At 43.1% G+C, this 110,862-nt stretch overlaps 7 protein-coding genes across 18 annotated transcripts; 5 read left to right on the top strand and 2 right to left on the bottom strand.

Annotated features, from left to right (window-relative positions):
• The first annotated feature begins 6,891 nt into the window (after positions 1–6,891).
• On the top strand, positions 6,892–43,852 carry GRB2 (growth factor receptor bound protein 2). 2 transcript variants are annotated; one of them, XM_085239937.1, is made up of 6 exons: positions 6,892–7,033; positions 10,852–11,093; positions 32,177–32,274; positions 36,901–37,023; positions 39,573–39,741; positions 41,650–43,852. In XM_085239937.1, the coding sequence occupies exons 2-6, from the start codon at positions 11,016–11,018 to the stop codon at positions 41,833–41,835; spliced, it is 654 nt and encodes a 217-aa protein (XP_085096063.1). In that variant the 5' UTR covers positions 6,892–7,033; positions 10,852–11,015; the 3' UTR covers positions 41,836–43,852. The 2 variants fall into 2 exon arrangements, with proteins under 2 accessions (XP_085096063.1, XP_085096064.1); XM_085239938.1 differs by lacking the exon at positions 6,892–7,033 and adding an exon at positions 7,116–7,287.
• Positions 43,853–44,999: 1,147 nt separating this feature from the next.
• SLC25A19 (solute carrier family 25 member 19) lies at positions 45,000–53,418 on the top strand. Of its 2 annotated transcripts, none has more exons than XM_019621816.3 (6): positions 45,000–45,449; positions 45,980–46,075; positions 46,855–47,025; positions 47,980–48,163; positions 48,727–48,857; positions 50,076–53,418. In XM_019621816.3, the coding sequence occupies exons 1-6, from the start codon at positions 45,324–45,326 to the stop codon at positions 50,274–50,276; spliced, it is 909 nt and encodes a 302-aa protein (XP_019477361.1). In that variant the 5' UTR covers positions 45,000–45,323; the 3' UTR covers positions 50,277–53,418. The 2 variants fall into 2 exon arrangements, with proteins under 2 accessions (XP_019477361.1, XP_010719959.1); XM_010721657.4 differs by having other exon boundaries at positions 45,920–46,075.
• Positions 53,419–53,877: 459 nt separating this feature from the next.
• On the top strand, positions 53,878–62,589 carry MIF4GD (MIF4G domain containing). Of its 3 annotated transcripts, none has more exons than XM_085239936.1 (6): positions 53,878–53,989; positions 56,197–56,333; positions 57,091–57,200; positions 57,490–57,645; positions 58,357–58,449; positions 59,664–62,589. In XM_085239936.1, the coding sequence occupies exons 2-6, from the start codon at positions 56,252–56,254 to the stop codon at positions 59,889–59,891; spliced, it is 669 nt and encodes a 222-aa protein (XP_085096062.1). In that variant the 5' UTR covers positions 53,878–53,989; positions 56,197–56,251; the 3' UTR covers positions 59,892–62,589. The 3 variants fall into 3 exon arrangements, with proteins under 3 accessions (XP_085096062.1, XP_085096060.1, XP_085096061.1); XM_085239934.1 differs by lacking the exon at positions 53,878–53,989 and adding an exon at positions 54,130–54,300; XM_085239935.1 differs by lacking the exon at positions 53,878–53,989 and adding an exon at positions 54,419–55,098.
• On the bottom strand, positions 61,161–66,070 carry MRPS7 (mitochondrial ribosomal protein S7). 2 transcript variants are annotated; one of them, XM_085239932.1, is made up of 5 exons: positions 65,938–66,070; positions 64,418–64,609; positions 64,048–64,111; positions 63,368–63,535; positions 61,161–61,910 (listed from the first exon to the last, which is right to left on the bottom strand). In XM_085239932.1, the coding sequence occupies exons 1-5, from the start codon at positions 65,991–65,993 to the stop codon at positions 61,689–61,691; spliced, it is 702 nt and encodes a 233-aa protein (XP_085096058.1). In that variant the 5' UTR covers positions 65,994–66,070; the 3' UTR covers positions 61,161–61,688. The 2 variants fall into 2 exon arrangements, with proteins under 2 accessions (XP_085096058.1, XP_085096059.1); XM_085239933.1 differs by having other exon boundaries at positions 63,368–63,433.
• A 119-nt stretch (positions 66,071–66,189) lies between these two features.
• Positions 66,190–87,286, top strand: GGA3 (golgi associated, gamma adaptin ear containing, ARF binding protein 3). 5 transcript variants are annotated; one of them, XR_014887395.1, is made up of 18 exons: positions 66,190–66,319; positions 69,844–69,928; positions 70,644–70,719; positions 71,188–71,286; positions 72,095–72,218; positions 73,206–73,309; positions 73,814–73,894; positions 74,807–74,944; positions 75,526–75,607; positions 76,110–76,226; positions 77,181–77,435; positions 78,288–78,355; positions 78,754–79,046; positions 79,539–79,804; positions 79,988–80,157; positions 80,534–80,647; positions 80,879–80,989; positions 82,160–82,178. XR_014887395.1 is itself a non-coding variant. In XM_010721656.4 (17 exons), the coding sequence occupies exons 1-17, from the start codon at positions 66,280–66,282 to the stop codon at positions 82,268–82,270; spliced, it is 2,220 nt and encodes a 739-aa protein (XP_010719958.2). In that variant the 5' UTR covers positions 66,190–66,279; the 3' UTR covers positions 82,271–87,286. The 5 variants fall into 5 exon arrangements, 3 of the variants coding, with proteins under 3 accessions (XP_010719958.2, XP_085096045.1, XP_010719956.1); XM_010721656.4 differs by lacking the exon at positions 80,534–80,647 and having other exon boundaries at positions 82,160–87,286; XR_014887396.1 differs by lacking the exons at positions 79,988–80,157; positions 80,534–80,647 and having other exon boundaries at positions 82,160–87,286.
• On the bottom strand, positions 84,678–96,766 carry NUP85 (nucleoporin 85). Its single transcript, XM_085239921.1, has 18 exons — positions 96,533–96,766; positions 96,110–96,432; positions 95,510–95,580; positions 95,008–95,051; positions 94,543–94,612; positions 93,201–93,322; positions 92,723–92,857; positions 92,007–92,129; positions 91,620–91,751; positions 91,126–91,232; positions 90,794–90,877; positions 90,166–90,231; positions 89,601–89,752; positions 89,398–89,515; positions 88,266–88,366; positions 87,134–87,285; positions 85,439–85,525; positions 84,678–84,863 (listed from the first exon to the last, which is right to left on the bottom strand). The coding sequence occupies exons 1-18, from the start codon at positions 96,563–96,565 to the stop codon at positions 84,762–84,764; spliced, it is 2,022 nt and encodes a 673-aa protein (XP_085096047.1). The 5' UTR covers positions 96,566–96,766; the 3' UTR covers positions 84,678–84,761.
• A 4,195-nt stretch (positions 96,767–100,961) lies between these two features.
• SUMO2 (small ubiquitin like modifier 2) lies at positions 100,962–107,590 on the top strand. Of its 3 annotated transcripts, XM_085239942.1 has the most exons (5): positions 101,786–102,013; positions 103,287–103,418; positions 105,390–105,461; positions 106,499–106,566; positions 106,911–107,590. In XM_085239942.1, the coding sequence occupies exons 1-4, from the start codon at positions 101,993–101,995 to the stop codon at positions 106,526–106,528; spliced, it is 255 nt and encodes an 84-aa protein (XP_085096068.1). In that variant the 5' UTR covers positions 101,786–101,992; the 3' UTR covers positions 106,529–106,566; positions 106,911–107,590. The 3 variants fall into 3 exon arrangements, with proteins under 3 accessions (XP_085096069.1, XP_085096068.1, XP_085096070.1); XM_085239943.1 differs by lacking the exons at positions 101,786–102,013; positions 106,499–106,566 and adding an exon at positions 100,962–101,223; XM_085239944.1 differs by lacking the exon at positions 106,499–106,566 and having other exon boundaries at positions 101,849–102,013.
• The last annotated feature ends 3,272 nt before the right edge of the window (positions 107,591–110,862 follow it).

Raw genomic sequence — 110,862 nt, 5'->3', positions numbered from 1 at the left:
AAGGATGCTTGGAGGAGTAGAAATGCCCTTGAATTAGATAGTGTTGCTAGCAGATGCAGAAATAGAAAAGGTGATCCAGTGAACGCTTTTCTCATGATTTCTAGTACTTGATAGTAAAGGGAAATCTGAACAGGAAAATGCTGTTGAATACTTGAGATAAAATAACCCAGTACAATTTTTTTCAAATCTGAGATATTTGGTCTAAAGACTTTTTCCGTAAGAAAATGCTCTGTCCATCTTACATTAAGTAATCATCCTCTCATTTTGTGTTACAGGATTGTGAATGAATGTTCTAAAGGTAGACAAGATTATTTCTGGATCTTTATGGTATTGTAGTACTCTAGGATGGAAAGTTCAGATGGATCAGTTTTGCCTGTGAATTAGGATCATTTTCCACACTTGCTTCAAAATGAATATTAAAACTATTCTTTGGGTGCTTTGTTTCACATCCTTGTGCTTCTTGGAATTGTGGAACTGTTTCACTGTGTAAAGGCCTCAATATTATTTTGGTAGAAATTGAATTTAAAGAAATGAAATAGTTACTACAAACCCTTGTGTGCACTCTGAAAATCCTTGAGTCTTCAGTGCAGGGATGCGATTCTCCTTTTGGGGCCACAACATATGGGCAGAGATGTCTAATGCAGTAAGCTTCTGCTTCTGAGTGAATTGTAGCCTCTGGCAAATCCAAGGGAACTATTTGGCCTCCCTGCATATGCCTTTCAATCAGTCCTCATCAGTGTGATGTTATGTGTAGAGCAGGTGTGAGAATTTGAGTCGGAGCACTTTGAAGCAGATACTGAATGCGAAACAAACTGTTTGCTTTCTTTAAGTTAAAAAGGTGTTGAAGTTGCATATAATTTTAATCAATGTGATGAGCAGCATTTCTGAATGGTAGTGCAAAATAAAAATTAAATCAGTGAATTTCTTGGTGTTGTTTAGAAAAAGCAATCACTGTATGACTTCCTTTTCCCTGTCCCTTCCCCCAGCACCTTTCATGCTAAGTGCTAGGATTTAACTGTATTTCTAGTACTTGTATAGCTATAAGGAATTTAAAAGAGGAAATTCATACAAAACCTGTTTGAGTCTCAAATATTTAAAAGCAGTAGTTGACCAACTCCTCTTCAAAAGCTCAAGGGAAGACAATATTTCATTTTAGCCAAATGATGTTGCTTTCCAGCTTGTTTAATATATAGGGAAGCTGTACATATGATTATTAACAAAAAAGTGGGTTATTCCTCTAAAGAACAGGATTCAGCCTTTTATTAACAAGCATCTTTGTTTTTCCTTCCAACTGAAAAGTAATTAACTGACAATTCCAAGCTGTCTTGAAAATGATAGGTAACTAAATTGGGAGCAGAAGGAAAGCAGAAGCCCTTTTGTACTGAAGAAAGGGAGATAGGACACTATAGCTGGATCTGGCTTTTCCCTTTTACAGACTTCTGTCAGAGCTTAAGCAGCTCCAGGTGATCCCAGCCAACTTCTTTAATTTCTTAATGCCTGCAGTGGCCATTACTGTTCACAGGTATAGTGGCATTTCCTCTGTAGTAATTTTTATAAGTCTTGCTCTGTCTTCTGTATGTGACTGTGGTGATGCATGGTATAGAAGAAAATGTGCTTTTATTATATTTTTTCCTTGTTCTCTCAGTTTTATTGTAAGACTCAGAGCAATTGTTTTGGCCTATTTTAGCTAGTCTGAGCCTAGGCTAATTTTTCTCCTTTTTTTCAGTTAAAGTCCAAGCAGTCCATGTTTGTCTTGTTGGGGATTAAGCTGCTTCACAAGTACTCTTCAGATCTATGAGTAAAATTGTAAAGCTGTTCAGGCAGATCAGCTGTTCTGTCTGCATCTCCAGTACCAGTACTTATTCACTGCACTTAAATTCACAGAAACAGTTGCAGTAATGTCAGTGTATGCGAGAAAGCCAGAGCAGAATACTATGATGGTTTCTAATCAAGGAGGAGTAGCTGGTAGTTACAGGAAGGCTGAGAAGTCAAGAGCCATAATTCTGTTTCCAGTGCTGTTGAACAGTGTGGCATCAGTTTGTGGTATGACTTCTAGCAAAATTATCTGTAGAAGATGATATTTATATTTGTTGCATCTACAGCTAACAACTGCAATGAAACTAAGTCTTTAGTATATAGCAAACTAGTTAGTTGTCCACTCCATTCACTGCTCTCAAGGAAAAGACTCAGAAAAAACACTTGGACAGTTCATTCTTTTGTGATCAGATTCTCTTGTAGCATTGCCTCTCAGTGTTGCAGATACAGGTGTGTAGACCAGAAACCTAGTTCTTAAGGTTTTTGAGGAACTGTTGTAATACTGGTTAAATGCAGTAGAATCCACCAATGGGCCAACCTTGTAATCAGTTTAATGCTTCTATCTGTAAGTAGTATCTGCAAATCTATTTCATGCATAGACTTTCAGACTATACATGGCTCTTTCAATGTATTTAATCTTTCTAGAGCAGGTCATTTGTTTTATCACGATGTACTCTTTTTTAAGCAACTTCAGCTCTGGGACACCTTTTCATCTAGTAAACGGAATAGTTGAGGATTTTGTGGTCATTTTCCCAGGCTTGATTTTCATAACTGAGGCCACCATGGATTGATGTGAAGTGGTGCTGCTCTTGAAACAGATCCCCCTCCCAGCGTTCTCTCCTTGCTGCACTTACATTCCTGGCATTCCTCTATTAGCTGCACCCTGTTCCTCTGAGATGTATAGGAAATCAATTCTCCCACAGCTGCCAGAACAGTATTATGGTATTATGTTTTCAGCTTGCTAGAAAACTGATCAGGGCAATCTTGAGTTGTTTAAGGCTATTCTGCATTCTAGTTAGCAGATTACCTGGATTGTTTTCAATAGGAGAAAGCTTTCTGTCTGGGTTCATACATCAGGTTGTTTTTATACAACTACCGTCATACAAAGCATGCTATGTGAACTGCAGTGATATAAGGCAGAATTGTGATATGAAACTTTAACCATCTGAAGGTGAGCTGAGCTAGCTAGAGTACTGCTTTCAAAAACTAACAAAATACTGCAGTTTTTTGAAGTCAGGAAATGTGCTGGAGGAAGAAAGGTACGTATTAGCAATGTGTTTAATTACAACTTCTGTGCCAGAAGCAGTTATTAACAACAACAACAAAAAATACTGAAGACAGTTCCTAACACTTATAATTATTGGCCGTTGTTTACTGTACTGTAGCTCTTGATAGCAGCTCTCCAGCTATCTCGAGGAGAATGAGGCTGGGAACAAATTTCAAGGCTGCGGAAAGGACAGTGACGCTCTTTGGAGAGCTCTAACAGTGAAGTCCTCTTTGTCTGTGCTTTAGAAGACAGCCTGAAATATGAAATGCAAATTTAAGCTACATTATTGTAAAGAAACTTTGTTTTCAAAAGCTTGTCAGGAAGGTAATATGTCAGTGAATCATAAGTACTGAGAAGCTAGGTATTCATCAAGGCTGAAGATTTCCTCAGACAATTATATGCCATGTTAATTCCCATTTTATTTCAGATACTGACAGTATCAGATGATACTGACAGACTCAGATGATAGATTTTTTTTTCTCTTGATTGCTTAGAAAGATTAAAGAATTTGTCTCATGAAACTTCCCATCAACTTAACAAGGATTAACTAAGGCTCTGCAAATTAAGGATTACGTGTTTTGTTCTCTAGCAAACCTTGGATTTTCCTTGATGCAGCTTCTGCTCTCCTGAGAGAGATGACTGCTTACTGGGCCCTTACTATTTTGCACTGTCACTAGAGAGATTCTGCTGTAGTTAATTTTGTTGAGGAACTCGGAAGAACTCTAGCTCTTTTCTTTCCATTAAAGCTGATAATTTCTTTGGCAGCAAAGAGAATGGATATGATTCAAAGCTACAGCAGATATTTTCAAATTATGAACCCTTGGTAAGTTCAGTAGCTGTTCTGCTTGAGGTAGAGGCCTCTGATCTCCAATTCAAGCTATGATGCTTAGTTTTCAAACCTGCCTTTGAAGTTGTATGTGCTGATGCTCTCAGCAAGTGGGAGTGAGAGGTCATGTCTTTACTCCTTTGAATGAGAAGAAACAGTCCAGAACATCTTCCTGGTTAATGTTTAGCTTCTTGCATTGGCTCTACAAGGAAGTACACTTGCAGCATCCAGTAGCACTATGATAGTAACGAAAAATATAAATTTGTATACTGTGTCTAAATATATGCTAGAGTTGCTTGTCTGAGGAGTATTATGTTAAGATGTATACCAAGGTCATGATTTGCTGTGACAGTAAGTAGCTTCTAGATGGTGTACAATGTAAGTTCTGAGTTCTAAGGTAGATGTTTACCTCCGTTGCAAAAACACACATGTTAATGTAGCTTAGGTTAAAAATGGTGTCAAAATATCATTATGGCTTGTCTTCAATAACTAGTATTAACAAGACTGCTGTTACAAGTATTAAACCTCATGTCATCAGTAATGTTGTATTAATACAGCATATACCAAGCAGTAATTTTAGTCTGTAATTTAAATAAACATTTTAAAATTACTTTTAAAAAAACTAATTAAAAATTTTAGATGGCTAGTTGTGCAAAAATAAAGCTTAAAATCTATTAATAGAAAAAATCATACATTGATTTCTGTAGGCTGCTCTGAGGTGTTTAAGAAAAGATCCAAAAGAAGTGTCAGGCATGAAGTCTTATCTTAAAACTTCAAATACTCAGAACTATTCTTAGATTTTTATCACCACAAATGGTCATAGAAAATTCATGCTATTCCTAGACTACAGCATTATTTGAAATTGATCCTCTAGCAAAACATGTCTTTCACCCTAGCTTACAGCTGTGCTGGGATTTCAGCTCTTGCTGCAGTGAAGCTGCACTGGTATTTGTGCAATAAGTTGTACATTTTAAAGTGTTGACTTGCAAGGAGGGTGAACAATCTACCTTAATTGATCTGTAGACAAGTATATCTCAGCTATTTCTCTATCAGGAGTATTTTTCTATAACACTTTGATCTCTGCTATTTCTAAAATCTGTTGCTTATCTGGTCTTGTAGGATTGCCCTTTTAGAGTCAGGCAGCTACAGCCTCTTAAAGTAGCCATTGTTCATCTAGCTGCTAGCCATATCTGGTTTTTCAAGTCCAGTGAAAAGTGCCTGCTGTAACTTTGCTGTGACTGTTATTTAACTTATAGAAGGCTTATTAAGAAGTTCTAAATCTTCCCTTTGAAGTCAAATGTGAAACCAGAGAATCTAGCTCTGTGCTAGCACTGGGGACTTGAGACATCTTAGAATCTAGCTCTGATTTCAGTAGTCTTTGTCGTCCTAGATAAATTACTTTTGCATCCTCAGAAAGAATGTATGAAACATTTGTAACATCCTCAACTCCCAAAGCTCTTTTTCTCCACCCTTTCCAATTTTTGATTGAAGTATTAGAAGAATTCATATCTTCCCCTAATGTCCAAATCTGGTAAGAAGTTAGAATTATAATCCCTTAAATACAATGCTATCGGGAGGAGAAAACACTTTGCAAAGGGTTTAAACCACAAATTTCATACTAAAATGAAGTTTAAAAAAAAAAAAAAAAAAACCACAGAAGAACAACCCTCTCAAGAATCTTCATCAAGCTGCTTAAACATTTAGATTGAAAATGTTACCGGTGTTTGCAGAGTATGGTTTATAAGGAGAATTGTATGAAGTAACAGTATATATTTTGATGTTCTTATTTGGTGTGGACAAAACCCTGAATCCCCTCCTTTCGGGGGAGTTCAACCAGTTTGGTGTTTGTGTGTGGTTTTTTTTTTTTGTTTGTTTTTTGTTTTTGTTTTTGAGAGAGAGAGAGCTTAACTGAAGACTGAGAATACACAACTGTCATAAAACAAAATGCCACTTCTGTACTCTGAACTGAGATGTAGTCAGACATCAGTCAATAATCCTGAATTTAGATGAGGCCAGGTGTGAGCTCCGCACTTGGTTACACGCTATGCTTAGACCCCACATTCCCAATCTCAGCTTCTTTTCAGAAGGTGAGGAACGATTTCTACAAAATGAGCGGGAGAGAACCCTCTTTAGCTTGCTTGTGGCTGATGACTGCTTGTTTTGGGAAACTGGCAAGATGTATAATTGGCTCCTTTTCGGACTGGGAGTTTAAAGCCTCTTTCAGAAATCGTTTTTCTTTCTAGAGCATGAGGAAATATTCTCTATGCAGTTGTTTCATTGAGGAATTGAGTATTGCAATAATATCTCTTAGAGCTCAAAGAATTGTAAGAGGGCCATATAATTAAACCTGAGCTGCATGCGCAGTCTGGGTTCTGCCCCCTGCACACATCTTAATGCCTTGTTTTTCAGCATGGGTGCCTCAGCAGAGCTCAGCACAGATGGTTACAGAGCACCCAGTGTGCAGCTCTGCATCCTCTCAGTTCCAACGCAAGCGGAGGAGCACAGCATTCATGCTGGGATGCAATTGTCCCTAGTAGTAACTTTCCAAATGCACTTCATGTTAACTGCATGGTGTGTAGGTCTCTCTGTCTTCCAGAAGAGCAAAGGCATAGATAGAGGATGGAAGTATCTTGCAAAAAAAAAAAACAACACACACACACAAAAACAAAAAACAAACAAACAAAAAAACCCCGAGTGGTTTCACGTGGGAATCCCCGCAGCCATGGTTTCCTCCTTTTCACGGGGGTAATAAATGCAACGAGTGCCGCTCGTTTCCCTGAGGACGGCTCGATGCCTCGGCCCACGAAGCCGCGCCCACGCGGCTCTCCTCACGGAGGCCGGTCCCGGCAACCGTCGGTGTGAGCTGCGCATGCGCGAGGGCCCCTGCCTGTCCTCCACGAGGGAAGTGGGCGCGCAGGCGCCGTATCCGCAGCGGGCGGAGCAGCGAGCGGCTGACAGGGCCGCTCTCGCGAGAGTTGCTGAGGGGACGGCGGCGGCTGCGGCGGAGCAGGCGGAGGGGGAGCCGCGGGACGGGGTTGGAGCTTGGGCGGCAACCGAGGCGGCGCTGGAGGGGCGAGCAGGCGACGAGAAGCCTCGGGCGGGGCGGCGGCCCCCAGCGCTACGTGGTGAGTCCGGGGGGGAGGGGTGTGGCGGGCCGGCGCCGCGCCGCCGATCCCCCCCGTCCTCAACCCCCTCTGGTGAGCGGAAGGCTTCTCCAGCCCAGGCCCGGCTTCCCGGGTCGCTGAGAGGACGCCGAGCACTGGCGAAGGGCGGCCCTTTCTATCGTGGCCTGCGCTCCACGGGGGCTCCGCCTCTCCTCTCCGTGCTCCGCGGTGCCGCGGCTGCGGGCCCGAGTCCGAGAGGCGGTGCGTGCTTCTAGGTGAGGCTCTGGCTGGCTGGGCGGCCTGGGCCGGGAGGGGTGGAACCAGATCCTGTGCTGTCTGCCGGCAGGAGTTCGGTTAGGTGCTGCCCCGTCCATCCCTGGAGGTGTTCAAGGCCAGATTGGATGGTGCCCTGGTCAGCCTAGTCTAGTATGAAATGGGGAGGTTGGTGGCCCTGCATGTGGCAGGAGGGTTGGAGATTCATGATCCTTGATGTCCCTTCCAACCCTGTCCATTCTGTGATTCTGCTTGGGTCCACAGCTGGCCTGAGAGTTGGGTCTGGGGGTGCGTTTGTGGGGTGCGTGCATGGGGGGATGGCTCTTGGGATATGTTTTAAGCGTTCCACAAAAGGGTTCTGTAGTTTTAGGTCCTTTCCAAAGGTTAAAAGGTTGTGACTATCCCGTAGGCAGGTTAGCATCAATACTTTCTTTTCTTCTAAACCTTTTGGGTCAAGCTTTAAATGTGAGTTTCTAAGATAGCGGCTTTTCCCTTAGCTTTTTCTTTCTCTTCTGAACTTCCTGCTTTGAGATTCAGGGTTGGTTTTTGTGCAGTAGGGCTTAACTTGGCAGTATAGTTTCAAATAACCTATAGAGGACATGGATACAGCCTTACTAACTCACAGAATCTGTCCTCAAATAGAGTTCTCTTTTATGACATAAGAGAAAGTTTTATGAAATATACTTAATAACTGGGAGAATAATTTGTAGATCAAATACAGCATTTAGGGAAGTTTGTTGTAGATCAAATACAGCATTTAGGGAAGTTTGTTCCTTGTTCTAAAAGCTATTAAATGTTTTCTGTCAAGAGATGAAATTTGAAGGATTGTTAATCTTCAAATGCAATGTTGTTTGTAATCTGTTTTTGCACAAGTGTTGTACATCAAGAATTAATGCCCAAAATGGTCATTCAATTGTTATAATCTCTCATGATTGAGTCATGTAGCGTCTAAAGTATTTCATAATACTAGAGAAGCTTATAGTATTTGAACTTTCTTTATATAGTCTAAACTAAGAAAGTGAGAATAAATTTCTGCTAAGCTAATTTTATTATTTTTTTTTACTCAATGAAGTGATTTGATCTGATAAATATCTGTGCTTTTTACTGTAGCATAGTTTTGTAATTGATATCAGGACTTGTCCTCTGACAATACATACTTAAGGAAGGTGAAATGTATTAAGCTTCGAGGTATTGAGTGCTGAGTGAATATCATTTATTATCTTGCGTGTTCTGGCTTGTATATGTTGGTAACTTCTGTTTTACCTGGTTAGTTTGTTTTGTTATGTTGTGTTACTTTGAAATCTTCTTTCTATTCTTTTGTTTAGAGCTGACACTTAACATCTCTGCATGTCTTCCAGATGATGTATCCACGTGTTTTTCTTTCCAGTACCCTCAGTAATGTTTTGTCCTTTAACAGTTGATGAGGCTTAGACTCTGATTCTTTGCAAAATCTTCTACTGAATCCGTTTTCTTCCTTCCCTCACTTTATCTGTTTTATACTGTTGTACTCCTCTCCATATCAGACTCCAGAAGAATAGTAAAATGAGAAAAATTAAAAGCTCTTACCTGTTATTAAAAGAAAAAAAAGAGCTATTTGTAGGAGCAGTGTAATAAGCCTAACTTACCTACATGTTTTTTGAAATATCACTTAAAAAAATCATAAGAATTGTTTCCTGTTGGCTGTAATGATGAGGTTTCTATTTATAATTACTTGTATTCCTTCCTGATCTGCAGCACTGTATTGCAAATAAAAGTTTGCTGTTAGCTGCATCTGCAGCCTTTTCTTCCTCTTCCCCTTTTTTTTTTTTTTTTTTTTTTTTTTTTAAGAGCAGAACTCAGTAAGGCAAGAGGTGGAGAACAGTGATATTCTGAGAAATCTTAGATGATCTTATTAGAGCAGCAGCTGTTAACTCTTGTAATGTGTATTCACTGTTTTCATGTTTTGGCTGTGCTTACATTCTTACCCGTCTTACCCTAGTTAAGTTTATGGAGCTAAGGTTCAGTAGTGTGCAGTTTGTCTTTGGTTTCACAGCAGTCTGCCAAGAGTGAATGCCTACAGCTGTGCTTCCAGTGGGCAGAGACCTAGCACAAGACACTTCCACAGTAAGCTTACTTTTTTCCCCTTGTGCAGTGGATTTCTTGTAACAGTTAATAATAGTTAAAAGATCCTAAGCTTGGATCCTGTACATTTATTTCTGGTAATTCCAATAGCACAGACAAACTGTTCAGTTGTGATATTCATGGCTGTTGCCAGTAAAACTAACAGAGCTGTCGTTTTGCTAGCAGTATGCAGGAGTACAAAAGAAAGCCCCAAACTCTGTGAATGTGGAGAGTTTAATGAGATGTTGTTTGTTTGTTTTATTAAGTATTTCTTTAGATACCTTTTCATTCTGCCAGTTTACTGCAGTAGAGATCATAGTTCTATTTTTTTTGTCTCAAGCTTTGTCACTCCTTATGGATGTGGAGCTGAAGATTTGGCAAGCATGTTATCTGCTTCGCTGCATTCACATAAGGCAGATTTCTTTTTTCCCCAGAGGAGTTATAATGCTGCCTTTCTGTGTAGCACTGCTCTTTCTGGATCGTGACAACAAAAAACTGAACTAGCAGGTGTGTGGGTGAACTGATGTTTGCAAGATCTTTTCTGTTTTGGAGAGTCATTGACAAGCATCAGCTCTCTGCTGATTCTGCAAAGGATTATTCGTGATGGCTGTTAATTCACTACCTTCCTTCTTTCGGATCTGTAACCTTCTCTGCTATCAAATGAAGCTAGGCTTAGATGAAATCCTAACCAAGATCGGGGTTTGTGTTCAGGTCCTTTAAGGAGTTTCAGGGTGTCTGTATATAATGCCGAATTCGGTGTTATCTCTTCTTTGGTGCCATAAGAGATGCTGGACTCAGCGCTGCTTTCATGTGCTCCTTTTGGAGATGTTTGTTATTGTTTGATGTATTTGGCTGCTCAAGACAGTAGAGCTTCAGAAAGGTTGCTTTTGTGTTAAACTGGGCCTAAACTGTTGTTTATATATATTATTTTGTGTCATTTGATAGACGTTCCTATTAAGTGCTCTTGCAGAGTATTATGTAAGAAAATAGGACTTCTAAGATGAGTATTCTGTACAAGTGCAGAATTATTCTTTGGCTTGTCTAATGCTATTTAAATCGATCTAAACTGTGTGAATGGAAGAAAATACAACTGTAAGTACGGTGTAAGCTGCGTCTCGAGCACGAGTCTTCCGTTCGGGGATCGGCGTGCGCTGCCCTCGGCGGTTCCTCCCGCCCATGGAGCTGCGCCTCGCCGCTTGGGACCGGACGGTGCCTCGGCTCCTCGCAGGCCGCCGCAGCCCCGGGCCGCCGGCTCGTCTTGGTGCCGCCCCCGGCCGCCGGCTGCGGGGCCCCATTGGCCGCCGGCCGTGTCGCTCGGGGGAGCCGGGCCTGGGCGAGCACGGGCGGGAGGAAGCGGCGGCCGCGCCGCGCCGGGTGGAGGGAGCGGCTCTGGGCGCGGCCCCGGCCATCGATCCGGGCCACTTCCCCTCATGGCACGGCTCTTCCTCCACCTCTTTCTCCTCTAGGGCGGATCGTCCCCTGGCCTCCCCTGTATGTGAGAGACGGGGCCGGCGCCTCGAGCGGAGCCGGACCGTGGGAGGGTTGAGCCGGGAGCCGCCGCGGGTGGAAAGGAGGCTGCGGGGAGTGCTTCCTTCCTACTGCCCGCACTGCCTGGTGCGGCAGCCCCAGCATGGAAGCCATCGCCAAATACGACTTCAAAGCTACAGCAGACGACGAGCTGAGCTTCAAACGGGGGGATATACTTAAGGTAAGTGGAGGGTAAGGGATTGGGGATTCCCGTTTTTTGCCCTCCCCTCTCTGACTTCTGTCTGGTCAGTCACTTCCTGTCCATTGGACCTGGCTTTTGCTGGGAACTCAGTGGAGGATTAATAGGGTACCCTAGGATTTCCTCAAGCCCAGGCTGGCCAGAGCAGATGCTGTTTCCTTTCTGTGTTAATCATGTCCCAAAGTCTTTCCTCCTCTCTTCTCAAACTGTGGAATATTTGAAAACTTAGTCTGCAAATAAGCAGAAGAATACAGTACAGTGTACTCTGTGCTGAATTTCCTTCCACAATAGATTGCCCTTTAAAGTTATCAAGATCAGTGTGGTGGTCCTTTCCTTTGCCTACTGCCAAAGATTCTGGTGTCAAGAACAGTGATTAGGTTTTTTTCTTAGTAGATAATATTTTAGCATTAGGCTGTCAAATGTTGGTGCTGAATTTTGTCTTCTGGCCTGATGAATGTGAATGAATGGCTTTATGTTTAATGAATCTGTGCAGATGTAAGTGTATGTTTGAATGCATTAGAGGAATTTTGATCTATAGTTCTTTCAATATATCAAAAGCTTTTTAAAACCCCTCTTTAAAGAACTTTGATAAATAAAGGAATTTCTAAAACTTTATTTAAAATAACACGCAGAACAAGCCCAAAAATTCAGTTGTGGGGAGAGTAAAATGTAAATCTGTAGTGATTTAGCTTCAGTGAAGCATAGTTCTAAGCTTGATTATTTCCAACTAGTAAGAGCTTTTTTTGCGTCATGTAATTGAGTTTTATTCAGAGTTAGTATTACACCATGATTGTATAAGATGGGCATTTTTTTCCAAGCGTGATACATTTACTACAGAAGTATGTTAAGATGTGATTTCTAAAATGCTTTGAGTAGAAATTGCCTTGAGTAGTGCCAATTTTGCAGATGCAGGGCTGTGACTGTGCACGTTGACAAATAACTCCTGCAGGCCTCAGTGGGATTACTTATCTGCTTAACATTTTTACCAGGGAAGGGCTTGATTTAGTACTACTTTAAGATAAGTTGGAAAAAAGTTCTCTACTTGTAAACTTACACGGTTGGCATTTCAGTAATATGGCTTTGTTAGAAATGCAGTACTATTGCATGGCTGCAAAAATGCATCCTGCCTTGAAACTGTACTTTCGAAATAGTTGTATCTGCTATGTCTTTCACATCCCTGGCCCATAATGGGCCTAAAATCACCTGTTAGACCTGTGTACCTCAATTCTCATATTTGTGTAATTACCATAATATTTCCTTTTGTTGTTTTGAAATGTTCAGAACTGTCATAACACTAGATTTCTTCTGTGATAACTTTGTTTATTTTCTGTTTTCAGTCACTGCTAACTGCCCTCAGCTTTTGTGGTGTATTTGAAGAAGAGAATAGTTGAAGTTAACTTGTAGAAAATGCTGAATGGAAAGGAAAACAAATATAAGAATCAGTTGTATTTGCCTTTCACTTTGTAGAAATTAATTTTCGTCAGGCGTACCAGATCTGTTTCTTTAGTATTACACTTGTGATTGAAAAGTCTCAGAGTATCCCATTCATGTGTGTCATGTAATCCATTTTATTTATCAAGTCAATTCTGCTGCCCTTGAATGAGTGAATTGGAAAGAGACATAAACTTGTAGCACGTTGAATACTGCTATGCACTTCAGTCATGAGACAGATTTTGCTGACACGTGTGTATCTTCACACACCTAGGCTTCTCCAAATCTAGCTATTACCTAGCTTTACTAATCTTGATACAGCTTTGGAAGGCATAGTAAATCTGATGGCATATATAATGATGGCAGGAAATTGTTTTGTAGAGAAATGTTATGCCTTAACCACACTAAGGAAGGAACACAATCTGTAACCCTTTATTTCCCACTCCTTAAAAGTTCATGTTTCTCTATTTGCATAGAGAAGGCAAAGGTGCACCCAGTCTGACTTCATGTGATTTCAGCAGATAACTTGGCTATGATGTCATGGTGCCACTATTGCTGAACACCAATGTATTCCAGGCTTGATTGAATAGCATTTGAACTGTGGTTGTTAGTAATCTTGTGGCAGAATTCCAAAAGTGAGTGAAGATAGTTGACCTTTGACTTGCAGTTGTAAAACAGCTGAGTGAAGAGGAAAAGTGATTGGCCTTTTCTTTTGTGGGCAGTATGTCATAAAAGCTGCTTCTATGGTTTTTGCATCCCTTGCAGTACACTGGATCCTCATACTGGTTTAGTGATTCTGTAGCAGAGCACGGTGTTGCCATTCAGGAGGTAAAAACTGGCAGCTTTCTTCAAGCTGCTTTAATGTTCTAAATGCTACTTGCCTTGCCTTTGCCAGAGGAAAGAAAGGTTGCTGTTTCCTTCTGTGTCCTCTGATTACAGTACAGTGCTGCAGTTCTCAAGTTCACCATTCTTTTCATGAACTAGTGGCTGCTTCATAAAACTTGGTGCCTGGCATCCTATCAAGTGTGTGAAGATAGCCTGTGTCATTATTAACAGCAACAGAAGTTTGAAGAATTCCTACTTGAAATTTTGATTACTGTTTTTCACTATGAGTAGTTAACAGTTGTCATGATGCTTTTTCAGTCTTTTCCCTGTTCACTTGCTGTATTCATTGAGACTTGGTAACTTCAGTTTCTATCTATATTTGTTATTCAAGCTCTGAGTACCCAAAACCTTATGTATTTCTAGCAACTTCTGGTTTTGTTGGCCTTTGTGCTAACTGGAAAGTATCCAGACCTGAAGTGTGCTGATGTTTGCTGGTGGTTTGGCAGGAGTAAAGCGGGAAGAATAGAAAAATTGTAAGACACAACCAGCCAAGATCTCTTTTTCTCTATTCTTTCTATATCCAGTCTGAAGTATAGTTTAATATGAAGCTACTCTGCTAACTATTTCTGAAATGGTAGTATGAAATAACTAACCATACTAATGAATATCTTGAATGTTAGAATTGTTTAAAACAAAATAAAATAGGCCACTGCTGTTTCCTCTTTTTCCTTCTTCTTTCCCAGAGCTGGGGCATAGCTGGTAAGTGATCTTCTGAAGAAGCAAATTAGTTCCTGTTTTCAGTGGTTGTCAGCATAATTCAAGAGTACTTGCTGATTATTTTTGAATAAAATTATTTGGATGGCATTTTAACAGAAGAGCCTTTTATCTTTAATTTTGAGGTTTTCACTTTTGTATGACACACAAACCAGCTTTCCTGGTTCCCTGGAATTCTGATTTTGATCACTTGACAGCACCATTCAGCAAAACCAGGGTTTCTTTTCCTACCCTAAATCTACACTTGACAGTTACCTCAAGGTTCTGTTCATGTGACTGTTTAACGGTTGACTTATTTTAACTCTTGCGTGCTGTGTGCTACCTGAAGCCTTTTGGCCTACAAGTGTTTTACTTTGTTTATGAAGTAGTTAAGTGTTAGTTCCCTAACAACACTTAAAATCTCATGCTGAGCAAAAAGGAAGTGGTGTATTGTAAAATTCATCTTGTTCTTCCAGTTTAAATTAATTCACCAAACTATTAAAGGCAACATTAGCATGTTTTCACAATTGCTGAGATTGAACTCTTATATTATTTTAAGGTTATTATACTGATGCTGTCAGTTTTCCATATTTGCTGGCTGCCTCTGAATGAAAATTTTTGCTAAACGGTTAGTGATTTTATTTATATATGCTGGAAGCTTTGGAAAATCAAAGGTAGTTATGGGATCGTAACAATAAACTCCTTTGGGAGGGGAGGGAAAAAAAAAAAAGCAACATATTTGAGGCCCTGTACGTAAAGGGTAGCAGCAGAGTATTTGTCATCATGTGGACTGATCATGAGAATTAATTTTGCTTGAGTTTTTCCTGTGTGTGCATTGCTTCATGTTTCTTCTGGTCTGTGGTGCTGAATTGCAGGTTTGACAGCAGAATAGAGATAAAGCATTAGCAGAACTGAGGGCAGGCGTTGCAGCCATCTGCACAAAGGATTGCGGACTTTGGATGAATTCTTAGCCTGTGCTTATTTCTGTCTATCAAGGGTATGATGCCTTGGTGTTCAAGCTAGCTCCTATGAAGGTGATGATTAACAAGATGTGTGGCAAAGGATATTCCCCTTCTCCCCACCTGTCCCTGCTCCCCTCATTCAGTACTGGTGGGGAAGGCGCTAACTAAAGAGGTGAAGGTGAGACTTCTGAATTTGATGTTTAGGTACAAAAGAGAGTAAAGATCTCTATTCTTCTTCTGAACACTAACATTTATGAACTAGGAGTTGAACTTGTGTTTAATAATCCGTTTTACCAGAGCACTGGTGAAAAGTGGCACTTGTTTTCAGTGCTTTATTTCTTCCTGCCTTCATTTAACAATTTGTTAGGAAAGCTGCCATCAGTCCGTGCCATTTCCAGTTTTCTCTTAAAAATTCAAAATGCAGATGAGTAGTGAGTTGTATGTGTTCTGCATTTCTACACAGATCAGCAAACTGATACTGCAGTACTTTGATGCACAGGATCTTATCTGCAGCTTTGTCCTGCAGCAGTTCTCGCTCTTTCATTTCCTTTGCTGGCTCTGCAGTGGCAATTAACTAACATTCTCTTCCAAGCTGGGCTAGCGTCACTGACCAGAATATAGACAAGGAAATAAAAATGTGTTTTACATACTTCAGGTTTTTGGAGAAAAGAAAGACAGGAAGATACTTCCTGTGGCTTTTCTCATTACCTACAGCATAGGGAATACTATATAAAGTTATTCCTTTCAAATATACATATCCTTTTAGATAAACATCACTGCCAGTCTCCATCTGTCACGCCTCAAGCTGCATTCTGTTGGTCAGGATCTAGGCTCATTTTCTGCTGAATATGTAAATGCTGATCATGAGTGATATATGCAAAATTCAGAATCATCTTGTGGCACCTCACAAGGGTAGGTGTTCAAGTGGAGCAGAAAAATGGCTATGAAGCAGCCTGTATGTGTTGGAGCCTGAGCTTTTCTCATGTATTATATGCCTGATTGGTGCCACCATCTGACAACTTGAGTGAGAATTGCTTTAACAAACTTTAAAATGTGTTTTTCATGGTGGCTGGTGCTGAGCACATAGGATTGTACAGCTAAGCTCTAATAATACAAGAAATGAACTGACAGTCTCCAAAACTGTTCATGATAATCATTTTTAGGGTGTTTACTATATTCCTAAAATGCAGATGCTACTCTGCAGTACTTCCTGATTAGTTACTAGATGAATATGAAATTTGCATTTTAAATTGACTTCATAATTTTCCTAAGCTTGTTTCTATCTTTGTGCTAAAATAGTGTTTTTCTTTAGATATTAAATAAAAGCTTGTTTTAAAAGTATCTTGGAGAGCCAAAGAGGCTTTCTTTTCCCCCCCTTGAGAAACAATTGCTTATTTGTATTTCTGTACCTGATCTTGAATCTTTTTGTTTCCAATTGTTTGTGTTTATGAAAGCAGAAAGGCAAGTCCTGTTATTGAAGATGCATCAGAACAGTTGTCCTCCCATTCCATAGGGGCAGGTGAGGATAGTGATTGGAATTAAGTAAAAGATAGGACAAATATTTCTGTCTAGAAAGTAGATTTTCTTTCAATTCACTAAGCTGTAGTTACATAACTACTCTAAAACGTCTTATTTAAATACTTTGTCTCTGGAATTTATACTTTCTGCATTGAGCCAACCTACTTCTTGCTCTAACTTGTATTAAAACTCTGTGGGTTTACACGTGGAAAAATAAAATGGTGCTGTATTTATGCAAAACTGCTTCCCTTGGGAGGAAAGGGGGAATTCTTCATGAGTTATGTATGAGCCAGCAGGTTCCGCTAAGCATTGCAGCCCTGCTAGTGCAGAAGACTTGTGGTCTAAGCAGTCAGCCCTCTAGTTTGTGAGAAATTGGCACCAGATTAAAAAAAAAAAGTAAACCTTGCTGATCTTGAATAAATTTTTCCATTGTAAACCCTTGTATGCAGTCAACTGGAGCATTATTCGCTTCTGTTATCTTCAGTTATTTCAGTGTAACTATGAAACCGTTTTTTACTATTTGGTCTGGTTCTCAGTTTCTGCTGTTAATAATAAATTATAGTCTGTTTGCAAAGCTGTGCCTTAGATTTCACGTTAAAGTGACTATTTCAGCATAGTAGGGAGGATTTTAAGCTGTAGAAGTGTGCACCTTCCTCTAGTTCTTGAAGATCTGCCAGTTTGTCTTGAGGGTTTTTTCTGAACACTTGTGTAGTTCTGGAACTTGTATTCTGATCTTTAATACTACTTGAGGGTGTAACTAATGAGGGAAACTTTCAAGTAAATTGCATTTAAAAAAAAAAAAGGGGGGGGTGGCTGAAAGTTTGACCTGCAGTTGCAGGGGAAGGGAAAAAACGAATGCAAGGAGCAAAAATGTTTTCAAGACAAATATACTGAACACTTTAAAAAGATTTAAAATATTTTTCCTGACCCTGCCATGAAACTGTACTTCAAGCTTGGCAGATGAGTATCAGCTTGACAAACATACCTTACTGAGACAGTATCAGGAAAACCTGTTGTGTATATCTTTCACAGATAAATTTCATGTATTTTGTGGTTATTTGGTGCCTTGCATGTCTTCCAAGAATTGTTTGCTGAAGATGTATTTGTCCCTGAGAGGAATAAACTGTAGGCTGTAATAGTGTTGAGGCTCTCTTCTGACCTCAGGAATGGAGGAAGCAGAAGGTACTTGTTTTCTCCTTGCCTTCATTTCTGTCCTCTTCTTTAAAACCTGGTTTTTCAAAAGCTAATCTATGAGTTTTGACAACTTACACCCAAGTACTTTAACTCTCTTCCAGCATCAGGCTGTTGTGACGCTGTCTTACTCTTCAGCAGCGAATGATGCATTCCTTGGATTCTTCCTGAAAACTGCCTTTAAGATTAGGAATGTAACTTGGTCTCTGACAGGATTGACGGATGAAGGCTGTTGTGACTTACCTATGAATATCCAGATTGAAACCAGCAACTCTCTTCACAGGCCGCAGAAAGATCCAACTGAGATAACCCAATTGATAACAGCTGTCTCAGCTATCCTACCTTCTGTACCTTCCTTTACAGCCTGTTGTATTTGTAAACACTGCAAGCTATTTCCCACAGTCCGTTTAGTAAGGATGAAAAAGAAGAACTTGCATACAAAGAGGCTTCTGATGTTTCAATAAACTTCTTTGAGTTTTCTTTTCTTTGACAACCTGTGTTTAATTCCACCTGTCTCCTATCTGGATTACAAACGTGTGTAATAGTGCTATAAGACTAGATAGACTATTAATGATACTTGCATTGTGAGTAATAAGTCTCTTGTAAAGCTTGTTTGTTTAGAAGAGAGATTATTTTTGACTTTGCAAAAAGATGGAGGGATTAAATATACAGCAGTAAGTTGATAAAACAGATAATGTACAGTATGGTCAACTACAGAAATCTACCCGTGGGAGACGGAAGCAAATTGCAGATCAGCTTTCTGCAAAAGTGTGCACAACACAAGGATGTAGTTCTAGATCCTTCAGGGCTCTTTGAAGTCCTCACAAAGCAAAAACATTCACACTAATTTTTAAAGTTTGCTTTTTGCTGGATGTAGCTGTTTTTTTTAGGACCGGAGTGAAAATGAGAAGTCTGGCCATACCTAATGTTGCAAAACTGCATTTTTCTCTTGGTCCCAGTCTCCAGAACTCCTTATTTAATAAAGGCAGCCAAGAGAGTTGGGAGTGCTGAAAGAAAAGATAGGCCATCATCTGAAATGGTGGTGCCTTTATGCCTTAACACAGAATGAGAAACTTTTCAGGCAGGAGCGTGCTTGGATTTAGCAAGTTTTTTCAGTTTCAGCATGGGCAGATTTAAGCTGACTTATATGATCTTCATGTCATGTTGCCAGCTACCAACACTAGTTGGCTTTCTCCTGTTTGTTGCCACAGATGGTATGAAATTTATTATACTTTTATAGGTTTTCTCCCATGGAAGTAAATTCTGGCTTTCCATTTTGGACACTGACTGTTTTCTCTTTCAATCCCATCCTAAGCCACTGAGGAATTTTCTTACATTGTTTGTTGATGAGGGCCTTTGTGGAGATGAGTAGCAGAAAACTTGAGATTCTTTATTTGAATGAAACAACCTCTGCAAAACCTAGAAAAGCTGGAGTCTTCTCAGGGCTTGTGCCTTGCAACTGTTCTAGTTCATCTCAATTAGTGGTTCATTTGTCTTCTGCGTGGAACTGTGTTTTCTGTCTTGCCAGTGATTAAATGGGAGGTCTGAGGAGAAGACTGCCTTTTGCTTTTATAGCTTTGCCAGGAAAGCCCAGTTTCCAAACAGCTGCTTGAAGATCAACTTAACTGGGTAGCTGTATGGCCGGGAAGGTTTTATGACTACATAACAACAATATTGTTGCAAACCATCAGGGACCAATTGATGTCTGTCGTGGTGCAAGATACAGATGTATTTAATATCGTTAGAGAAGATTTGATGCTGGTTTTTGTATATGTCAGCAAGACAGATTTCATATATTGGAGTCCTGGGAAGCCTTTATTTGTGTGAAAGTGTCAACGCGGTGAATTCAGGGAACTGGAAGATTTTGAAGGTATCCACATTAATGAATAGTTTAAACATCTGTTTTGTTATGTAGGAATGACCGACTCCTGTTCAGGGCCCTGTAGGGGAGTTTCTCGTGGTAAAGGCATTGATCTGATCAGGATCTCCCAGTAGGAGGGAATTCTAGGGACATAGCTTTTACTGAGAAACATAATGGAGATATTGTGCTACTATAACGTACTTGGGAGCTTAAAATTAGCCTGTGGTCAAATAATATACCCTAGGGTGTCAGTGACTTGCATTATGATATTCCAAGTTATTGCAACAGAGCCATAATGAGTTCTGTTCTTGTTTTTAATTTGTTCTTGACCTGGAACTGTTCTACTAATTAGAGTCTCTAATTAGGAGATGGTTTTACTTATCTCTGATCTTTTCCAAGAGGAACTTGGTGCCTCAGCTGTCTTAGGATTCTGGAGTAAGGTGATTACTACTTTTGGTATGCACCATGATTAGCATTAGTATCTGCATTATTCAAGGACAGTCTTTGATTTTATTTTTTTACTCATAGCCCAGGAAAGTAGCAGTAGACTTCTCTTGTAGAGCTCTGTATGTTTAGTAGTATGATATTTTTAAAGGTGGAAGGGGTAGAAGGCATGTGCCAGAACTTCCAGTTCTATTTTCTCTGCTCCTGTGATATTACAGTTCATACTGCTTTTTAAACTAAAAAAAAGTTCCTATATTAGTACACTGTTTTTACTTCTTAATCCTGAGTGATGTTGGACAAGTGTTTTTCCCAAGCTGTGTGGCAGTGAGATCCAGTGACTACTGTGGGGTCAGTCTTTTAAGAAATACAGAGGTTTTTTTACATTTAAATGTTTAATTTGCCTTGTATGGAGCAAATCATGCATTCATTAATGCTATTTTATTAACCTTGAACTGGAAGAGGAACTTAATAACATAAGGAGGAATTTTTGAAAGTGTCACTTCAACATGCTATTGTGCTGTTTTTTCTTTTTATGCCCCTTCCCTGGTGCATAATTCAGAACATTGCTTTCAGTAGCCACGCAGAGCTGTGGTATTGGCCCTTTCCTAAGGCAGACGCCAGGTCAAACTTGTTTTAGAGGTCTTTGGCCTTGCACTTCTCTAGATTAAGTCAGAGTAGAAACACTGTGTTGATGCTGAAATGAGCATGTATTGTGTACCATTAAACAACTCTCTGGCTTGGGTGTAATTCTTACTGCTTAGCTGGTCAAGCTTCTTCCTTGAGCAGAGGAGCTTCTGGTGTTTCTGCATTTTGCCATTCATAAGGGCTTCTGACACTTGGTATTATCTTCATTGTGGGGGTAGATGTAGGCCAGTCACAATAATGATTCTTGCTTTAGGGGAGCAATCCATACCATGTATTATTATTTCCTTGTTAATGGTCCGGGCATCCCTCTTTCCAACTCTTCGTCATTAAGTATCGGTTCTTTTTTCAGTGTAGTGAGGAATGCATATTTTTACAGGCTTTGAAGTAGGATGTAGTTTTTCTTTTTTTGAAAGGCTGAACTTTCCAGTTGTGCCAGAAGTAATTGAGCTGCTTATGTTCAACTTGAGTTCATTGTAATTCTGAATTTTGTTATTCCAACTCTGTGAGTATAGAATTGGGGATGTTTCATTCAGTTGTGCAATTGGTTTTCCAGAAATCGAATTGTAATCCAGTGATAAGTTTGGAGAAGAAAAAAAACAAATTAGTCTTGGAGTAAATCAACACCTTTAGCCACAATGTAGGCTAAATCTAGATGTAACTGAAAGATTTCTGAGATATAATAGAAATTCCAGTCTGAAAGCAATCATACATCGCATCATAAAATTTATTGTAAATTAAAGATCAACATGAGATGTTGGTACACCCAACTTAGTCTCTATTTTTATAGAATGTTATGCATTTACCCTAGAGAGGTTTATATATGTGAAGGACATGAATCAATGTGAAAGTCCTGAAGAAGCTTTGTGCTGAAAAGGATAGTGGATTTGGCATCTTTATGAAAGCTGAGGTTGATTGTGATCAGTTTATTGTGCATCCTCAATCATTTTATTAGAAAAACTTACTGTGTTGAGAAAACTGATGCACAACTTGTATGCCTCATGATCCAGTAGCTAAGAAAACCTGGAAGTGAACGGCTTATATCTCAAACGAGTTCGTTCAGGCACTCTGTAGATTTACAGAAGCAACTGAGCGTAACCAGTTGGAACTGTTTGTTATTGGCTTCCAAAATTAGTATAAACACTTCTGAAAACAACTTAAGGTGTAGAATTGTGATCAAATTTATTTTCGCAAAAGTTTAGTTGCAAAATCAACGAATTCCAGTTTTTTTTGGTGAAACATCTTTGCTTTGTTGACTGTTTTTTAAAAGTTATTGGTTCCCTCCATGTTCAGGAGTTTGAATTTAGAGTGTACCTAGTGGTTTTGGATAGTGAGTTTTTTAGTGCATGTCATTTGAAATTGTTATCTTGTTACCCTAGGAAAATCTGATAAGGTGGAAATAACCAAAGCTGAATGAAAACTCTTTGGTCTATCAGAACAATCTTAGGTGGTTGAAGTGGCTTGGAAGTGTCAGTGACAAGGGGCTGTTTGAGCTGGCCTTAAACTTCAGATTCATAGTGCTATGCCATAGTGCGTAAAGCAGACCAGAAACAGAGGAGAGCTGTGACTTCATTGGAAGATAGGTGCTCAGTATACATTTCTTGGCTTTTAAAAGCAGCCCTCTAAAAATACTTCTCCATTACTGGTGTATTTATTCTCCTCTTTTGCTCCTCCATTCAGTGTTGTGTGCAGGTGTCAGTATCACTGACGCTTATATAATGTTGTACAATAAAACTACACCTCGTTTCTCCTCATTTGATAGTTTTATGAGGTTGGATATGCTCTGTGAAATGTTTCAAGTGAGTATAATGCTCTAGAGCTGTTTCAAGTGAGTATAATGCTCTAGAGCTGTTTCAAGTGAGTATAATGCTCTAGAGCTGATGTAAGCTCCCTTCATCTTGCTTAGTTTGATATGTTGTGCTTTTTGGTGCATTGTTATGCTTTTGTGAAGGTTTGCAAGATCTGTGTGCTTACATTATGCAAATATGACAGGAATGAGTCAGATGATATTCAGTGCTGTGCTCTGAAACTGTTTGCAAATGTCTTCCTCTGGCATGTGCGTGTCCCCTTAAAGAGGAAGTCTGAGCAGCTTTGCAGGGACTGGATAACAGGAAAAGTTCTCTTACATGTTGTGACTCTGGAGATCAGCCAGACCAAGTACCTGTGCATTTCCTCTCCAGCTAGAGATGTTGCTAAACATAACTCAGTAAAATCAGATTCTGCTATAAAAATCAAAGATCTGCTAGATGAAAGTTGTCACTCTGCAGCTGATAGATCTCTTTTCTGATGGATATAATTGTGGCTTCTTATTGGTAAATTAGTTATCTTCTAGGTGCCCCAAATATGTTTTTTATACGTTGGAAAACTGAGTTCTTATGTCCTGCTAAGCCAAAATATAACCGTATGCACTGAAATTGTCTTGATAGGGAGAGCTGTAGCCTTCATTAATTTATTTTCTTTGTTTTTTCAGTCAATGTTAATCTATAATTGAATTTATAGTCAATATCTGAAGGTGTCTCATCTTAAGCAAGGGTTGTTTATAACTGTGGTTGGATTAAGATTCTGATAGAAAGCAAAAAAAAGCCAGCCCTGCCGGAAGGCTGTAATTCTCTATTAACAGCCATACTGACCTTTTTATGTCTGCAAGGTTGTCTGAGCAGCCTGGTGGAACTGATGTGAGTTGGGTCTCTCGAGTCGGGGAACATCCCCAAATGGAAGGGGCTTTTAAGTGACTTTTTCAGATCATCTTATCTTCCCCACAAAGCAGTGTTTAACTTAACATATAAAATGCACAGATGAGAGGTTGAGGCAGCAAGTCATGCAAAAGTGCAGGTGGAGTTTGGGTAATAGAAGGAGCTTTGCGTGAATACCAAGTTATTAATTGTGGTTGTATTTGTTTTATAGAATTGCGAGGGCTGCAGGAGTTTGAACAGGCTTCTTGTGGTCTGAGTTGAGGAATACTGTAAAATTATTTGGTAAAAGCAGATACATGCAAAATACTTATGTCTTATGGGAGTTATGAGAGTAATCAGTCTAAACTGGAAGATGAACCTGCTTGGTAAGAGATGGAATCTTGTGGTGCTTTTTTAGTTTTTCACAGGAGCTTTTATAGCTTACCCTTCTGCTCAATTTCACATCAAACCTCAAAGGTGTTACGTGGCAGGCTTTGATTTAGAGAGCCTAGGGCTTTTGCTGATCTACACAGTAGAGCTCTCTTTTCCTAGGAGGAAAGTTGGTACCTGCTAGCTGCTTGAAAAGAGTTTTCCCATCTTTCTCATAACCACCAGTCTGAATGTAATTCCTTGGGTGATTTCTTTCTTGCTTTTCCTTAAATGTTGTTTAATTTCAAGGCATATTCCTGACCCAGGATAGAGCTAAAGTATTACACACTTAGCCCACACAGGTTTCCCTATTGCCAATTCTTGGCCATGTTCCAGAGGTAGCTGGATAGTGGCTGCTATAACTCAGCTTTTTGTACGTTTGAGGCTATTTCGTGCTTCCCTGTGTGTGTTCATATCCTAAAAAGAGAAGAGTTGAGGCATCACTGCATGCTGGATCTATTAATACATTTAAATTACATTTATTAATTAATAAATCGTATTTATTAATACATTAAAATCATCCCTTCCCTGTAACTGCTTTGTCCAACTACTTGCAGATGCAAATCGTTACCCTAACAGTGTTTATCCGCCTTACAATATAAATCAGTAAGCAGTCTCTTGTCATGTGCAGTCTTGGAATCCTTGATTTAAAATTACTTTGACTTTTTTATATTACGTAGTGTGGATTTGGAGGTGCTTGTTTCTGCCTTCCAGTATGCTGTGTTAAAGTTGTTAAATAGGTACAAATCTTGCAAAATATTGACTTATGCTGTGGTGAACCTTGAAAAGTTGCCTATTCTAGGAAATTGGCCTCCTGCTATCTGATTTCACGCTTTTTCCATCTGTCTCATTGTGAAGAGATTAGGGTTGATCTGAGCTATTTGTGTGAGGCAGCTTATGGTGATCTTATTATTCTGATCTCATTGTGTTTGGTCTCTAGATTTGAGGTCCTGATTTTAACCCTTCGACAGTTGCAGAAAATTTAGTGAAAAGGTAGTTGAGATTAAATACATCATCCCAAAATCAAGTTCTCAAAGATTTTGGGTTTTTTGTCTGTACAGAGTAGCTAAAATGATGAATAAACAAACTCTTAAGTTTATAAAGGATGAAATTCTACCTGTATATAACAAATAAGTATCTCCTCATCTCATTTCAGTTATACAAAAATTAATGCTGGAAGGTGTGTAGTCATATACTTTAAATGAAGGAGAGACTACTGAATGGGAGCATAGCATTCCCTGGCTTTTCAGTATATACAGCTCATTTTTTTCCTATCATTACTGGAGGGTCAGCCTTGATTTTTGAATCGTTGACCTTCTACTCCTTGATAAAAGGTCTCTTCTGCACTGGGATAATACATTTTGCTGAGAACACTAGTGCAGATATTTTCAGGTAGACTGAAAATTAGGAAGACTACAAAAGGTCTGTCTGAAACTTGTGAAGGAAGCTTTCCTACGCAGCTTCAGACACCAGTTATGGAATACATGTTACTGCTTCTTCAGGCCTGGAAACAAAAGGGAAGCAAAATAAGTGAGCTAAAATAGGTGTTTTATCCACTCTGCTAAGCTTGAAGGGATAGCTAGAAACAACCTCTTTTCAGAGGGCCTGGAATTTATAGCATTCATGTTAGCAGCAGATTCAAGAATAGCAACCAGGAGACCTTAGTCTGACCACTACATAAAACCGGTTTTCTCAAAATTGTAGTTTTATTTAGATGCTTAAGGCAAGGTATATTCTGTTCTTTATGTACAAATGGCCTTATGTGCATTTGGGTTATTTGGAGAGTGTGGATTTTGAACTTGTGCAACATAGCAGGATCTTACTCAGAATTCAGGTCAGTTTTCTTCACTAAAAAGAGTGGAGGATGACGAGAGCTCTCTAGGCCTCAGAACATTGCCTGTTCTTCACTGTGTGCTTCACTGGTGATTCCTCTTGCTGCTAAAGCTGAATCTAGCAGTGCAAATCTGTTTACTTTTTAAACAAAACTCAATAAGAAAGAACACTCGTTTGCAAGCAAATGACCATCCCCACTATACCTGAGTAAGCTAATCCATATGACACAAAAGAGAACTGACAAAATACTGTGATCTTCAATGCCTCCAAATTAAAAGTGCATTAAAATGGGATGTGTTATCTTCTGTTTCACTAATAACATCCTGAGCACTACAGCTAGTTATAAAAGACTGCTGGTCCTAGTCTTTTGTTGCTGTAAACTACTGCTAGGGAAAAACAACACTGCCCTTCTTTTTAAGAATTTGTTCTTGTGAATCCTGTAGGATTCTGCTCTATGCATGCACAAGCCAAGCTGTGGAGCTTAGGCTGTGGTAATGACCTTTCTTTATTTGTGCATTCTATTTTTATTAAGTTCTGAAATGGGACTGCTTTCACTGCAGTGTCCAAATGTTGACAGTTAAGCAATAATTCTTAGGTGATCCACTTTGTAAGAGATAGCATTCAGTTAAGCACCATAAAAGTTACTGAACACAATGTGAATCTCATGTCTGAGAGCCCATGCTTTCACTGAGACATCTGGGGGTCTCCTGGCTAACTGAAGCCCAATTAAATTGCTAGCTGTATAAAAGAAGTTTTACATCTTTCAACCTTCCTCCTGAAAATACACAATTTTGTGATATTTGTAGCTTAACCTTTATACAGGTGGCAGTAGTGAGAGAGACTAATGCGAGGGGAGAACTCGGTGATCAGCCTTTGCAAAGAGTGTAGGCAGAGTTGGTGAATTTGTAGTTTTTTATATATATATATAAAACGCATCTGTTCCCATGGAAATGGAGAAGTGGCATCACAGAAGAGCCGTACGACGAGGTGATTGTGAAGTTTTTTATATATATATATATATATATATATATAATGCTACCAGAAATTTTCTATGCTGAAGGAGGCATCGTTGAAGGTAACTGTGGCGAAGCTCCCTGGGCATTGCAGACTTTTTCTGGGACCTTCATCAGGTATTTTGGAAGCCACCTCAGTATACCTTAAAATACTGTTTTTTCTTTGTTTACCATGCCATGTAATCCTAAAAGGTTGGGCTGTTGAGAAAAAGAATTGCTGTCTAGGTTGTCCTAAGGAATCTTCACAACTGGTGGAAGGATGGAAGGATTCTGCCAGAAGGGTAGTAGTAGTGTAAGACTTGTAAGGCCTGAGAGGCAGGGTAGGTTTGTCTGTGCTGACTTCTGTCCTTGTAGCTAAACCTGTTTGTGCCTCAGCTAACTTAAGTGCCTCAGGTATTCTTGTGCACAAAAAATCAAGATGGTTTTGAAGTGAAAGCTCAAATGCAAATTTCTAGCGATGTTCCTGTCTTTGGATTTTGCTTTGTTACAATATACTTTTCTCTGTACTGTACTTGCCAGCCAGTATTACTCAATTGCTTTGACCACTGTACTTGTGTATCTCTATCTGGTCTTTTGCATGGTGAAATTAAATTTTTGGAATTTGAATTTTATACTCTTTTTGTGTCTTTAAAAAGATAAAGGTAGGAGAAATGTTCCTGTAGTGATGACAAGGGAATTTGAGTGAAGGTGAGAATAAAAACCTATATCCACAAACAAATGATTCCATTATATTGCGATCTACACACCTGATTTAGTTATTGTATGATAACACTTGATAGCTAACTGCTGTTTAAAAATGTCTGGTAACACTTGTTCTGGGTATTAAGTATTTTCACAGCTGGTTCTACCTGCCAGAGAGCAAGTGTTCAGCTTCTAAAGCGGTCATGTCAAAGGGTGGTGCTTCAGATTTTAATCTGAAAAATGTAGATATTCTCATTATGAGATTATGATAAAACTTATGTAAGGAGAAGCCTTGAGTATTTTAGTAGCTAACAGTGTTGTATGATAGCAGCTGTAGTTGCTTTCTGTTTCAGTTTTAGCACAAGATTCCTCAAACCTCACGGTTCAAGGGAAAGGGATGGGAGTTCAGCCAAAAGGCAGAGCTCTTCCTGAACAGGTTTCTTGGATTTTGTTGCCCCAAAACCCAAGCATTCTGGTGAATTTGGCTAACTTTGCAAGCCTGTAAATACGTCTGAGGGCTTATGTTTAGTTTCATGTTTGCAAATGGGAGTCAGCCCAAGAGCTGAGAATGACAGGTCTGCTTGTTGTGTTCTGATTTAGAATGTGTGTTCCTGAAGATTGCTTGGCTTTGAGAGTGTCAAGGCTAGTGTGCAATGGTTCATCAAGATGAAAAAGCTATGCACAGAAATATTTGCTGAGTATGGGATCAAAAAAAGCTGCGAGTTCTTTGTGTGAGCAATTTTGACTGAAGCTTCACAATCACCTCGTCGTACGGCTCTTCTGTGGTGCCACTTCTCCATTTCCATGGGAACAGACGCGTTCTTGTCGATAAGAGTTCTGTTATCAAACTAGGAAATTGGCAGGCAGCAGTTGAACCGCTGTTACTGTAAAACAGGGCTGAGTACAGACTGAGGACATCACATGGCAGTACGTGTTCAAATGTAATGGGTAAAAATATCCTTCCTCCTTCCTCTTCTTTGGCGCAGAGGGAAAGGAAGAGTCACTGCTACAGGCTTGACTGGATCTACAGCAGGCATAGGAACTGGCTGCAGGGATCTGCTTTATGTTTTGGCTTCACGAAGGGCATCAATTTGTAGCAGTTAATAAATAAAAATAGGAGTTTGTGCCTTTTTGGGTTCATTTTTACAGGCTGTGAAGGTTATCTTGATTTGGAGTAATCTTTGCTTAATTTTGTTGCTTAATTTATCTGCATTCAGTTGTATGTGGGGGAATTCTTGAAGCAAAACTCAGTGATATATACAGTGCTTAATCTACATTTTACAGCTTTGGGAAATCTAGAAAAATCTTATGATAGTTGAAGGATATTTTTCTTAGAGGTGTAGATCTGGTTTTTAACTATCCAAATAAGAAATTGCAATCCTGATAATTATCTGGAAATGTGGAAGCCAGCTGATGTTTTGGAACAGATGACCTGACTGGATGCTTAAAATATTTTGCAACAAAGTGGCTTAATTACTTAAGATCTGTTCTGTCATTTCCGTGGGCTTAAGAATAAAAGAAAAATGAGAGCAGTTTTAGATGCACACATCTAGGCTGGATGCCCCTGTGCAAAGATTTATGTGCTCTTGTCTTAATACTTAGTTGCATTTCCGTAGCGGGTGGTAGTGGTGCAACTCTGGAAGCTGAAATTTTGACTCTTTTGTAGCTGTCATAGCAATAGTAAAAACTTGGTAGCAGTCATCACAATTTCTGCCTTCTGACTGCGCGGTTGTCACGACTTTAAGGTACTGCAGTGCGAGTTGCTTCTGCTCAACTTAGTGTTGGGAGCAGTTCAAGGGATGCTTATTTTTAAATGCTGTCAGAGCAAATGATTTTTGTAGATACGTGTTCTTGAGGTGACTTCTCTAAGAGAGGCTTTAGAGCTTTTTAAAAAGATAGTAAGTTCTGTATGGCTAAAATCACTAAGGAATGGACAGCCAGTTATGAAGATATGTCAGTCTTAAGCGAAGCAGCAAGAAGTCCTTGCAGCAAAGCAAGCTACTGTGGAGGGGAGCTGTAGAGAGTTTGTCACCATAGTGAAAGCCTCCTGAAAAGGTGGTGTGGGGATATGTGTAGGCAGTTTGTCTTACTGTGCCTTTCATCCTGCTGTTTTTTTGTTTTTGTTACAAAACATGTAACATGCCAGTGAGGGAGGGAGCACTGCAGAGGCATTTGGTTTGAGAGCAGGCACTGAGCCACAAGCCTGATGTGATTTGGCTGCTCCAAATCTATTAGTGTATCTTAAGAGCCAGATAAAATTCAAATTCTTTAGAATTTCTGATATCTTTGATACCTGCTGCTAAAAGCACAGATATGTGGTAATATCCTGCATATGAAACTAAAGGGATTTTTAAAGAGCAGACTGCCATATCCCTTTACTGCACTGTAATAATGGTAATGGAATGGGTTTGTGATACGCAATCTTGTAATGTTTGCTCTGTGCTGTCTTTGATAAACATTGCATAAGATTTGGCCTATTAGAAAGAACATCAAAATGTGTTGTATTTGTGTTATTTTGTACAGTGACTACAGTGGTGGCTCCTAGGATATATAATGCCAAACTTCGCATCATACAAGCTATGTGCCAAAATCTTTGTATCATAGAATGGCTTGGGTTGGAAAGGACCTCAGGGATCATCCAGTTCCAAACCCCCTGCCACAGGCAGGGTTGCCAGCTGCTGGATCAAGCTCTAGATCAGGTTGCCTAGGCCCCATCCAGCCTGGCCTTGAGCACCTCCACGGATGGGGCACCCACAATATCTCTGGGCAACCTGTTCCAGCACCTCAGCACCTTCTCAGTGAAAAACTTTCCCCTCTACATCTCCCTGCCTTTAGTTGAAAACCATTTCTGCTTGTCCTATCACTACGCATGTAAAAAGTTGATATCACTCCTGTTTATAGTCTCCCGTTAGATATTGGAAGGCCATAAAGATGTCTTTCTGCACCCTTCTCTTCTCCAGACTGAACAAGCACAGCTCCCTCAGCCTGTCTTCACAGGAGAGGTGCTCCAGCCCTCTGATCATACTCATGGCTCTCCTGTGGACCCTTTTTAAAAGGTCCACATCTTTCCTGTGTTGGAGGTCCCAGATCTGGATGCAGTACTCCAGTGGGGCCTCACAGGGGCAGAGTAAGGGGGACAATCACCTTCCTTGTCCTTCTGGCCTCTGCTCTTCTGATGCAGCCCTGTTTGTATGATTGAGCTGAGGATCAGGGCTTCGACCTCTGTTTCCTCAGCCTCTATACAATTCACTTTTTTTTTACGTATCTGTTTTACAGTTCCATGTTCCCTGCTTAGTATCGCAGAGTTCCCTGCTGCTGTCATCTACATGCACTTTGTATTCTAGAATTGCACTGGTTTCTGCACAGAATGGTGTCTTGCAGTTGAGGTGCACGGTAATTTCTTGCTGATAGGCAAGTTAGCAGACATCAGCTGATATGTGTTAGTTCTCCACGTGCAAGGCTTTATCTCAGAGCCTGTAACATAGCCATCCTTGAACTCCTCGTGACCTGTGGTCAAATTATCCTTTCTAAATGACTGAGCTGTAATGCTTATAAATAAATGGAAACTTGAAATAGTAACTGCACAAAAGATGGTTTAAGTTAAAAAAAAAAAAAAAAAAAAAAAAAAACAAAACGGAAGTCTCTTTTTCAAATTCTGAACTGGATCATAAAGATGTGTATCTTTGCTCATCTGAAGCTGTCTGGATGTGACACAGCTGTGCTCGTTATCTTATGCAGTTGCTGCCACTTGGGGCATCCTGCATGGCTGAGAGTTAAGAAAGTCAGATGAATAACTATTATCTACTGTAATTCACTGTGGTGTTTCAAGTTCTGTACTCTTTTTGTTTCACTGAGTTTCATTTCAGTAGCTGATTAGTTTGTAGGTTTTTGTAGATCAGGCAGTCGGTATTGAAGCAGGTTAGTGTATTCGTGTCACGTGCTTGTTCAGGTTTCTTTAAAAAAAAGCAGTAGAAATTGATACGGAGTTTAATTTTCTGAAACACTTACATCAGCTATAAGCATTTTAAGGCAAATTTTGTCTACTTTTCCTTTTTCCCTTGTGTTATCCTCCCGAGTAAAAGGAAAAGAAAAAAAAAAATTAACAATTGCACCAGAAACACCTTCACAAGCATATCTTCACTGTATCTATGTGTGTACTCTGATCTCTGGAGCTTCATTCATGTTGGCTTTCTCTACATTTCCTCATCTCCTCATGTTCAGGCAATACTAATCATGTGATGCTTTTTTGACTTCAGACTAGAAGTATTTTTTTAAACTCAGATCTAGTTTTTTGTTGGTTCATGTTAGAAAGGAAAAAGATGACATCAAATGCTGAGGAATGAAAATGCTGGGAGAAAAAAGTTGTTGTGGCGTTCAATTTTGAAAGGGTGTAGGGAAGTGAACAGGATCTGCGTGTTTGTTTCCAAACACAAATAAAATCCTTTTGGAGAGAGGTAATTTCAACTGCGGCGTGTTTTTTCTTAGAGTCTAATGCTCCTTTATTTCAGAGGCTATTTTTATTTGCGTGCCTGCCTTGTATGTTGCACTGTACCATTTGGCAGAAAAGTAATGAAAAGTAAAGTATGATTTGAAATACTGACTTGTGTACTGAAGCATGGAGTTTGGACTATTTTAAATTACTGATCCACCTTGTTGTTCTGAAGGCTGATAAAATGCAGTGGAGCAGGATGTCCTACAGCATGTTTTTAAGGGCTCATCTTACATGAGTAATCTTTGAAACACAAGTAGAAATCTTCATCTGTTTTGCTGTAACTTGAAATATGGTAAGCTTATTTTTTGTTCCCTTCAGGTTTTGAATGAAGAATGTGATCAGAATTGGTACAAGGCAGAACTCAATGGAAAAGATGGCTTCATTCCCAAGAACTATATAGAAATGAAGCCACATCCGTAAGTAGAGATCTGGTGATAGTTCCTGTGAGTTTGGTGGATTTTAAGCATAATTACCTTTTCTGAAGACATTTAAACTGCTGATGGCATTTGGATCATTTAGCTCCATATGTCAGCAATGCCGGAGCTCTTCATTAGTGCATTAACAACCTGGGGAAATTATGCAAAAGTTTACATAGTATCATGTTTACTGAGCCATAATGCAGAGCTCTCTGAGTAGTCCAGCAGGGAATACAAAAACAAATTTCAGCCACGTGTAAGAAAGAGAATGTTCCTTTTCTTAGTCTGGTATCAGTATTGTGGGAAGGAGGTGTGAGTACTTTTGGAGAATTTAGAAAGAAAGTAACTGGAAATGCCTTTAAATGTTAGTCCTGTCCAAGGATCTGAGACTTAAATCCTCCAGCTCCATCTCTAGCCTTAAACAGTGTTCATTCTTGTTTGTATTTTGTAAATCTTCCAATTTTCTTTTTGACTGCTAGCAGGTAAGACTGAAAGGGAAATGTTGCATGTCATGGTCACCTGCTGGGTCACCTGGATTTCATAGGGTTAATCCAAATCTCATTAATTAACAAAGCGAATGTGTAAGTATATATAGGTATTGATACTCAGTGGACAGCTACAGGAAACTGGGCATGGAGGCTTCCTGTGAAGGCACAGCTGTGCCATTCAGGGGATAGGACTACCTTTTTGTTGATAAGGGTGCAGGGCAAGAACTTCTGTTTATGAAATGGCCTGGATCAGGTTTGTGGTGCTTTTGGTGTGTCCAAGTCTGTATTCTTAATCAGCTGCTTCTAAAGATATTGCTGAAATCTTACTTTGCAAAAATCGTAACTTACGCGGAAGAAAGGAGCCAAGCTAAAATGGTTGCGTTAAGTGAAGCCGAAAGAATTGTTGAGCTGCTGATTGAAAGGAGTCTGGATGTGGTATGAACTTTGCATTGTACCAGTTGACAGATTTCCCTCTTGCAGTGCAGCATCGGAAGTAATGGCTGCATTTGGTTTTGCAGTGCTAACTGGACGAGCCACATTACAAAGCTAGTTGGAGGTGAGTTAGAAAGGGTTATCAAGTTTGGCCATTTAGAAGGAAAGCTCTGGGACTGTCAGTTTCCTTGGCCTAATTCTCTTGGACGTGCTATGTTTTATTTTTTGAACCATTCTGTAGCAAAGATCAATGTGTGTGGAACATTTCTGCTGCTATATGTCTGTTTGTAATTGGGCAGTAATTCTTCAAAATGACTTCCTTTGACCTGTGGAGTTTTCTTTCTTAAATCTTTTTTATGTTTAAAAATCAGGTCTTCTGTTTCTGTGTGACTGACATTGCAATGAAGTCATAAAACTGCAGTAAAGTTTTATGAGTTGTGGAAGATCTCTTAACCTTCCTACTTCAGCTAAGAAGTGTTAGAAGCAGTAGGCAGCAAATTTTATATTGTTATTTTGAGTATATTCCTTTCATTAATCAAATTATACACTTATACTTGATAACAATTCAGCAGAATTGAAGGGAAAACTAGTGTGTGTTTTTGAGGCTTCAAGAGGATTAATAGAAGTTCTGTTGAGCTCTTCCAGATTTTATTTCCATTTTACAGAGATGAGTGAGGTTTTGGGATTTTTTTAAGCTGAGGCTTTCATTTACAAGTAGTATGTGAATAATTGATAGTTATTTGAGAACAGAATTAAAACGCTATAACCAAACTGTGGCAGGATATCTAAAATCATAAGATAAAGTTTGCTTTATGCAACATTTGGCAAAGGTGAAATTCAGTGCTTTCTTGTCCTGACAACTGTGCCAAAATCCTGGGAAACAAAATACTACATTGGAACTCTGAAAGACCTTCACATAATGATTTCTCTTGGGTGATTTTGGAGGCAGTACAGTGCAGTAAGACAGGTAATGTTCCTCTGCTGGCTCAGCCACAATCTCAGGTACCAAGAAGAGCCTTATTGAATAGTGGACTCCTTTTCTAGCTTTAGAGATTGTTGTTACTTTGAGAGGGAGACTGTGGTTTCATAAAAGCTTTAACTTCTCTTAAGAAAGAAGCTTCAAAACTGTCACTGAAACAGAGACCATTTTTTTGCTGTACCAAAACCTACCCTGTAAGAAGCAAACCTTTTAAGTGGAGCTGTTGCTAAGTACTACTCTCTGACTTCAGTCATGTGTGTGGTTAAAGACTGGTCAGTGCCTCCCTCCTGTGTGATCCATTACTCAGAACTGAAAGTTATGCTTCTTGGTTCTGTAGGTGGTTCTGTTTTTCCCACGCCATGTGACCTACTGCTCAGCCTTTGTTTCCTTTAAGCTTGGGTTAGTCTGGAAACGCAAATGTAAATTGGGATAAGAATCCTGCGACCAGGGGCTGTTAGTGGGCACTAATGATTTAGTTGCCTGATGCAAGTTCACTCGGTGCTGTAGAGGTGGTCAGCCTGTGGCTTTGACTTACGTGCAGCTGTCAAGTTCTGATTTGACTTCCATGCTGCAGCTGTTTCATGTGACTGTTTATGTGAAAGCAGTTAGATTGTCCTGACAGAAGGAGAAGAAAAAAAGGCTACTAAAACAAATTTTTTCAGCATCTTTTTTAGAGCTCAATTACACACCCACCTCAGCAGTCATCTTATAATGAAACAGAGACCTTGAGGGAACTTTCCTCGCTTGTTCTCAGTCTTGTTTCTACAGCGATGTTTCTGAAGAAACCTGAGGGTGAACTCCCAGTCTTTCCCTTGTGTTTTGCAGATACTGAAATTCTTTTTTAAAGGTTTCAATGTGACGGAACTGACGCTACCACATCCCTGGGCAGCCCATTCCAGCACCTGACCACTCTCCTGGAGAAGTATTTCCTAATGTCAAACCTGACTCTCCCTCCCCTGGTGCAACTTGAGGTTGTTGCCTCTTGTCGTATTGATGGTTACATGAAAGAAGAGATCCCACTCCCCCCTCACCACAACTTCCCTTTAAGTAGCTGTAGAGAGCAGTAACCTCACCTCTGATCCTGTTCTCCAAACTAAACAGTCCCAGCTCTCTCAGCTGTTCCTCATAAGGCCTGCACTCCACACCCCTCACCAGCTTTGTTGCCATTCTCTGGATGTGCTCCAGATCCTCAATATCTTTAATGTAGTTGTAGGCCCAAAACTGAGCTCAGTACTCAAAGTGCAGCCACACCATGATGATGACTTCCCTGCTACTGCTGGCTGTGCTACTTCTGATACAAGCAAGGATGCCATTGGCCTTCTTGGCCGCCTGGGCACCCTGCTTGCTCTTATTCAGACAGATGTTGACCAATATACCCCCAGACCTGTTGTTTCCTCTGCATGGTCTTCCAGCTGCTCTGCCCTGAGTCTGAAGCATTGCCTAATTCTGGCCAGTGTGTATGATTCGGTGCGTGATCTTGTTGAACTTTGTCTCATTGGCCTCAGTCCAGTTATCCAGTCTGTCAGGATCACTCTGTAGGACCTTCTTATCCCTAGGCATTTGAACGCTTCCTGCCAACTTGGTGTCATCTGCAATGACTAAGGCATGAATGGCTTCTCCTTAGGAGGCCTAAGAAATAAAGGAGTGTGTGTAATTTCTCCCCGGTAGTTATTTTTGAGCAATAATAGTGAAACAAATGCTTTTGTATCGTACTCTTCCCTCATGTAACTAGTGATAGGATTAGAGAGAATGGCCTCAAGTAGTGCCAGGGGAGATTTAGGCCAGATGATAGGAAATACTGCTTTTCTGGAAAAGCAGCTAGGTGCTGGAATGGGCTGCCCAGGGAGGTGGTGGAGTCACTGACCTTGGAGGTGTTCAAGGAATGTTTGGATTTTGTGTTGAGGGACATTTAGTGAGAACTATTGGTGATAAGTGGGTGGTTGGACTTGGGTGATCTTGTAGGTTTCTTTCAACCTTGGTGATTCTGTGATTCTATAGAGAAGTAAAGTACTGACTAGCCACGAATGCATGGGCTTTGTCATATCTAAATTGATGGGATCATACAGTTCAGGCAATTAAAATTGTGCATGTTTGTGTGTAGACATGAGACATTATCCTTTAGTAACAGAGGAAATGTTAGGAGTTGAGTTTCTTGCCTGAGCTAGGCATTTAATGTTTGTCCTTAGGTTATGGGGTCTGGTTACTAAGATGCCAACGAAGACCAAAGTTAAACAGACAGTTTAACTTTGTCCTAGACTGTAGCTAGCTCCCAGAAGGGTCTTAGTCTCACAAAGTAAGACTTTGCTGTGAAGCAGCTGTGGATGTTAGGTTTTTATGACATTGCATGTGTTGAACATCATATATAGGTAGAGTATGGTGCAAAACTGATAATAACACACTATATTTTGAGCAGTCTGTCTTTTTTTTTTTTTTTCCTTTAAATTAAGGATTTCACTCTTAGCACATTTCTGCTTCCCTAAATTAGATGAAATAGGGCTGTTGTGAGCATGTGCTCATCAAGTCATGGTAGCTTCATTGCTAGGACAAAATGTGAAAAGCTACATAGTTTGGTAGCCTGTAGCAAATTAACAATGAAATAGGTGCAGTTCAGTCATTTCTGCTAGGAATCATTTCACCTCAGTGTGTTTACCGTCGTTGGGCTCTTCCATAAGACAGTTCAACTTCTTAACTTTCTCTGTTGTTTTCTTTTCCTTGCTTATTCCACAGGTGGTTTTTTGGAAAGATTCCCCGGGCAAAGGCTGAAGAGATGCTAGGCAAACAGAGACACGATGGTGCCTTTCTTATCAGGGAGAGTGAGAGTGCTCCTGGGGACTTCTCTCTCTCGGTCAAGTAAGTAGTGCCTAGAAACAGTTGTGTGGAAATCATTCGATGCTCATTTTGACTCCTGGATAAGTGATCATAAGTACTGGGGAGCAGCAATAATCCAGATAGCATACCTATTCTTCCAGTGATGTATTGTCCTTATTAAAGAGGAAGTACAAATACACTCTGTTCTGTAATGAGCCTACATGGTTGACTTGGTGGTGTGTTGCTGTCTGACTTAGGTGTTTTCAGGCACTATTTGTTAATTTGTGGGTCCCATTCCTCCTCATTTCAACTATGAACTGCCCAGCATGTACACGTTCCCTTCCATCTTTCTTTGTTCCTCTTCCATAGTATGAGTCATTACTCTTTCGTCTGTCTTTGGGTAGCACACTTCCAAATATTTTTCATGACTGCTTGACACATGCTTTGGGGATATTTGTGTTACCCAGCACTGGGACATGGAGCTATGAAAACAAATTTTTTTCCATCTCTCTCAAATACATTCCATTAACAGGGAATTTCAGTCTAGTAACAGTGAAGTAGGGAGGAACAGTTCTCATCCTTGTATAACTTTTCTAGAAGTGCTGGGTCTTAATCAGCAGCAATTCCTGATAGTTAGCAAGTGAGCCTTGTCTAATTATCTCACAGCTCTGTATAAGCTGCTATAAATAGAGGTATTAGAAACTTGGAAGAGTATGGGATGTAAGGTAACACAGGAGGGAAGGAATTCCGTCCTCAGCAGCTGATTTTTTTGTCCTTAACTCTCTATAACCTTCTTCTTTCCTTCCAGAAATGAACAGGAGTTTCTTTAGAATCTTATATTGATTATTCATGCACAGTTCCTTGTTTGCTGTATCTTTGGCTCATCTTTGGGCTGTACCAAGATTTTGTCATCCTGTACAGTAGCCTTGATTGATGCCAACAAAATTGAATTAAAGCTACTCATTTTAGAGAGGTGTTCATACTTCTGCTGGGTACAGTAATCTGAGCTGGAATACAAGATACGTATGGGAGCTCCATTGCAGAAACTGCTTTCCTTCATGAAACTTCAGGTTTTAACTGTAGCTCTGCCTGTCTTGTTAGCTTAGTGTTGCCACCTGGTGGTAGTTTGCTTTTTTCTGGTGGATTAATTTGGGAAAAACTTTCTTCCAGTCACCCCTGAACTGTGATTTGCAGGATTTGAAATGATGACAGTATCTCAGGTTGAAAAGGAGACAGCAAAGGCAGGACTCATTGATTGTTTCATGTTAGCTTTGTAGCCAAGACTGTGTCTGCACTTTAAACTGAGGTGTAGAAGCTCTTGATGCCAAGTGGGGAATGTACTCCCTGCCAGTTTTCAGTGTTTTTGTTTCAGACTAAAGTAAAAATACCAATATGCTGTTCATCTGGAAAATCCTCATAGACCTCTTTGGAGTTGCACTTTATGTAGAATAAAATAGTTGAAAAAGTAACTTGAGTTGAATGCCATCACTTGTCAGACAAATAGAAGTGGAGAAATCTGTCTGTTTTGCAAGGCATCCTTTTTCATAAGTCATGAATCCAGGTTTAGAGACAATCCTGCCCTATTTGTGGCAGTTCTTTTCCCAGCACATTCCTATGTTGGGACTGGTGCTTTTGTACTGAAATGGTACCGTGTGAGCGAGAGAATGAGCTTATGTGGAGTACTGGTCCATAGTAACAGTAGTGTGAACCTAAGCTGGTTTAGGTTGTTCCCTGTGTTTGAGAAGCTGAACTAAAGCATGTGTAGCATTCAACTTCCAAATCTTGTATTTGGGCACGTAGAGTGGGTGGGCACTATGGTGTACCTACCTTAATGTCACCTCACACCTCACATGCAGTCCATGGCCTTTGAGTATTCACAGAATCACAGAATCGTAGGGGTTGGAAGGGACCTCCAGAGATCATCGAGTCCAACCCCCTTGCCAAAGCAGGTTCCCTGCACCAGGTTGAGCTGGGCACTGGAGCCACGTGCCCAACATGTTGGTGGATAAGCTGGGGACAAGAACCATCACACCCTGCTGCATCCCAACCAGCTGTTCCCACCTCCTACATCGACCCCATATCTCTAGGGACGTCTGGAGAAAACAGCCATCAGCCTTACTCATGCATTGTCTTCAGCAGTTCTGACTGCATGCATGAATCAAAAAGTGCATGTGTTTTAACACTAGCAGTGTAGTGATACAGTCTGAAACAGTTGTCATTGTACACATAACCTTGGAGTGTTGTGACACTTGAAATCCTTGACTAAAACACCTCAAATTTGTGCAGGTTCAGAGTGGTTTGAAAAGCTGGTTTTAAACTGAAGCTCTTCTATTAAGAAGAATGCATGTGAAGCTTGCAGAATTTTTTTCAAAATCAATTCAATATTTGAATTCTGTCTCTGGGTACTGATTTCTGTACTATACAATTGCCAAACAGTTTTCAAATATCATCTTCACAGCAACCAGTTGATACCTGCATTATCATTGTCACCAACTATGTCCTGAATAGCCTTTTTGTTGTAAAGTCTCACAATCCTAGAAGAGTGCTCGGTGACTGTGTTCTTTTCTGTATTGTTTGCTCCTCTCTCCCAGGTTTGGAAATGATGTGCAGCACTTCAAGGTGCTTAGAGATGGGGCTGGCAAGTATTTCCTCTGGGTGGTGAAGTTCAATTCTTTGAATGAGCTGGTAGATTATCACAGATCCACATCTGTCTCCAGGAACCAGCAAATATTTCTACGGGATATCGAACAGGTGCCACAGGTAAAAGAACTGTTTCTTCAGAGCATATTTAAACGATTGCAACCACTGTTTGAACTGGGATTGCATCTTAGGTTATATGAATGGGGATGGAAAAAAACTGACTTTTTTGCCTGTGGGAGTTTATTTTTGGATCTTGCTGCCAGAATTATACTGGAAAATCTGGATGTTTGTGCAAGTCTACCTGCTAAAACTCCTAGTATTCATTTCTGGCAGTGTTGTTGCTTGAATACTTGGCTTGTGTTTATGGGTACTGTTGAAGTAAGATACTTGAATTCCTGTGAGTTAAGAACGTGTTTACTCCTGGTTTAGGATACAGTAAGAAAGCACAGTTTTGTACTGGTTTGTAGCCTGCTGTACCCCTCAATAGCAGTGAAATTTTAGTAGTGGTCTTGCCTGAAGAAGTGGCTACAGCTAGTAGCGTATGTTTTAAACTTGGCAAATGTAAAAAGGAACTGAAAAACTACTGCTAAGAGTCAGGTTGCGTCTATCTTTGTTTTGTTTCATTTCCCAGGACATACAAAATGTTAGGTTGGATATAACTGCTTCTACGTGCAGTATTCTAGTTCTAGCTTGAAGAGATGTGGAAACTTGTACTGCTCTTTGGGTGCTGTCAGCTTTTGCCACAATTCATCTGAATTAACATATGTCTCTGCACTGTTTAGTTAATGATGAACAGAAAATGAGAAAAGAGCTGTTTGAAAACAGCAAGCAGCATGAAGATACCTTTCTAGACGCTACGTATTAAGAATGCAAATGCATTTTTAAGTGAATGTGTAAGTTCTCTGTAGGAATAGAAGCATTTGATGACCAGACAAAACACTCTATAGCAAAACTTTCTAATACTGGAGCAGTTTAAGGGAAACATACAGAACACCAAGATCCAATTCTGCAGAGGAATTTTGTGTATTACAGTGGCTAGGTAGATCAGTAATATTCATGTTGTCATTTGATGTAGCAGGGCAAATAAGCAAAAAGATCATCATAATTCAGCAGAGTATGGAGTTCTGTAGTAAGTTGTGGACACTGGAAAACAAATACTGGAACATCTGAGACATCTGGTTTTATTTTGCACTGTCACAGAAACCTGTTGTCTTAGTTTCAGCTGAGACAGAGTTGTTTTACTTCACAGTATCTGGTATGGTGCTGTAGTGTTTTTTTTCCCTGAAAACAAAAACAATGTTGATAACACACCAGTGTTTCCAGTTGCAGTGCTGTACAGAGCCAAAGACACTTCAGTTTTCTTGGTTTCTCCTACTGTCCTACAATGAGGGGATGCACAAGAAGCTAGGAGGCACAGGGGGTCCGAGGAAATGAGAGGGGACAGAATCAGGACAGCTGACTTAAACTGGCCAAAGGGGTATTCTGTACCATATGATATCATGTGGAAGAAAAGTTCTTAAAGGGATGGGAGTTCATCACTTTCTTCTTCTGCTTGGGATCCTCTAGGCAGAAAAGATATTGATTGGCAGGTGGTGAGCAATTGCTTGTGCATCACTTATGCATTCACATATACATAGTCATTAACTATTATTCTTTTTCCTTTTTCTGTCTTACTAAACAGTTTTATCTCAACCTGTGGGTTCTACTTTGTCTTTTTTTTTTTTCTTGACTCTCTCCCCACCCCACTGGGAAGGGGAGGAGTGAGGAAATGCCTGCGTGGTGCTTAGCCATCTGCTGGGTTAAACCATAACTTTTGTTTTTTGTTTTTTTCTTTCCCTAAAGCCTTCTGTAGACCATACTTTTTAATTGTCTTGCTACAGCTGATAAAGGTTGGATTTAAGGGAAATGAAACAGCCCAAATGTTCACTATTAAAATCTGGTATAAGTTAAAATCCTGCTTGAGGAAGCAGATGTCTTGAGTGCTGAGGATGATTCTCATTCCACACATCTTTGTTTCTTTATTTTCAGCAACCAACGTACGTTCAAGCTCTGTTTGATTTTGATCCCCAGGAGGAAGGAGAGTTGGGTTTCCGCCGCGGAGACTTTATCCAAGTCCTTGACAATTCTGACCCCAATTGGTGGAAGGGAGCCTGCCACGGACAGACGGGCATGTTTCCACGCAACTATGTGACCCCAGTGAACCGGAACATCTAGAGATAAATATTACAGATTATTTAAAGAAACAAGAGAAACAGTAATTACACATACAGAGCCTAACTGCAGCCAGTGACCTAAAATCACACGGCGATAAAACCTGAGTCACCTTTCACCGTGAGGTGATCCTCCTTCACAGTGTGGAACTTCAGGGGCTGAAGGGGTTGGGGGGAGGGAAGAGTTCAACTTACACACCAAAACTTATCAGAAAAGAGAAAAAAAACAAATGAATTTCCTCAGCTGCTCCTGGGTTACTCCCTTTCATTTACTTAATGTTTCCCCTTGTCCTCTGTCCAGGCATGAAGTTTTAATGCCATTTAAAATTGTAGCCATGCAGTTAAAGGAAAAGGGAGAAACTCTGCTGGTATTTTCTCTCTGCAAATGGTTCGTTTGACATGAAGGGACATGAGAGAAAAACCAAATACACAGTCCTGCCTTTAAAAAATAATTTAAAAAGTCTCTGCTCTTGCCTTCAGCATTCAGCTGCTCTTGCCTGAGAAAGATGAGGTATTGCTCTAATTTTTGTCTCTTCTCCTTTGTCATTTTCTTCTGAAGCTCAGCAGCTTCCAAGCTGAGGAAGGGAGAAGAGTTGTGGATTTCTTTTTTTTGTTCAAGTCACAGAGTTGCTTTCAGAAACTCCAAATTACAACCGAAGTTTGTTATTGCTGTGCTGATAGCCTTTTTGTTTTTTTCTTAACTGTGTACGGTTGAGCACATTCTGTAATTTTTTCCATAGTGCCTTTCCCTTGTTTTTTTTTATTATTTTTTAAGTTAAAAGGACAGTCCAGAGCTTTTCAGAGGGCTTTTTTCTGCCTATGTGTAAATAAATACTTTTGGATGGATGGTGTAAAGGAGGGTGGCATTGTCAATGGATATCTGAAAAAAATCTACAGAGATGGAGCTTTGTTCTAAAGATTTGACTTGTTCTTTGACTTTCCTTGTTACAGGGGGAAAAAAAAAAGGCATTTCTTGGCAGCTTAGGCTGCTCAAACCTGGGTAGCTGAAACCAGAAGCCTCAAGATTTAAGAGAAAGGGGAAAGATATGACTAGGGAAAATGAGGAAGAATATTTGGGGGAGGGAGGGTTAAGTGGGGAATTTGAGAAAGAGTAGCCCTGGGATGTCCTACAAAATGTACATTCCATCGATGGAAAATTATAATGCAGAAAAACCTCAAGAAACAGTGCTTGAAAACATTTTATGCTATTAGTGAATGTTTCTGTGTGATGCATGTAATCAGCCTGTCTTTTGCCTGGATAAGGGAGTTATTTGCAGTTGTGTTGCTCTTGAAAAGTGGGGTTGGCATCACTGTTCTCCAGTTTCTCCTCCCTCTTCAGGTCAGTGTTATTGTTAGACTCCCCATTCACAGCAGGCTGTGTGATGACTATAATCCCCACTTTTTCCGATAATGGCCTTCATTGTGGCCATTTGCTCTTTCACCAGAGAGTGTGACATTGAATCGGATAGAAAGAAATCAAACTGCATTACTCCCTGTGCCAATCTTCAGTTGTGTTATTTTTTCTTTTGAGGGCCATTTGGCTGGATCCCTTCACTCCAACAACGAATCTGGAAACTGCAGTGGAGAGCTCCTCCTGTCCTGCCTAAGTACGGGCAGTCTTTTGTTGGAGGGTGCCTTTTTTGTACTAAATGTTACGTTTTATTCCTGAGACAAACTCTGCCTTACACTTTAATTTTCCAGCAGATGAGAGAGAGAGCTATCCTGTAGAGCGTTACTTTCTCCCCCTCTCCTTGCTAGCTGTCACTCACTTTATTCCTTCTTCATAAAGTGATTGGAAGAAGAATCTATGGCATTCTACACCTGGACCATTTGATTGTTTCCTTATTTTGGAATTGGTGTATATCATGCAACCTTGCAGACATATGTCTTGTGTGTGTATATATATTAAAAAAATCAGTGTTTAAATAAAAAAAGGCCTATGTACTTAATCCTTTAACTCTGCAGCAGCATTTGGTAGATAGTAATTAACTGTGAATAATAAATATACATTGAATTCTTCACTTGGGCATCTGTCTGTTATTTCATCTGGCCAGAATATAGCTGATAAAGCTAATCTGTAAGTGCTCAGACTTACTGGCATCGTGACTGGTTCTCAGCATGCTTAGCTAAATTCATTGCTCTTTTGGTCTAAGCCAACCACAATCCATGTAATTTACACTATTGCAAATAGTAAAGAAAGGGGAAAGGAATGTGTTGGTTCACTGTCAGGTAGGAAAGCAATGAATCTGTTAGCAGAATTTGGGGTGGCACTTAAACACTTCTTCCCTTTTTTTTTAATTTTTTTATTTTTTTAGCTCTTCCTAACCAGAGGAGCGTCCCGGTGGTGCTGACCAGTGTAGTAAGGAGGCAGTAATGGAGAGTGATATACTAGTTATTGCTGGAGCGTCTCGCTGAAGGACAGAGGAAAGGACAAGCTTCTATAAGAATAGCAGCTACGGCTCAGACTGCCACGTGAAGGTTAGCTCTGCTTGGTCAGTGCCTTACAGGTCACTTGTTTTTCTCTTGTTGCCTAAAGCAGTGGAAGCGATCGTTCTAATGAGGTGCTGTGTTACCTTTCAGCAGCTGCTACTGTGAATCTGCATCTCCTCCCAGCCTTTTGTTCAGATGGTGCCTCTCAGCTAGGCATTGGGTTTTGAAATACAAAAGGAAAACATCTGCTGATTAAACTGTTGTAACAATTCCTCTTATGCTCAAATGCAGTCATAGTCAAGATGTACCAATGACTCCATTATTTTCCTCTTTGTACCTCTAAAGCCAATCTTTAAATGTGCAGCGTGGGTTGTACCTTTGGCACTTCTATTTTACAATGCTGAAGCAGGATCTGTGGCTCAAAACTGCTGTTCGTGCTTTGGGCCTCTAGTGAAAAGTTGAGCAAAGCTTTCTTCTGATTTAAGGAGGAAAGAGAGTTTGTTGCTACTGCGATGGTGCGTAGGGAAGAGTTATTTTCCACCTTGGCCGCCCCAGATGCCAAAAACGCTGTCGGTACGAAAGCCCGATACCGCAGCTACCCGTACCGCCGGCCCGCACCCCGCTGCCGCTCTCGCGCCGCCTGCCCCGCGCAGCCGTTGCTCTCGAACCGAAGCGCAGCGGTGTGGGGCGGCCGGGCCGCCTCTCCTCGGGGTGCTGCTGGGGGCGCTGTGGGACTACAGCTCCCAGCGAGCCCCGCGGCGCGCAGGCGCAGTACGGCGGCCTGCAGGCGGCTCATGCCGGCGCGGCTGCGGCCAACGGCTGCGCTCGGATCTGCGTCCCGCGCCGCTCCGGCGTGCGATGCGGGGCCCGTGGAGCGAGGAGGGGCCGTTTCGGGACGAGGGGGGTCTGCCGGGGGCCCCGGCCTGAAGAAGGGATGGGAAGGTGGTGAGGGTGCGGGGCTCTTGGCCCTTGGCGTGAGGTGCGGGTTTGGTGTAGGGGGTTTGGGGCCGCAGAGCCCCGGTGCGGGACGGCGGCTCCTACTGTCAGCGACAACAGGCAGGCATGGTCGGCTATGACCCAGAGGCAAAGTGCGTCTCCACGGTGGAAGCAGCTGCAGCAGGATCCGCATCGGGCTTCGTCACTCGGGTCCTGATCAGCCCTTTGGACGTCATCAAGATCCGCTTTCAGGTACCTGACTTGCTCGGGACGCGTCTGGCACAGAGCAGTGCTCGCTGTCCTGACTGAACAGGTCGCCTCACAGCCAGAGCTGAGGAGCCTGCTGTCGGCCCTCATGGATGCTGCGCGCGATTCGAGGCAGTAAGACTAACCTGAGGCCAGCACTTCTCTTTGTGTAACCTGTGTGCTTCAATGGCATCTTGTGTTTTTCATAGTTTGTTTTCTTTCCCTCATTTTCTAAACTATCTTGCTTAATTGAATTTCCCTATCCTTATTGGCTGCTTTAATGTGGTATCCATGTTCTTGTTCTTCAGAGTCCTTTCTAGAAAGTGTCCCGGTTGGTTCTGCATGCAATTTTGAGGGAACGTGGCATGTCTTCACTCAGCTTTGGTTGGCTGTTGGGGTTGTGAATTTCTGCATGGGACACTTGAGCCTTGTTGAAACATGATGTGGAATTGAAAATGCTTTCTGTTTTCCCCCAGCTTCAAATTGAGCGGCTCTCCTTCAAAACTCCAGGCGCTAAATATCATGGCATCTTGCAGGCTGCACGGCGCATATTCCAGGAGGAGGGGATGCTAGCCTTCTGGAAGGGTCACGTTCCTGCACAGCTCCTTTCAGTTGGCTATGGAGCTGTTCAGGTAAGATGACACTGGATGGGCCCAGCATTTGTATAGACGTTTTTTTTCTTCAGACTGGTAGAATGAGCTGATGCAGTAAGGTCCAGGTTAATGGGACTGATTCAAGGTGACTCCAGTCTCAAATATGTGTAGTTAAATAATGTTGGTGTCTAGTTCCTAAGTTAATATTTCTGAGCTTCGTGAACACATGCTTGGCCAGCATGGAGCAAAGCAAAAGCAATCTCAGTTCACTATCTGAGTACCCTGGTGTCACAGACAAGCCCTGCTTGTTCCTGACACTTGTCATAACTGTTTATACAAGCATATGTTGTTTTTTGCTTTGATTCACATTTTCCTAGCGAGCTGTAAGGGCAGTGAAGTCAGTGAGGCTGATGACAGCATTTTGCGCAGTGTTGCTATGCTTAATTTATAAGTATTAGCAACGTGTTTTATGATCTCTGGTTGAAAAAGTAACGGGTAGCATGTATGTAATATAGTAAACAATTTTCAGTATACATATACAGAGCTTTAAAGTGTATTTTTTGCAGTTCTAAATGCAAGATGTACAGGAAATATCAGAGATCACAATACCCCAAGCATTCTTCAGGCTGCTCAGTGATTTTTACAAGGCATTCTTTGAACATGTGCTCCAGTAGGTTGCAAATTGAAGAACTTTTGAAGGATAGAGAGAGGAGGTGGTTGTAAGCTGTGGGTGGAGCTCTTAGTAAAATGAAAGAGTGGGAGATCTGCATCAGTGATAAGAAATGACTCCTTGACCTCTGCGTGTTTGTTTCTGCAAGTTCATGGCATTTGAAAGCTTGACCAAACTGGTGCACAACGTCACCTCATACAATGCCCGCAATTCCTTTGTGCACTTCATCTGTGGTGGACTATCAGCTTGCACAGCCACTGTTGCAGTTCAGCCTGTTGACACACTACGTACTCGTTTTGCTGCTCAGGGTGAACCTAAGGTATGGTTAAGGATTTGATGTTTGGAATTATAAGCTGTATCTTATAATTTAATTTCTGTGAATACAGGAAATTTGAAACAGTCTGTGCTAACAGTGGGTCAGCATAAAGGAGCAGCTGCTGTTACTGGGCAATGTTTGTGTTGCATCCAGGGCATCCTCTGTACTGTTGATATAGCTTCTTTTTGTTTTGCTGATCTGTTTTTGTTTGATTTCTGACAGGTTATCCAGAAAGGTGAAGTTGTCCTTACAAGGATAACTCAATTTTCATTTTGTCTATTGGCCAGTTAGAGAAAATAATCCTTAGTCTGTGGTACATTACGTGTTTGAAACTTTCAACTTACATGGAGTGAAGTTTAAGTGGTGATGAGATGATACTTGATGCCTTTTACCTGTGTTTCTTAATCTTACTTATGCAAGAGTTGATCTCCATGCTGATTAGGTCTGTAATAATTAGACACATACAAATTTGTATTGGAACAGTTTCTGGTTTTTGTTTTAGCTTGCAGTAGAATCACAGTATGTATTATCTGAATTCTGTTGCAGAAGCAAGCAGAGCTGTTAAATAGCAAATTAAATAATTACATCAATGCTTCAGGTGGTCTCAATCCACAGCTCAGCCCTGTGTCTCATTTGTTTCCCTCAGAAGCACAGCTTGGATGTGGGATTCATTGTCTGCCCAGGCTCTAGTGCAGACCTAACAATCTGTTCATTCAGTCTCAACTAGACATAGGTTTAAGTTGTCGGCTTACTTATAAGAGCCACAAGGCTTTAGCTGAGAATACTGCATGAAGATATACAAAATCATGTTGTTCTTTGCTCTGTGCTGCAGATCAGTCAGTTGTGTTTTAGGCAAAGGGAAATTCTTACACTCTTTACTTAGAAGTATCCAGACCTTTGATTTTGCTGTTTCTAAGCCTCTTTCGCTGGCAAGTCAATGTCTTCTGTATTGTCTAGATCTATCAGAACCTTCACCATGCAGTGGTGACCATGTACCAGACGGAAGGGCCTCGGACTTTCTATAGAGGTCTGACCCCTACAATCATTGCTGTCTTCCCATATGCTGGTTTCCAGTTCTCCTTCTACAATATTCTGCAACAATTTTCAGAACGGATGATTTCAGATGAAGGAAAAGAAGGAGGTAAGCACTTAAGATAGTTAAGTCTGTAATATTAAAAGAAGGTAATGGTAAATATTCATTCCTATCAACTTTTTGTATGCAACCTCTTAAAAGCATCTAAATTTCCCATCTCATTCATAGCTCTGCACGGATACTCCATATGTGTATGAGAGACATATGTGGAATGAAGTTTTCAAGCACCTCATGTTTTTGAATGGTCATGAAGGAAATGTAACTAGATGGGAAAGTGAAGTGTCAGCAGCCCAAAGTGCTTTTTCTTGAACTGGTGACTGTTTCTTTTGTGCATTGCCACTTGGTAGTTCAAAATCATAAATTAATGTAATCAGTCAAGGTGAGCTGTTACACTCTGACTCCGGTGGGCACTGTGAGCCCAGTGTGGAAGAATGTAGATTGAGGTTCAGTGGTCCAAACTATGCAGAAAAGATGGTGTAACTTCAAAGTCTTTCTGGCCTTCCTTCTTTTAAAAAGCGGTTTTAATTTACTTTTAATAACTTTTCCATCTGAGCTCACTGCTAATCCTCTATTCTCTCTCTTTGCTGTGTTTTCTTCTTTCTGCTTTTCAGGCAATGTTAAAAACCTTGTTTGTGGCAGCTGTGCTGGAATCATCAGTAAAACTCTCACTTACCCTTTCGACCTGATCAAAAAACGACTGCAAGTGGGTGGCTTTGAGCATGCCCGAGCAGCCTTTGGGCAGGTAAGAAATGTTTGAATTCTCTGTTTTTCATACGTCTCAATTCACAGCAAGACAATCCAGAGCCCATTCATCACTGGAGTGAAGTGATGATTCATTAGAAGTACTTGTCTTTGTATATGGGTTGGCAAGTTTCTAGTTTCTGTGAGCTAAGCATTGTTCTCGCTTAATACTGGGAATAGCTGCTTGAATAAATTGGATTATTTTATTACATTGTCCAGCATCCTGTGTTCTGCCTTGTCATCCATCTTCATCAGGTAGGCTGTCTTGGAGCTGAGGATGAGTTATAAGAACAAAGGGGATCCAATTTCCTTTATTCTTCTACTTGCCACCTGATTTTGTGACTTGGAACCAGATAGTAGACCGAGAATTATGCTAGCTTTATGCTGGGATCACTTGTCTCTCAGGATGATTTTCTGAAATTAATGTTTTGCTGCAAGGAATAAGAACAAAGTATTCAAAGTATACAAAGCATACATCTTATGTACCACAACGTCCTGAAATTCAAACCAAATTAAATACTTCTGACATTCCTAATCACCGCTCATCACACCTGGAAATACACTTTAAGGCAACTACAGATCTTTCAAGAAGCTGTCTATGTTCTTCCCTGAAAAGTAGTTGCTTCCTTTTCTCCTTCAAATTCCCTGGGTCTGAAAAGCAAATCAGTCTGTATTTGAAGAAAGTCTTGAAATCTTAACTTACTACACTCGATGCTTCTTTTCTTCCAATGAGGTACAGTGTTTGTTCTTAGCATTGATGTGTCACAACGTTAAACCTTCGTGGTGTGATACGATGACATGCAAGTAGCTAATCTATAGACTTCTAAGTGCTGTAGCTGTGTTTTTCTTCTGTCAGAGAAGTTGTCCCTTCTTAGAGAGTGAAGGAGATGGAAACCAATAGCAGCACAATCTGAAATAAGTTCTTCACAAACTCGCACCATAAATAACGCATGCCATTGTAGCATAAAGATTTTATGGACCTTCAGTTAAAACAATCTACTTAAGCCATTGCTGATGCAAAATATATTCTTTCCCTCTGCCAGCACTCTTAACAAACTGATTCTCTGAAACTTTCAGTTATTTATAATAAAAGAAAAGCATCTCTAGGCTGCGTGTCTAGATTATGCTTTTCTGTGGTATAATCTGGGACTTTCTGTGTGCTTTTCCAAGTAGGCTGTCTTCGATTTCTTTTTTTAACCTTGTTGCCATTCTTTCCCAGGTGCGGATATATAGGGGTCTACTGGACTGCATAAGGCAGATCATGCGAGAGGAGGGCCCAGGTGGATTCTTTAAGGGCCTTTCACCCAGCTTGCTGAAGGCTGCTGTCTCTACTGGTCTCATCTTCTTTACTTATGAGCTGTTCTGCAGCCTGCTGTGTGCCCTGAAGAATGCTGACAGCCCTAAGAGGAAGGGAGGCTGAAAGGGGGATGTGTTTTGTCTACCTAGTGTTCTCCTGCAGGAGGGAAACTGAAGGCTTTGCTCTGTCTCTATCATATTGGAAATGTCAGAGCACCCAGAACTCCACTAGCCCATAAGAAATGATGTCCTGTGTCCAAGCAGGAGATGGAGGTGACTGCAGTTCTGCTAAATGCACTGGATTGCTTTACTGGAAGCTGTTAAAGAGAGCACTTCTTTGTTCTGTCTCCCCTGATACCAGTATGTGTTTAGTGAGGAGAGCAATCAAGCATACAACTGACTACCTGGCAGAGATGTGTTCTGACAAGACACTTGGTAAACTGGGTGAATGGCTGTGCTTGCCCTGGATCGCAGACGGGTCCTGGATAGCTGGTGCTGCCTCACCAACATAGCGCCGCTTAGTGCTGCATTTGCACAACTTTATTTTCTTCCTTACGGCCTGCTCTTCACAGCCTGTTCTTTTCTCTGTTGCACAGGCAGCTCCGCTCCAGATTTGAAAAGACAGTTAAAACCACTTCAGCACACACAGATGCTTGCTTTCTGTTTTCTTTGCTGCCAGTTGTTTTTTCTCAATCAGAGCTTGCTGGCTGTGCAAGTTGTAAACACAGCATCTTTTAGCGGATCATGCTAAGTCAAGCTTGTTCTCCCTTTAACTCTGGTCAGCTTGATTGTATCTTAAGTGCCAATTTCTCTTCTGGCATGTCTTTATTCTCAAGATTTTGCATTGCCTCAGTTGTGCTTTTTACAAATAAACCCAAAGAAGAAGAATCCCACTCTTGAGGTTTCAACGCACAAGCCCAATTCTTACTTCATAGTTTTTGTTTCCCTGCTGCAATGCAGTGGGTGAACAAGTGCTATGCAGATTTAATTTTAGACTATGTTGGAACAGTGAAGGAAAGTCCAGTGGAAACTCTACTAGAGTCTTTTTTTAAAAACAGTTTCCTGTGGCATTTTTACAATAATCAGGGTGTTAATCCCAAATGGTCTGGTCAAATTCTCCAGCATGACCAATTCCATTCTGTTGACACAAGCTCCTCAAGCGATTTTGGTTGTGTATCAGTGTTACTTATCCTGTTTCACTGGTGGATGAGATATCCAGTGAAATTCTTACTGCAGGTGATTTTGAGAGCTATATAAAATTTGATTCACTGTGCATTGTCAGATAGGAGGCTGATATATGAGCCTCTAAGAGGGAGTTTTAAGTGCATGTACTAAGAAAATGGGCATGAAAATGCTGACAAGTTTTCTCGGAGTTCTTCAATCCCACTGGCACTTTCCTGTGTTACAAAGGCTCTAATGAGGTCTCCTCAAAATGTGCTTAAAAATATTTTGCCTTGTTTACTGTTTATCTGTTATTCTTGGAAGACATAATAGCCCATAATGACTTGGAGTACATCATAACCAGTAGCGAACTGAGCCTCATGACATCTTTCTGAGACAGGGAAATACTTTATTTCAAAACAGACATAAACAGGTTGGGGTTGTTACTGTTTTTTTTTTTGGCTACTGGTAGAGACAAATGCTGTAGCAAGGACAGAAAGGTCTCCATTGCTGACTTAGACCTCCATACCCCCATAGGAAACCTGGAGCCATCTGTCCTATTTAAACATTACAAGACTTTTGTTTTCTGCGAAAGAGTAATGTTCAGCTGCACACTATAGAGGTAAACTGGGTAGGAACTCAGCAGTGAGAAATGTAAGCTCTGGAACAGAGGATGATTTTCTTTGGTTGTCATAGGGGCAAAGAATAAAGAGCACAATACTGTACTCTGTTAAGATTATGTCCCTTGAGTGTGCTGTGGGCCTTGAGGTCATTCAGACAAACTGCTTCAGGGTGTGTACTGCTTGCCTGCTCCATGGAAGGGGCAGCAATGGAGAGTATAGGGCAGCCTCTTCTCCCTGGAATAGATTTCCTCCACAATGCACGACTTGCTTCTAACAGGTGTCAGTGTTTAAGTTACGCCAGTCCAGCCTGGGCTCTGTAAGAGGCTCTCCTCGGGCAGAGCTCTGGATGCGACCTGGTTTATAGATCCCTTATGGAGGCTGTTAGGCGTAAATGTTAGAGGCTCATAAAGGCAGCTGATCTTTCAGCGAGTGGAGGAGAAAGAGGTGACAACCTCAACTGTAGAATATTGGAAGTTGCACCTAACCATTGCTTCAGTCAGCAGCATCTGTCCATGAGAAGTTTAGGATGTGCGCTTGGCAGACTGAGAGTTGCTGTTGGGGAACCACTATAACGGCAGTGTTGCTTTAGGGAGTAAGAGTGGTGTAATGCGAAGAGCAGGGCAGTAGCTCTTCTTTCTGACGCTGCCCTAGCAAAACCCACAAACATCATTCAAAACAAAATTTCCTAGAACTGGAAGAATGGGAGACAGGAGATAGCTGTAGTCCCCTGGTTCTGTACAATAAACAGATTTTCACTTAGAAGCTTTGCAGTTCAGTGCAGATCCAAGTGAACCCTACGGTGGGTGACTTGATGTGAGACCACCAGAGTCCAACTGTTGGGATAGCTGGGATTCACTGATGTAACCCTGTCAGTAGGGATTTGTGTTGCCTGAAATTCACCTCTCAAGCTGCTCGGCTATTGTACTTGTTTTCCTCCAGTGCCTTTTATTGTGATGATGTCCAAAAGCACCTAGGCAGAGCATTACATCCAGGCTGGATGTGGCTCTGGGCAGCCTGGTCTGGTGGGTGGTGACCCTGCCCGTGGCAGGGCAGTTGAAACTAGATGATTGTTGTGGTCCTTTTCAACCCAGGCCATTCTGTGATTCTGCGATTGCACAAATCACACTGTGATAATGGGGGCCCACCATACCTGCCTGAGATGGGAGAACCCTTACGCACAAACTCTGTGATGGATGCACTGTTTCCTTTAGCACTGACCATCTCTTTGAGTTCCTAGATGGTTGTATGGATGCTCATCCAGAAGTATCATCTTTAAAAATAAATGTATGTTTTACAATTGGTTCTGGAATTGACTGTTTTTAATTTGCATTTAAGCTGTTATTGTGATGCAATAATTCTCTCTATTGTCTGGGTAGATCTTTTGCAGCTGCTGTTATCTGAAAGCATCTGAGCACCAAGTGCTTAAAGCATGTGGCTACCTTTATAAAGACAAGACATTAAATACGTTGTTGTGCTCGTGTCTGGCTGCAGTTTCTCATTCCTTCCCTTCCGGTCAGTGTGTGCAGTTGGACCCTGCAGGACTGCTGGGGCAGGAGCTGCTTCCTGGGAGCCGTCAGCAGGCAGAGCTGTGCCATCCTCTCTGCATGGAGTGTCGTTGGGAACTGCACAAAACAGTCACAGCCACGGCTTTGTCTGGAGCCACAAATCCAGGCTTTGTATTCAGCCAGGCCGCACAGTGCTGCAGAAAATGTTACAAACTGCTCATTCTGCATTTCCTGTGGCTGTTTTCCATTTCCAGCGTTCTGGCTGCACTGCTGTCCGGTAAGAGCTGCAGTAGCTTCAAGCCCTGAGTGGTCTTCCCGACCTGAGAGAAAAAACGTGAAGAACGTAAGTTACGCTGCATTCGGCAAGCTCTTGAAAAGCGTGAGGTGTTTAATCTCCTTTTCCATGAATTTTCATACTAATTTTTATCCTCGGCAGCAAGCAGCACCATAGCAGGGGCTTGGAGCTGCTCCGCTGTAGCTCAACCTGGCGTGAATGGGGGATAAGCGCGATTCTCGCCCGGAGCTCGGCGAGACGCGGCGGGACCGAGGTAAGCGCGGCCCTCAGAGCCCCGCGGAGGAGAGAGGTGGGGGAATCTCGGGGGCGGCCGGCAGTGCTCGGGGGCTTCCCGGGGAGGAGCGATCCGGCCCCGCCCCGCCGTGGCCCTGCGCTGCCGGCTGTGGCGCTGCAGCCACTCGCCCTGCCGCCTCCCGCCCGTCCCTCTTGGGCGAGGAAATGACCTAAGAGGAAACCCGGCGCGGTGTCGGCGCGGCGGGTCCCGGGCGCCGCGGTGATGGCGCTGCGCTCCGCGGTCCGCCCCGCGCAGCCTCGGAGGCTGGAGGAGCAGGGGCGGCCCGGCAGGTCGGTGCGGCCGCGCCCTCTCCCCCCCCGCCCTGCCAGGGGCTCCCCGGGACCGTCCAACCCCGTGCTGTCCCCGGGGCCGCCGGGCCTGAGTGAGGGTTGGGAGTCCGGCGACTAGGAGGCGGTGTGGGGACACTGGGTGCCCTCAGACGGCCGCGGGCGGGCGCCCGGCGGTGGGAAAGGAGGCTCGCTGCTCTTCTGCCCGTCCCTGCGGTGGTTCGCACTTGGCACGGTACCGGTCCCTGGCGGATCGGGAATGTGCTCACCCAACCGCGTCCCTCTCCAGGTTGCACCGAGATGGCTTATCGCGGTGTGGTTTCGGGAGGATGCGGGGAGATACCTGTGCCGAGCGCACTCAGTGCCGCAGGCAGGCGGTCCGAGCGGCGAGACCTCACTCTGGTGCTGCTCTTATGCTCGCGCCTTTCGGGCCGCTCAGGCAGGGTTACGCGGCGCTGCACAAAGTGGCCGTTCCGCTCCCCGGGGATCCCCTGGACGCTCCCGGGGAGGCAGTGGGCGGTGACGGCACAGACGCTGCCAGACAGGCTCAGATTCGCGCTGCCTCTCTGCCCTGCCACGCTCTGGCTGGGTTTTCGCCACGCGCTGTGCTGTCAGCAGGACGGGGGCCTGCCGGTGAGCTCTGGCCGCCGTGAAGAGCGGTTTGAGTGCGGGTACAGAGAGAGAGAACTGCGCAAAAAGGGGACAGCTTAGGTTGGAAAGGGTCTTCCTGCTGGACACGGTGTAGGGGTGCCCAGCTGCTTGTGAATCCATCTGGGAAGGAAGCTTTAGTGCAGTCTGGAGGTAAGTAATGACATGCAGAGGAGAGCCGTGAGAGCTGTTGGTTTGTGGCAGCCCCCGCGGGGCAGGGTCTGCCCCGGGCCTCCCTAAAAGGCAGCAAGGAGGGCAGATCTGGGCCTCTTCTGTGCCAGCAAGCTTTGCTGTCTGCTGTGGGTTGTTAATGCGTTGTGCCACAGCTTCGTGGGAAGGAGAGCATCCGCGAGTCAGGCTGTTTGTGATCCGTCGGTGTGCCTCTAAAGGGCAACAAGCTCTTCGGCTTTAATTGTGCAAGGGACCTTTTGCACAGAGCAGTGAGTAATGGATGAGGAATTTCAAAGAGCTGGCAAAACTAATTTGTTGAATTGCCTTCTCCTGTTTGTGCTGCAGGTCCAGCAGCCTGGCATTCTTCATCCAGCAGATTGTCTTGTGTGTGTCAGAGGAAACCCTTCCTCTGTGCCCTGTGTACCCTCTTGCCATCTTTGCTGCCTCACAAACCAGCAAAAAATTAATCTAGAGATTATTCAATACTGCAGAGAGCTGCAAAAGGCTGAGATAGAAGCCGTGCTGGAATTTGGCTGAATATTTTCCGGTGTTCTGCTGTTTTGGGAGTTGAAGGGACCTGGTTCCGTTGCAGGAGGAGAGTGTGGATTAGATTGCTTAGGTGTTGGTTTTTTCCCAGGCTTTGTGTGAAATCATCTGAATTGCTGTTTCAGAGGCACAAGAGAGTGGCTGCATGGAGTGCTCCAGCATACATACTTCTCCATGGTGTAACCACAGGAAAGCCTTCTGGATGAAGACAGTTATTTTTTGGGATTGATTTGGTGTGCTGTCCTGCTTAAACCTGCAAATCAATAGACTGATTTTCACATCAGAAGAATGTAAGATGCAGCCCAAAAGTTCCTTGTCATAGGCTAGTAGGAAGCAAGGCTTAAAAAAACGTGGGAGTTGGTCTTTGCCCAGATTTAGGGCTGGAGCTGGGTGCTGTATTAACAGGATATTTCTTACTATCTGGAGGACTGTCATGGTACAAGTCTGGGCTCCAGGACTGGATGGGATTTGCCACATGGCTAGGTGGAGGTCTGGGCTCTCTGGCCAACTAAGTCCTGTTTGCTCTTTTCACAGGGGCTGCTGCTAGCACATCTGTTCCCCTGATTCTTGCAGTTGGAGGAAGCCAGTCATGGGGGAAACGGGCAAAGAAGAGTATAAAATACAGTCGTTTGACATTGAGACTCAGAAGCTGCTGAAAACAGCACTCAAAGGTCAGCAGGTTTTTTCTAGCTTTTCCGCCACACTCAGCTTGTCTCACTGATGTGGCTAGATACTTGGGCCCCTGCTGCTGTCACCAATTGCTAAGCGTAGAAAAGCTGTTTCATAAACGCTGTTGATATGGGACTGAATCCCTCCAGGAGGTTCTTTGTTCCCTGCCTCTTCTCCCCTACCTCTACCTTACTGTTGAATCGTGCAGCTAGCTGTTTGAATCCAGGTTCTCAGAGGACCGTGCTCATCGTAGTGCTTTTCTCTCATCACTGGTGCCGCCTTCTCTTGTTCTCACTCAGCATCTCTCTTCAGATCTTGCCCCTCGCTCCTCTCTGTGCCCAGTTTCTGCACCCTCTGGTGCAGTCCCTCTGTCCTCCGGTGTCTCCTGCTCACAGGTCACGTCTCTATTCAAAGCCCAGTGGGAATTTGCTTGTCTGTCTGCCACTAGCCCAACTTCAAAGCAGTCCTGGGACTTCAGATACAGATCAACTTCTTGCCTCCCTTCCTTACCAAGTTTTTCTCCATCACTTTTTCATCTTTATGGCTGTGTGTCCAGCCTGGAAACACTGTGCAGTTGTTGGAGGTGGTATCTCCAAAGCAGCTGGTGTGCAAGAGGGACTGTGGGAGCGAGCATGAATTTTTGTACCATACGACATGGTTGTAAGGTGCTCCATGCCAACCTTGGTTGCTTCCCAGGTATCTTGGAGCAAGCAGGGCACAAGAAATATTGGATCCAGATAGTATTTCTCCTCTCTACAGACCCCAGCAATGTGGACCTGGACAAAGTGGCCAATGTTATAGTTGACCAGTCCCTCAAAGACTCTGTGTTCAGCAAGGAGGCAGGGCGCATCTGCTACACCATCATCCAGGTAAGAGGTATTTGTGTCTGGACAGGAAAATGCTGCTAACCTGTGCTAGGCCGGGACTTCTTCTAGCCCTGCACTCTGACTCTTCAGCTAGCATCTCTCTTCTTCCACTTGGCCCCTGCACTGGCAGGATACAGATGTGCAGCTAGTGGGTGCAGACAGCTGCAGCCTTCCTATGTCTCTGGGCATCACAGGAGGGTATCAGGATGGTCCTGCAACATCCAAATCCCAATCCCCCCTGCCCCTCTCTGCCCCAGTTTCATCCCTCCATCCTGCTTTTGTGGGGTCTTAGGCAGAGAGCAAACAGGTCGGCCAGAGCATCTTCCGGAGGAGCCTGCTGAACCGGCTGCAGCAGGAGTACAAGGACAGAGAGGATTTGCGCAACCGGTCACTGCAGGCATGGATCTGCTACGTCACATTCATCTGCAACATCTTTGACTACCTGAAGGTAAGGAGCCAGAGCAGGAGTACCTGGCTGAAGGGTACCAGAAGGGCCCAGGGCAGAAGTGTTGAATGTGTGTTACAACACCCCAGGCCACAGCTCAGCAGAGTGGGACCAAAACCAGTTTTCAGAATGAGGATGCTCCCAGGTTATTGCTACATACGAGGAAGTAATCAGCCTTGAAGAGGCAGAGATGGCTCTGAGGACAGTCACAAAGTCTGAGCTACTGTGTTTCGTACCTGGTGTTTGAAATCCCCTGATTTAACCTGTTCTGAATATCCTAGGTCAAAGTAGTTGCTGTTAAGTCCGAGGGTAACTGCATTTTGTTTAGTCACTTAGGTGCTCAAATAATTTCTAACCCACATATAATCGAATTTGTGTGCAAGCCTTTGCTGCAGTGTGTGTACTTAGGTGCCTGCTTGGTGTGGATGTAAAAGGATGCAATTCCTGCAGGCAGGAAGAATACTGATACAAGAAGTGTATTTCCCATGACTACCTGTTTACATTTAAAAATAGATATTTCCTCATCGCTTGTTGAGTTTCTGTGGCTGTTGGAGAGTCAAAAGTCTGGTTTTCTATGTAAATAACACCATTACTGCATTTGGCAGCACATTTTTCTCCCTTCTTTGAAATGCAGCAAGAGAAGAATTATTTATAATAGCTGAAGGCTCTTCCCCTTCTGCCACCAAGCTGACAGTAGCTCCTGCCTCCTTACAGGTGAACAACATGCCCATGATGGCTTTGGTGAACCCTGTTTACGACTGTCTGTTCCGACTAGCACAGCATGATAGCCTACAGAAGGAGGAAGAGGTGAGGAGGGTTGGTCATGTGCCCTTAGTTCAGCCAAGGACAAGCAAAAAGCACAGTCCTGGGGGTGAAGAGAGCCTTATGGCCAGGCAGGAGCCTTCCTCCCCATTAAGTGCTGGAAAGAAACTTACTGGACAGGAGGGCTTGCACTCTAGAAGGAAGCAGGATGGAGGTGCTAATTGTGACTCCCTTGCCCGTGCTATACATCCTTCCGTTGCATAGCTTTTTTTTCCCTGTTGCCTATGTCATTACTGGCTGAAGACTGCTGCAGAGACCCAGCAGCACAGCCAATCCTTGAGATAAGGGATGTCTAGCATTCTGCAAGCTCATCTCCTGTCATACAAGAAAAATGTAACTACTCTCTCCTATTTTCACAGAAAGCAGCTGCTTTTCTGGCAACCCTAGTTGCTGGACATCTGGAAAAGCAGCCTTCAGACTGATCTACTGGGGCACTGCAGCCATGGGAGGTGATGGCAGATACTGCAGTGGCTGCATGCCTACAGAGCGTTTGTGTGTGTCCTGCAGGTCTCAGTGACATGCACAATGTTTTGTGTAGCTGCTACTCATCTGTCTGGGCCTGCAGAGCTGATGCTGTGCCAAATGCCAGCAGGCTCCAGGCTCTTCTGGAATTGTAGCTTTATATGTGTCTGGTCAGCATATAAAAGTGCAGAAACACACTCAGGGCATGTCTGAGCTGCCCATGGATTACTGTAGAGTATGAGCCCTTGGATGGGGTCCTTCCTTGTTTTTTTTTCCTCATCTCAGCACAAATCTCCCACCCCATCACTGTGATTCAGTGACTTAGCCCTCCTATCCAAAGATTCAGTCAGTGCCTGTTTCCTGTAAATCTCCTGACTTTCTAGGATTTTTAGAACATGTTCCACCTATTTCCTTCTGTTCTTACTCCAGCTTCTGCCTTCAGTCTTGCCAACTCGTGAGCATCCTGCAGAAAGATAAAACTGTTTCTCATGTTAATGGTTCATTTTCTGGCAATTTTGCTCACAAGGTAGGGGAGTTCAGGATGTATTTTCTCAGCACTTTCCAGACATTCAGCCTCCTGGATCACAGCAACTTGAGGGAACAGAACTGTCACCTCTTTAAAATTTAGAGCAGGAGAAGCTGCATGAGTTGATCCAAGTGACTGATGGGGCCTCCACTGATACGCCAAAGTTCTCAATTCCTTTGTACTCAACCTCCTCCTTCTCTTCTTTCTGAAGGTGGACTGCTTGGTCCTACAGCTCCACCGCATTGGTGAACAGCTAGAGAAGATGAACTCCCAGCGAATGGATGAGCTCTTCTCGCTCCTTCGAGATGGCTTCCTTTTACAGGAGGGGCTCAGCTCCCTGTCACAGCTCTTGTTGCTGGAGATCATTGAGTTCCGGGCTGCTGACTGGAAGATGACGGATGCTGCCCAGAAATATTATTATAGCGAAGTGACAGATTAACCGCTCTACAGCAGAGGTGGAGAGATGTCCACAGCACTTTCACCAGCAAGCTTCATACCAAGTTTGAATTTTTTTCCTTTCCTTTCCTTTTTCCTTTCCTTTCCTTTCCTTTTTCCTTTCCTTTCCTTTCCTTTTTCTTTTCCTTTCCTTTCCTTTTTCTTTTCCTTTCCTTTCCTTTTTCTTTTCCTTTCCTTTCCTTTTTCTTTTCCTTTCCTTTCCTTTTTCTTTTCCTTTCCTTTCCTTTTTCCTTTCCTTTTTCCTTTCCTTTTTCCTTTCCTTTTTCCTTTCCTTTTTCCTTTCCTTTTTCCTTTCCTTTCCTTTTTCCTTTCCTTTTTTTCCTTTTCCTTTCCTTTTTTCCTTTCCTTTCCTTTTTCCTTTCCTCTCCTTTTTCCTTTCCTTTCCTTTTTCCTTTCCTTTCCTGTACTTCCTGTAAATAGGATTTATACTGGCTAGAGCCTCTGGGTATATAACTGTCATCTATCAGTCTGTGACTGGTGCTAGCTTGATTTTGGATAGACACGGGAGCACACTGAAACCAGCAAGTTCTTCCACTCATTTTGTTTGATGATGGGCTGCTGCCAGCAGAAGGCAAGGAAGGCTTCTAGCTTAAACCAGCATTTTAAGTGTTAAGGAAAGCTGAGAGCATGCTGGTTGACCCAAGAGCCAATGCTGCTGAGGGAGGCAAAGGGGAAATATTTCACAGCTCACAGTCCCAAACCAGGTTGTTTAGGAAAGGTTACAGAAAATACTGTGGTCAGATACATCACAAATAGCTCACCAAATTGCTGCTTTTCACTGATTACTTCCAGCAGACTGGCAATATCTGCATGGGTGTATGACTGTGGGTTGTTAGCTACCAGTATCTGCTGGCAGCTTTCAGCAGGATAAGGGCTCTGGAGCACATGTAGCTAGAAACAAGTTTTATATGTTTTATACAGTAACTGTTCTGGGTTTTTTCAAAATCTATTAAGGTTCAAGTATGGTATGTTTCTTATGAGATTAAGAATGGGAAAGGAAGAAAGAAAACAAAATAGTCTATTGGGTGTTTTTTGTAATAAAACTTTTCCACTAACATGTGCCCTGCTTTCTCTCTGAGCAGCTGCTAAGACGTAAGCAATACTTAAAAGTTGGTCCTGACTGAGGCAAGAAGGTTGTGATGTTAATTATTTCCTCCAGAATAGAATGACAGAGGGAGTTCATGCAACCAGAGAAGCTGGAAAGAACAGTGTGAGATTGAAGCAACAGAAAGAGGTTTGGAATCAAGAAACCTTCCCCATAAAGCATTGTTATTATTTTTTTTCTGTTAACATCTCCCTGACATCCATAAGACAATGTTGCTGATAAGCAGAACTGAAAGTCAAGGCTACTTATGGTATGGAAAAAAACCCTCCAGATCTGCTCTTTCCTAGTTATGCAGCCAGAAAGAGAAAAATGTTGCTGCAAGAGCAGAGATTTAAAAGTCCCTAGGAAACACATAAGTGGAATAGATTATTTTGTCAGCATTGCATCTAAAGCTTGTCTTCACAGGAAAGTGATTATGAAAAACCAGCAGATCCATGCAGGGGCATCATAACTGTTTCAGATTCCCCCTTTTCCCATCTGGATAAACACAAAGCAAATGAACTGTGCGGCGACTAGAGAAACTTTCCTTGGCTTAGTTCAGAAGCTGTCCAGAAGGGATTTTCCACCTTTCCCTCTAATCCCCAGCTTCTCTCAAGCAGGTGGCACTGGGACTCTGCTCCCCAGGCCTGAGAGCAGTGACAGAGCTCTGCAGCGTGTGCATGCCATGCAGAGGCCCTACCACCAGCGGAAGTGGGCATAAGCCCGGTTGGCCTCTGCCATCTTGTGCAGCACATGCTTTTTCTTGATGATGGGTCCTTCGTTGTTGAAGGCCTGGATCAGCTCCTCGGAGAGCTTCTCAGGCATCAGCGTCCGGCGGTGCTTGTTCTCCCTGCACTCCGTGATTAACCACTTCATGGCCAAGAAGCGCTTCCGGTTGTCCTTCAAAGGCACCGGGACCTGGGACACATTTAAACCACAACAGTTACTACACAGAGAGGGACAGTAGCCTGCACTGTTATCTGGTTGATCTTTTCTGCTACAGTGACCCAAGTCAGAGCTTTGGGGCTTCTACTCAAGTGTCATGATGTAACAAAGAGGGTGGGACCCCTAGCACCAGTACTGCTGATTCTTTTGCTGCCTTCCACTCCTTAGGCAATGTTTGCTGCATATCTGTCTTAGTTCCACTGGGTTTTTCTCAAAGTCTTCGGTATATTTGGCATTAGAAGAAAAACAAAACTAGTAACCCACCATTGTTTATACTTATTGCTGGGCAGTTCCAAGGACATTCCTGCTCCTCAACTTCTTGTATTGCTTTGCCAGCAAGGAGACTGGGAAGAGACAGGCCCAGAGCAGCTGATCCAAACTGAACAAAGAGGTATTCCATACCATATGGCAAAAAGCAAATATAAGGGAGGTGTTAGCTGGGCAGAGACTGCTGCTTGGGGACTGGCTGGGCATTGGTCGTTGGGTGGTGAGCAATTGCTTTCGTGTATCGCTTGTTTTTGTCTGTGTATGTATATACATACATACATATTATATATGTATATATGTATGTATGTATGTATGTATGTATGTATGTATAAATACTGTTATTTTCTTTCACTTTTTTTTTCTTAGTAAATAGTCTGCATCTCAACCCACAAATTCCACTGCATTTTGTCCTAATTCTCTCCCCAGTCTCACTGGGGTGGGAAGGGGGGGTAGTAAGTGAATCATTGTGTGGTACTTAGCTATCTGCTGGGTTAAATCACAACAATATCCTACTTCTTATGTAGTCAGAGAAACAGACTGGTGCCTCTAAGGGAATCACAGAATGGCCAGGGTTGGAAGGGACCTCGAGGATCATGGAACTCCAACCCTCCTGCCACATGCAGGGCCAGCAACCTCCCCATTTAATACCAGACCAAGCTGCCCAGGGCCCCATCCAGTCTGGCCTTGAACACCTCCAGGGATGGACGGGGCATCCACAGCCTCTCTGGGCAGCTGTTCCAGCACCTCACCTCTCTCTCTGTAAAGAACTTCCCCCGACATCCAACCTAAATCTTCCCTCCCTCAACATCAAACCATTTACCCTTGTCCTGCTGTTATCTACCCTTTCAAGAAGTTGACTCCCTTCCAGTTTGTAGGCTCCCTTTAGGTACTGAAAGGCTGCAGTAACGTCACCCCGCAGCCTTCTTTTCTCCTGGCTGAACAAGGCCAGCTCCCTCAGCCTGTCTTCGTCGGAAATTACCAATGCTCACAGGCTAGGGGTGTAATCCTGGATAGGGTTTCTAGGTGTTGTTTTAATCCAGATTGCAAACTGTTTTTCTTCCTGGGGAAAAGGAATGGCTGAGCTGATGGGGTAGCAAGCAGCAAGTTTGCTTCCCTAGCTAATTCTCCCCTGACCAGATGTGCTCAAGACCCCCTCATTTCACCTGGTAGGTTTTGCCACCTCTCGTGATGTTGCTGAGTCCAATGATAGGCTGGCAGTTTTTCAAAGCCTGGTGGAAAATGACATAAGGGTTGCATTCAACTGTCTCCTTCTCATCATCTGGAGCTCTGTGGTACTTTTCCAGTTGCTTCCTCTTAATGTTCTCTAAAGTCTTGAGATAAAGTCAAGAAAGGAGATGGACAGAGCAGATGGATTATCCAATGAAATTATACCACTTTTTCAAGAATTCCATATACAGTTGAACCTACAGTCCTACGGGTAACAGGCCCATCAGGGATTCTCTTACTCGAATAATTTTACTTCACTTTCTTCCAGATTCTCAGTATCTTCATTAGACACTGCATTTGAGGTGAGGAGGTCAAATAGCATGACTTAGGACAGGTGCCAAGGGAGGGGCGTGAAAAAGCAGAGACAGCGATATGGATCTGTGTGCATGAAGCATCTTCCCCTCCAAAGCCTCAGAATTCCACAGCCTATGTAATTAGCAGTTTGGGCAACACATGTCCCCATTTTAAGAGCTGGAACAACACCAGCTAATACCAATTATTGCAGGTCAGAGCAGGGGTTAAAAATGTCATACAGGTGACACATTTGTGGGCCTTCATTGGAAAGCATAAAGATAAGGCATTAAGAGAGTTAGAAGGAAGAAGCATGAGCACTCACCTGAGCCATAAGGCTTCTGGCCAGCACTTTATTTCCATCTTTCATCATCATATTGGTGAATTTACTGTGAACACAAAGCCCAGTGCAATCTGATTTAAACTCTCAGTTTATCACTTGCAGAAATAAGGGTCCCAACCCTTGCGTTTTTCACACGCTTAAGTCTGGGCGCTGCTAAATCTGCTTAAATTATCTCTAATCACTATCAGTCAATAGACTGGCTTTGTGGGAAAAGATTAACCCAAATAAACAGATTGTGCTGTTACAGAAAGCAACATGCAGCACAGCAAGAAAAGGCCAAGAAGGATAGTCCAGCTCCTAAGTATCTGGCTCCATAGGACCTAGCTGTAACAGAGATGGTGCTTCCTCTGACCTGATCATAGGGTCGCTGAAAACGGAGCTGGAGATACTGGGAGGAGCTGCTTTTATGGGACGAACAGCCTTAAGCTCTTGCTTTTCCTTTTCCTCTTCAGACAGCTCATTAAAAGGTTTCTGATACAGTTCTTTGTTCACTTCTGGCTCTAGGAAGCTGGGGTTGTAGCGACTCCATCTCACCTGTGCCAACCTGCAAAGAACAAGATAAGAAGGAAGGTTGTAAATCAACACCTGGTATGACTCAGATGGGAGCAGGACAGCCATGAGAACACATCTCGGAAATCCCAAGTAGATGTGAGGTGCCTCCACCTTCATCACTTATTCACTCACAACAGCAGAGATGTAGAGACTAATTAATGTACAAGGGCCACACTGCTGCTGCAAAACAATCCCTGTACCACAAACACAGCAAACTGAATAGGAGCCTAGCACTGCAGCTCAGGAAGCTGCATGCTGACAATCACTGAGCTGAACACTGGAACAAATCAGTGCAACAAAAGCAAAGCGCAATGCACCTATCAGGTCAGCACTGCTCTACAGCAATGGCTGTACCTCACTCCCACTGCAGAGAAAAGTGCTGAGGGCTCACAGCTGGCATCTGCAACGTTTTGGGGTCCAGACAGATTGCATAAATACATTAGTGCTAGTGGGCTGTGGGGGGAAGGGGATGAAGAAGAATATTAGAATAGAATCATAGGTATACATTTAGCAGCAGGAATCTGCATTTCAGGGATGCTTTGGAGAAGAGCGAAAGCAGTGCAGAGGTACCTATGCCCTGACACAGCTGCACAGTAATCACAGGATCATTAAGGCTGGAAAAAGACCACTAGGATCAGGAAGTCCAACCTCAACCCATCCTCACTGTCATCCAAAATTAGTAACCACATCCCTCAGTACAACATCTCAATGTTTCTTGAGCGTTCTTGGACCCTCCAGGGACGGTGACTCCCCCACTCCCTGGCAGCCCATTCCAGCACCTGAGCACTCCCTCACAGAAGTATTTCCTAACGTCCAACCTGAACCTGGCACAACGTGAGGCCGTTCCCTCCCGTCCTATCGCTGTCACGTGGGAGAAGAGGCCGAACCCCACCTCACCACAACCTCCCTGCAGGCACTTGCACAGAGCGATAAGGTCAGCCCCGAGCCTCCTCTTCTTCACACTAAACCGTCCCAGCTCCCTCAGCTTCCTGTTCCAGACCCTTCTCAGGTCTGTTGCCCTTCTCTGGATGCGCTCCAGGGCCTCAATCTCTTTCTTGCAGCGAGGGGCCCAAAACTGAGCGCAGTACTCGAGGTGCGGCCTCAGTGCAGAGCACGTTGGGATGATCACCTCCCTGCTACTGCTGGCTGAGCTATTCTGATACAAACCACGAAGCCATTGCCCACCTGGGCACCCTGCTGGCCCGTGTTCAGCCGGCCATCAGCTCCCACCCCACAGCCCTCCTGCAGGCAGCCCCAGCCTCACACTGCTGCTACCGATGTTACCGCAGTGAGCGTCGCTCCCGGCCCCGCCGCACTCACCGAGGCAGCCATGCCCGCAGACGCGGGCGCAGCCCCGCCGCCGTGGGCGCCGCCATCTTGTGGTGCGCGCAGGACCGGGGACGGAGGCGGCCCGGCCACGCCTGCAGGAAAGAGAAGAAAAAGAAACCGCTCCAAAAAGCCGCGTTCAGCTCAAAAAGAACGTGAACTCTGCGGCAGCGCCGGACGTTTCTTCCCGGTGCTGTGGGCGGCAGCAGGATTCGAACACCGGAAATTCGGAGTTATCTCACGCGGCGCCGAACCCCTCCTGACGCAGAAGCGGAGCGAGGGCGGCTCGGGGGGGAGCGCGCGCTCAGCTCTCGCGCAGGCGGGGCGGGCGGCATCATGGCGGAGGCGGAAGGGGAGAGCTTGGAGTCGTGGCTGAGTGAGTAGTGCGGGCTCGAGCCCCTCCAGCTCCTCTTTTCTCCACCCTCTCCCTCTCAGCCCCGTCCTCGCCGCTCCTGGTGCCTTTACGCGGAGGCCGATCTCCGTCTTCCCCTGCTTTCGCCTCTCCCCCCGCACGGGTCTGTCAGGCTGGTTCCCCCCCCAGACGGAGCTGCGGAGGTTCCCACGTAAATTGCGTTCCTGCGCTGTACGGCCGTGTTTCCGAGCGGCCGGGCCGCGCTCTGTGCCCGGCAGCGCTGCGGGGGGCAGGGGAGGAGCTGTGAATGCCCGTTATGCCCATTGGAAGGCTGCAGACTGCAGTATTTAAAAATCTGTTGTTAGGGAAAATGATTTTGTAACGACATCACGCTGTGCGATTGTAGGGCTCCGCGTAGGTCGGTCGGTCAGGGTTTGCCTTGCAGGTGTTCCCAGCGCAGGGACCGGCGCTGCTGGACGCGGCGCTTCGTCCTTTGCCGGTGCCCGCAGTGACGGCGCCGCTGGGAGCCGTGCAGGCAGCGGGGGCTGCGACTGCCGCGGGATGGGGCGGTGGTTAGGCTCAGTGGCCTCTTTTCCAGTCTTAATGATGTTGTGTTTCCCCTAAATGCTTCAGAATATAAAAGCTGTTATGTTTTTTGAGCCGTGGTTCTGTTAAGGTCAAATAATTCTTGTTTCTTTTTGGTTCGTTTATATGAAATCTAATTCAGTGCACGGTGTTATCGTTGCTTACTGCAGTTTTCGGCTACAGGATGTTTTCAGCTCTCAGTCCTTGTTTTAGCTCAGCCCTTCTGTCCCCTTGTTGTTCCGCTCCTTCCCTGAGCTCCCACAGTTTGTCAATATCTCTTTTTTTTTTTAATTGTAGCCAGTGAGACACGTGAAGAAACGCCCACATCCCTTCCCTTTAATCTTCCTCTGAACAGGACTGACTCACCAAATTCAGTATGTGTATGGAAATATCTGTAGTAGGAAGGATATTTTAGATTGTGCAGCCTGGAAAGCTCTTTGACTGCTTTTTATTTTTATTTTTAGTTGTGGAAGTTGAGAGAGAGGATAATATCCTGCTTGCATGGTCAGTGAAGCTCTGTCACTGGAGAACATGCTGAGGAGCAGCACTGCAAAGCACTTCCTTGCTGCAAGCACTGTTGCCTGCTTCTGTTCCAGTAACCATGGTGTCAAATGCTTGAGCATTGCTCTCTCATCTAAGATGAAACATTTATGCCTGGTCACTGCTACCATGATTTGTTCTGGCGTGATCGCACAGCTCCTCCCACAGTGAGGAAGCGCGGATTGCTTGTAAATAAATTACCAGAGCAACCATGCAGATGAGGAGGGCAGGGTGCAGAGGCTGTCCATCTGAGTGCTCTGACCGGGCCTTCTGACGTTATTTTTTTTTGTAACTATCAGTAAGATGTACTGTGTGTAACACTAAACTTGAGGGGTGTGTGCACCTGTTGTGCCCTTTATACAATAAAGGCAGGGCAAGAGCTGCTTGGCAGTACAGCAGCTTCCCGGTCACAGGAAGATGCCAAATTCAGTAAAAATGCTATTCAGCCTTCCAGCTGCCCTGTCTTTCTCATGGGGTGGAGACAGAGCCATGAAGTAACATCACCCTTATGTTCTAGTGCTGCGCTTTGGTCTGCGATTATCTTGCATCTTCATCTTCTGTCTCATTTCAGGCAGCTGGGGTGAGTGAAGGTGATCCTTCCTGTTCTATTCCTGCCTGGGCTCTTTCTTTGCAAGTAGTTGAAATAAAAGTGGAGGTTAGAAAACAGCTTTGGTTGTGTGAGCCCAGCTGGATCCCTTGACTTGAGTGCCTGTTCTGCTCCTTCCTAAAGGAAACTTACTGTATCACATTCCTGTCAGGCTTAGGCAATGCTGGTATATAATAGATGCAGATGGATAACATATTCCAATTTTCTTTATTTCTTCTTTTTTTTTTTTTTTTTCTTCTTGTATTGCCATGGGCCTAGGTTTTAAATTTTCCAGATAAAAATAGAGGATTTTAGGCTATTTCTTCATTAACGTAATGCAGCTTCATTTGGGGACATGCTGAAAAGGGTAAGCAAGGAAAACTGGCTCACCTGGGATGCTCTCGGCTCTGGCGAGGCTGCACCTCGAGCACTGCGCTCAGTTTTGGGCCCCTCGCTGCAAGAAAGAGATTGAGGCCCTGGAGCGCATCCAGAGAAGGGCAACAGACCTGAGAAGGGTCTGGAACAGGAAGCTGAGGGAGCTGGGACGGTTTAGTGTGAAGAAGAGGAGGCTCGGGGCTGACCTTATCGCTCTGTACAAGTGCCTGCAGGGAGGTTGTGGTGAGGTGGGGTTCGGCCTCTTCTCCCACGTGACAGCGATAGGACGGGAGGGAACGGCCTCACGTTGTGCCAGGTTCAGGTTGGACGTTAGGAAATACTTCTGTGAGGGAGTGCTCAGGTGCTGGAATGGGCTGCCAGGGAGTGGGGGAGTCACCGTCCCTGGAGGGTCCAAGAACGCTCAAGAAACGTTGAGATGTTGTACTGAGGGATGTGGCTGAGTGGGGGAATATTGGTGCTAGGTGAACAGCTGGATTGGATGATCTTGGAGGTATTCTCAAACCTTGGTGATTCTGTGAGTCTGTGTTAGTGTGGCTTGTTCTGATATCAGTGAACACATAAGTAAAGGTATTTGAAATTTGCTGTTTGTGTGGGAGCACACTGATCTTCAGAGCCAGGGCAAAGTTGCTGGTCAGGAAGATTAACTTTTACAAACTGCAGTTACACATGGAGACTTTATGAGTGTTAGAAATCAGGAGCTGCTTTGTGTGCGATGCAGCTTCTCTTCACCAGTGCCTCCTCCTGGGAATTTCCAAGAAATGAAAAGAATCTGAATCCAATTGAAGTGTGCAGAATAATCAAGGATCATTCCAAGAAATCTTTGGAAATGTTTGAACAACTTTGTTTAAATTCCCTATCAGGCAAAGGCTGTGGTGTTCATTACTTGCAAGAGCAACTCAATGTATAATAATAAATTTCACTTCATCGTTCCCAGGAGAAATGCTGAGGCATCTAACAGATCACTGATGCTCTAAAACAAGTGTCTGAGCTAAACGACTGATATTAAACATCTGATCTGCCAGTTCTTGCTGATACAAAACTCCCAGGGAATACAGAAACAGTTTCCCGTATAAAAAAAATCAAAGAGTTTAGCCTCTAAAGAGTTTCATGTTATAACCAAATAACATTTCAGGCAGAGGGAAGTTGTGTGAGCTCAAATATTTTCTTTTATACTCTCATTTACAATAAGGAAATTGCGTGTTTCAAAGTATTTCATGTTTGGCATCATGTTTGGAAATCTGATTCTCGATGATTGTTTGGGTGCCTCAGTTTGGATGTATCCTTTCTCCTGAACAGAAGTAGCATATATGAACTTTCTATCTTCATTTTATAGTTGGTATGTTGGTAACAGATGTCAAAGGCTTTTCTCTAGGAAGTGCATGACCTTTTACACTGCTTCTTTTTTCTTGAGCTGTAACATCTTCTCTTTCCCTTGCCAAAGATAAAGCCACTAACCCATCTAACAGGCAAGAAGACTGGGAATATATCATTGGATTCTGTGACCAGATCAACAAAGAGCTTGAAGGGTGAGTGTCCTGCACCTCTTTAGATTTAGTAGTTAAACGTATACAATTTAGAACATGTCATTTGATCATCAGAGTTTCATATTGGCCTTCCTATATATACTGATATTGCAAAGGAGATTGGCATCAAAAGAAAAAGCATGCTGCAAAGTTTGCTTTTTCTTTTGTGAAGGGCAGCATAGATTACGTGCAAACTGAGCACTAGGAGAAGTGAATCCCGAATCTGCCTCTTGTCAGCCTCTGCTGCTGCAGGGTTCTCATCCAGCCAAACTCGTCCTGGTTTGCAGTCTGTAAAATGGGGTTATAACTCCTAGTGCTTCACATCATTAAAATCTGTACAGGACTTAACTGAGGAAACCTGGGTCACAGCATTCCTGTGAGCTAAGGAAGATGTTTTCTTCTGGAAAAAGGAAATTAATGCATTGAGTAATTATGTGATTTCCTGGGCTTGGGCGCTGTACTTGCATGTTGTTTGGCCCATCCCAGGGAGGAGTCTGGAATTGCTTTCAGACTACCAGCCCTACTTCCTTTTATGCATGCAAACAACCAGGCTTACAGAGATGCTCTGAAGATTTTTTTGTTAGCCTAAAAGTACTGAGTGACATTTATTCTAATCATATGAAAAACCTTGCATTTAAATAGCAGTATTTGTGAAAGCCTGAAAATTCCTTGCTGTGTTTGCCTGTTTTGTTTGTAATGAGCACCTGCCTTGTTTCAGGCCACAGATAGCTGTGAGACTCCTGGCTCATAAGATCCAGTCGCCGCAGGAATGGGAGGCAGTCCAAGCCTTGACAGTAGGTAGTCCTTGCCACCTCTCTCCAATCCAGTTACACATCATTTGGCGTCTTCCATGCAGAGTACAAAAGGAGCACAGTGTGTGTCAGTGAGGCCAGCTGGGGGCTAATTCTGGGGCTGGATTCCCTTCTTCTCTGCTGAGAGGCATGCTTGCCAAACTGAAGTGTCCATATTTGCCATTAGCAACAGACAAGTCTTTGTATGTTTCAGCTGCTTTCTTTTGTTATTCTCAGGTAAGGCTTGTGTTTCTTGCTTATCTCTAATAGGGAGATAATTGACTCATAAATACATTGCTGGGAGTGGGAGAGTTGCTGCAGCCCTTCTTGGTGTGTCACCTAAAGATTGGGGGTTCATGCCTGTATGCCACTGACGGGGGTCCTTCAACTCCCCTATAAGCAGAACATGTGTGCTGTTACTGTAGAGTTTTTGTGTTTGCTCCAGCTCTTGTTTCTGTTACTTGAATGCAGGTGCTGGAAGCCTGTATGAAAAATTGTGGGAGAAGATTTCATAATGAAGTAGGAAAGTTTCGCTTTTTGAATGAATTAATAAAAGTTGTGTCTCCAAAGGTTAGTCCCTGAGCCTTGCTGCTGCATTTACTTATTTTCTGGCCTTCATGAGCAGCGGGCAACCTCCAGAATGTTTTCTGTCTGCCTCATTGCATTCATTAGTGTATATTCAACGAGCATTTGTTTGCTAATCTTTTTGTGTGCTCTTCTTATTGCTTTTCTCAGTAAGCTGTGCTTATTTACTATTAATGTATAACCCTTGTACTGTTATGAAAGCCCTTGTGTTACATGAAGCATTGAGCTATGAATTGCTTGGTGATTTTTTCCTTGTTTTCTTTGTTTAATTTTATATTACTAGGACAGGGAGGGATCATCCCAACATCAGTGATGCAGGAGTTTGATGCCAAATCTCATGCTCTACCTCAGAGTTGTAATCTCACTTTACCTGCCAATTAGTCATACAGAGTGCCAAGGCAATCCTTCAGTATCCACGATTGGTTTAAAGTGGCAAAAGATAGATGGAGACACCCCAAGGCATAGTTAATAGAGTGAAGTATTGCAAAATTCTTTCCCAATAAAGACAGTGGGGAAGGTGCAGTATCGGCATTTGAATAATTTTTAAATAGCTAAATTTTGAAACTAACAGAATATCTGTTCTTTCTTTTGCGAAGATCGCAAATCACAAAGACTTTTGTTCACTGTTACTTCAGAAAAATTAGAGAAACAGTTTTTCATCCCAATATGGTGTCTTAGATCTTTGGTTATATACTTCAGTGTGTATCACTGAACTCCCCCTGTTGTCTGGGTTTGGTCTTTCTTTTTAAAAAACTAAGAATGTGGAGAGTCTTCATCTTTTTCTCACTCTTAGTACCTAGGAGATCGGGTCTCAGAGAAAGTGAAGACTAAAGTCATTGAATTGCTGTATAGCTGGACAGTGGCACTACCAGAAGAATATAAAATCAAAGATGCCTACTACATGCTGAAGCGACAAGGTAGGAGGTCAGCTGCTCGTTCATGCGTTCTTTCTAGCCTGTGCCTGTATGCAGGAGTGGCACAAAACATAAAAACTTTTGATGATATGAGCAGACAGAGAGGACGTGGAACAAGGGAAGAATTCCCTGAAACACTGAGAAAGCTACTTACTGACTTTGGGGACTGGCCTTTTATTTTTATTTAATTTTCACCTGGGTTAGTGAAACACGTTGCAGATGCTTTTGTTTGTTTGTAGGGGTCTCCATGCCCTTCCTCCCACCCCTGTCCTGGAACTGCTCTTTAAATGATTTAAGGCCAGTTTGAAGAGAAATAAAATCATTCCTGTAGCTTTTTGTGTTCTTTTAACCATATCGCTTTACAATTTTACCTTTAAACTGATTGAAATTTATTATGTAGGCAAAGTGGAAGAAGCTTAATTGAGGAACACATGGCTTCAAAAAACTGATAAAATTGTTCTAGGGAAACTTCTGGGAGTAGAGCACAAATCTAGGTGTTTGGCAAGGGAACAAGCAGAAACCTTGGCTCTTCCACCACTCATGGTTCTAATGGTTGGGAGTCTGCTCATCACCCCAGCTTGTAGTGCTGTCTGTGTTCCTGCTCAGCACAGCTCAATTATAGAAAAAAAATGTAGTGCCCTTGAGTCTGCACAAAGCTAGGTTGTCTGGGATTTGCAAAGTGGTTCAACAGCTGATGTGAAAGTGGAAAAGACGAATAGCAGAAAACTATTGATTATACTGGCTTAGAACAGTACGGAGATGGCAAAACATTTGCTGGGGTTTTGGCCTTTATCAAAGAAAGTGTTCTTCGTTTTTTTTCTAGCTAGTGTGCCCGCTGATTTTTGATGCTGTGTTGTGCATTGGAGTAGTGCGGTAGCATCGATGGGCAGTTTGGCTGCTTGCTCACTTTGACAGCAGCACATGAATAAAAGGGTGCACTGCCTGGCCTGACTGCACTGCAAATCATCGTGGGTTCCTCTCTGCTTTCAGGGATTGTAATGTTTGATCCTGTCATTCCTGTGGACAAAATCCTGATTCCTTCTCCACCACCTCGTCCCAAAAACCCTGTGTTTGATGATGAGGAGAAATCCAAGGTATAGGGAAGACTTGTGTTGTAACCACTAACAAAAAATAATTACTTAATGCATGTTTAGAATAAGGAAGGAAAGTACATTAATTCAGCTTTTATTTTGGGGGAGGTGTACTGTACTTTCAAAGAATTCATTGGTTTGAACACAGCTACTTTGTCTATCCTTGCTAAGACCTGTCACGGTTATGTAGTAATTCGTTGTTAAAGTGCTGTCCTGCTGTAATACTAGCAGGCAAAGAATGTTTCACAAACAGGGCCAAAAATCATGTATAGGAGGAATGATTGTCTAATGTCAAGTCTCTTGAGATGTGGCAGCATGTATGTCCTCTTTAAAAGCAAGAATGTAGCAACTTGTGTAAAACAATAAATCCTTGACTCCTGGTGTAATCACTCACTGGGAAAGCAGTGTGAACTGTATATCTTTTTCTGTGAATTGTTCCCTTAATTTCTTCTTGCATCTTCCCTTTCCCAGTCTTTGTTTCCCACATGTCCCCTTCTTGTTTTACAGCTTCTAGCCAAACTGCTGAAAAGCAAAAATCCGGATGATTTACAGGAGGCCAACAAGCTTATTAAATCCATGGTAAAAGAGGTAAGAAAGTCCTGTAGGATTGAACCCGGTCAGCGGTGTTCTGTGCAAGTTTTAAAACGTGATTCGAAATTGTTGGAGAGCTTCAGCATCATGTGAATGGCAGATATTTGTTTTCTCAGGTTTCAGAAGCATTGTGTTAGTCCATTCCATAGATAACTGAATGAGACTGGCTGTTAGCGACATCCAACCTCTTACTGTTTTCTTAAAAGCTCTAAGACTACTAACTTGCAGGTAGTCCACGTCATTAGTGGAATTAAAGGGTGCCATCTGATGACTTAACAGCACTGTGTGAAACAAATGCTTAGGTAATTTTGCCCCTAGCTCACCGCTGGGAGGTGTTTGTAAAACAGAAATGTCTGCAGTTGGTGCACCTGATGGGACAGAGCAAAAAGGTGCCAGAATTGAATGCGATGTTGAAATTAATTTCTTTCTTGTCACTTTAGATGGCTTTTTACATGAGAATTTGGTGAAAACACCGCTGTACCACTTCTGGTTGATGAGGACTGAGTCATCAGACTGAGTCATCTCTTGGCCTCGTGGAAACAACTTCCTGTTTGCAGAGCTGCAATGCATCCACAAAGGGCAGTCATTACAAACCTGAGTCCAGGAGATGACTCACTGTGATTCTGCCCCTCCCCTCCAAAAAAAAAAAAAAAAAAAAAAGTATAGCTTCTTGACTGAAGAGGATGTATAGACTATTGAAATGTTTCCATTCAAGCTTCCCCTGCCTCCAGGGCAGGGTAGACTCTCCTAATAATTCAGTTGTTTTGTTCTGGTTTCTTTTGTTTTGTTTGGGATTATTTAGCTCAACCTTAAACAGACATTACCTGATATGATTTACAGATAACACCTACTGTTGTACTGTGAACCTTACAGGAAAGCTTACTTTTCTTGTCTCTTTGCATCCTGAAGGATGAGGCTCGGATTCAAAAAGTGACAAAACGTATGCACACGCTGGAGGAAGTAAATAACAATGTGAAACTGCTGAATGAGATGTTGGTTCACTATAGCAAAGAGGACTCATCAGAGGCTGATAGAGAGCTCATGAAGGTGGGTCTGAGCTGCTGCTTCCCAGAAATACTGCAATCAGTCCTTTGTTCTTCTTCAGATTTTGAATTTTTCAAAGAATTACGAACAGTGCAATAAAATGGAGAGTGGTAGCAAGGAACAAGAGCTCTTGTTGGAAACAACTATGTAATAACCATGTTTTTAAAGACTTTTCACCAAAGGACTCAGTGCTTTGCAAGGACAGTAGATAATAGCTCTCTTGCATATGGTTGAAGTCAGGTACGGCTGTTCTCCAAAGATGCAGCATAGCAGAATCGAGAAGCTGTTATTTCCGATTCTTGCTCCTACTGTAGCACACTGATTGCTGATAGTAACTGTCCCTCGCAGTGCTGTGGATAGGTGAAACACAGCAGAAAATTTGTCTTTCCCTATAGCTAGCATTACAAGACTGGGAGAACACCAAGAAGATGAAAATTAAAACAACTGGGATGTCCAGCACAAGGAGGCTAGTTTCTCTGTTCTGGGCTTTCCAGAGAACACTTGGGAAGTCATTCTGTGCTGACTGGTATTGCTGACAGTGCCTCCTGGTTGATGAGACCCTTTGTCATGATTTCTCTTCTCAGGAACTCTGTGAAAGGTGTGAAACCAAAAGACGGACATTATTCAAACTAGCCAGTGAGACAGAGGATAATGACAGCAGCTTGGGTAAAATAAGCTACACTTCTCCTTAAACTGCTGTTTAACTGCTGAACCTATGACTGTTCAAGGGTTGAGCAAGGGAATGGCTGCTGTAAAGATGCCTCTTCACTGTGGATGAGCTTTGCTTTGAGCAAGCAGATAAAGGACAAGGTCCTTGCCTCTTTATTCTTATCATTTAAATTCAGACAAGGGCTTGACAGTATTGGTGGCTGGCTGGGGAAGGATGGTAATATATGATGGTTACTGTCTTGGAAGGGGAAGAGAGTTATGTGGGGAACAAAACCTTGGAATCATTTTCACTGTTACTGTGTATGTAATGTGTACCGACCTAGAAAGGTGAGGGTCTTGCTTAGAGAAGCATGGTACAGAACAGACAGTAACAGAATTTGTAGCTAAACAATTGTGGTTTTTCTTGCTAATTATTTAGCTGATAACTGATTATTCTCAGCGTTAGTGGGAGCAAAGTGACCAAAGTCTTGATGGTTGTGTTTATCTGTCTTTCATGTAGGAGATATTCTGCAGGCCAGTGACAACTTATCACGTGTGATAAATTCCTATAAAAAAACAATAGAGGGGCAAGTAATCAATGGTGAAGTGGATCTCCGAGTGATCTCAGGAATGGAAGGTGAGTTCCAGGGAAGCCAACTATTTAATTTCTAATCCTAAAATTTTAAGTATTTCAGACTGGATTTCCTATTAATTCTGGTAAAGTAGGCTTGATGGTTCTTCTGGCCAACAGTTTCTGAACAAGAAAGGGAATGACAATTCTGGACGTGAACAACAATGCTGCATTATCCATTGCTTGTAATCAAAGCCTTTGATAACATTAGTAGCAAACCTTTATCTGAATAGTTTTTGTGCCTGAAAGTTCTCATACATTTGTGTCTCCACTTTTGTCCCATCTCTTAATGTGGCAATATAAGAAGAACACAACTTTATGTAAAAGATGAGAGCAGAAGAGTGAGGGCCAGGCGAGGGTCCTGTCCTGGCTTTGCCAGCAGTACCTTTTATGAATTTAGGCCAGTTGCCCACTTTACATTTCAGTTTCGCCTCTGAAATCCCTGGATGTTTTGTTGCTGGTTGGGAATCACTTCAGCCTTTCTGTACGAAGAACAATAAAGGAAATGCATACTGCTGTCTGATAACATCTTCCTGGGACAAGTCTGCTCCAAAATATGGAGAGAATTCTAGATCCAGACAGTATATGTTACCCTTGACTCTGTCTTTCTGGTAGCCTTGATTTATTGTAATTCTGTAGGATCTCCCAAAGTCTTCTATGAGCTCAAAAGATTTTGAGAGGATTATGAATGATGCTATGAGAAATGCTGTGGAAAAAGCAGCGACTGGAGCAGACAGGTGTTGCTTTTCGGATGGAAATTTCCTAAGCGTCTGGGTTGGTTTAAATAAATGGTTAGATGCACACCGTGTGGGCTTTCTCCTTTGTAAGAGCCATTAACCACAATTAAGTGCATGTCTGTGTTACCTAAACCATCTCTCTGATAGTGTCTTCTGTACGATGTTCTTGCTCTAAGCATTTTTGCCTTCCCTCCTAGTTGTGCTTATCTGCTGTTTGCTACAGGGAGTAAGAACACACTCATTGACCTTGCTGGACTGGATGTCACCAGCACTTCAACACCTCCAGTGCCACCCACCACTCTGACACCAGCCCCCACAGCAGCCCCAGTTCCAGCAGAAATCCCTATTCTCCCACCTCCTCCACAGACACTTTCACAATTGCGGAGCAGTTCCTTGGGCCAAGTGGAAGCCGCACCCACTCAGCAGAGCAGCACAGCTAATTCTCTTTCCTTGCTGGATGAGGAGCTTCTGTGTTTAGGTAAGACGCTGAGAATCCTAGAAAAGGGCTTTTCAATCCCTGCCTGACAAAGTCAACTTCTTTCCTCCAGCGTGAGTCTGAGGGTAGGCTAAAGAGAGCATGAAATCCCTTATGTTTTGACCACACCAGATTTCTTTTGCTCTTGATTCATCCAGTAGGTTACTTAGTGAGCCCTAGGTCTCACTTCTGGTGGAGTTTGAGAGGAATGATTGAGAGAATTTGGTGATTTAGGTGGTGCAGGTGGGAACAGTAATTTGTGCCATTCCCAAAACATTTATATTGGGATATATTTCCTTGCTGTGATTCTGGTCAGTCTTGCATGTTTTCAGGCCTATTATTTCTTAAGAAATCCAGAGGATTTCTGAGACACTCATGTCATCCTGGATGTAAGAACTAGTCTGTGAGTTAGTATTTAATTCTGATGAATTCATTTGAAAAGTAGGCTTCAAATGAAAATACATTGAGTATAATTGCAGACTGATCTCTATGGATGCTTGGACATGCAGGCTGCAGTTTGGTACTGGTTCCACTGCTGACTTCGTGGCTGTACAAAGAGAAAGGTGCCCTAGGGGGATTGTTGGAAGGAGCCTGCAGAATGCCTGCGTGTGAAGCCGAGATATGAATAGCAGGAGATGGTGTAAATCGGGATGGATGAGAAGAGCTGCATGCAGGGGATTGGCTACTGGTTCTGTTGGTCTCTTCATCAGTGTAGACTTGCAATCCATTTTGATCTTTCATTAGGCTTTTGGGCTCTGGCAGAGCTGAATCAAGTAGTTTGGCACTGAAACAAATGCCATGGTATGCAGCCTAACTCATTTTCTACTCATTACCTACTTGTTATTTTCCTTTCAGGCTTGAATGACCCAGCCCCTGCAGCAGGGAAGGAGGCATCAGAAAAAAAACAGTGGAGCATGTTTGAGGTAGCAAGGAGAGAATTTCTCAGGGGAAGCAAGGGAGGGCTTGCCATTGGGGAGGTCTCGTGACACATTTTGTCACCTTAGAGAAACATCACATGCAAGCAGAGGGGTTGCTGTTACTGAGGGGAAGTCTGGCCTAACCCCAAGATCTGGGTTAGCTGTGTCCAAATGGAGTAGATATCCCTGAACATGGCTTTCTCAGTTTTCAGTCTGTCCCCCATGATGTTAGCACTTCCTTTGCTTAAATTACAGATCAGATGTAGTCCTGACATAGGCCACAGACTTTGCTGCTTGCCACCCACCACCTGTTCTTGCGGTAAATCTCTCTCCCTCTGTAACAATGCCACCTCTACAGTAGGGGGTAGCAGTGAGTTAGAGCATGTACTTGTGCTCTCTTGCAGAATGAGCAGCTGGACCTGGATTTCTTCAATCCAAAGACGGTGACTGTTGATTGCAATCCTGCAGGGAACCCTCTTCTCCATCACACATCGCAGACCACATGTGGAACATCAGTGACACTGCCTTCTGCTTTCTCAGTCCCTCACACTGCTCCCAGCATGCCTGCACCAAACTCCATACCATTTGTGTTCTCTGCTGGGCTGGCTGCCCCTGTGGGGCCTTCCAAGACAATGCCAGCTGTTCCTGGATACTTAAGCTCATCTGCATTGGGACAACTCCTTGAAGAAGCCAAAGGGTAACTAAAAGTTCTGGACTTTGCTTTGTCTCAGCATTTAGGAAACCAAGTTTCTGTAGTGTCAGCTTCAGAGACAGATGTTCAACTTCAGTTTGGTAGAAACACGTGATTGGGACTTTTACAAACTAGTATGACAGTCTCAGCTTCAGCAGTGAAAGGCAGAAACTACCAGGTAGAGTACAACAGCTGTGCTGTTGCCAGATTTGAAGTGTGCAGTGTAAAGTTAAACTGGCTGTTATGGTACAAAGGCATTTGGCCATCTTAGCCTAGCTCTTCTTTGCCAAGGTGGGACTATTGCTTTTGTACTGAGTTAGAAAGAATTATGCATATTCCTACCAACACCATTTTTTTTTCTTGTAGCTCTGCTTCTTAGACCTTGCTGGCTCCAGGCTGCTGCTTAGTGCTTGCGATTTGCTCTTATCTCTGGGTTTGTGCTAAAATGCCTGCTTCACTTTCAGCTTAATTTTTCCGTGATTTTTTTCTGTCTTCCAGGGCTGCCACGCAAGGCATGGCAACACCCTCAGTGCTACCTGGGGTTACTTTGCCAGCTCCTGTCACATCTTCTCCGTTAATGGCACCTGCTGGGCTGCCAGTCACTGCCCCAGGAACACCCCCAATTCCTTTCCCAAATAGCTGCACTGCTGCCTCAGGGAGCTCTCTCTTCCATCCAGCATCATTCCAGCAGCAAGACAGTCCTATGAAAGCACCTGAAATTTCTTTGGCCAACGTCCATGTTCCCTTGGAATCTATTAAACCTAGTAAGTACCTTCAGGTTTTTCACCATTCTCTGAACATTTTTTAAAAGCAAAGCTTCCTGACTGAGTTTATAAAGTGGAGAACAATGGTGAGACGCCCCAGCCAAATGTCAGATTGACAGTACTGCTGAAGATTGTTTTCTGCAGCATAAACTGTGTTCCTATCCCCTTCTTGCTCTGTGGCAGGCAGTGCCCTCCCGGTGACAGCCTATGACAAGAATGGCTTCCGCATCCTCTTGCACTTTGCCAAGGAGTGCCCACCAGGAAGGTCAGATGTGCTGGTTGTGGTAGTCTCAATGCTGAACACAGCACCCCTTCCTGTGAAGAATATTGTACTGCAGGCTGCTGTACCTAAGGTAGGGGTGCACAGTTCAGACCCACAGCAGTGTGAATATGCATGTTCAGGGAGGTATGGGTATGAACTCAGGGACTTAGGTTGCAACACACTGGTTCTGTCTTTCTGTAGTCTGTGCTCTGCCTGTTTCCAAAACATAAAAGTAGTTAGAAGCAGAAAACACTAAACAGGACGTATCAAGAACTACAAGTAATACACGTTTTGTTTTTCTTTCTATCTAAAATCAATCCAACTGTATTTGGTCATGTGATAGCTCAGCGCATTGACAGGACTGTTACGTGGATAAACCCATCCTTAAGGTGGGAAGGTTTGGGAATCAGAATTTCACGAAGACTTCTTAAATTGAAGAATATGTTCCTTTCTGATCGCTATTGCAGCTACATGATTTTGGATGGCTGATTTGTGTTTTGAAAAGTGTGGCCCAAATGGCTACAATCTGCCCATTGTCATCAAGTTGTTTGCGTTAAAACCTCAGCTATAAGAGCACTCAGGTAAGAAGGAGTGCAGTTGGTGTTCTGACCCCAGTGCTTTTACTCTGATTTGTTGGTCTGCCTGGTCCTATTGTGTTCTGCAAGTGGACGGGCTCTTGCCTCCTCCTTCTCACGCACTGATTAATTCTCTTCACCTTGGATGTCTGCTCTTATCTCCACAGTCTCTGCATATATCTTCCATTGTCCCTAAAGGTAGGAGATACTCCATTCTTTTTGTTTGTTTGTTTGCAGTCCATGAAAGTGAAGTTGCAGCCACCCTCTGGCACTGAGCTGTCTCCATTCAATCCCATCCAGCCGCCTGCTGCCATCACCCAAATCATGCTTTTGGCAAATCCTACAAAGGTGAGAAGGATAGACTATAACAGAGTGGGCATTTATCTTGTCATTTTTCAGATTAATATGATGTAAGATGAATTCTTCAGGGAGTTTGGATCAAAACTATGAGCAAGCACAACTCTTAATTCCTAGTTTGCCCTTCAGAAGCAATTACTGCAGCAGCAGATCAGCGGTGTTTCAATTCAAGGCTTGAGAACAGCTATACAGAGTCTCTTCTGCAACAGCCTTTTTCAGGAAGGAAAAGCGTGGGAAAACACTGTACGTTTTTTTTCCCATCAAGGGAGCAAAAGTCTTATAGGGTTTAGCTTTAAAGGAGAACAATCAGAGCTGCTTCAGAAGCTTATCTTAAATCCCTTGTGCACTGGATGTGCCCTGCTGTAATGATGCTTAGCGTGTTGTAAAATTAACTAGTTCTCTAGAAAGAGTTCTGCTGTGTTGAGGCTCTATACAGCCTGACAGACTTGAAAGAACAGTGTGATATCGGGTCCTGTCCCTTCCCTTTGGCATGTTATGAGATGTCCCTGTGACCAGTGAAACAATGTGGTTAATATTTTGCTTTCTGCTCATCGTGCTAGGAGTGTGTGAATAGCTGTGGAAACCCTTTCTGCAATTAGTTATTTAGGTAGCCTACATGATGTGTAAACGTCAAAGCTGTATGCTGAAGTGGTTGAGAATTACAGCAAAAATGGCCTTAAGGTATCAGCTGAAATTTATGATATTTAAAGAGGTGTTTGCAGATTGTTGAAACTTTCACTTTTTGAAGCACATGGAGATCTCCTATTGAAAGATGGGTTCCATCTGGTGCTTATTGGGAATTTTGCAGAGCAGAACCTGCTTTATCTTCCTGCACGTGATGCATAATTCAGTTTTGAAAATTCTGATCTATTCCAGCATCATTCTTCAGGCTCTTTGAAGAGCAGCTGAGCAGTGGGTACTAGCTGCATGTATAGCAAACTATTACTGCTGATCACTCATGCTTTTCTCCTGCTGTTTCATGCTAAGCAGTAAAGCTTTTATATTTTTAAATATTTAAAGTAAATAACTCAGGTTACCTTGACCCTCTGCAGCAATGCAACAGTGTTGTGATTTCTGTACAGCTGTGATAGTGAAATTTTTTGTTCCAGAACAACTAGGGCTATTCTCATGTGTTGCTCTTGGGTTTTGTCTTTTCTGCAGGAGAAAGTGAGGCTAAGATACAGACTGACCTTCACGCTGGGAGACCAGCTTGCCACAGAGGTTGGTGAAGTGGATCAGTTCCCTCCAGTGGAGTTGTGGGGGAATTTATGACCTTGGAACCTTGGACAGACTGTGACAGGACCCAGAAAGGATCCCACAGGACTGAAATGAATGTGACAGGGGAGGGACGCACGTGCTATCCACTGGTGATGTTAAGCTTTGTTTACATGTCCTGCCCACTCTGCTTGCAGCTTTAGTCCAGAATGTTGTACCCCACGTTGAAGGGGTCCTGAGACATCTATGCCAAGCATGAACTGAAGGCAGCTGGTAACACATAGTGCTGGCTGCTTTTATTTTGGCCTCCAGGTGAATGGTCCTATCTTCCACTCTTTTAAACTTGAAGTTACAGTATTTTGAGGGGAGACCTGTCAACAGGAGATTTATGTTAGCGTGTTCCTGTACTGCTGTCCAGAGTTACCTACATGCTGGTAATGATGCTACCCCGAGCTTCCTCAGTGCAGAGCCCTTACATATGTCCTCCCTTGGACTTGTACCTCCTCAGTGCCAGACTGGACCTGCTAAGCATGTTGAGCAATAATGCTGGCTCCATGAGGGAATGCTTTTTTTTTATTTTTTATTTTATGTTTTTTTTAAACACTGAAGTGGTATTTAGCTCCCTCCATCTGTTGCATTTCCAGTGATCAGTATAAGCAGACCCCAGCTCTTGTGTTGTGTGACACTGCTGTATCTTTAGTTAATATATTTGTTTTATACTGTGGGCTGCCTCCCTGTTGTATCCATTTGGGGCAGCTAGGACTGTTTTGTATGCAAATGGTTAAACTGTTCTTTTTTTCTGCCTTCGTCGCATTCCGCAGTGTGGGGAAAAGAGAAGTGTGGTGAGGTGGTAAAACCAAGCAGTGAAGCTGGAAAGTTGTTTTCAGTGTTAGTGGAGGGCAGCACCTGGCATGCAGAAGTGTCTTTACAGCCACTCACCCAAGGTTGGGGAGAGTGCCTCTCAGGTCCTCTCCTGCAGGCAGTGTTGCTATATAGCTGAGTAATAAGATGAGTACTGTGAACTACAAGATGTAAATAGTGGAGCTGTAGGATGGCTGAACAGAAACAAGCAGGAAAGGAAAGAAGGCTCTGCTGTGGCAATGCATATGCCCTGTTCTAATAGTTCTCTATATTAAGTGGCTTAGTGCAATCATCTCCAGAAGAGGGAGAGTGGTTTTACTGGACATCAGAATTCAGTGTTAGCAGGTGGCACAGGAATTGACTATAAACTAGGTTTAAGTGACTGAAAGTTGATTACAGAAGTCCCTTCCTTCTCTCAAAGTTCAATCTCAAGCAGTGCCTCAAATAGCTTTGAGACACTGTTTTAATGTTTGTTTTTAACCACCGCTGACAAAAGCACAGGTAGGATGGATCCTTGGACAAAGTGCTGCTGGAATTAACACAGGCTGTAAAACCAGAACTCAAATAATGCTTGGAGTTAGTTATGTTATCTTTTCTGTGACGAGAAATAAATACTAGAGATGAAAAATTCTGTGGATTTAAAGGCCCGAAGGATCAGAGATATCAGGCAATTGTGGAAACTCTGAGGGGGAGGAATCCAAAGCTTTGGCCAAGGACCTTGCTGTATCCTGCTCTGAAGCTCATGAGGACACAGCCTGACAAGGAGGGCAGGCAAAAGGGAGTTGCATCTTTTAGATTCCTACAGAAAGCAGCAATTTTAAACTGATGGACTATGATGGAGGACAAGGAAAGAATTCTTTCTGCCTCGGAAATGTTCTTGCCACTTCAGGCACGGTCAGGATAGGGATAGTATTTAAGTTACTTAAGTCTGCCCAGTGCTGTAAGCATACCCTGAAGAAGCAGATTTCACTGCTTTAGATGCCTGTATGAGAATCTCGCTGTGACTTTGGGGAAGACAGAAGAGCACAAGTGCTTTCTGCAGAATGGCGCTGTTCTCACTGCTACTGGCAGTGCACCGCGTGTGCTGTACAGCCAAATGGAAAGATGGCATAGTCTTGCTGCGTGGAAAATGCATTGTTATAAGCTTTGGAAATTAAGCTGTGAATGAGTGTTCCTTGTCAGTAGGTTGAGGTTCCTGCTTCATACCAAACAGCCATTACTGTAAATACATCTAAATGCATTTGTTTTGCTGCATGTTAAATAAATTGGTTTCCCTACTTTGCTCTGGGGATAGCCCTTACTGATGGTTGATCGTGGAGTATAACACTGGTTCTGGAACCACTAAGGCTCAATCCATCATCTGAAACCCATCCAAACTAGAAAACAGCAACTTCTGCCTTTTTGGTTAAAATGCCAGTGCGTTAAAAGATAGGTTTGGTTTCAGTTCTGGATAATTAGTGGCATAGCAACTGAAAACACAGAAGGAAGGTCTGTCAGAAGGGGAAGATGGCCAGACCAAGTTGGATTAAGCAACCCTAGGAGTCAGCTGTACAATTTTTAAAGTTCTTTTTTATGAAAGACAAGATCACATCACCAAACAATATGCAAAACAAGACCTTTATTCTTAGAAAACCAGTCATGTTTATGTACAATAAGCCACACAGAGTAAAATCACACATTACTGTCTTCAAGATCCTTCCAATGTGCCTTCTTTGACAATGACTCGTGCCAGATTTCGTGCAAGAGCAAGTCTCAGCATTTCCACTTTCATGGTCTCAACATCATCATCCTAAAAGCAGAGTTTGGGTTAGATCAGCGCATGCAATAATGAGCTGGTTCTCCTTCTGGGTTTTGAAAAACAAATATGCAGGTCATTAAGAGTGAGAATACGTGTTTACTTGTCATTGGGATCTCCACAAAATGGGTAAAAGCTACATTTCTTAATTTTTAAATTGTCTAAAGACAGAATTACCAAACCTTTTCTCTTTCTGCCAGACTTCTACATGTGTAGCAAAGGTCTCCCTGTTCTGTGCCTAGAACATCCACTAGCCTGAGGTGTCAGATGACAGCATCTCAGCTTTCCATTGTCTATGTAATTTCTAATTATTAAGAAATTTGGAAAAAACATAGCAGTCCAATCCAAATCAACAGAACACTCAGGAATGGAAGTACTGCACTATTTTTGTGTATGCTTAATTATCGCCTGCTGACACCTCAGTTTGCTGGCTATTAACAAAGTGCCAGCCTCAGGAACTCAGGCTCTCCCTTGTTTCTGTCCCTGGCTACAAACAAGTTTAGTGCTTTCCTTGACTATCCCACAACCCCATTGATTCATTATCCATTTGTCCTCAAAACAGGAGGTACCTGGAACTTCTGCCTATCCAGCTTCCCTGCTGTTAGATCTTCCAGGCATCGCATTAGTTCGTAAGTCTGCTCTGCTGAAAATATGACCTGTGGAAATTAAAGTATTTTCATTAAAATAACTTGCTGAAGGACATCATACAGTCTAAGAACTGTATGATTGAGACGTATTGAGACGAAAGAGAATGCATTCATACGCCTACAGATTGATTCTGACCTTTCATTCACAGGATCACAGGACAATTCATGGTAGAAAGGGTCAGAATTAGGGCCTGTAGCAGAAATCCTATATCACAACTTGAAGCAGTGATGGAGCACCTGTTAGAAAGGCAGGGCCAACCCAGGGGAGCTCAGCTGCATGCAATACTGCTGCATGATCAAGGGGTGGAGCCAGGATCCAGCCCTCATTTAGGGGCTGGCAGTGGAAGTGAGGGTATCTATCTGGAGATCCCTAAATACCTGAAGCCTTCTGAAGGTAAGTGAATTCTTTCCTTTGTTTCTATGTCCACAGCTGCTGTGTTTGAGAAAGTCCTCACTTATTACTCTGCTGTCATTGCTGTGCTTTCCATCATGTTACAGGGCCCATCCTGATTAATATCTTTATTGATTGTCTGGATGAGGGGGTTGAGTGCACATTCAGTAAGTCTGCAGATAACACCACGGTGGGAGGAGGTGTCAATCTGCCTGAGGGGACGAAGGTCCTACAGCAGGACCTGGACAGGCTGATAGCTGGGCTGAAGCAGTGGGATGAAGGTTCAACAAGACCATGTGCTGAGTCCTGCGCTTTGGCCACTACAACCCCAGCAATGCTATAGGCTCAGTGCAGAGTAGCTGGAAGACCACACAGAGGAAACAGACCTGGGGCTATTGGTCAATGCTCAGCTGTACATGAAGAGCAGCAGAGAGAACAGGGATGTTCAGTCTGGTAGAGACTCAGTGAGGACCTTCTCGCTCTCTACACCTACTTGAAAGGAGGTTATGGTGAGATGGGGGTCAGCCTCTTGCCCCAGCTAACAATAATAGGGCAAGAGGGAACGGCCTCAAGTTGTGCCAGTGGAGGTTCAGGTTGGATATTAGAAAAAACTTCTCCAGAAGAGCAGTCCAACACTGGAACCGGCTGACAAGAAAGGTGGAGTCACCATCCCTGAAGGCATTCAAGAAACACGTAGATGTGGTGCTAAGGAACATTGGCAGTAGGCAGACAGTTGAATTAGATTGTCTTAGAATTGTTATGGTTGGGAAAGATCTCTAAGTGACTCTGGAGAAGGTCTATAACCTCTTGTGCAAAGGGTGAGCTACGAGGTCAGAGTGCATGCCTCTGCTTTATCCAATCCCGGGTCTCTAGTAAATAAACTTTCATTTTCTTGATGAATCATAAAGCAAAAATGTGGCTGAGCAGAAGAAAGCACACTAAAATAAAGTACCAGAAAGAACTGGACAGCTGTGTACTTAACCCATTAGCATGGGTTATTCTATTATTCCACTGCTGCTTTCTAAAAGCAGTGATTATCTTATTCGAAGTTATTTGTCATCCTTCTGCCCTCAGTAAGACACTAGGAGTACTATGCAATTCTTGAACTGTTATGAACAGTCCTGGCCTGAGGCCATTAAGTGTGGAGCGTGACTGCTTTGAGATAACTTCTCAGGAATAAAGAAAGGATGTGGGGTGTCTTTGTTGTGTTCGACCAGCATGCTCACCTCTTTCTGCTCCAACAGGGGAAGGGCATCTGTCAGGAGGGTCATCCAGAAGGAGCAAGGGGCAATATGAGCAGTCATCAGCATCAGAAGTAGCCTGGCAGCTTCAGAGAACCTCTTCTCCCCATACAGACGGTGGAATTCACGGTACTTGCCTACACATGAGTGTTGGAAGGGTAAAAAGTATTAGCATTTGTCAGAACAGTGCAAGCTGCGATTTATGGATGTTAAGAAGTCAGTTTGCTCTCATGAAGCAATAGATAAGAGACTTCCCCTAGACTCAGCTGCTTTGGAATGGGAATGTTGTGCACGAAGGAAAGTTAAAATACAGGTTATCTGAAGAAAAACAAAGTTAAATCTGCCACTGTTTTTGCAAAGAGTTACTGTTTGAATCAGCGTATTACTGAACTGATGCTGCCTGGTGCTGAGTGTTTGCAGGGTGAGCAACACGAGTGGCTTAGAGACTGGCAGCATCTGTTTAGAGGAGGGGAAAAAAAAAAAAAAAAAAAAAACAGAAACAGAAGAGGAGGAATGTTCCAGCCCCAAGCTGCCAGAGTTCAAGAAGCGTTTAGACAATCCTCTCAGACATATGGTCTTGATTTTTGAGTGGCTCTGTGTGGAGCAAGGAGTTGGACTCAATGATTCTTATGAGTCCCTTCCAACTCAGATTATTTTATGCGGGTTTTTTTTTTTCTGATACCTCAGGAGATTGAGAGGTGTGAAAGGTTTTGCTGCTTAAATGGAAAATGAGATCTTTGCTGATGTAGAATATTCTGCTTTTGCTAAGAATTAGTTGGATCGATAGCTAGAATAATAATTGGCTGAGAACAAATGTGAGTTTTATTCCATGACTGACTTGTATCTGCTTAACTGCAAAAATACAGGAAGTAACGATTCCCATTCCAATCCAACTTTGATTGACATTTGAGCTCAAGATAGAAATGTATGAGAGTTCTTCAGTAAAAGCACATCCGATGTTCCTGAAACTTCTAAAGGAAAACCAAGCAGGAATTGTTTTTGCTTTTAAAGAATTGTACGTAATGCAGAAAGGGAGATTCAATTGCCAGAAGATAAACTGTGTAGAGGTAGCTGTGTTATAAATAACAGAACAACCGGAAAATTAGGCCCTTCTCACCAAGAAATGTCAGCCGGTCACTAAGCAGCATGGATGGTCCCAAATTATCAATGAGGTCTAAGTCAGAAAAGCATCCCCTTTCGCAGTAGTCCTTAAGGAATCTGTGGAGAAAGTAAACGCAGCAAAGGCTCACAGGGGAGGCTATTTTTCATGTTTCTTTTGTATCTACTCATCCCTTCACAGGAAAGCTTAGTATACAACTGAATTTCATCTTAATTGACTATGACTGAGAACTTCAGAAGACATAAAAACGTCTTCTGGGAGTGGTTAGTGAGTCAGCATAGTGAGCATTTCACTGACACTATTTCCTTCTAGATTTTGTAGTAGTTGAGATCTGTTTCTTAAAGAGAATAAGGAAAGGGAGAAACACAGAAAGCTGAGACTGGTAGCAACATAAGTAACTTTCCCAGATCATAACAAAGCTCTCTCTTTCTGCTGTGTAAAATAAATAAATTAATTAATTAAAAAGGCAAGCAACAGAAACAATTCTAAAAGCTTTTCATCTCTTTTGTCACAACCTTCATCATGCTGCTTTTTTCAGCATCTGCTTCCTGCAGTACTTTTCTTTCAACTTCTGTTGAAAGAAATATGACTGTCCTCACTCCCTTTACGAACAAATTGAGGGGGGAAGCCAGCAGTCTCTTACCTCTCCCTTTTACACTGCTGAAGATGTAGTATTACCTAGCCATCTATCCAGAGCATAATTACAGAACTATACAAAGAGATTGGTTCCTGTCTGATTTCAATTAAGGAAAAAAAAAAAGTCCATGACGTGGGCTGCTAGAGATTCAAAAGCACAGTAAGAGTTGCAAGTGAAGCCCCAGCCTTTTGTCTAGGTGTAAGCTAAGTGTTAGTAGCATTTTCAATTCTATTACTGGACTGTTTGTTAAAGCAAATCTGTTTGATTTGTAGATCTCCTGAAGTACAATGGTGTAGAAAAAAAACAGCTAGGCTATTGCAAATGACAAGAACCCAAGGATGTCATTTTCTAGCCCCGAAGCAGACACCTGGTCTGAGGGAAACATAACCCCACTCTGCCTGCAGTGGGACCTTTCCAGGATGGCTGCCTTCTTCCCACTCCTACCAGCCCACTACAATGATGGCCACCTGAGAGCTTCTGACATAGACTCACCGATCTGATATTAGTGTAGCAAAAGCTGCATCCTTGGCTCTGATGCTCCAAGACAGGGCAGAGCCCAAGCGATTATTTCGCAGAGCCTTCATGGCCATGATTTTACAGATGCTTCGGACTTTGGAGAAAACACAGGAGAGAAAATCAGTTTTGGTAGTTTCACTTGTGTCACTATAAAACAGTGAAATTTAAGAATCAGTCACCTTGTTCATGCATCTGTCTCTGCTCACAGATTCTCAGCACTTTGAGGGCCTTCTGTTCTGTGTTAAGGGGTATCCGCTCAATATGAAGTTCCAAATAGACCCTGCCATACTCTGGACAGTGGTCAAAGTAATCCACCCCCAGCTGCCACAGACTGGGGGAGGGGGAGGAGGAGGGAAGAAAAAGTCAAGCAGTTCAAGTCTTGTAAATCTTAAATAAACATAACAGGAAAGATCAAGTAGAATTTGAGTCTGCGTTAATAATACTTAATTCTGATTAACACACTGTTTGCACTTAAGATGGTTTTTACTTTCTACTATCAGCTGCCTAATACACAACTTTGGAATTCCTGCATCTCAAAAATGCAGTGTACCAGAAATGTCACAGAGGCAGTAGCTATTCTACCCTGGTTAATACACCCGATAGGTTTTAATTGATTGCTGAAATTCTAACAGTGGCTTAAGTTTTGCCTTTTCATTTTATTATTATGCAATTTTTTTTTTTTTTTTTTTTGCTGACCTAGCTAAGTCTAGCCTCTGGGGAAAAAAAAAAAAAAAAAATCGCTACCTGTGATGGGAGAAGAGTCCTGAGGCATACTCTAGTAGAAGAAATTCACGCATATTTGAACCAAAACTGGGGAAGGAACGAAGAAAGAAAAGAAACAGGCATTACTATTTGCACCTCATCAGAATAGCCTCCAGTCTCAAGTTCAGAAGCACCCGCGGTACATTTTCTCAAGCTGCAGGGCAGCTTTATCCTTGGGGGGACACCTACATCTTTACAGCATTAGCAAATGTAACGTACAGTATGAGTGCCTTAAACCGAAACAGCAGGAGAATGCAAATAGCAGAATTGCTCATACTGAAGTTTGTTGAACACTTATGCATGGAAGCTCTTTTTAGATGAGTTTCTCACTATTCCAACAATCACAAACGTTTGAGCTGTTGATAATATTTCAGCTAAAAATATATTTAAAACCAAACCACAAACCCTAACACTGCTGAAGTCCTGCTGAATAGCATGTCAAACTCATCAGGACAGCAAATGCTTCTGCAGAACGTGTGGGTCCACGGAGCACTTTTATTTTCCAACTTCTATAAATACTTAAGATGCTCCTTTTTCACCAAAATAGACATGCTGTTTCAGTCGTTCTTACTTCTGAGTGACTGAATAATCAGTGCAAATAAATACTTACTAGAGATTGTGAGATTGCAGGAGTTTACAGTGATCCAAAAGGTCAGTCAGATGAGCCACAAACCACCAGTTGCTCAGAGCAACACTGTATTTGAAACAAGCAAAACAAAAAAAATGCTTAGCCAACCAGTGCCAAGGAACATGTGAGATTTTGCACATACATAAGCTATGTTACAGCATAGCGGCTGGTTGCAATGTCCCAGACCTAATGGAACACTTTTAGTTGCTGCTCACTTTGCGTAGCATTTGCAGCCTGTACCCGTATCCTCTACCCCAAATGTTATTGGAAGCAACACAGTAAAGCTAGAGAAACAAAAACTTTAAGAACTCAACCTGCACTCCTTGATCACTTGGTGAAGCTCAAATTCAAAGGCTGCCATTAAAATTGTGTCTAGAGGCTCAGGGCTGCTTTCTTCACCCAGGAACATGTCCATACTAGACTGTGGAATAAGATTACAAGACATGATTAAAAAACAACTGTGCAAGGGTAGAAGAAAAACTATTTGTTTTGATGCAATAGTCTCATTTAGATTATTTTATGGGAGAGTATGTCACAGAGACTGAATGCAGCCAAGAAGCAATATTTTAGCATTAGGAAATTAGAAAGACAATTTGAGGACCAAAACTGGTAACACTAGACACTAAAGAGACTTGGTCTTCAACCGTTATTTTTTATGTATCAGTCTTCCAGTCCATTTAAAAAATCCAAGAAAAGTCTTGTGAGTATGTAGTTTCTGTAAAAAGATCAGCCTTCCCAAAGCTTTCTGTAAGTACCATAATCTTTCTTGCATTAAAGTGGAGGATACAAAAATAATTTTATTTCTTGCCTGTGCATAGAACCGCAGTTCCATTGGCTTCACAGTTGGATGTGAATACAGGAGTCGAGTAACCAGAAAGTGGTACCAAGTAGTCATGAGTTCCTTTTTTTCTAGTATGGCATTCTCATCTCCCAGCAGGATCTAAGAGGAAGGAAAGCAAAGGAGTAGTTCTGCAAATTCAGCAATGTACACAGCTTCATCTTAACTTTTAAAGGCACTACTATTATTTTGTAAACTTTACAATTTAATTAAGAGCCTAGGACAGGAAAGCGACCTGCACAAGTGATCTAATGAACAGATGATTTAACGTATTAAAGTTACTTATCACTACACATGGCTTCTGAAGTACACAACAATCCAATACTTGCCCACTTTCCTTTCTTAACCAAAACACACCTTGCAGATGGATTCCATGTGGGAATTGGAAGCAAAGGTTCCATCCTGCAGATAACGTTGACATTCTTCATGCCAGTGCTGCCATTTCAGCTCCATCTCAGTCAGCGTTTGGGTGTTACCAAGCTGAATGGAATAAGAGGCATAAAATAAAAAGAAATACCAAGTCACAGCAGGTATTTGGTCTGAACTCGCACTCATTCATGCTAAAAAGATAAGTAGGCTGTTGTCATTTTTTTCTTTGTTCTCCAGCTGCATTTGAAGTGTCTTAATTTGTGTATCTAAATAAAGGAAAAGGATTCCAAGACAACCAGTGAAAGATGCAGCTGCAATTTTTCCTCTACAAGGAGATCACTGCAACAGAGGAAAACCTGCAGGTAAAGTCTTCAAAGACTTCTCTGTAAGTTCTCAACAGGAACTGTTTCAGATAAGCCAGCAGTGTACCTTGCTACAAAAACATCACTTCTGACTATGTTGGTTTATCACCTAGCAGATTTTCGGCTGTATTCTTGGATCTCTTGGGTAACTGAGACAAGTATTTTTACAAGGATTAAGACAGATGTTTTAATGGTCAACAGCCTGTGATGTTAAAGGAGCAACAGCAGAGATGAAACAGACTGGACTAATTCTGTTATTGCTCTTATCTCCTTTCTTAGTAGAACTAATAAAAAAAAAAAATCAGTGCAGAAAAAAAAAAAAAAAGAGTGCTTTGTACATACAGTGGGCACAGGCATCTTCTTCATCAAATCATCCAGGATTTTGTACATCTTCATTGATGTGGGATTTGCAATGGCTTCCTTGGAGAGCAAGTGGCGTGCTTCATCCATTCGGCCTTGCAGCACAAAGATATCCACCTGCAGAAAGCACACTGTGAGCACCAAGCTGTGCAAAGCTACCGAACACCCAGGCAGAATATCAGGGAATCTTCAAGAAAATTAAGTAGAGTTACAAGATTTCAACTTTAGCCCCTGCTTATTTGAATATACAACTCTGTGAATCATGAAATTGAAAGGCTCAAGTTAGGACCAAGGGACAGGATGATCCTGACAGTGCTTCATCTTAAAACTGTACAGACAGAAGCAGCATGTCAAGTATCGGTTTCTGAGATGTACTACAGTGCTGAGAAGGGAAGAGGAATGCAAGATGCATAGGCATGACTTCTCTTCCTCTAGAAGTTTTGCAGGGGGCTGTACTCACCACGTTCCAGAAGAGCTTGTGTTTTGATGGATTTTCACTGCTCAGAACTTCACGGACCATGTTGTCTACATCACAGATGTGAAGTTGAACCCAGTCAAGGAGACGAAGCAGGAGAGGACCAGCTTTACACAGAGAAGGTATTGTTGTTAGTTCCCAAACTGTCCCCAGACTGTTCTAACTAACTGCTTCTAACCTTACCGGTCTGACAATCATTAGATGAGATTTACTAAGCAGATTTCCATCTGCCACGTTCAAACTAGAAAGGCACGGAGTTCCCTAAGTAGCCAAGCTGCAGGAGCACGAGGCTCACTGTGCCAAGTTTTAGACAGGACAGAAGCACAGACCAGTTACTTGAAGAAATAAAAGTTCATTCATATCGTAAGTCTTGAAATGCCAAAGGATCCATAAAATGTTTTTGTTTCATTTACCATTCTGACACTATAATGTGATGGAAAGTACAGTGATAAGAGCAGGGTGGCAAAGTCTTTGGCTGCAGCAAACGAGGACAAGCCCAAATGCAGCAGCCATGGACACAGAAATGGAGGAAAAAAAGCTGCTTACCTTTGGAAGGCCTCAGGTAAGCAGGGATCTCCAGAGAGATCCCCCTTGCCTCCTTAAGTGAGGGCTGGGAAAGGGTGGATCCTGGCTCCATCCCTTCTGGTCATTCAGTGCACTGCATGCACCTGAACTCTCCTGGGTTGGCCCTGCCTTCCCACCAGGGGCTCCATCACTGCTTCAAGCCATGACTAGCATTTCTGCTACAACCATCATCTCGTTATTAACTAAATATGAGGATGAAATCTGGTGGTAGGCAGTTCACTTTTTCTTTGGATTAAATAATCTATAATGTATGAACCCCTTGTTTGAATTATGTGAGCACATTTGTTAGCATAATCTGATTTCCTAAGAAAACAATTCTGAATCACTCATGAACTCACTTATGAAATGTCATCCTGTTGTTAAAGGAATTACATCAAGATGTGTAAATGTTAGTTGGTATCTACTGATTTAAGGGTTAAGAATGTGCTTATGCTTTAAAGTCGAATAAATTGGGAACAAGTTTTTGTTATCTCTCTTCATTACATTTCTGTGGGAAATAAATAAGCCAGTGTAAACTGTAGCATATTCCATAAGAGGGGGAAAAGTAGAATGCATCTTGACATAATTTAGTACAAAAAATGCAATCTACGGAGGCAGAAGAGGTATTAGAACTTAGTGTTGTTTACGTCAGACTCTCTACAATATGTATTAAAATCTAGCACAGTGGATGCTATCTGCATTTTAAACAATTATGCAAACAAGACCACTTTCAGTCTTCACATCAGAATTATTTGCTGCTCACCTGGAGCTGCTTCAACAAACAGAATCTCACACAGATTCCAGATCAGTTCCATAGCAGAGAGAATAGAAACCTGAAAAAAAAAAGCAGAGCTGCATTGTTCCCATTATTTATTTTTAACTGCACCGCTGAATTTGCTGTCCATAACAACCAGTCTTTATAGATAAATGTCATACTGATATTTCAGAGATACAAATTAAAAGACAGAAACAGGCCATAACTTCTCTACATATATTTAGTTTAGAAAATACCAACACTGTGTATTGAAATGCAACAGTAATCACTCCTCAGGGAAATACAAAACAGTACAAAAAGTGTTATTTTAAGAGAGTTACAAAGAGCACAGAAAGAACAAAAGGCTAATTAAGTGACATCAGTGCAGCTTATACAACAAAACTACAGCCACAGTGTCTTCATGGCTTTACTAACCAGTATTCGTGCAACTATGTGGATGTGACTGCAGATTACCTGAATGCTGTACTGGCTGTGCAGGGCAGAGTCCCGGGTTGAAACTGAGTGAAAAATGAGCCAAGTCAAAAACCAGCATATTTACCTTATTTCACAGTACTTTCTGAGCTCATAAGTACAATCTCTGACCACTCACTGGGTACAGACCCAAATGTGTACACAACTGATAAAGCTAAGCTAACCTTCATAACTCTTTATAAATCTGGTAAATTTACAGGATAAAGATGTTAAAACAGAGCGAGAGCTCTCACTTGTTCAGGAAAGCTGTTAATTTTGACTCATTTTTCCACGACTCATGACATGAAAAGACTGCAAGTCTTCCCAAAATCAGTTACAAGATGATGAACCAACCTGGAAATGTCAGTGATGGAAATGGAATCTTGTTAATTACTGAAGTTTATACGTGCTGTTTTTCAGTAGCTGTAACGACTTCCAAATGAAATCTTATTTTTCTAATCACAAATAGCATCTCCTTTTATTGCAGTACAACAAACAGACTTACTCGCAGCCTGGTGCATGTCCTCCATGCAGGCTCTTATGACTGAGCGGTAGTTTTTGCTCACTTGGACTAATCTGCCAAACACAAAAAGGGATCAATTACAGAGAGCTACTGGGGTTAGTGCCTATTCTGTGCATCTGTGGATGCTTCCAGCATGAGGGTAAGCCTGGTGGGCGGCTGCTTTGGCACCAGGTATGCAGGGTCCCAGGCACTCCTCAGGGCCTGAAAAGAAGTTGTAGTGAGGTGAGGATTGGCCTCTTCTCCCCAGGTAATAGAGACAGGACCAGGGGTGACGGCCGTAAGATGTGCCGGGAAGGTTGGGTATTAGGAAAGATTTCTTCCCAGAAGGAGCAGTGGGGGGTGGCACGGGCTGCCCAGCGAGCTGCGGAGTCGCCCCGGAGGCGTGTGGAGCCGCGGAGACGTGGCACCGAGGGCCGTGGCGGCGGGACGGGGTTGGCCCTTTCTCGTCTTCTCCCCCCTTAGCGATTCCACGTCACCCCGAAGCGCGATTGGAACTGCACGTCTGCCCGGTCCTCGGCGCTTCGGCCCATTCGACGGCGTTTGCCTACAAAACGCCCGGCGCCGCGCCCCAGCCCCACTCACTGCGCGTTCCTCGCCCTCGCGGCTCGCTCCTCCTCGCAGCGCTGCAGCCCGACGAAGATGCCGTGGGATTCGTTGAAGAGCTTCCGCAGCGTCTCCATGTAGATGTCCTGATCCCTGCGGACCACGAAGACACACGCGGCGCCCGTCGCTCCGTCCCCGCCGCCCGCAGCGCCGCACCCCGCCGGCCCCGGCCCCGTGCTGCCTCCCGGCGCCTCGCGGCGCTCCCCGCCTCTCCGGCCGAATCGCGTCTCGCACAGCAGCATCTCGGCGGGGCCCCACGCGAAGCACAGCTGCGTCCGGGCCGGGTCAGCGCCCGGCACCACCTGCGGAAAGGGAGCGGAGGGCGGGGGGAGAGAAGGCGAGGTGAGGGGACGTGCGGCCCGGCACGGCCCGTCGGAGCGGCCCCGCGGCCCCGGCCCTGACCGTCAGCGGCGGCTCCGCGTCCGGCTCCTCCATGGCCGCGCCGCTCTCCCGCCCGAGCCGAGGCCCCGCGCGGCTGCCCGCCCCGCTGCCTGCTGCCGCCCGCGGAGCTCCGCGGCGTTTCCCCTCAGCTGGCGGCCGTCCGCCTCCGTCCGCCTCCGTCCTTCCCCCCCCTCGGCACCGCTGAGGCTCTGCGACTTCGGGGCAGGCGCGGCCGCTCGCCCCGGAAACAGCGCCGGCAGCGAAAGACCCCGGCGGGGCGGGAGGGGGCGGGGCGGGGTGGAGGAAGGCCGGGCCGCTGGAATCCCGGAGCGGGGCGGTGGGGAGGCAGGGGGAGCGGAGCGGAGCCGAGCCGCGGTCGCTCTCTAACGATGGGTCTCTTTACGCATTCAAGGCGCTCGCAGTAGATGAGTCCCCAGAGGATACCGTGTGCAGCTGCGGCTCTCGGGCCTGTGGAGCTCCGCGCTTTGTGCCTTGCTCGGCTCCTGCGGGCTCGAGGGCAGCTCTTACTGCAGGGTTACGTTGAGCGCGGCGGGCCGGCAGCAGAGCGGAAAGGCGCTGTGCCCACGCTGCCCTTCGTGCCTGCAGGCACCTCGCTTTGTGCCCCGTTCCTGTAGGTACGCTCGATAAGAAAAATGACTGGGCTGTCCTGCTGAATTCTCACCCGGAAAAAGTCAACCCCTCTTCCACTGATGGGTATTTGGGCCCATTGGGTGCTTTCTGGAGCAGAATCCTGCACTCACAGAATGGCTTGGGTTGAAAGGGGTTGGAACCCCGTGCTGTGGGCAGGGTTAATTTTTCAATATCGGTTATGTCATTTGCTGACCTCGTAAGAAGAATGCTGCAACACTTTGCTGCTAAATCGCCTCTTTATTGGCTACCGCATCCATCATTTTCTGTACAAATAAAGCTAGTGCTTTTCTGTGCTAAGAGCGTGGCTTCTTCACTGACCTGCTGAGAACAGGAAGTGGTGGCTGTTAGAGGCAGGAGAAATGGCTTCTGCAGGGTGGAAGAATTTGAAATCTTCAGAAACGTGCTTTAGGAACAAATCTAAGAGCGCTCATCCTTTGTGGTAGGCAAGAGTCCCGTGCTTGGGGGTGTGGATGCAACTGAATCTCTTCCACAGAGTCACGTTCTTCCGCTGTCATAGAAGATGGTGCTGCCCTATAGGTTATGACTCTGGAGGATATTGATGCTGAGTTCTAGATCTAAAATATCCTTCAGCCATAAAATTGCTCTAGATGTAAACCAAAACAGGATCTTTGAAAACCCAGCAGTAAGAGCTCTGCTTCTGCTTGGAAGGTCGGCTGGAGGGCTGCATGTATCTGGAAGGGAGGTGTGCCTGCACTCTTTCTCAAGAAAGGCTCTTGTGCCTGTCCAGTCTGTGTAATTGTATTGAATTGGCAGCCAGAACGTCAGCATGGAAGTACATATTGTTCAAAAAGAATTCAGAGTTCAGGCTCTGGGTTCAGCCACTGAAGGCAAAGGCCAAAAGGGAGTGCTACTGTTCTCTGAGGATGGAGGAAAGCAGCAGAACTTTGAGGTCTAATGAGGAAGGGAATAAAAAGTTACAAAATAGAAGGTTTGAAAGTAATCTCGTGGCTTGGGAAAAGGCAAGAAAGATAAGCATCATGAAAGGGGAGGCATGGGACAGGCAGTCCCCAGACAATATTTTTCTGCTCCCAGTGCTACACTAATATTAATGAAGACCAAAGTCTGAATAAGCCACCCCTTCGGAGTTTAGGCTGAGAAGGTGGCATAGGTTGATTTGTTTAGCAATAGGGATCCAGTATATTAGTTTAAGGGCCAAAAAGGAATCAATGAGTGCTAATTCTAAAAATTTCAACTTTGGTTGGTGTGTGAACAGCCTTGTTTTCTCTTAGTTCTGCTTCACAAGAAGCACTGGAATCATAATAGACTAATTGTCTTTGCATTTCACCAGGTGCAAGGACGTTTTCCACGGATTTTCACAAGTACTGTTTTGGAAGTTGCTCATTATGGCCTAACGAGCAATTGAATTTTGCCAGATTGGGGAAAAACAGCTAAAGGTCAGACAAAAGTCTCTGTCAAGAAGCTAATGGTGGAAAAATGGGGATAAAGTAAGTGGCATACAACTAAATGCAACTGCACATGCACAAAGGAACATTAACATATATTAATGAGTTATTGGAAAAGAATGACATGTATGTCTTAACTGTTTAAATGTAGAACCTCAACTCCGAGAGAGCGTGCTGCTTTGTTAAGTCACCCAGTAGGTGTGAGGAATAAAGGAATGCTGCTTTCTAACACCACACTGCAGTCAGAGCGTTTTCTTCCTGGATTTTGAGCGACAATTTGGATGACAAAGGCAGCCCTAGCTGTACTCTCCTGCTTATAGCTCTAGTAACTATTGTCTCGCCATTTTTGCATTGAGCTAATTGTAAAGCCATAAAGTTTTGAATGGTCTGGAGTCACTTTTGTAGGCTTGTGCTTACTAATGTATACTGGCGCATGCACTCTGCCTGCAGCTGTCTTATCTTAAAAATCTTAATCTCTTGAAGTCTTGTTGTGAAAGGGAATATAGGTTGAATGCCTGTGTTCCCTGCCCTCTTCAGAAAAGCGGAGAATTAAGTGTAAGTGCTCTGCAAGATCTAGATAAGTCAGATTTCTTCTATATAAAACTACTATACAAGAATAAAACAAGGCACAGAAATATTTGAGAAACGTGGGAATTTTTTTCCCCAGAGATGGAATTTTAACTGTGATGCTTCCCCATTCACATCTCTTCAATTCTGTAAAAAGTAGCTCAGAGAGAAATAAAGCTTTGCCTTTGCCCCGCTCTGCTGCAGCCTGGACTCTGCAGGACTGGGTCTTTTGTAGTTCCCAGTGTGGCATCTCCCCCACCGCTTGCTCTGAGTGCTGTTGTGTAGCCAGTTATTTTCGCATTTTTTAGCACTCTGTTTATTGCTAGCTCAACTGAATCTCCTGCATAATGTGAGTTTCCTCTTGTTCTGTAAGAAGAAAAGCCATATAAGAACTGGGAGTGTAGAAACATCTGTGATTAGGGAATCTGTAATTGGTGGCAAGACCAATGGTGCTACAGTTTAAACTGTTTTTCAGTTTTTTTTGAGCAGATACAACTTCTGCAGCAGTAGAGAAATCCCATATGTTTTCATAAAATCCAGCTTATTTTCATGTCTCCTTTTAAGCAGATTTGTTCTATTTGTGATGCTGGCCTTAATATATGTTCCAGTTAACCTCATTCTGGCATTCAGCTTTTTCATGGTGCTCTCAGCCTTGACCAGTTTCATCTCATGTCCCCAAAGCCACTCCCAAAGAAATCCTCCTCCTGGTCTGCAACACGATGATCTTAAAAGAGGGAGTGGAAAGCAATGGCGAAAGCGAAGACTATCAACCAACTTCAGTCTTGTGACACAGCAATCGCTCCTCTGTGATGCTGCATTTCTTTAAACAGAATTTAGCATCCTTGTATTTTGTTCTGCATTGTACCCATATGGTACCCATATGAGTCTTGCTCAGAAAAGCAGTCTACAGTGTCTGAGGTATAAGCATAGAGTGGGTTTTAAGATGCTCAATTTCCTTGTTCTCACACCTGGTCCTGCTTCTTAGTTGTGGAGAGAAAGATAAGAAGTAGGTAGCGGTTTAAATGTGTTGCTCATTGCTCTTCAAGGTTGAAACAGGAGGTGAAACGGGATGGTAGCATGCTGCCCAACTACTGGAGGGGGATTTCTCCAGATACAGGAGCTTCTTGCCTTCCAGTAGCTTAAATAAATACAACAGCAATACCACAAGTAATGAAACAAGCAGGATTGACTGACAGGAACAGTAATGATGGTAAATCAAGGGAAGTGACACAGGTAGGAGGGGAAAGTTGGTTTGAGTAGGTTACAATTTAAAACAGCATTTTGGTTGCTACCTGGGGTCAGATCTTCCAGTATCTCTGGTATTTTCCAGAATTGAATTACAGACTCCAGAGAAAAATACCGAAAAGTTCGATGCAACTGTAGCTGAGACTTATGCTTTCAGTGTATGCTTTTCAGAAGCAGAGAGAACACTGCAACTTGTGGGACGCTGGCCCACCCATTTATGGGAGCCTCGCAGCTGTGCCACCATCGCTACCATCTCAGGTAGGAATGCAGCCGTGTTATTTTCCTATCTGTGGACTCAGGTAAACGTTCGGCTTCCAGCTCCTAGCGGGTATTACTCTTCCATTTCCAGGCAACTGCAGTAAAACAAAACACCTCCTGAGTGTCCCCTCCAAAGGCTGTGCCGAAAGGCGGAGAGGTAGAGCTGAACCTGCAGGGAGAACAATCCAAAGCCTTTGCTCAGTAAGGTCATTTTCTGTTCAGCTGGTATTTCACTACTTCAGTTGCTTATTCTAGACAAATCCCATCCCCCCGCTGCAGGCCTGGATTTTCTGCAGGAACAGCCTGGCCAACCCGCACCACAGGCCTCCACGAAGGCCGTTTGGGGCCTATTCCACATGTGCTGTGGAAAAACCGTTGACAGACGATGGTGGCAGACGTTACGTTGGTACCAAAGGGCGGAGGAGCGTCAGAGACGAAGTGCTGTGCGATGCCTGGAGGTGCTGCGCCACTGAGGTGAACGTGGAGGAATCGTCGTAGTAAAACACATGAGAAGATACACTATTATTTTTTGAAATGCCGCTTCCCATTCTCGGACATCTGAAGAAGGTAATAATTAAACCTTGACTGCGGTCGTTTTACCTACAACAAACACTTCCCCTTTTGTGTTGGGAGCGCCGGCCTCGCAGCTCAGAGCCCGCCACAGCCCGCAGCAAACTCCTTCCTCGGGGAAAGCCGTAGCTGGCTGCCACCTGCCCCGCGCCCACGCTGCCCGCACCCGGGCCAGCCCCAAAGCATCCAGCGCTACGGCTGGGGTGGAAGAGGCAGGTAGGAAGGGGTCAACGGAGGGGAGACCGGGGAGCCGGGCGGGGTCGCCGCCGAGGAGCCGCGAGGGACACGGGGCGCCGCCCGGCCGGGAGGGGGATGGGCGGCGCGGCCCGGCGGCCATTTTGAGGAGGACAATACCCGCCGCACGGCACGGCCCGCTGCGCCCGGCGGGCGGGCGGGGCGCGCGCGGGCAGCCGGCAGGGAGCGCGCACGCTCCGCCTCCCGCCGCCGCGTTATGTAACGGCCGGGGCGCGCGCGCGCTCTCCCTCCCCCCCCACTCCGCCTTCTCCCCGCCCTCTCCCCTCCCCCTCCGCCCGCCGGGGCCCAATGGGCGGTGGGGCCGCGCCACGGGGGGGGCGGGGGAGAGGCCGGCGGGCGCGCGCACGCACGGGGCAAGGCGCGGCCCCGCGGCGGTGCGTGCGCGCTCTCCCCCTCCCCCCCCGCCTTCCCCTCTCCCTCTCTCTCCCTCCTCTCTCCGCCGCCGCGTTCGGTCGATCCTTCCCCCCCTTTGTGAAGCGCTCGGAGCGTCCCGGACACCGCCGACTTCGCCATGGCCGACGAGAAGCCCAAGGTGAGCCGGGCGCCTCCCCGCCCCTTTCCCCTCTCGGCTTCGCCCCTCGGGCGGCCGCGGGAGGCCTAGGAGCCGTGCCGGGGCCGGGGCCGGGCAGGGCCGCGCCGCCTTTGCGCGCCATTTTCCTGCGCGGAGCGGCGCCGGGGGAGCGCGGCCGGGGCGGGCGGAGGATCGCCGGGAAGGGCGGCGGGGGGGGAACGCGGGCTGCCCGCCCGCCCGCCCTCCTCAGGGAGAGGCAGCGCCGGAGGCGGTTGCTGCCGTTGCCTTCCTCCTCCTTCCTCCTCTTTCCTCCTCCTTCCTCCTCCTCGCGGGGCCGGACCCGCTGCTCCGCGCGCTGCCGCCGCAGCATCCCCCCATCCCGGCCCTTCTCGTGCTCCGTCCGCCCCGGGGCTCCGGGCCTTGAGGTAACGCGCTGCGCTTCGGCTTTCGACGGGAAAATAAAACCGACAGACCCGACCGCGGCGAGAACTCGCAGCCGGCAAACAGCGCTGCCCCGGGCTGCTTTTTTTTTTTTTTTCCCATTTATTTTTTTTAATCCTTCTTCCTTCCCCCTCTTTTTCTTTTGTTGTTTTTTTCTTTTTTTTTCTTTTTTTTTTTTTTTCTTTTTTTTCCTTTTTCTATTTTTAAACGGACTCCGAGGAATAATGGGGGAGGCGGTGCGGAGCTGTCACATGGCGGCCGCGCTCCGTGCGCTGCGGGACCCCGGCAGGCGGTGGCTGTAAAACCCCGCGGGGCTCCGGTGTGGAGCAGCAGCGTCAGACGGCACTGCGGGAGCCTCCGAAGTGCTTTATGGAGGAGAAAGCTGCTGCTGTTCAGACTTCGTCTTCTTTTCAAAACGCAGCCTTTAAAGTGTGTTGAACTTCTCTTGAGAAGTCTCTTAGCAGAGTTCAGAAAAGTTTGAGATAAAGTGTGAAATGGCCTCCTCAGTGTTTGGGATTACGGTCACACGTGGTTTTACTCCTTTGATGGGTAACTCAGTGCTGTGTGTTACTGTGCTCTTGGTAGAAATAACTTTTTTTTTTTTTTACTCCTGCTGTGGTGCTGTTCTCTGCCACTTTGCATGTGAACCACGCTCAGGAATTGACAACGCTCATCTCTGTTAGTTTTTGTTGTTACTTATTGCCCGAGTTGCGCTGCCCACTTAACATTTCACGTTGGTCAACTGTAACAATAACTTTATTTCCTCCTTTTTAATGACCTGTTGCCCTTTGATAAAATGTGAACTTCTCGTTTCATAGCTTTTAAGAAAACTTTTTTTTAATTTCCTCAACAGGAAGGAGTGAAGACTGAAAACAATGACCACATTAATCTGAAGGTGGCAGGGCAAGATGGGTCTGTGGTGCAGTTTAAGATTAAGAGGCATACACCACTTAGTAAACTAATGAAAGCCTATTGTGAACGACAGGTATGGATCTTGCCTGAACACAGCAGAGGGTTTTCTTGGGGAGAGGGGATCTCCTAAGGGCTGGATGAAAACGGTGAAGTCTTAAACTGTGTAAATATATAGAATGAAAGAAGCTTAACAGAAACTAATTGTGTGGTGAGGGTGTATTGTTCTTAGGATCTGTTGTAGAAAGGACTGAGAGTGGTGACAGGAAATGGGTTAAACGAAGGTGGGTTATCTTTGTGAAATCTGGATTGTAGGTGGGGGCCGTTGCTCTGTGTCTCAAAATTGTGAGTGCAAAGGGTGAGTTAGGAACGTGCAGAAAGAACTTAGGGAGAGTTGGGTGATAAGCATGTATTATAACACTGACTTAACTACTGGATTGCTCATAGAGTTCTGATTCGTTAGCTTAATGCTTCCCTGTTAAGATGAGGGAATGTCAATAAGCGTTTCAAGATCTAAAAGTGTTTAACGTCTGCCTTAGGAAGGAGCATTTGTGCTTAATGATGAGGCTTGTTTTCTCCTGATGCCATCTAGTTGTCAATCTGAAAGTCAGACTTTGTTCATATTGCTGATTATGCATACTCTATTAAAATTCTTAAGCAGTGAAATTCAGGTTTGATTTTACAGAGGTAGAAGCTGATTATAACAGAATTTAGCAACTTTAAATAAGGAAAAGACATTGCATGTAGTAGATGAAAATGGCAGGGACTAAGTCTTGAATTATATGTTTAAAAGATCAAGACTCTTTAAGACCACTTCCCCCACTTAAAATAATACTGAAATATACTCTCGGTGAGATTAATATCCACAAAGGTACAGCTTTTTAGTATTTTTTCAGCTAGCATTTATTCAGCTCAGAAGTCCTCGAGAACCTGCAAAGAAACCCAAAGGTTTCTAAATAGGCAGCGTGTATTTTAGGAAACGCAAAGTCTGAGAACACAGCTCTGCAGAAACCGGTTGCTGTCCTGACATGTAGCCTCCTCTTTTCCTAAATGAGATGATGTTTTGAGTGAATGTTGCAGAATCTAGAAGAATGTCTTCACTGTGATCTATGAAGTCTTAACAGAAATGTTGCTCATCGTAATATTCTTTATTAAGTTTTTCCTTAAAAACTTCCCAAAAATCACCATTAGGCTAAGTTTTATTCTGTGTTACGTGTGTTCTTGCATGGCTAAATTGGGGCTCCTTTTCTAACTGAGGGGTGCCAAAGCAGAGCCATGCAATGCACTGCGCTGACTTCAAAGCCCCGTGAGTTTCCTGTATCTTTAGAGAGAGGGGACACAAAAACTTCTCCGTTGGTTTAAGCAGGAATGAGTAGTAATCTTTTGTGGGTTGGAACAGCAAAATGGCTAGTGTGTGTGGTAGAGATACTGGTTCAAAATGCTCTGTAGTAATTTCTGGTGTTTAGAAGATTAACTTCTTTGAAAAGTTCATTTCACCTGTATATGGAGAAACTTCGTTCTGTTGGTTTCTTGTTCAAGGTCAAAAAATTGCCATTGGCTATCCTATGCTACTGTCCTATGCTAATAGGCAGCTGTTGCTTTCTTGGGAGAATGTTTTGGGGTACCTTTGCTTTTGGGAAAGAGCAAAAAAGCTGTACTTAGTGTTACTGTTCAACACTTGTTATTCAAAGTGTTGTATCTACTTTTTTTTTTCCCAGTCAATTATTATTACAAAGCATTATAAAAATCTTAGCCTTTGGGGTGACAATTGTATACTGGAAATTACTGTAACTTTCAGTCAGAGGGTGGACACCGCTGCTTCTCTTAGTAATTGGGCACAATACAATATTTAATGCAAAACAGATTGCAAGGATTTGTAGTGAAATGCTTTAAAATCAGTGCATGAGGGGGGTGTGAAAACTGCTTTATGCATCATGAATGATGGCTTTTAGAGACTGTACCACAATTCTAGTAACAAGTTAAAGAGAAAAGCAGTGAGTGGTTTCTACAAAACGTACCTCCTTTTGTGTTGCTTCTCTTTGCCCAGGGGTTGTCGATGAGGCAAATCAGATTCCGGTTCGATGGGCAGCCAATTAATGAAACAGACACACCCGCACAGGTAAGCAGAAAGCAAAACTAAAGAGCTGTATTTGAAAGTTGCTTCAAGAGTTGTTGCTGATGTTTTGATAGAACTACTTTAGAACTGTTGGAAATGAGATCTGAGACTCCTTGTGTGCTTTGCATAGCGAGCCTGTATCATTGTAGCAATAGAGGTGAAGTACAATGTTAGTAGATGGTGAATCTTGTAAGACTGCCAGGTTATTGAGTCACAGCTCTGAAATAAGAACCAGAAAGGTAAGAATTGAGTTTTTCCTGAAGCAGTAACTTTATTTTTTTTATAAAGGTTTGCCAGGGTGTTATCAGAGACCCTGCCTGTAAACTTGCATTTTGTAACACAAAAGTCATTTTTTGTTATTTGTAATTTGAAGCTGTGTTTCAGTGGTATAAAATTAACGAATATCATGGAGTTCAGGTAGTCTATAATGTGGTTAAAGCAAAGGCCATTCCAACACCCAGGTGGTTCACTGTCACTTAACTGTTTTTCTGTATTGTTCCACTTAGCTGCATTGAAATAGAATTTTACAGTTTTATGTGATTTTTAGAACTACTCATTACAAAATAAGAGACTTATTTTTAAAAGGTTTATAGCAGATTCTCCAGAGAGTGTGCTTCTTATAGCCACAGTCTATGGAACTTTCAAACTTCAAGTGCTGAGAATTAAAGCAACACGGTGCCTTTCTCTCCCCCCACGTTGTCCCGAAGCTGAAGATCAGTCTCTTTATACCTGCACTGAATGCCATAGACCAATTTGATTTCTTGGAGCAGAAATTGAGACTGTCTGAAAAAGTTGCTGTAACTAACATGAGTTGTATTTCTAGTCTTGGTGCAGATTTTGTCAGTAGGTAACGCATCCCAGGAACAGAACTGCAGACCTTAGGGTGAAACACGAATTACAGTAATGCAGTGTTGCCGTTTCTCACCGGCAGGTTGTTACATTGTTGACCATATAAAATGCTTTATTTGTTCGTAATTACTGATTGTCTGTTCTGCTGCCTGGTTGGCCTAGGGGCTTTAATCATAGTATGCTTTCTTTAGTGCTGTAGCCGAAGCCATTTGCACATTTGAACAACAGCAACAAAATGGAATTGTGGCAGTGTTCTCAGGTAAATGGAGGAATTAAATAGGAGAAAGAAGATGCAGTGGCAAAGCAGACAATAAAATGAAAGTATTAGAAACATTGATCTTTTCCATAGGAATTCTGCAGTGCGCCCTGAAGCTATGTACAAGAATTAATTCTAGGACAGGTTACCCGCTGGCATTTATTTCCGCATCATTTCTTTGCTTTTGAATCATGGTGACGTAGGTTAAATGCACAAAGTGATGATGATGATGGAGGGGAGTGGGGCTGGGCTGGATAAGTTGCATAAAAAATAAACATGAAGAAAGGAAATGTGAAAACAACCCAGCTTATAGTAGTTGAAAGCCTTTTTTCTCTTTTCTGCTATAGTTGGAAATGGAGGATGAAGATACAATTGATGTGTTCCAGCAACAAACAGGAGGAGTTTACTAAAAAACAAACAAACAAAAAACAAACCACAAAAAAAGAACCTGCTACTTTCCTCTCCAGAACTGTGCTCCCACAGGCAACACGTTCACAATTAGAAAAATAAGACTTGGTTCAGCCACATCCTGACTACTGCAGTATAGTTTTCTCTCTTCTCTCTCTTGATTTTTTTTTTTCCTATTTCTTCTATTGTACATAAGGTAACTGGTGTATGTGCACAGACAAAACGCATTTTTTTTTTTTTAACTAAATGGCCAATGGTATGTTTTGATCAACATTTAATGGAGTTGGGGTGGGAAAACAAACTGGTTCTGTGAAAATGCCCCTTTCTCCATTAGTGGCATGCTCCTTCTACTTTTATCTTTATATTCCAGTAAGTTATTTTGCTCTCCTTGTTTAAAAACAAAAACCTTACATACTTTGTTTGATCGGATAATTTCAATGTTTTTCTTTTATCATTGTAAAACCAAGGACAATTTTATAACTTTTTTGTACGTAGCTGTTACATTGTAGAGCAATCTGTCTAAGTAGGGGTAAATTACTCTTTAAAAAAAAAAATCCTAGATAGTTCTCCCTTCTAGTAAAGCGTCTTGTTGTTTAAATAAACTTCTTGTTTAAAATAATCAGTTTTCTTTTTTTTTTTTTTTTTTTTTTTTCCCTCCCCTGTGGAATAATAGTACTCAGAACTTGTAGCTATTTCTCTACAGCACTTTATGTTTTTCAATTCTTAGTTTTCTGTGTGGTAAGCAAATAAACATACTCCCCAGTTGCAGTGGGAAGACTGTTGGAAAATGAAAGGCTTCCCTGAGAGCTCTCAGCCAACCAACCAGCAGTGGAAATGGAAATAGAAGTCTGCTTTCTCTTTTGATTTTTGTGTATGTTCTGCTGAGCCAAAAATGTTTGATTAGGCAAACTGCAAAATACTGGACCTACTTGCCTATGGTTATGGGTTGGGTTCTTTTTGTCAGTCTTTCTTAGAAACACCAATATTGTTGTTACAAAAGCAAATTTAATACTTTGTATTTGAATGCCTTTTGATGTAAACGTTAAGTTATAAAGAGACATTCATTTTGTTAAACATTCAGTTTGCCATGGTATCAAACGGGAGATGCTTGGAAATGTAAAGCAAAAATAAAAAAAAGAGTTTTCTTTTTGGATGTATTCAGCAATGATGATGAGGATTCCAAGTTTTGGTTTACCACTGCAGTTTTCCTGCCTGAAAGGGAGAAAGGCTGTCTCTCCCTCGGCACACTGCAAGGTAGTGACAGTGATGTTTTTCATTATTTTTTTCCACAGGGCTGTGGTTCTTGAGTTTTCTTGGGGAAGATGAGAGGTTGCAGTGAAACCTATGAACGTGAAAGATTACATAACAGTCTACTCAGCAGACCCAATGCATTCTCTAAGGTCCTAGGAATGTTCAAGTATTTTCTGGTAGTTGCCAGTAGTTAATGCTCTTTTAGGTATTGTTAGCAGGGCTTACCTTGTGCTGATAGCTTTTGTAACGGTTAATTCAAGAAGCAATTGACATATGCTAGGCCTGAGTCTGCTGGATCTGGACATCTTTTGATTTTGTGCAAAAGTGATAGACTCATGTATTTAGTTCGTGGACAATTATTTGTTCAATTTACATCATGATTTTAAGTTATTTAATGTTAAATTAATTGCATGTAAAGTAGACTATTAGAAAGGTGGTGTTTGGTTTTTTTTTTTGTTTATTTTTGACTCTGTAGCTGAAGGATTTCGCTTCTGTGCCATTGTTGTAACTTTTAGATCTAATGCTAAGTAGATAATTTCTTATTCTGGCATGTATCTCGTAGACTTCTGTGACACACTGCAAGGTCAAAATTGATTTTTTGTGAACAAATGTTTTCGTAGATAGAGCTATGAAGGCCTGGAAAAAAAAAAAAAAGCAGGGTGGATATGTTTTAGTGCCTTCCATAGGTTACACACAGAATATATTCCTCTCAGACTTCGGAATCTCTGGCTTCCAACCAGGCTGGACAACTGATAGTGCTGTATAGAACTGTTTCGATTTGATGTCATGCCAGGGCTTCTCCCAGGTGAAAGTTGTCTTATTTTGTTTGGCCAAAAAAAGATGTTTGGACTTGTTTTAGTTTCTGAAGAAGGGGTGGGGTCTCCTTAAGTACAGCTTTTTTTTTTTTTTTTTTTTAGCCTGAGTTAAGACTGTGGAGCTCAAAACTCCCTGCCGTATCTTGTCTAATATCTTTCTTTTCTGAGGCAATAAATCCAAGTGACAGGTATGGAGCAGTATGCTTTCAAAAACAGTTTCTTAATTTCATTAATTCATACAGTGGTGCTTCATCTGTCGTTAACTTCGGAGCAGGGATCTTGTAATATAATGTTCTGTTGATAAAGTGAGGCCATCTTGAAATTAACTGTGCCTTGTGCCTAGCTATAACCAAAATTCTCCTGTACAAAAGTAAAGAAAAACTTTCTTCTGTAGCATTCAATTGATGTGGCAGCCGTGGAAATACTCCATCATAAATTGAATTTTCCTTTAGTATTTGGCATCACGCTCCTAAAAGAAACGAAGAGGCACTGATCACTTAAATGTATCAGTTCCTAACACTGCTTTGCTATTCATCTGAGATGGCTCCTGACATTTCTAGAATAGTTCCTTGAACAGTACAGCGTGAGGTGTATGTAAGGTGATGAATGCTGACTTTTTTCCCCCCTCAACTAGTTTTTTAGAATTCTTTCTTTTGTGGTCATGCAAATACTTGCCTTATGACAGAACTTCTTCCTTGTTAGCACTAGCCCTGTGTTGCTTAGAGAATTCACCTGTGAGTTGCTGTTTGCTGGGATTTCAGTGATTTTCCTACAACTTCATCTTCTGTAAAAAAGCTATTGCTAAGTTCAGCAATTCAGAAGTAGTATGAAGTTACAGGGGTATAAACTATCCATTTAGACTGCATTATTGGGAGGTTTTTTAGATCTTTGATCTGGCTTAATTTCTGACAGATCTTGTGTTTGCTGTAGTAGCCCAAGGAACTGCCAGAAGTCCACATATCAGAAGATAAAGGAAAATTGGCAAAGAGGTCTTGTCACGCTAGTTGACAGGTAAGTTTTTAATGTTTACTAAACAGTTGGGATCTTTCAAAAGCTCAAGCAAATTAAATTATTACTCAAATTTTCAAATTAGCTTTGAGTGGAATGCCTACTCAGTTAACATCTGAAAATCAGTGCCCTAGAAGTGCAAGGCATTTCTGAAATGGCATGTGCTGGGCTGCTAAGTGTGTAAGGAAATACTCTAGGTGATAACAAGACAGATTCTTATACTGGCATAGGGTGATGTTGACATAAAAAAAAAAAAAAAAAAATCCCTGAAGTCCTATTAAAATAATTGCTGCTACAAGGTAACAATGGTATCAAAACAGATACAACATCTCTGCAAAGGTTATGGTCAAATACAGATTATTTTCTCAGGGCAATATTTCTTTCCTGGTACCTTTACTTGGTTACTTCTGAATCTGACAATGTAATCTGAGTGCTGTCACTTTGTCTGCTGGATAGTGATTGTATTCTGACCCTTACTGCATTATTAATGTAAAAGCATAATGTGGCTGGCTCAAAGAAATAATGCTTTCTATGCTTTAGCCAGTTGGAAACAATTCAATTTCTGAAGAATAGCAATATCTTTTCAAATCTGAAAACAAACAAACAAGCAAAATGCTTCCTTGATCTTTATCTATTAAATTGAAAATGAAAATTAATTTGGAGGATTTTTAATAGTTTAGATAGTAGCCTCCTCCTTGTGTGCTTTTTATCAGCTTACATATTACTACGTATATGTTCTGTATTATTTAAAAAAAAAAAGGTCTAAAAACGTTTAAGTAACTTGAATTATTTTTAATTGCAGTACAACTGTGACCTA

Source organism: Meleagris gallopavo, chromosome 20 (genome assembly GCF_905368555.1).
Source record: "Meleagris gallopavo chromosome 20, MGAL_WU_HG_1.1, whole genome shotgun sequence".
Taxonomy (NCBI): Eukaryota; Metazoa; Chordata; class Aves; order Galliformes; family Phasianidae; genus Meleagris; species Meleagris gallopavo.
The sequence above is the reverse complement of the archived record's forward strand: the minus strand, read 5'-3'. Positions and strand labels throughout refer to the sequence as shown.

Bases quoted from the DNA above. Each gene is read 5' to 3' on its own strand.
- GRB2 (XM_085239937.1), top strand. From the start codon at position 11,016: ATGGAAGCCATCGCCAAATACGACTTCAAAGCTACAGCAGACGACGAG. The intron at 11,094-32,176 runs GTAAGTGGAGGG...TGTTCCCTTCAG, and splicing joins AACGGGGGGATATACTTAAG to GTTTTGAATGAAGAATGTGA. The intron at 37,024-39,572 runs GTAAGTAGTGCC...CCTCTCTCCCAG, and splicing joins GACTTCTCTCTCTCGGTCAA to GTTTGGAAATGATGTGCAGC.
- SLC25A19 (XM_010721657.4), top strand. From the start codon at position 45,324: ATGGTCGGCTATGACCCAGAGGCAAAGTGCGTCTCCACGGTGGAAGCA. The intron at 48,164-48,726 runs GTAAGCACTTAA...TCTGCTTTTCAG, and splicing joins AGATGAAGGAAAAGAAGGAG to GCAATGTTAAAAACCTTGTT. The intron at 48,858-50,075 runs GTAAGAAATGTT...ATTCTTTCCCAG, and splicing joins CCCGAGCAGCCTTTGGGCAG to GTGCGGATATATAGGGGTCT.
- MIF4GD (XM_085239936.1), top strand. From the start codon at position 56,252: ATGGGGGAAACGGGCAAAGAAGAGTATAAAATACAGTCGTTTGACATT. The intron at 57,201-57,489 runs GTAAGAGGTATT...GTGGGGTCTTAG, and splicing joins TCTGCTACACCATCATCCAG to GCAGAGAGCAAACAGGTCGG. The intron at 58,450-59,663 runs GTGAGGAGGGTT...TTCTTTCTGAAG, and splicing joins GCCTACAGAAGGAGGAAGAG to GTGGACTGCTTGGTCCTACA.
- MRPS7 (XM_085239932.1), bottom strand. From the start codon at position 65,993: ATGGCGGCGCCCACGGCGGCGGGGCTGCGCCCGCGTCTGCGGGCATGG. The intron at 64,112-64,417 runs GTCAGAGGAAGC...TTGTGTTCACAG, and splicing joins TTCAGCGACCCTATGATCAG to TAAATTCACCAATATGATGA. The intron at 61,911-63,367 runs GTGAAATGAGGG...AATGTGTCCCAG, and splicing joins GAGGTGGCAAAACCTACCAG to GTCCCGGTGCCTTTGAAGGA.
- GGA3 (XM_010721656.4), top strand. From the start codon at position 66,280: ATGGCGGAGGCGGAAGGGGAGAGCTTGGAGTCGTGGCTGA. The intron at 73,895-74,806 runs GTAAGAAAGTCC...TGCATCCTGAAG, and splicing joins TTAAATCCATGGTAAAAGAG to GATGAGGCTCGGATTCAAAA. The intron at 80,158-80,878 runs GTAGGGGTGCAC...GTTTGTTTGCAG, and splicing joins TGCAGGCTGCTGTACCTAAG to TCCATGAAAGTGAAGTTGCA.
- NUP85 (XM_085239921.1), bottom strand. From the start codon at position 96,565: ATGGAGGAGCCGGACGCGGAGCCGCCGCTGACG. The intron at 91,752-92,006 runs GTGTGTTTTGGT...CCTTCCTCTTAG, and splicing joins ACATGGAATCCATCTGCAAG to ATCCTGCTGGGAGATGAGAA. The intron at 85,526-87,133 runs GTGAGCATGCTG...TAATTTCCACAG, and splicing joins CCCTGTTGGAGCAGAAAGAG to GTCATATTTTCAGCAGAGCA.
- SUMO2 (XM_085239943.1), top strand. From the start codon at position 101,191: ATGCCGCTTCCCATTCTCGGACATCTGAAGAAG. The intron at 101,224-103,286 runs GTAATAATTAAA...TTTCCTCAACAG, and splicing joins TTCTCGGACATCTGAAGAAG to GAAGGAGTGAAGACTGAAAA. The intron at 103,419-105,389 runs GTATGGATCTTG...CTCTTTGCCCAG, and splicing joins AAGCCTATTGTGAACGACAG to GGGTTGTCGATGAGGCAAAT.